Raw genomic sequence first — 144179 nt, forward strand, 5'->3', positions numbered from 1 at the left:
ATGGGAAAAGTTGAAAACTTGTGCTGGACTGAGATTCAAACCCGGGTCTCCAGTTTACTAGGCAGACGCACTAACTACTAACCCATCCAGACACAGTAGTCATTGCACCTGCATGGATTATCCTAGCACGCCTCCCGTCAGACCCAAATTCTCAACTCATCCACAGACAACAAATTTGACCCTTCCCCATTATCCTCATTACTCGCTGCATTTCGGCGATTCCTTGTGTGTATCTGCACTGAAGAGATCGTTGGCCGTCTCGCCTTAATTATATATGTGCCTTAATTTTATATGCGACTGCAGGATATATATATATATATATATATATATATATATATATATATATATATATCTGTGTGTGTGTGTGTGTGTGTGTGAATGTGTGTGAGTGTGTGTGTGTTTGTGCGGTCTCTGTTCTTCCAGTCATGTCCGAAAGAACAGACACAACACATACGTGTGTCAACATCAACATTAGTTTGGTAACAAGACAACGTGCCCTCAGGGACTCCTCTCATCACTGCAGTCGCAGTCAGCTGAGCCGACTACCCAAATCGCTGCATTGCTAGCGATGCACACTCGGCGACGGCTACGTCGCGTCGTCAATCATTGCGAACCCGTAATCGATCACCTGTTAAGTCGAATACCTGCTGATATCCTAAGAAGTTTGCCGACGACGCCCGGAAATGTACGCCACCATGCAAGTGGAAGCACGACACAGAGTCCGTATCGGCAGCACACGTCGCCTTTACGTCATGCTCCGTGACACGAAAATACAATATTTGGTAGACACAGGTGCGAAAGTGTCAGTGTACCTGTCAACCAGACTACCACGCCGCAACTGCGATGATTACTACCTATTTGCCGTCAACTGCTTCAAGATCAGGACATACGGGCGCGTGACACTATTCCTGAATCTCGGATTACGTTACAGATTGGAATGGCAGTTAATGGTGGCAGATGTATCACAACCCATTCCAGGAGCTGATTTCTTATCTTTTTAGGGCCTGGTCTCCTATCTACAACATCAGCGACTGATAGATTCTATTACTGTCCTGGATAGCCGAAGGAGGGTATATGGTGTCATTCCGATGACAATGCGCGTGATTTCGGGGGATACACTATATATACGCCTGTTGCGGAAGTTCCCCCAGGTCACATAACCAATTGCGCACCCTAGCACCAGTGAAGAACACCACAGTAGGTGACATCTTATCCTTACCACACCAGGAGCACCAACCTACACACATACTTGGGGTCTAACGCCAGGAAAATTAGGAATTCTTTGGCATGCTGACAAAAGGTATTTGTCAAGCCTCCAGTATCAGTTGGGCAGCCCCATTACACGTGGTGCCATAGAACAATAAAGGATGGCGCCCATGTGGCGATTACCGCTAACTCAATGTCAGGACCATCACTGATCAGTATCCAGTGCCACACACACAAGAATTTGCTTACGCATCAAGAAAACATCCTTTACTATTGACTTAGTCTGGGTGTTCTATCAAATTCCTCACACACAAGAAAACGTACACAAGGTGGTGTTTCAAGCAAATAGACTACTCATAAATACTCAAAAAACTGTAAGTATGAACTTCCGTACTAGACAAAATCTAACCCCCTTCAATGCAGTTATAGTTATCGGCAAAGATGACATTACGTACAAGCAGGACACCAAATTTCTTGGACTTACCATCAGTAACACACTAAACTGGAAACCACATATTGAGGCATTGTCACAAAAGCTTAGTAAAACCTGCTATCTATTACGATCATTAAAAGACACAGCCAGTGTAGATACCTTGAAGCTGGTGTACCATGACCTGTTTGAGTCTGTCTTGAGCTATGGCCTAATCTTCTGGGGAAAGAGCTCTGATTCTCTCTCAGTTTTCAAGCTACAAAAACAAGTAGTAAGAATAATGAAATGCAAAAAAAGAACTGAACACTGTAAACCACTATTTAAACAGCTAAAAATTCTGCCACTGCCATGCCTCTATATATTGGAACTAGCTTGTTTTACAGTACAGCACTTGGACGCCCTCGACAGAAATGCAGACCGCCACACACATGACACCAGAAACAAAACACAGTTACAAATTATAGCCCACAACACGAAATTATATGCGAATGGGGTTAAATGTATGGGCATTAAAATATACAACCACCTCCCAACAGACATAAAAACAAGCAAAAACCCAAAAATAATGAGACTTAAATTAAAGGAACTGCTACTAAATCACTGTTTCTATTCCGTACATGAATTTCTTGAAACAAAATGTTAATTACTTGCAATAAGCTGTTTATTCAGTTGTGGATATTTCTACTTAGTAAGATAATTTAATTATTGTATCTTATCTACACTCCTGGAAATGGAAAAAAGAACACATTGACACCGGTGTGTCAGACCCACCATACTTGCTCCGGACACTGCGAGAGGGCTGTACAAGCAATGATCACACGCACGGCACAGCGGACACACCAGGAACCGCGGTGTTGGCCGTCGAATGGCGCTAGCTGCGCAGCATTTGTGCACCGCCGCCGTCAGTGCCAGCCAGTTTGCCGTGGCATACGGAGCTCCATCGCAGTCTTTAACACTGGTAGCATGCCGCGACAGCGTGGACGTGAACCGTATGTGCAGTTGACGGACTTTGAGCGAGGGCGTATAGTGGGCATGCGGGAGGCCGGGTGGACGTACCGCCGAATTGCTCAACACGTGGGGCGTGAGGTCTCCACAGTACATCGATGTTGTCGCCAGTGGTCGGCGGAAGGTGCACGTGCCCGTCGACCTGGGACCGGACCGCAGCGACGCACGGATGCACGCCAAGACCGTAGGATCCTACGCAGTGCCGTAGGGGACCGCACCGCCACTTCCCAGCAAATTAGGGACACTGTTGCTCCTGGGGTATCGGCGAGGACCATTCGCAACCGTCTCCATGAAGCTGGGCTACGGTCCCGCACACCGTTAGGCCGTGTTCCGCTCACGCCCCAACATCGTGCAGCCCGCCTCCAGTGGTGTCGCGACAGGCGTGAATGGAGGGACGAATGGAGACGTGTCGTCTTCAGCGATGAGAGTCGCTTCTGCCTTGGTGCCAATGATGGTCGTATGCGTGTTTGCTGCCGTGCAGGTGAGCGCCACAATCAGGACTGCATACGACCGAGGCACACAGGGCCAACACCCGGCATCATGGTGTGGGGAGCGATCTCCTACACTGGCCGTACACCACTGGTGATCGTCGAGGGGACACTGAATAGTGCACGGTACATCCAAACCGTCATCGAACCCATCGTTCTACCATTCCTAGACCGGCAAGGGAACTTGCTGTTCCAACAGGACAATGCACGTCCGCATGTATCCCGTGCCACCCAACGTGCTCTAGAAGGTGTAAGTCAACTACACTGGCCAGCAAGATCTCCGGATCTGTCCCCCATTGAGCATGTTTGGGACTGGATGAAGCGTCGTCTCACGCGGTCTGCACGTCCAGCACGAACGCTGGTCCAACTGAGGCGCCAGGTGGAAATGGCATGGCAAGCCGTTCCACAGGACTACATCCAGCATCTCTACGATCGTCTCCATGGGAGAATAGCAGCCTGCATTGCTGCGAAAGGTGGATATACACTGTACTAGTGCCGACATTGTGCATGCTCTGTTGCCTGTGTCTATGTGCCTGTGGTTCTGTCAGTGTGATCATGTGATGTATCTGACCCCAGGAATGTGTCAATAAAGTTTCCCCTTCCTGGGACAATGAATTCACGGTGTTCTTATTTCAATTTCCAGGAGTGTATATTCTGTCTGTATCTCATATAGGCCCATGTATTCTGCTATGTGAACTATGTACCGCAATATTTTAATACCTGTAATAAGCTGTCTATTCACTTGTATATATTTCTACTTAGTAAGATAATTTAACTATTGTTTGTTACTCATGTTCTGTCTGTATCTCATATATGTATTCTGCTATGTGAACTATGTACCACAATATTTTAATTACTTGTAATAAGCTGTATATTCACTGGTAGATATTTCTACTTAGTAAGATAATTTAATTATTGTTTGTTACTCCTATTCTGTCTGTATTTCTTACATGTATTCTGCTATGTGCAGTATGCACCACTGTCATCTCTCATCACACACCACCTTTTTTATATTTTGTCTGTATATCCTGTATGTATTCTGCTATGTGAGCTATGTACCACTACTGTCATCTCTCATCATATATCATCTTAACATAATTTTTCAAATTGACTTGTCCTATATCATGATGTGCTTTGCTGTAGAAATTGTTTGATCTACAGGACCAATAATAAATCAAATCAAATCAAACAATGCCCTTTGGTCTTTTTGAGTTTGTGAGAATGCCTTTCGGACTCTGTAATGCGTCGCACACTTTTCAACGCTTTGTGGACGAAATCAAAAAAGATCTGGATACCTGTTATATCTATATACACGACATTTTAGTGACGTCTGCGTCAAAAGAGGAACATCTACAACATTTATTCAAGATATTTGATAGTTTGTGTATGCAAAGTCTAGTTATTAATCCTGCAAAGTGCACGGCAACAGAGGTCCAGTTTCTTGGATACGCAGTCGATGCCCATGACACCTGATCTCCTAAAGACAAGTTGGAAGCAAAAGTCAAGTATTCCCGTCCCATTACAGTTAGGGAGCTACGTCGTTTTCTCAGCATCATTAATTTTCACCATGGATTCATATGCAGTCAAACACTGATAACAGACCCACTGAATGAGCTCCTGAAGGGTGCACCGAAGCCGAATACCAGGGGGCAATGGATAAACGAGACAAATACTGATTTTCAAGCTATAAAAACAGCAATAGCAGAGGCTATACAATTAGCTCCATTTGCGCTCATAGTAGATGCATGAGCTACCGCTATTCGTGCTGTACTTCAGCAACAAGTTGAGCGTAGTTGGCAGCTACTCACATTCCTTGGTCTCAAACTGTCACCATTACTGCAACACTGGGCAGCATACAACCAAGAACTGCACGTCACGAATGCTGCGGTTAGGAAATTCCTACACCCGTTGGAGTGTCGACACTTCACGATGTACAAGGACCATAAATCGCTTTCAAAATGAAACCAGAGAAAGCATCACGAAGACAATGTCGACATTTGGACTGTATCAGTAAGCGTACGACTCACAAAATCTATGAGCAAGGGAAGTTGAAAGTACCAGCAGATGCCCAATCACGAGCTGAAGCTATAAGCACTGCAAATGATTATGAGGTCCTTGCTCAGTCCCAGCAGCACAATGATGAACTACACATTTGATTGGATCACGTACCGTGGTTAAAGTTACAATGCATGACTGTATCAGTAAAAAAATGCCATAGTGTACTGTGTCGTGTCTGGAGCAAAAGAACGACTATTCATACCTCACCAGTTTCTGTCACAAGTATTTGCCTCAGTGCACAACCTACACTTCCTGGGGTCGGAGGTACAGAGAAATTAGTCAAACAGAATTTCATATGGCCATAAATGAATGCCCATCGTAACACTTTCGTCACGCACACAGACAATGTGGGCCCCCTTCCAGTGTCATAAGGCTACAGCTACTACCTTACGATAGTGGATCGATTTTCAAGATGGCCTATGAGAGACATTACAGCCAAGACGGTAGCACAAACGTTTTCCCGCGGATGGATCGCCCCATTTTGCGTACTGATTCACATTACAACAAATCGACGACGCCTGTTCGAGGTATTCTTATTCAAAACATTGGCCAGCTTGTTGAGCACTAAGCACCTTCGCACTATTGTTTATCACCCGGCACCCATGAGAATAGTAGAACGCCAACAAGGTGGCCGGTGAGTGTCACGCTAGACAAAATTGGATGGAGAAATTATCCATTGCGCTCATTTGCCTCCAAACGTCATTTAAGAGCGACCTGAAGGCTACAGCAGCTGAATTAGTGTACAGACAAACACTGTGCTTACCAGAGGAATTCATGCGTAATGTGACGGATGATACGATTAATGCGTCAGAGTTTGTGACCAAATTACTACCGCACATCCGACAGCTCCGGCCAGTGCCACCTCGAAAACAAAGTGAACAACACCCGTTCTTATTTGAAGACCTCTCAAGCTGCAACCACGTATTCATACTAAACGACACGGTGCACAAGCCACTGCATCGCCTTATTAAGGGCCATATACGGTACTTGGTAGAAAGAACAACAACATTTTTACAATAGATATCAGGGGTGTGCCTACAACCGTATCCATTGACAGACTCAAACCTGCCTTCTACGAGGCACAAGATGTAACGGAGACGGCCGGCCCCGCGGCCGCTGAAGATAAATATGCAGTACCTAAAAATACACATGTCCAACTTGATGCAAACAAGATACGACAACCAACGCGTGCCGTGATGAAGAAAGTGACACCGATGATGATGATTTATGGAGGAGGGCGCTAAACAAAAAAGTGACACCGAGTACAGTTCCCCTACAACACGGTTGTACCACCGAGTCCAGCAATAAGCTACCTGGTTTCCATAAAAACAGTGACAACGCGTGCAGAACGTCATGTCCGATTCAGATACTGCTGACACTGAAAGGAGAGTCGTGTAGGGTATAACAACGTGACGTAAGCACAGTGGTAGTGTACACAAATATTTCCAGGTCAGAATATATGGCGTACGAGAAGGCATTAATACCATTCTAGATATGAGATACATACAGGTTAAGGATGACATGATTGCCGCTGTGGCCGAGTGGTTGTAGGCGCTTCAGTCTGGAACCGCGCGACCGCTACGGTCGCAGGTTTGAATCTTGCCTCGGGCATGGGTGTGTGTGATGTCCTTAGGTTAGTTAAGTTTAAGTAGTTCAAAATTCTAGGGGACTGATGACTTCAGATGTTAAGTCCCATAGTGCTTAGAGCCATTTGAACCAATGCAGCTATCCTGTTAGTACGGTAGTTTGGTCACGTTGCGTGGCAGTGGGTGAATGTGGCGGGCAAAAATCCGCGAAATGCGGAGCAATAAAAACTCTTGGGTAAAACTAAACAGTATATGATTTACGAACTTTATCGTATATGCGAAAATGTTTTTATTGTTTCATTAACGATGCAATATAGTGGTGATTGAGTCCTCAATCTGTTTCATCCACACCGTGGTCGCTGGAAGTGGGTGATATACTCGTGTACACAATCCTCACCCTGTTCTATCCATACTGGCATTAACATTACGTTACGTAGACGTATTTAACTGTGAGAAACACGACGAGGCCAATGCTGGTTTAGTAACAGTGTCTTATAATAGTATGTAAATGAAGCTGGAAAGGCATGAATGTTACTTTATTTAATTAGGCATTTACTGTTCATTGTATATGCATAAGTGTAATTTCTTGTTTTCACAATTCCGCGCTTATGTACTATATTTGCAGTGATTGACGAAAACGCGCTAAATTATGAAAACGATTATACTCACGAAGAATAAGCGAAATGTTTATCCAAAATCACTGTAGTGTACCGTTCGATTTTTCATTAGTTAATTACTAGTATTTTCATCTTTGAGTCTACGTTTTTTCTTTGTGTCTGTTGATTGTCCGTGAAGTGTGATTGACGAAAACGAGCCGACAGATTACAAACTGATCTTTTTGAAATCATACGTCGTTATTAAAATTTGAATGATGAAACCACGCAAGCATCGTATTATGTCGGACGAAGCAAACAATAAATGAATTTTCACATGTGCAGTGAAGTTCGTCAAGTGGCAGAGTACGTAGCTTTTACTGAGAGTATTTATTGCTCCATATTTCGCAGATCTTTACTCGCCACACTCACCCACTGCCAGGTACCGCGATTAAACTCGATTACTGACAGCATGAGACCACGGCTATCTGCCACCACAACCACGAGTGGGTGGCAGTCGGTAGTCATGGAGAAAAACATTTCAACACGTACATACACAAGCTCTTTTTAAATAGATATGGAATATAGATATAGATTACACCTCTTAATGGGCACATTATGAAAGCATCTCAGATTTTTAAATTCGGCCAACAATTACGTGAAATACTGAAAATCGAATTTTCGTTGCCTCTACACCGCAACTGGTAGCGTGTTCCGGGATAGCGTTTTAGTTATATTGTCACGTAGAAGAAGGTGTAATTAGATGAATGATGAACACTAACTTCACTTAACGAAGGTTTATTCAGCACTTGCACATACAAGAGTGCGGAGCGAGCCGCCTCCAGCAAGAACACATACAGTATATTACAGCTACAGAACATTGCAGTAGAATGATTCTTGACATTTGTGAATACTTCTAGAATGTACTCAAACAGAATATAAAAATTAAATTTGGGCAGTCCAGATCACTACACCACAGTGCTACTCAGCTCCTTTGCGACAATATAGGCTACATGGGCAAAGATGTGCCACACGCAAACCCAGAATAAGTTGTGGAATACATTAGTAGGCCCAACTTCCTGTATGACATGAAACCGTACGAGTCGAATTCATGGCCACAGATATGAAGTTTCTGAGCAGGGTAAAAAGGTTGCGGCAGACTGAATCACATCCACAACCATGACAGAAGAATACAACAATATAAAAACTCAAACACTACCAAATATGGTTTAACCATGTCCTTCAAATACGCGATTAGCCACTAGAAAATCAAGCTATTCACCTCAAGTTTCACGGGAATTCCAAGAAAGTGGGGTACTGATGGACTGGAACACACGCGAAAGCCTATTACATTACACTGATAATGATGTTCACTATTAGCAAGCAATAATAAGAGCTTCTGCTGCCGAGTATCAGTGCATATCAATGTTCAGTTGTGGCGTCTTATGTTTTGAAGGCTTAAAATAGAACGTTTTGCCGTTTCTCTGTAGCAATTTCTAATGGTGATTCACGAGAAACTTGAAATATCGTAGAGTCATCAGTATTGCCGAGTGTGCGTGGCTGTTAATCATTCGATGGGCGTTCAATAAGAAATGCAACACCTTCTTTCTCGGCCAATTTCGGTTGATAAAATGCGGAATTTGTTGTGGGACATAGTGGAATATACTAGCTTCAGCCCCGTAGTTTCATGAAGTTCCGGCAGGTACCTGTGCTATACTTAGTCTTCAAACTGGCGTTAGTAACTGAAGTTCGCTCCCAAGGAGGTTAAACTAGGGGAGATGCCCATACGCCGAAAAAGTCAAGCCATCGCAACCATATTGGTGTGTTCATAATATTTGGTTTCGAGTGCGTATTCATACTGCATTGCAGTGATACTTCATGCTGTATTAAAATACATACTCGGAAAGGACTGACAATCAGTCATATGACTGTCACACAGTACTTTAACCGAGAAACTCATTTCCTGGGCTCAACAACATGGTGAACCTGGCGGCAGTCGATGGCTGTGTTCGGTGTAGGTAGCGCCCTCTCCCCTAATTGTAACCTTATTTTTCGTTCTATACAGAAAGCTCTCGTTGAGCATCGCAGATATTCATAGGCGCTTGCTGAATGTAAATGAACAAAAGCGTGGCGAGTCATTGGGCGAGGCGGTTATCATCACAGCTAGAAGGTCGCGCAAACCTGTCAGATATTCCACACATCGGCCGGCCACACACAGCTGAGACTCCTGCAATATTGAAATATACAGACACTATCATTCGCGGTGATGGATGGGTCACTGTACAACTAGTCATCTTTGTTAGTACTACTGACACACACCTCCACCGACTGGAGTACTCAAAGATGTGTCCCCGCTGGATTCCTCGCCGCCTAGCAAAAGACCACAAAGAGCAATGAAGGACCATCTGCGCAGAATCGCTTGCGCGTTATGAGGCTGGTCGTGACAATTTTTTATCGAATATTGTCACAGGCGATGAAACATGGGTTCATCACTTCGATCCCGAAACGAAACAGCAATCCTCCGAAGAAAAGTTCAAAGCTGCACCCTCAGCAGGTAGTCATGGCAACGATCTCCTGAAACACTGAAGGAGCTATTCTGTTGTATGTTGTATGTCCCCCCCCCCCCCCCCCCCCCCCGTCGTGGTGCAACCATCAACTCTGAAGTGTATTGTTCTATCCTCAGGAAGTTGAAGAAACGCCTTCAGCATGTTCGTCACCACAAAAATGCAAACGAATTTCTCCTTCTCCATGACAACGCAAGGCCTCAAAGAAATCTGCACATCCGAAAGGAGCTTACAAAACTTCATTGAACTTCCTTCATTCACCTTATAGTCCGGTTCTTGCACCTTCCGACTTCCATCTGTTTGGCCCAATGAAGAATGCACTCCGTGGGAAGCAGTACGTACATGATGAGTAGGTTATTGTTGCAGATAGATGTTGGCTTCGATGTCGACCAGTGGGGTGGTTATCACCCAGGTATACAGGTCCTTCCAGTAAAGCGGCGTAGCCGGCCGAAGTGGCCGTGCGGTTAAAGGCGCTGCAGTCTGGAACCGCAAGACCGCTACGGTCGCAGGTTCGAATCCTGCCTCGGGCATGGATGTTTGTGATGTCCTTAGGATAGTTAGGTTTAACTAGTTCTAAGTTCTAGGGGACTGATGACCTCAGCAGTTGAGTCCCATAGTGCTCAGAGCCATTTGAACCATTTGAGTAAAGCGGCGTAAGGCCGTCAATTTGAACGGAGATTATGTTGACAAATAGGATTTCGTAGCCAAAAGAGTAGGGAATAATGCAATTTTTATTAGAATCCTCACTAAAACCAACCTGTTTGCAAAAGAAGAATGTGTTGCATTACTTAATGAATATCCCTTGTATTACGTTGTATTGTGTAGTGGTGCAGAAATTCACGTACTATAGCTAGCAAGACACGCACGGCCAAAAATTAAGAGTACGACGCACCCACTATAAAGAAATACGACTTGAAGTACTTATTTGGACAAGACATAATATATAAGCTCTTTCAGCTGTGATTGGTATATGTCGCCTTTTTCCTATACGCTTCTGTGCAGTAAATATACAAAGACACCAATACATATTGTGGTTATCCTCTGCAAAAGGCAAACAACGGGTTTCAGCTCATTGAGAGAATTTTGTGACATATAATTTCATCTGCGAATGAGGATACCGTGGTGCATTCCTAAACGCAGACGGCATCATGAAGTATTCGAGAAGAGCAAAAGCTTAAGTTTCAGATTCCCATTCACTAAGTGGGAATCAAGATTTCTATCAAGTTTTCATTAATAACAACAGTCGAAGGCCAGGCTGATTTCTTGAGTGTGACATTTTATTTCTTCTGTCCATTTCCAAATAACTGGTACCCCACTTCCAAATCAAGAATCAATGGAATTTATCCATTGGCAAAATGTTTCTAAAATGAAGCCCACGTTATTTTGTTACTGTTTGCGGGCACGAAATATTCCTTTCACATAATCCTAAGACATTGCGTTTGGTACTATGATAACTAAGCTAGCCACAACCCAAAATCCAAAGGAGCTCACAAAAGAAAACGTTAAAATTTATGCATGAGACATTCTTTATTTGACAGCTTCGCGTATTGTGGCACATTTTACTTCCGCGCCCGATAGAGTTGCGTTTTCGTAGTCGTAGCAAAAGAAAGGACGCAGGCCTACATACTTATTCTTTTCATAACATCGAATGTACTTTTAGAGGGAAAAGATGTTACCGGTACGATACGTAAAGAAATGGTGCAAGTATCAGTTTTAAAAATTTCTGACTGTCATTTTCCGTTACTCAGTATGCTATCTTTGAACTATTCTTATGCTTGCGTGGCTGACATCAGTTTATTGTCAGCTGTTTTTCTTTTGCTGCATGAGAGCAAAGGTACAGTGCATCGATTCCTTACGTGACAGAAGAAAATTGCAAGCAATTGATCAACGTCTTTCCCGCACCGAGTCACGCAATGCCTCCCAAACGACACTTAAAGTGCCTGCTGCTGTTGCACATCTAATTTCGGCGAAAGCTCATTGTGCTATACGATAACACCTCTTCCACGTACAAAACGAAAAGCTACAGAAACTCCTGGCCTTCGTAATCACGCGAACGCAGAAGCTGCAACCCATGCGGGTATTACGTCTGCTGCCGCACTCTACTGCCGCCAAACACGCTATGACTTGATTGCTTTACACGGTTGAATTAATTAATTACAGTCTTTCGTGAATTCCCATGACCACTGTTAATTACATTCTGTAATTCTGAACATTGTTAAGAGTGCAGGGAGTTTTCTGTCCTACGTCAGAACTGGAACAGTGTCGAATGCTGAGAGCACCGGCGCAGTTGGCAGTCCCTGCCCGTTCCCCGCATGTTATTGGTTTTTGTTTTGAAACGCCAGTTTCAAGCGTCAACGCGCGGTTTGTGTACGGTGTAGTTTGTATGTAGTGCGTATTTGTTTTGAAATGATGTCCGACGCTGATCACAATTCTGTTTATCATCGCAAAATGGCATTGCTGCAAGAGAAACTGCGGAAAAGGTACTTTCTTGCTGCCAATATCCATAATTAAACATCAATTAATAACACAAACCAATAATATTCTTATATATCAATTTTCAGTGAAGAAGAAAGATTGAAGTTGGAAGAAAAATTCTCAGTTATGATGAAAGAGTGCAAGGAAGAGTGAGTGTCAATATATTGATACCTTAACGATTTAAATATCCAATGCAGTGACGTTACTTTATTCTTATTTTACGGTTTTGTTGTTAGGACTTTTTAATGTTTGACAGTGAGTCGCCTAAGTTATATATTCACGAACTGACATTTATGTAGACTTCTAGACTCACTCGCGCCGCATTGAAAGAAATTTAACAAAGAGTTATGCTTCACAGACAATTACAACTTGAAACCTGATTTAGAATTTTGATATGCGGTACGTCTTAAATTTGATTTTCATGGAATTATTGTCTCTCTCTCTCTCTAAAAGGAATGTTTTCTGTCGTATTACTCACATTAATTATTCCATCACCACTACTACTGTCACTGCACAGAATTGTACATATTTATTGCATGCATAGTGGTTATTTTCTTTGTGACTTGCTTCCACTAGAGCTAGAATTTTTCCCACTACGAGAATAATTGAGCTTGTCAGCTGAAAACTTATTCTTGTAAAACAACCTACACAGAATTTCTTACATCAGAAACATTTCCCTACTACTAAAACTACGTGATAAAAATGTGCAGTCTCTTTGAAACCTGTAATAAAATGTTACTTGCCCATCAGTTTTATTCAGTCATTTAGTCACTCATCGTGTTGTATAGCTCCCATCCTGAAGAACAACCACCATGGATGTGGAGCAAGCCAAGGGAAGGTACACAGTAACAGAGAGAAGTAGTTGACAGAAACTAATTTTTACACTGGATAAATTCTCATGTATCATTAAACTGGTATATTATATATGTGTATGTGGGCTATAAATGAACACAATAAAATTAGCAGTAACTCTGTTTCTTAAAAAAATTTGCTGCTTACTCATTCATGCTATAGATGCTCCTTATCTACCACTTCTGCTTGCTTACTGTTAACTGATTACAGTGATGATTTTCAGAGGATATAACTTCTGTATTTGCTGTATGAACAGGTGGCTGTTTGCAATGAGCATTGACATTTATCTGCAGGAATGGATAGGTATTTGCAGTGAACATTGTTATTTGTGATGCTGCAAGCAGGAATTTTTATTTATTGATTTTAAATAGTCAGAACATATTTAGAAGTACATAATGCAATAGGTTTTTAAATTTTCATCTGAATTTGCTGAGATTTTTAATTTTTGTGTCCAGTGTTGCCAGGGATTTTGTTAAAGATCTGTACGCCAGAATATGTAAACCCAATCAAATCTCCAGACAAGTGGGGAAGGACTTCTTAGAAATTATTTTTGTGTTACTTTAAACCGTAATTCATCTGAAACTTGAGGAATTATTTTTGTGTTTTATTTTGTGTTTCTATAATTGTAGTTCATCTGAAAGTTGCTTTTATTATTGAGAACAAATGCCATTAATTAATAAATGTGCTGTTTAGTGAGTAAGAATTCAGAGATGTTTGAGTAGAACTCTGCAACACATGCCTTATGTGGTTAGCTGCTTGAAACAATATTCTTATTGTTCACTTTTTCTCAACAGATGCTTTTCAGTCACATTTGTAGTTTTGCAGGAGCATAGAGATTGGAAATATACAAAACAAGCAGTGCCCTTGCCTAAACATTAAAACAATTAAAAATACCTCTAGATGGAAAATATGCTGAACTAGTGTTTGACCATTACTATCAATTCATGTTACCAGAAGGAAAACTTTTTACTCATTTGAAATTGCAGACTTTATGTTAAGACAATTTTTTGTTGCGTAACATTTACAGGACTGTACAGCTGTCATCTGGTCCGTGTCCAGTATGGTGAAGCTCGTAACAACTCAGTAAACATAACATAACATAATTTCAAAGTTCTTCAATATTGCTGGAAGTCATTTATGTAGGTTCAGAACAGGAATGTAACCCTTATGGCAGACATTGTAGCAATTTAACAAAGCTTCTCCATTGTTGTCTGGTGTTAAATTGTATTTTCATTACATGTTTTAGCATAATCTTGAACATCTGCAATAAGAGAACATCATATTTAAGCCTACTTATATGTGTTTGAATTTGTGTTGCATAATCATTTACTATGAATCTTCTTGCACTCTACTGTGATATAGCTAAAAGTATTTTGCTTAGTGCTTCTATTTTGGATTTCAGTAACTTTTGGAAGTACAGTTTATTGTTTAATTCCAAGCAAGGTGGCACAGTGGTTAAGGCACTGAACCTGCATTTGGAAACAGGGTTGCTCTTATGTCCGTCAAGCCATCCAGGTTTGGGTTTTACTTGATCTCTGTAAATCAGTTAACCCAAATACCTGGACAGTTTGTACAAAAATGTTATGGCCAATTCTCTTCTCCACAATGTCTGAAATTAGGCTCCATCTATAATGACATTGTTGTTGCTGGTAAATAAAACTCCACTCTAGCTTCACTTCTGTACTGTTTCATGCTAGGGAGAGATCCAATTGAGAGACTCAGATTCATAATTGAGAATAGGATACAATGTTTTAAGAGTACCATAAGTTAAGAAATGGTATAGAATGAGGTACTTGTAGAAAGAGATGATAATGTTAAATTCAATTTATTCCATGGTAAATTAGTGTCAATATTTGAAAGTTTCTTTCCTAAAAAGTTATTCAGAAAACTAAGGGAAACAGAGTATCTTGTACGAGGAAAAGCGAAATTTATATAATGGCTAGAATAATTAAAGCTTCAACATTATTTGCATACTAAAAAAATATTTAGTATTTTACTACCCAGTTTCCTCACTGACATCTCTTTCCAAAATCTTCGAAAAAGTAAAGTTCTCATCAGTAGTCTCACATTTAAGTACAGACAATTTATTTAGCATATGACAGTTTGGTTTCCAGAAGGGTTTCTCGACTGAGAATGCTATTTATACATTCATTCACCAAATATTACAAGCCTCCAATAATAAATTATCGCCAGTTGGTACTTTTTAACTTTCCAAGATGTTTGATTGCACAGATAATCTTACACTCTTAGAAAAACTCAAGTTTTATGGGACTGATGGCTTTACACACAATTAATTTGAATCATACCTAGCAAACAGAATGCAAAAAATTGTGCTGACTAATTCAAGGCTAGAAAGTTTTAGGGACTGGGGAGAAATCACAAGAGGAGTCCACAGGATTCAATTTTGTGTCCATTCCTATTCCTATACAGGCAAGTGCAGATATTTTTGTATGTGGTAGCTTAATATGTTCACACACCAGTGTGCTGGATGTTTTTTCTGTGGGTTGAACAGTCTTCTCACAGACACATCATAACCTTGATGACCTGATGTTTACTGCACCACTAAGTGAACTAAACCAGTCAGAATTGACTCCGTTTTGTATCCACACATCTACACTTCAACATCTGACCTGCTGCACAGTCGAAAATAAGCATAATGTACTTGGAGGTACTACCCAACCTAAAAACATATGACTTGTAATAGCTGTAATTATTAGTCTGAAAATTAAGTAAATACTAATGTAATGTTGTTCAGTACACCATCCTCAATCAGCAGTAGACATATGTGCGCTTAACCTGTTACACCCTGTGTATGTGATTGGCCTTCTCTTAATGTTCAACAAGCAGAATTGGCACGTTCTGCAGATTATACTAGTATTATAATAAGCTCTATTAGAGATAAAGCCACAGAAGAGATTGTTAATGGTTTTTTCAGAGACTTAATTAAGTGGTTTTCTGATGATCCCTAAATGTTTAGAAAGCACAATATACTAAGTTCTGTACAACAAATAGTCTTATTCATGTAGCACATAAACAGGAGTCAGTAAATAGGATAGAATGCTACAATTTTTTGGGTTTACATATTGATAAAAACTTAAACTGGTGCCAAAAAGGGTCCCTTACCTTGCTACTATCAGAAACTCTGCTGCTCATCAAACAGAAAAGGGAAAATGAGGAAGACAAAAAATGTCATTACTGATGTTCTCATCATATTCCAGTGTAACAAAAATAAGTTGAGGATTTTTGAGGGGGGACTGTGTCACAATGTCCTCTCGAAACACATTTCAAAGGTGCTGATGTTCTTGTGCTAAGACAGTGCAACCTCAGAGGAAGGGAAAATTAATCCCACAACTCCCACTCAGTATCGTATTATAATAAAGTAGTAATGCATGTCCTGAGTCGAGTGGCAATATGCTCTCTTTTCTACCCCTACCCTTCCCCCTCATATCCAAAAAATCCGTGGAAAATAGGCTTTCTCTCGTTGTACTGTGCTGCTGGTCTTAATTCTTTTTGTCAGCACATAATGTGCATTACCACATACACCAGGTGTTGAGCTGTTAAGAGCTTCATCTCTTCAGAAATGTGTACCAGAACCTGAAGTTCAGCACTGACAAGGAACCATTCTCCACTAGTAAATCTTTCTGTGTGCTCTCCCACTTTCACTCACACTGCTCAGTAGAAGTAGCTTTCCATTTGTGCTCCATGACCAATTTTTGATCTTGATACATTTATCATATTCAACTATGCACCCCAGGGGGCTGCAGCTATTTGTGGGTAAATGTCTGGTATGCACGGGTCCCTGACCTATTGCAGCCTTTTTTCTCTTCCAGGCTGCACTCCCTTCCCTGTATCCACTCCTTCCCATTCTATCTCCTACCCCTCCTGCTCCACTCTTTGTAAACTAAAATGAACATGTTCATCACACTTCTATGCTCTTCAATGCCTCAGTAACACCAGCTGGGATGCAGACTGCTCTATTCTGGGTTCCACCATTACAGGTTCTGCACCAACAATGCTTGATTGCTTACACGTGAATGAACCTCCTGCTACTGTGGCCGAAGTCTGGGGTTATAATTGCCCCTTGTTTCTGAACTCCAGCTTTCCCCTCTACCACATTTTCTCTCAGCCCTCACATAAATGTCAGTGATGCGTCCCCCATCCACAGTTCTGTCTTGACCTATCACATATACCGAAAGACTCAACTCATCCTGAGGCCCTCCTCTCGGAGCGTTTCAGGATTCAGAAGTAGCCTGTACTGATGGCTTGATGGTTGCTGGTCATGCTGGCTTTGTTTATGTTCATGCAGAATTTAAAGAACTCCACTTGTTGCTGAATAGCTGTATAGTTTTCACTGACAAGATTGTAGCTATCTCTCATGCTCTTGAGTACACATCGGTTTCTGCACAGGTGAATCCTCCCTCTTCTTAGTGACTCCTTGAGCAGTTCACAAGATCTTGACCAGTGTTACCCTCACCATCTCATGGTACTGATTATCCAAGATTCCCTTTTTGTCCTTGAACAAAGTGGACACTTGGTGGTCTATGTGTGGAAACCAGATCACATTGGAATTCCGGGGAATGAACTCTCTAACAGGCTGGCCAGATTGAGTGCTGCAAGCCACTTCTTGAGATCAGTATTCCAGAATCGGATTACCTATTGGTATTATGCTGTTAAGTTCTAAGGATTTGGAATACACAGTGGCATAGTCCATGTTCACTGAACAAAGTAGGGGCAATAAAGGAGACTACAAATTTGTGGATGTCTTCCTTGCAGTCCTCTCACCAGGACTCTATCTTCCTTTGCTGGCTCTGCATCGGCCATACTTGGGTGACTCATGATCATTTCCTCCATTGTGAGGATCCGTCCCACTGTTGTTGTGGTGCCTGTTTGACAGTGGTCCACATTTTTCTGGACTGTCTTACCCAAGCTGCCCTGCAGTGGACTCTCAAACTTTCTGAGTTACTATTCCTGGTGTTAGTGGAGGATGCCCCAAGAACTGACCCAGTCTTACAGCATGTTTGTGAAGGGGGTTCTTACCACTCACTCTCTCTAAGGAAAGCCACCTAAGCCTTCTCAGCCCATTGAAGGGTTAGCAGGATGCCATGCTGGTCCTCTGTCCAAAATGGGCAGTGGCTGTCTGTGTTTGACTTGGTGTTCTTACTGTGTTTTCCTATGCTTCTCTCACCTTCTATGTGTGACCAGTCTTTTTTGAGTATTGTTGGATGGGGCGCCGGCTGTTCCCTGGATGGGGCACTTCACTCACCTTTCTTTCTTTCCCCCCTTTCCTTACTCCTTGTTTGTTTCTCTGGGCATTGTTGACCTTCGGTATACCTTGGGGTTTTCTTTCCTTGGGTGTGTAGTTTTGTTGACTTGCCTATTCCAGGTAGAAGGCTTGATGACATCAGAGTTTGGTCCCTTTAATCATTAAACCAACCAACCAAATTCAACAATGGATAGTTCCTGAAAGGAAACTATTGAAATGCATGCTAAAATAGGCTAACTTCATGCTGTACGGCAAATGGCTATGTGTAAACATTATGACACATCCAGAAATGGGCAGACCACATCATGGTTATTGTCCACCAAATTGTTAATGCATTCATTCTAATATGTTCAGGCCACCTACCAGTCCACTGGTGGAGTGATAAGTGCTGTTCTTCAGTCATGAGTAATTATGTAGTTCTGGAGAGTCACAAATGTTAAGGAACTGTTGGAGATTTCACTGGCTTTCTGGTAGTGAGATCTCCAACAGTTCCTTAACATTTGTATTCCTGAATTATTAAGGAGAGTAACAAGATATCATAGCATGAGTTCCCAGATTCCATAAACTGTTCTGCAAAGTCTCAGTGGTATAGGAGACTGCTACGAGGATTTCTGTGTGGGTTGGAAGCACCCAATAGGTGATGTACTGCAGGATGATGGTCTCATGAACCACAAGAGATACTGGGAACACAATGGTGGATATTTCTCTGAAGCACTCACTACTGCCCTCTGTGTTCCTGCCTTCTTAACTACACAAACTGTAGCCAAGAAAGGCAGTTTGTGCAGTAGTTTCAGCAGTTAAGAACGTTGCAGACATCACTTTTCCATTGAGAACTGGATTCAGATGTGCTGGTCACAAGGGATGGTGAAAACCTGGGACACAGCCTGTATTGAAAACTGATACACGTGGACCAATACCTGTACAAACCATCAAACCACCACCCAAGCCAGAAAAGAGGCATAATTAATACGCTTGTAATGCGAGCAAGACGAGTAAGCACCTCAGATTTGAGATGCAACACCTAGAAAGTGTTTTGAGGAGCAATGGGTACTCCACAAGTTATATTAGAAGTGTAACAAAGCCAAACACTCAGTGAAGTGGCAAATCAGATAAAGAAATGTCGGATACGGTCTTTCTGCCATACATTTCCAGAGTGATAGACAAAATCAGCATAAAAACTATTTTCAAACTGACAAAGAAACTCAAAGAGTGGCTTAGATCAGCAAAGGGGAAAAGGGACCCACTTGAAATGTTGTGAATGTATCGCATACCAAGCATGTGCAGAAAACTTTTTGTTGGAATGACTGGACGATCAATCAACACTGATCACAGAACATAAGCAACATTGCAGGTTGGGGCAGATGAAGAAATCGGCTGTGGCAGAGCATGTGCTGTGTGAGTCTGACCACATAGTAAAATTTGCCGACTTGGAAGTTCTGGCTGGAGAGAAAAACTATCACAGCCACTTGTCCAGAGAAACTATAGGAATATATGAACTCAAGAACAGCTTCAACAAGAAAGAAGAAAGCCTAAAGGTAAACGAATCTTGGCTTCTCATGCTGCAGCAAACGACCATCGCAAGTAGCAAGAGAACCGCACCGGAAATGACTGCAGAGAAGCCCTTGGATGTTGGTGTGCCAGATACATATAGTCTGCAGCTTCAAGCTCGGCTCCACTCCACCACCAGCAATGGAGGGTGAAACATTGACAATGTCAGCAACTTGTGCTGCTAAAAGGTAAAAAAAAATCATCAGATGAATGTCAGCCAAAGAACCTGAGACAGAAGCCAACAGGAAGTTAGTCAAAAGTGGCCACAAAATGCTTAACAAGTTTGGGTTCAGATTAGTTTGTGGCTCTTTTCACAGCACCTGGCTGCAGTAAAGTTCATCACATAATGTGACACTTCACAGTCACCCTGTACAGCTGAATCAGGAAACAAGGTAATTCCCTGTTTGATGGAATGGTCCCAATTAATTTACATTTTTAAACCTAGGAAGGAACGTACGTACATAAGCTAGTAATTACCATAATATTTCCCTGACAAGCTGTGTAGAAAAGATATTGAAACAAATGGTGAAACATCATCTCATATCTTTTCAATCCAGATAGCTCTGTAATTGCTTCCAGTGTGAGTTTGGGAAGTATCGTTGCAACATTGATAACATGCTGAGATAGCAACATAGCCGGGCGGAGTGGGCGCTCGGTTTGAGGCATCATGTCACGGACTGCGCGACCCCTCCCGCTGGAGATGCGAGTCCTCCTTCGGGCACGTGTGTGTGTGTGTGTGTGTGTGTGTGTGTGTTTTGTTCTTAGCATAGGTTAGTTTAAGTAGTGTGTAAGTCTAAGGACTGATGACCTAAGCAGTTTGGTCCCTTAGGAATTTACACTTGTGAACATAGCAACATAACAGGCCTTCATACATAACACCTTGCAGGTGTATTTTCTTTTTTTTCCTTTAGAAGACTTCAAGGCAAAATAGCCTCAGAAAGCATTTCATCTCATTGCCCAACCAAATATACATACAGTTTTCATTAATATCCCATGTCCTACTAAGCCATTTGGAATCTGCATGAAACAAGGCCTTGCAACACTTGGTGTAGGCCAGATTCCAGTGCTAGATGTGGGACAATACCATCTGCCATCCTGTATGTTCAAGTGACTCATAATTAATTTAGAGTCTGTGCAGTAAAAGAGGAACAGTATTTCAGATTTCATTTATAACATATTTATCATTTTACACAGATGTATATAATCACAGGAACAGTGTTGGCTGTTCTTTGCTTGGCCATATTAGTGCCTCTGGAATATGCATAGTGAACAAATGCAGTCTGTAATGTCAAAGTACATATGTGCACTAAAACAGGTGAGACATATTTTAGCTACAAAAAGAAAGGAAGATCAATGCTGAAGTCATTAGAAGTGAAATGCAAGCTCAGGTTGCTCACAAGGGAACCTCCCCATCGCACCCCCCTCAGATTTAGTTATAAGTTGGCACAGTGGATAGGCCTTGAAAAATTGAACACAGATCAATCGAGAAAACAGGAAGAAGTTGTGTGGAACTATGAAAAAAATTAGTAAGATATACAAACTGAGTAGTCCATGCGAAGATATGCAACATCAATGAGAACGCGAGTTAAGAAGCGCCGTGGTCCCGTGGTTAGCGAGAGTAGCTACCGAACGAGAGGACCTAGGTTCAAGTCTTCCCTCGAGTGAAAAGTTTAATTTTTTATTTTCAGTATATGTGACAAACTCTTATGTTTTCATCACTTTTTTGGGAGTGATTATCACATCCCCAAGAAAACCTAAATAGGGCAAGGTAGAAGAATCTTTTTACCCATTCGCTAAGTGTACAAGTTAGGTGGGTCGACAACATATTTCTGTCATGTGACGCACATGCCGTCACCAGTGTCGTATAGAATATATCAGATGTGTTTTCCTGTGGAGGAATCGGTTGGCCTATGACCTTGCGATCAAATGTTTTCGGTTCCCATTGGAGAGGCACGTCCTTTCGTCTACTAATCGCACGGTTTTGCGGTGCGGTCGCAAAACACAGACAATAAACTTATTACAGTGAACAGAGACGTCAATGAACGAACGGACAGATCATAACTTTGCGAAAATATAGAAAGTAAAACTTTCAGTGGAGGGAAGACTTGAACCAAGGACCTCTCGTTCCGCAGTTACTCACGCTAACCACGGGACCACGGCACTCCTTGAGTCGCGTTCTCCTTGATGTTGCATATCTTCGCATGGACTACTCAGTTTGTATATTTTACTAATTTTTTTCATATTTCCATACAACTTCTTCCTGTTTTCTCGATTGATCTGTGTTCAGTTTTTCAAGGCTAACTTATAACTAAATCTGAGGGGGGTGCGATGGGGAGGTTCCCTTGTCAGAGTTGATTAGGAAGTCAGATGTGTCAATATTTAAGGAACCTTTTGGACTTTTATCTTGAGAATGATTTAGGGATACTCTAGAAAGCCTAAATCTTTGTTGCCAGATCCGAATTTGAAACCCCTTTCCCTGAGTGAGTGTCTTGTACCTTAACCAGTGTGCCATCTGAATCAGTACTTCAGCTAGAAAACACTTCCTCTGTTAAACTCTCTGCATGTACTTAAAAATATTCAGTATGTGTACCCACCAGAAAAACTAACGCAGTCCAACCACGGAATCACCTCTTCTCCCACTTTGTGTAGAGCACCAAGGTGAATGAGAATTGGGTGCAATGAACTGCCAAATGCAATAGCCAAGGATGTATGCACAATACTGACACTGGAAAAACTGAAAACTACCTTTTACAAACGATGACCTCAATGCTGAAGTGTAGGACCATCTGTGGTGACTGTGTGTGAGAGATAAAAAGCTACAAACAGTGAAACAGACAATTTAGTTGTAGCATAACACCTTCCAGTCACAGAGGTCTCCCAAATAAGACACTAGGCTCCTCAATGTGGATTCATTCAATAATGAAGAGGACCCACCAGGACGTGATGCTAGTATCATATCAACTATCATTGCAACACACTTTGGAGGGGTGTACACGATTTGCTAATAAGAAGGCAAGCCATAATTTGGCAGGTGGCATGCCCCCAGTTTTAGGTGATAACACATTGAATGTCAAACACTAGTTTGTCTTACTCTGCTTTCTAGATTGCTGAAACGCATTACTTGTTAACCAATTGATTTTGACAAACCAAACACAACCCATAAGAATGTGTTTTGTGAAGGTGGCACTTCAGTTTGCAAATACGGAGGAAACATCATAGTCCCTATGCCAAGAATTACTAGCAAATACTTCTTTATTACAGCCAGTTTCAGTTCTCGGATCATCCTCAATTATCTTAAAGTTATCTAAAACAGCTTCCCAGACAATATTAAACCTATGGCATAAAATCCATCTTTAGTTGCTGTTGCCAAGAAATTTGGTACATTTTATTATTAACAGTGTAATGTATTTTACTATTTGATAATGGCGACTGAGGATGGATTTTATGTATTTGACACCATAGGTTTAACATTTCCTCATAACTTGTTTTAAATGACTTCAAGGTGCCTGAGAATGATTGGGGAATTGAAGCCTGTTGCAATAAAGAAGTATTTATTAGCAGTTTCTAGCAGTGGCCATATATATGTCTCTCAGAACTATGTGTTGCTGTTTTTGCACTTTAATTCTTGCATTTTGTAAATTCATTTCTGTTTCTCTTTTCATAAATGTAATATAAGCATATATTAATTTACTGTGGCCACTGACGATGATATCCTGTACCCCTTGTCCCAAATAATAATAACAACAATAACAAAAAATGGACTTATAATCCATAAGAGTTTTGTGTGCCCCATTTTAATTGGATTTTCTGTATTTAACTGCATTTTGTTTGTGAGATGTCTAAGAGCTCTAACATTGCTACTTCTGTTTGACAGAGAAGAAGAAAGACTGAGCCACTTAAAGTTGCAGTATGAAAGCTTTCTAGAAGAAGACAGGAAAAGACGAGACAGAAATGACAGGATCATGAGGTCACTAGACAGAATAGAAAATAGAGCTGCGACACTCAATGCAAAATCAAAAAGATTAAAGCTGTTAAGGGTAAATATACACTATTAATTATGAAATCAATTGTAGGTGTGGTGTTGGTATTTGTTGCTATAGAGTTACTGTTGTTATATGTTTGTGAAGTTGGGTATAATGTCACACATTTGTCTGGAATATATAAACATTATTATTTAAAAGAGGACTGCTATTTATCTTTATAACATTCATATATTTAGTTTATTTATTGGTCCTTTATCTTATGTTGGCTGTTTTCCAATGTCTCCCAGAAAGAAAGGTCAATATAGAGATATCAAAACTGGTAAATTGGAACAGAGATGTTTAATGCACGCCCTGGTCCAGTTCGTATGTAAGACAGAACTTAAGTATGCATCGATTGTTTTGCTAGTGGTGCGTAGTTTATACCGTACCCCCTTATGTTCTGTGTTCCAAATGTCTGTGCTCTGAATATCTTGACTTCCCTGAAACTACACCATCAAATTTGCAATTTACTGTTGTTTGCTGCAGTTTTATGAGCATAACTGCACCAGAATGAAATTTCTGGTAACCATTTTATTGTACAGATGACCATTAAAATTGTTATGTTTTTACTAATGTGAAATATAATGATATTGTGTGTGTTTATGACTTCTGTGATTGCTGAGGTCCTGCTGTTATTGAAGAACACTGCCAGAATTTTCAAACTTATCAAATCCAGGCTTTTTGCATTTTTCCAGATTTTATACTGTATTATGTGGAAATGGTAGGCTTCACAGTGTGCATATTTGATCTAAATAAAAAGTCCAACAGGACATACAGAACAATACATTGTTAACTTCTTCAGTACAGTTCTACAAGGAACATGGTTATGAATTGTTGCATATCTTAAGATTCCGTGAACATGTCTTTGCCAAAAATGACATGCAGAAAACTTTTACACATTTTCCTTAGAGCGTTTTCAGCATCTTTGTATTTCAGATATTTCCTGTAATAGCTTTACATTATTGGACATTGTAATTTTTTGCGTGTTTACAACAGTGACACCATGCCATACATACAATGAATATGTACAAAGTTTATTCCATTAGATAATACTGCTACTAATATAATTGTCTTGAGAACATACAGGGAGTACACAGTCAGTAAATAATACTTGATGAAACAGTCCCTTATGCTTATTTATTTTAGTAATAATTCTAACTGCTCTCTTCTGAAGCCAGAATATCCTATCTGTGTAGGCTTCAGTCCCATGTTGCAAATGTGAGAAGATTAATTTTACAAGAGGAGGACTTATTATATTTACTTCGTGTGTTAGTATGTATATGTTGTTACAGTTCCTCTTTTTACAGCTGTAGCTGGTATGTTTTTCCAGTCAAGATGTTCATCCATCAAAGTGCCTAGGAATTTATGTTTATCAGATGTTTCAACTTTGGACATTGATTTAATGCTTACCATTTGTCCACTTAAGACTGATTATAATTTAACAAGACTTCCATCACAACGCTCTTATCCGTATTTAGTTTCAGTTTATTCAGTTTTGTGATCACACCAAAGGTCTCTTTACTGTTTTGAACTGATGGCTGTTTGGTACAGCTCCAGTTAATTAATTATGTATCATAAGCAAATTCCACTAACTTCAAGTTTCATGGCTGTGTTAGTTCATTAAGAGACACAAGAAACAAAAAAAAAGGCTCAAAAATACTTCACTGTGGGACTACGCAGTTGAGAATATTACACTTTGATGTTAATGTTAAGATCTTCCCTTCTTTATTGTAACTTTAGTCCATTGTATCATATCAAAGAGATAAGAATTTGACAATAAAAATCATAATTTTTTGACAATATTATGTGACTGGATGAATAAAAATTTACTCACCAAGCAGCAGCAGGAGAAAACACACACACACACACACACACACACACATCTTAATTTAAAAAAAGGGTTTACATATGCAAGCTTTTGGAGCCAGTGGCTCCTTGTTCTGGCAGATGGGTTGAAGGAGTAGTAAGAGGGGTGAAGGAAAAGGACTGGAGAGGTTCAGAAAATGGGGTGCAGTTCAGATTTGGAAACCTGAGAGCTTAAAGCTGGAATACAGGCTAATATGCAAGACAGAGATTACTGCTAAAACAAATGCATGAGTTAATAAGAGTGAAAAGCTAAGTGCATAAACAAATTGTTATAGGCAAATTCATAAAAAAGAAAACAATGCAATTATTGTATGCCAATTCATTCACACATCTCATACTGTAGGTTTCTAAATTGCATAAAAGCACTGGATGAGTCAGAGAATCAAAGACCTTATTCAAGTCTAGAAAAATCCCAGTGACTTTATTGTCCTTATTCAGTTTGTTTAGCAGTTTAGAGAAAAAAGTTGCTACTGCTGTTAAATGAAAAAAAAAGTACATATTACAGAAAAAAGATTCTGTTTGGTATAGAATTACACTTGCCAAATGTTCCAGTCAATGAGGCAACAGCTCATCTGCACTTTTACGTCACAAAGATTTACACTTGGAAATCTAGAGTTCGTTCATGAGAGATATTATTTATGCTGCACTTCTCCTGATATCTGTATAGAATTAAATCACCTGTGAATTAAAAATGTATTTGGATTCTTATAGTTGTAAGAAAAATAACGTTGTGAACCACTACACATCTTTTTCAGTCTAATGGCTGTGTGAAGTCTAGCAAATTTAGGCTGTGTCTAGCAGATTTAGGTTTTTACAAATTCCTCTTGCAAAACCAGCAAGAGAGACCATATGTATACAGTCGCATACATATTACATTTCTATGCTTCGAGCCTTAGCTAGTAGAGAACATCATGAAATCACCATAAATTGACAGAATAATTTTCAGTGTATGTCTTCAGTATTTTTTTTCTTTCCATTACATTTCCACAGTCACTTTGCTAACTAAGCAATATGTTCTCACAAGCACCACCATCAAAAATCAAGTGAAAAAATGACAATGAAAAGTCCGACAGTTGTCATAGAAAGTCAAAATACAATAATAAATTAAAATCCTAACTCAAAAGAGAATATATGAAAATACTGAACATGCATGAAATGCAATCAGCAACATCCAAGTTGCTTAAAAGTTCATAACGGGCAGTGGGCAAAGCATTAACCAGGGAGTGTATCTTTTGCATACTCCAAGAAGGCTCTCTGTGAAGTGGCTAAAGAAGAAATATGTTGACTGGTACTGAATGCTTTCTGATAGCTATCAGCTGTAGCTAGCAGATGACAAAGAATTTAATGAGTCTAAAATTTCAGTACATAATTGTGGTGTGCGTACTATAAGACCTTCGGTACGCACACCAACAGATTAGTTGACTTGTCGCTCTAACGAAGTAGGCGAGTGTCAGCAATATGTCTCGTGGTCTTATTGTGGCGTGTTTATCTTCTGCCGTTAGGTCAGACGATAGAAATGCCACTTGCACGCTTAGAGTAGCAGATTGACGGTGACCAACTTTAAACAGAACTTGATTCATTTTCACACAGATTTATTAAAATAATAAAAATCATAAACCTTACTTAACTTGATTCTGGATGCTATTTACAATCGACAATCTGAAGTTCCTTTGGTTTTGGTACGTTAATCTTATTCTCACATATCTCTGATACTTGACAAAGTGTCTATACATTCTCTTCATGGCTCTGTACAGGAATATGATAATCTTATTCGGCGCAGACTGGAACTTGACTATAGACTAATGCAGACTGATGCAGACTAATGCAAACTGGTACGGACTAATGCAAACTGACTAATCGGAGGTCTGTACACTCGTTATAATACCTCGAGTGTTCAGGTATCACTGCGCGAGTGTGATCCGCGAGGAAAAAAGGTTCTATGTTAGCAGCAATCTCATTGGCTGCGTTACATATTAATACGCGGATCGGCGGAAGTGGTCCGTCTCTAAGACAGCGCCATCTCGTAGTGCGGAGACGGACGAGTGCTGCGTCTGCGCTGTTGTGCTTAGCGAGGCGCGCTCTATTGGGAAAGTTGTGTACGCGCTGACTACGCGGAACTATGTACACAACAATAATAAATGATCCCTAACTCAATTACACATAACATTTCAGTATCACTAACTGTGTGTATTGCTCCTGGTTTTATAGTTGCAGATGCCCTAAAGACAGTGTGTTCTGCTAGTTAATGTTGTCAACAATCAGAAAGCAATCAAAACTGATCAAAGTCATTTGATTTCAATCTATTTAACTACTCCAATCAACCACCATACTGATTGCCTACTTGGTGTGCATGAATAGTAGCAACAAATTCAAGCTGTAAAGAAGTAAGGAGTGAGATGGGTGTGATGGTAGGAGAAAAGATGAGAGAAGAAATCAAGTGAAGATGGATTCAAATAAGCATCAGAATGAAGTGGTGAATGCATATAAAAGGCAAAAAGTTAAGTTAGGCGTATATGTTATAACTTTTAATCCTAATAAATTGCGTGGATCTACAACGTAGAGCAATAGCGAGTTACATGCTTCCAACTCCGAATCTGTCACTCCACTGCCGTGCCGTGACATGCGGCCGGCGCCGTTCATAGCCAGGTGGCGCTCCCGCGCTCGGCCGAGCTGCGGAGCGCCTCTATCGCCGTGTTCGCGTACTGATGTAGCGGCACTTTTAAATCTCGTGGCACTGTCACAACACTTTTCCCCCCTTGAAAAAAAAAAAAAAAAAAACACTCACTTCCTTGGAAACACGGACAGTGCGGAGACATCCATGGCCTCTTGCGAGGCCCCGAGAAGATCCCGCAGAGAAACACGAGAGTGTGGTCGAAAATGTCCAGGACGGAAGCTTGCGCATGGAACGCGCCTCCTGGACGAGATGATGGGGGAAAACTCCGGAGCAGCGTCCATAGGTGCCGTGGACCTGGGGGTGTGCCCCAGCGAGATAGGTCCCGGAGAAGGCGGCGTCGCGACTGGGGCCGGTTCCGGCGTACTCGGAAGCGGTAGCGACGTCGGCTGCAGCAACACGCCCGGAAGATCGGCAGCAGCGACAGGACTGGCTTCTCGGGCTGGTGGAGACGAAAGAAGGGGCGGTGGCACCGGCATGGCCACCACTCGTGGGCGCATCTGGTCGTAATGGCGAACAACCATGCCTTCGTCCGTACGTATTTCACAAAGCCGGCGGCCGCGAAGAGCCTGGACCACCCCTGGAATCCATTTAGGGCGAGATCCATACCCCCGTGCCCACACGTCGGCGCCCACCGGGTATTTTCCCGCACAATGGGACACAGTACAAGGCCTGACAGGGTGAAGCAGGTGCAGTAGAGTGCGCGGTTGGCGGCCATGCAAGAGTTCAGCAGGGCTGCGATCACCCAGAGGCGTGAAGCGATAAGAACTCAGAAAGTGCAACAGAGCGTCATCTGTGGAAAAATCACTAAGGAATTTTTTCATCTGGCGTTTGAAAGTGCGGACAAGGCGCTCGACCTCCCCATTTGATTGCGGATGGAAGGGCGGTGCTGTAACATGATGAATCCCTTGTCCAGTACAAAAATCACGGAAGGCCTGCGAAGAGAACTGAGGGCCATTGTCCGTGACAATCGTGAATGGAAGACCTTCTAGCGCAAAGATTTTGGACAAAGCCAGCGTCGTCGCCGCAGTGGTGGGCGACGGACATCGAACAACGAACGGAAACTTCGAGAAGGCGTCAATCAACAGTAGCCAATAAGTGCCGAGGAAGGGGCCGGATCAGGCCACGGAGAGGGCATAGTACGAGGTGCAGCCAGTTGTTGAGCACACTGACCACACGCAGCGACCATGTGGGCGATGTCCGAATCAATACCGGGCTAATAAACGTGCCTGCGGGCCAGGGACTTAGTCCGAGAAATCCCCCAATGGCCTTCGTGCAATAGTTTGAGAACATATTTGCGAAGAGATGCTGGCACCACGACCCGTGGAGATGCGCCATCCATGGCCAGAAGAACAACACCCTCATGAACAGACAGACGAAGGTGCAAGGCATGGTAGTTGCGAAGGGGATCCGATGCCCGGGCCTTGGTCCTGTCCGGCCAACCCCGTTGAACAAAACCGATCACCTGATGCAGGACCGGGTCCCGTGCAGTAGCCGACGCGACCTGCGAACCTGTAAGTGGAAAACCCTCGAACGCACGACGTTCTTCCTCATCAATGTGGAAACAGAGGAGTTCATCTCGATCGAAAACCGGGTCGGGGCCCATCGGCAAACGCGACAACGCGTCAGCGTTGGCGTGCTGGGCCATGGGGCGATAGTGAATCTCATAGTGAAAACGAGACAAGTATAAGGCCCAACGTTGCAGGCGGTGAGCTGCCTTATCTGGAAGCGACGCCGAGGGGCTGAACAGAGAAACCAGCGGCTTGTGGTCGGTGATGAGGTGAAACTTAGAACCATACAAAAAAAGGCTGAACTGTTTTAGAGCATAAATGATAGCGAGCGCCTCCTTTTCGATTTGAGAGTAACGCCGTTGGGCATCGTTGAGGGTCTTGGAAGCGTAGGCGATGGGTCGTTCCGACCCATCCTCATACCGAAGGGCGAGAACAGCCCCTAGGCCGTACTGTGACGCGTCAGTCGCCAGAATCAAGTGCTGACCCGGACGGAATGTGGCAAGACAAGGCGCTGACTGCAAATGAGCCTTCAGGCGGACAAAAGCCTGCTCACACTCGTCGGACCAGCAGAAAGGGACGTTTTTGCGTAACAGCTGATGCAGAGGATGAGCCACCGCCACCGCGGAGGGAATGAATTTGTGATAATAAGCAATCTTGCCTAGAAACGCCTGAAATTCTTTTACCGTAGACGGCCGGGGTAGAGCGGTAATGGCCGCAACGTGCTGTCGTAGAGGACGTATACCCTCACGGGCCAAGTGGAAACCAAGATAAACAATGGAGGGTTGGAAGAACTGGGACTTGTCCAGATTGCACTTCAACCCAGCCGAATGCAGAACCCGAAACAGCGAACGCAAATTGCGAAGGTGCTCCTCAGTGGAGGCCCCCATGACAACTATGTCATCCAGATAGTTGATGCAGCCGGGAACGGAAGCCGTGAGCTGTTCCAAAAACCGCTGAAAAATGGCCGGCGCACTAGCGACGCCAAATGGTAACCACTGGTACTGATACAACCCACAAGGAGTGTTGATGACGAGAAATTCCTTGGAAGAAGTATCCAACGGCAACTGATGATACGCCTCCGATAAGTCAAGTTTGGAAAAGAACTGGCCCCCAGCGAGCTTGATAAATAACTCCTCAGGACGGGGAAGAGGATAAGTGTCAATGAGGCTCTGAGCGTTGACAGTGGCTTTAAAATCACCACACAATCGCAGACTCCCGTTTGGTTTGGAAACCACCATGATTGGCGATGCCCATTCGCTGGAGGTAACAGGAAGGAGAATCCCTGAAGCCGTTAACCTGTCTATCTCAGCCTTGACAGGTGCACGCAACGCCATCGGAATAGGGCGTGCCCGGAAAAACTTAGGGCGAGCCGTAGGCTTAAGAGTAATGTGGGCTTCAAAATCCTTGGCACGACCCAGACCAGCAGAGAACATGGACGAGAATTCAGAACACAATCCATCCAGCTGTTGATACGGAATATCCTCAGATATGAGGTGCACATCATCATCAATGGAGAACCCGAACAACTGGAAAGCATCATAACCGAACAGGTTTTCAGTGCCAGCATGATCCACCACATAAAACGTGAGGGGCCGAACAACAGACTTGTAGGCAGTGGAAGCATCAAACTGGCCAACGATAGGAATTTTCTGCTTATTATAAGATTTCGTGTAACTGGAGACAAGGGAGGGGAGCCCAACTCCAAATACGTGCGAGAATTTATGAGAGTTACTGCAGAGCCAGTGTCCACTTGTATGCGAATGTCTTTATCCAGAACACGAACAGTAACGAACAACTTATTTGTTTGAGAAAGCACACAGTTAACGTCCATGTCCGATGCCTTGTCCTCGTCGACAGGAACTTTAGGGGACTGACACACAGAAGCAATGTGGCCTTTTTTCCTACATGAATTACATGTGGCCCAACAATTTGGACACGCGGCCCTGTCATGCTGTACGAAACAACGTGGACAAGAAGGAAGTGCGGAACGAACCTTCTTCTGTGGTTGCTGTTTTCGCTGAGAGCGGGGCGGCCCAACGCGACGTTGTTGACGCGAGTGAACCGCCGCCACATCGTCGTTCCCCTGTGAAACAGGCAAATTGTCTGTGTCGAAAGTGGTCTGTACAGCGCCTACATCACACCACGCGTCTATTTGCACACCAGCAGCGTGAGACACTTCAAAAGATTGAGCGATGCTTAGAACTTCCGACAACGACGGGTTTGGCAGTTGTAAGGCACGTTGCCGAACTTCTTTATCAGGAGCAAGCCGGAGAATAGCGTCCCTAACCATTGAATCAGCATAAGACCCATGATGAGTGTCCGTGACAAACTGACATTTCCTACTCAGACGGTGTAATTCCGCCGCCCAAGCCCGGTAGGATTGATGGGGCTGTTTACGACACCGGTAGAACGACACGCGGGCGGCAACGACATGGGTATTTTTCCGGTAATAGTTAGACAATAAGTCACACATTTCTTGGAAGGACAGAGAGGCTGGTTCCCGCAGAGGGGCTAACTGAGATAGCAGCTGATACATCCGTGGGGAAATCCAGGATAGAAATAACGACTTACACATAGGAGTGTCGACAACGCCGAAAGCCAAGAAGTGTTGCCGCAAACGCTTCTCATAATCCTCCCAGTCTTCAGTGGCCTCGTCGTAAGGAGGGAACGGAGGCGGAGAAGAGGAAGACAGACGATGAGTAAGCGACGTCGACAACGCCTGAATAGCAGCCGTCAGCTGTGTTTGTTGGTCAATGAGCGCTTGCAGAATCTGTTCCATGTCTGCCCCGACACGAACACACAATTCCACAACGCAGGAAAAAAAATATCCCATCCTCGTCGCCAAAAGTGTTATAACCTTTAATCCTAATAAATTGCGTGGATATACAACGTAGAGCAATAGCGAGTTACATGCTTCCAACTCCGAATCTGTCACTCCACTGCCGTGACGTGACGTGCGGCCGGCGCCGTTCATAGCCAGGTGGCGCTCCAGCGCTCGGCCAAGCTGCGGAGCGCCTCTATCGCCATGTTCGTGTACTGACGTAGCGGCACTTTTAAATCTCGTGGCACTGTCACAACAGTATACACCAAAGGAAGGAATGTAAATTTGGTATAGCAGAACCAGAGATATGTGTAATAACAAGCAGTAGAAGATTTGGATGGCTGTGACTAAAGGCCCAGTTTTCATGAGTTCTTAGATTATGATGGCATGGGTGGCATATATACTCAATCGCAAAACGTATTTCATGCACCACCACTTTTTGGTCGAGCACTGCTCAATTTTTGAGTGACCCTTACAAAGAGTGAAGGTTAATTAACTGTCACAAAATATATTGCCAGTCCATATCACTCTGCTGCAAGGCAGGTCCTGCTGTGCTGAGAAATAGTTCTGGATACTACTTTCATAAAGGCAGCAGTTTGGTCCCCCAGTTAACTACTGATGAACTTTTAAGAATTTCATAGACAAAAAATAATGCTTCAGCATCTTTGTCTTTGTCTCAGCCATGTAGTTGTAATGAACTACTTTGCCATTATTGTAAAATAGAAAAAATTGTGAACTATTAAATCTATTGCAGTCCCATTTCAGTGCCTTTAATTCTGAGGTCTTGTAAATTGCCACATAAAAATAAATAAATAAAAAATTAGACTCCCCACATTATAATAGAATTTTTTTGTACAGTAATAGCACAATTTACTTTTTTACAACCTTGAAAAATGTTTGTCACTTTTACCATTTGTCATTACAAGTAATGTAATTTATATGCATTCTAAAAAATCCCTAACAAATATCTTCTCAAATTCAAATATAATTTTGTAAAACTAAAAGCTTAAAATTATTGTTAATTCAGCCTTTCTTCTCCATGTGAGTGACAAGCCAACAGCTAGAAGCTATGTCTGTTGCATTGGAGTGGCAAAGTCATCTCCCATTATGAAGCGGATCTTCCCAGCTACTCTTTCTGCCACTGTAGTCCATGGAGAACCCTGGTCAGGCATCAGGCCATCATCTGATAGCAGCTAGTGAGACATGGCCACATGTGGAGCTGTTTCACAAGGAAGGTTGTATGTAGCTAATGGCTGCAAGACTAGCCCTGTACTTCTAACAAAGAGATATGAGGTATTGCCTCCTTGCTGATAATGAGAAAGGGCTGGCAGACCTTGACACTCCTGCTCATCCATCATCTCTCCCCTCTTGCTATCACAACACAGCTGTTAGTGATAGGAAATTCCAATATTAGATGCTTGGTGACCCCTTTTAGAGAAATATTGCCATGTGAGGAAAATCATCCAAGTGTGCACTATACCCCCGCCGGCGAAACATTGCACTTGACAGTTCGCTTTTTGTCTAGTTAGGTTGGCTACACTGTAATAGCGATGTTGCAACAGCAGCCTCTATACACACAGCAGACGATACAGCTTTTCGTCCCGTCTCGTAAATGCAAGCGATTGAGCAATTACAGAGCCGGCCGCGGTGGTCTAGCGGTTCTAGGCGCTCAGTCCGGAGCCGCGCGACTGCTACGGTCGCAGGTTCGAATCCTGCCTCGGGCATGGATGTGTGTGATGTCCTTAGGTTAGTTAGGTTTAAGTAGTTCTAAGTTCTAGGGGACTGATGACCATAGATGTTAAGTCCCATAGTGCTCAGAGCCATTTGACCAATTACAGTGTATATAAAAACTCGTTTTTAGTTGTACTACAATGACAGGAAGTAAACAACCATATAATAATGCGTGTAAAAGCATAACAATGCGCACCCTTTCGATAATGGAGCAAAGAAATACAAAAAATAAGCATCTGACGACTGGTACTTAAAAATCAATAATGTACGTAGTTTACAAAATAAATAATAACCGAGATTGCAATAAATAACCAATATTAGTAATTTTTCACTCACCAATTTACAGCGATAATGGCGCAATTCCATCCAGCTCGCCATCGTCACTGTTGTCCGATTCATCGCCAAAACCGTCTTCATCATCATCATCAGCAAGACAAATCATTAATTGTTCATGGCCACTGATAATGCCTTCTATTGTCTGTGCTGCTGGTATAAGCTTTTCGACGTGCTCTACTTTTTTCTCCATGAGGCTGCATCCACAGTCACAAGAGCTTCACGCAACAGCTTTTCCACCTCTGTTATTGTAAAGGACTTGTTGTTCCTTACATACATTTTTACATCACTCCATATTAACTCAATAGGGTTGAAATGGCAGTGATATGGTGGCAGCCTTATTACAGTATGACCCTGCTCCTTGGCAATTTCGTCTACTACATATGTAGGTGTCGTAGGCTTATTTTCTTTAACAAGAGAATATAACAGAACCTTTGTCATACTCATATCCGCTGCAATATTTCGAGCCTGTAACCACTGCACCATAACTTCTTTCCGATCTTTTGTGGTTGGGGCTTTGTTCTGTATCACCGAATGATATGGAGCATTGTCCATTACAATTGTTGTAGGGACAGGAAATTGTTTTAAAAGGTTCCTGAACCACTCAACAAATCGTGTGTGATCCATATCTTCATGGTAATCACCAGTCTTTTTTGATCTAAAAACTAAAAGTGCGTCAGGGACAAAACCACTGGAGGAGCCTGCATGGACCACAAATGCTCCTCTTCCCGTCGGCTGATGGCCGCTACTGATGGCTGTGTTATCCGTCCAACATTTACTGACAGCTTCCCCGGCATTAACCCACGTTTCGTCTAGCCAAATTATGGAATGAATGTCTCTGCTCACAATTTTGTGCAAGAAAATGCTGTGCCCTCTCTAACAGTACTTTGCGTCCGTCTAGCGTTTTGTAACGGAAACCCATGTTTTTAGCACAATTTTTAGTGATGTTTTACCACCCCTGAAGAGTTCACTTTCTTTTAAAGAGATTAATAACTTAGCTACAGTCGGATACTCTTTTCTGCTGTAGTAAGCATAAACATGCCTACGAATTGCATGTCTGGAAAGAATCTGAATCTGTGATAGGACTAAGCCGCTTTTTCTTCTTTCCTGGGGTTGATAAAAATGTGTTATTTGATCCAGACAGCTCGGAATCATTACGGCTCACTTCAGTATCTTCCAAGTTTTGTAGTAATACTCCCTTACTTACTACGGTTTTTGCACTAATATCAAGAGTTGTCGACGTACGTTCCACCACTTTGTCGGCAGGAATTGATGGCTGTCCATGAATGCTTACGTAGTTTTTCTCCTGCTCGTAAAACTCATGAGTTCTGCGTAGTAACTCCAGTGCCTGGCTGTTTAGCGGCACCCCTCGAGGCAAAGGATTGTCACTAGGTGAACGAAGTCTTTTCGGTGGCATTTTTTAAGTATGTACACTCACAACGTAACAAAAGTCACAACGATATAGCACACAGTACAACGAAAACACGCGGTAAATAACATACAATTCACGTTGTATACACATTCACTAAACAAAGCCGGCAACGCGGGAACTTTGACGTCACAGCACGTGAGTAACAGCAGTGCTCACTGCGCTGTGATTGGCTGGCGCCCCACGCTGAACGCCTAGCGCCTATCGTTCTTCACTTGTTACTCTGTTAACGCTGCCAACTTCATACGCAAACGTCAAGTGCAATGTTTCAGCGGCCCGGGTATAGTTGTGTAACCTGGGAGGAATTGTCCAGAGGCCATCCTGAGAGCAACTAAGAGTATGGAAGGATGGTGAAAAACCTTTATAACCCCCCCCCCCCCCCGCCCACCCCCTCCCCCCACCCTCACCTCCTGCAGTGTCGGGCTAGAATAGATCACAGCCCTTCCTAGTCTGTCATAAGGATTGACTAAAAAGAGTCTTTCATTGGGTCAAGTTTTTTACCTTGATCTAGTGACTGTATTAGGTCTTTTGAAGGTTTTTGCTCCTTTCCCTTTTTTATTTTTAATGCTTCCCCCCCCCCCCCCCCCCTCACATTTTTTTGCTTTTTTACTTCTGGTCCCCATTTTGGGTTTGACCTCCACTTTCCAAATTTTAACAAGGTACGTGCCGTTTGGAGAAGGATGTCTTACTGTTGTGCACTACCTCTCTACTGTGTGCTGTTATCTTTCGCACCTACCAATCAAGTGGATCTACTTCTGCACCAGAAATCGAGTGCGGTAGCCAGCCTGTCGTGGTGAGGTTGTCATGTACCCTCTAGGTGGTAGTCCCCTGACAATGCCAGGATCACACTACTGATGCCTGAGTTGTGACCTCCCCATGTCAACCAAGGAGTGGGTGCCTGTTCACTTCGGCAAGGCTACTGTGCCAGGAGACCTTTGCCTTGGTGGTGTGACACCCACAGAGAGAGCCTCGCATTGGAGTGAGTGGCATTGGGGCAGATGACCAGCAATGAAACAGATCAGACTTGATGGTGGCCATTACAACACAGTCGTCTCATCAGTAAGGGAATAGTGATTTTAATGCAGAAGTTTACAATCCTACAGCATATCCGTAATTGACCGTCCTTCAATACGAAAGTCAGGCAAAGAGAAATGGAAGTGGACAGTTTGCTTCATTCTTGGTTTGTTTCTGCACTGATGGTGGCTCTTTCCCTTCAATGAAGCCAATACTTTTTGTTGAAAATATTGAAGATTGGTTTGGTGAGGTTGCAGCAATAGAGAAGATGAGAAATGGATCTTTCCTGATCAAAACATTACACGCCAACAAATCATGGGCACTTCAAACCTGTGTCAAGTTATATGATATACCAGTCACTATTTCTCCTCATAACAAGCTCAATAAAATTCAAGATGTTACCTTCCATTGGGACATGACACTTCCCATTGATGAAGCGTTGCGTACTAATCTGGTGCAGCATGGAGCCCATTTTGTTCGCTGCATCCAGAAGGAACCCAAGGATAAAAGAGTGGACACTGGAGCTTTTATCCTAGCCTTTGACATCAACATTTTGCTTGAGAAGGTGAAGGTCATAGTTTATGGGTGTGATGTTAGGTCTTACTTTCCTCCTCCAATGGGATGTTCTAGGTGCCAAAAGTTGGGATACATGTCGTCCTGCTGTTCTAATGAGGCTATCACCGAGCGGGGTGGCGCAGTGGTTAGACACTGGACTCGCATTCGGGAGGACGACGGTTCAATCCCGCGTCCGGCCATCCTGATTTAGGTTTTCCGTGATTTCCCTAAATCACTCCAGGCAAATGCCGGGATGGTTCCTCTGAAAGGGCACGGCCGACTTCCTTCCCAATCCTTCCCTAATCTGATGAGACCGATGACCACGCTGTCTGGTCTCCTTCCCCAAACCAACCAACCAACCTAATGAGGCTATCCATTGGACATGTGGGTAGGTGTCCCACGGTGTATTCGAATTCAGATAGCCAGAAAAGACAAAGTCAAAGCAACAGTGGTGTAAATTTCTGATATTACATGCATGCCCTCTTTGGGAGAGTGGGGATGATACTGGAAGAGGATACAGGATCCCAAAAGGGTTTGTGGTATTACAGTACCTGCCCGAAGAGGTTTGACTATTGCAGAGAGACAAAGCTCTTCTAAATATCGGGCTAAAATGAAGGGAATATAATTATGACTGACTAAACAGACAAGAAGTCCCAAATCATGACATCACAATGGAAAAATAGATCAAACCGAAATAGTAAGCAAAATTACATGAAACTAGAATTTGGCATGAGGTACGTCAAACCAAACTGAAAATGTTCAAGGCCTATGTTTGCGACAATTGGACTGACCTGAAAAATCCAAACTGCCAGGCACTGGTTAACTCATCAAATATGGGAAAGCTTCCAGATAAGTAAAATTATTCGTGTTCATACTGTAATAAAAATGGCAAAAATGATTTTGTAGGCAATGTTCAGTCACTGTCTAATTGTTTCACACCACATTTTAATACTAATGGTTATTTGTCACCCTAGGACAACAACAAGTAAAATACACGTAAATCATATTAATCAAAAGCTTTCAAAGACAACAGCAGATTTACTGCAGAGCAATGGGATTGATTATAGCCAAGATAAAGTAATAATAATAAGTAACTCATTGAAATTCATAGAATCTGTGTCATATATAAACTTCAAATAGCTAAGTGCATGCAATGTAAGTTATGTCGATTGTCACTAAAAGTCTCCATAATAATCATGCTGAACATTCAGTCATATATGTACAAAGTATTTCAAATTCACATGATGTTGAATAATCATAAAATCGTAAAAATGTGAAATAATACCAAATGTTACACAAGTGACCAGATTATACCATATTTCTTGCTGATCAACTAGAGTGTTAAGTAGACAAATGCATTTGTATTATCCAATTGGCTATACTTCTCTTCAAAATTCATATTGCTGTCAGTGTAAATAAGAAATGTAGTACTGAAGTATAAAGGTGTTGAAGCAGATACTACATTAGATGGAGACCTTGTGCTTTCCAGATATATGGTACACACAGGGAGTGTACCTCCCTGAGGGTTGGTCATATTAAACCTCAGCAAATATCATCAAAGTAGAGTATTAGGCAAAGTATTGTATTTCACATCATCAAACACCAATATCACAAATCAAAACAGATAATCAAAGACAGCATAAATCCAAAGGTTGGAAGTGTGTATGAATATGTGTGTGAATGTAGTACTGATGTGTAATGGTGTTCAAACACATGGTACACACAGAGATTGTACCCCCTCCTGAGGATTGATCATATTAATTACACATGTAATCTTTTACCCTTTCTGGCTTATCACTGAAAATGCTATTGCATTCCCACAGGAATCCCTCCAAGTCACTCTTTTCATCGCTACTTAAATTGTGTGCTGAGTTAACTTTATCCAATACTAATTGAGAAAAATCTTCACTAACCACCTGATTATCAAATTGCTCATTATCTTCATCTAAATAATTTCTGTCTTCAAATACTTATACTCCTCTTAAATTATTGCTACAGTTCTCATAGAACATTATGTATAATTTAGTTTCACCATGATTTTGGATCAATAAAATCTAACTTCATATTTAACCAAACAAACCTACCATTAACTTTCAGTATCCAATCCATCCCTAACAACATGTGTTCATTCAGGTCGTTTCCTGACTTAGGTTGTAAAGTACTTAAAGGTAGCATGCAACTAGAGTGTGTGTGTTTAATACAATCACAGTAATCACCTTTTCCTACAAATTCCTCATTACCTTCCAATACTTTCAGTACCTTGTCACTAATTAGCTTATCTTGATCCTAATTACTGTAACAACTCTGTAATATCTCACTGACCTCAAAGGGTATCGATCGATTTCCATGTAACGGTTTTTCCGATTCCAAATCATCACATCCTACCATTCTATTACTCATATCATTGTCCTGTACTTCCAAATAAATTATACCATCTAATTCATCGTAAAATATATCATCAGCATCAATAGTCTCAAAATACTCATTGGCATCATCATCTGCTCCTACATGAACCTCAACTTCAACTACGTTTGCCTCCACATCACAATCACTATCAAAAGTACTGGAATTTGTGTCAGCACATAAACATAATTCAACTTAGATATATGATCCTTGCTTTCCACCACATCTTTTTCAGATGATATTGAAAATTCATCATCACAAAATAAGCTAACTAAACCATACTCATCAGCATCATCATAAATGTTAATATTACTAAACACACAACTCTCAGCAAATAAGTTAGTCAAACCATCCATACTGGGATTAAATTTATTTTTTACTTTACTAGTATCTTCACTCATTTCCATCAGCCTGAGATCCCAAAATGCTTTAACATGATCAACTCTGAAACTTCCTGGCAGATTAAAACTGTGTGCCCAACCGTGACTCGAACTCGGGACCTTTGCCTTTCGCGGGCAAGTGCTCTACCAACTGAGCTACCGAAGCACGACTCACGCCCGGTACTCACAGCTTTACTTCTGCCAGTACCTCGTCTCCTACCTTCCAAACTTTACAGAAGCTCTCCTGCGAAACTTGCAGAACTAGCACTCCTGAAAGAAAGGATATTGCGGAGACATGGCTTAGCCACAGCCTGGGGGATGTTTCCAGAATGAGATTTTCACTCTGCAGCGGAGTGTGCGCTGATATGAAACTTCCTGGCAGATTAAAACTGTGTGCCCGACCGTGACTCGAACTCGGGACCTTTGCCTTTCGCGGGCAAGTGCTCTACCAACTGAGCTACCGAAGCACGACTCACGCCCGGTACTCACAGCTTTACTTCTGCCAGTACCTCGTCTCCTACCTTCCAAACTTTACAGAAGCTCTCCTGCGAAACTTGCAGAACTAGCACTCCTGAAAGAAAGGATATTGCGGAGACATGGCTTAGCCACAGCCTGGGGGATGTTTCCAGAATGAGATTTTCACTCTGCAGCGGAGTGTGCGCTGATATGAAACTTCCTGGCAGATTAAAACTGTGTGCCCGACCGTGACTCGAACTCGGGACCTTTGCCTTTCGCGGGCAAGTGCTCTACCAACTGAGCTACCGAAGCACGACTCACGCCCGGTACTCACAGCTTTACTTCTGCCAGTACCTCGTCTCCTACCTTCCAAACTTTACAGAAGCTCTCCTGCGAAACTTGCAGAACTAGCACTCCTGAAAGAAAGGATATTGCGGAGACATGGCTTAGCCACAGCCTGGGGGATGTTTCCAGAATGAGATTTTCACTCTGCAGCGGAGTGTGCGCTGATATGAAACTTCCTGGCAGATTAAAACTGTGTGCCCGACCGTGACTCGAACTCGGGACCTTTGCCTTTCGCGGGCAAGTGCTCTACCAACTGAGCTACCGAAGCACGACTCACGCCCGGTACTCACAGCTTTACTTCTGCCAGTACCTCGTCTCCTACCTTCCAAACTTTACAGAAGCTCTCCTGCGAAACTTGCAGAACTAGCACTCCTGAAAGAAAGGATATTGCGGAGACATGGCTTAGCCACAGCCTGGGGGATGTTTCCAGAATGAGATTTTCACTCTGCAGCGGAGTGTGCGCTGATATGAAACTTCCTGGCAGATTAAAACTGTGTGCCCGACCGTGACTCGAACTCGGGACCTTTGCCTTTCGCGGGCAAGTGCTCTACCAACTGAGCTACCGAAGCACGACTCACGCCCGGTACTCACAGCTTTACTTCTGCCAGTACCTCGTCTCCTACCTTCCAAACTTTACAGAAGCTCTCCTGCGAAACTTGCAGAACTAGCACTCCTGAAAGAAAGGATATTGCGGAGACATGGCTTAGCCACAGCCTGGGGGATGTTTCCAGAATGAGATTTTCACTCTGCAGCGGAGTGTGCGCTGATATGAAACTTCCTGGCAGATTAAAACTGTGTGCCCGACCGTGACTCGAACTCGGGACCTTTGCCTTTCGCGGGCAGTTGGTAGAGCACTTGCCCGCGAAAGGCAAAGGTCCCGAGTTCGAGTCACGGTCGGGCACACAGTTTTAATCTGCCAGGAAGTTTCATATCAGCGCACACTCCGCTGCAGAGTGAAAATCTCATTCTGGAAACATCCCCCAGGCTGTGGCTAAGCCATGTCTCCGCAATATCCTTTCTTTCAGGAGTGCTAGTTCTGCAAGTTTCGCAGGAGAGCTTCTGTAAAGTTTGGAAGGTAGGAGACGAGGTACTGGCAGAAGTAAAGCTGTGAGTACCGGGCGTGAGTCGTGCTTCGGTAGCTCAGTTGGTAGAGCACTTGCCCGCGAAAGGCAAAGGTCCCGAGTTCGAGTCACGGTCGGGCACACAGTTTTAATCTGCCAGGAAGTTTCATATCAGCGCACACTCCGCTGCAGAGTGAAAATCTCATTCTGGAAACATCCCCCAGGCTGTGGCTAAGCCATGTCTCCGCAATATCCTTTCTTTCAGGAGTGCTAGTTCTGCAAGTTTCGCAGGAGAGCTTCTGTAAAGTTTGGAAGGTAGGAGACGAGGTACTGGCAGAAGTAAAGCTGTGAGTACCGGGCGTGAGTCGTGCTTCGGTAGCTCAGTTGGTAGAGCACTTGCCCGCGAAAGGCAAAGGTCCCGAGTTCGAGTCACGGTCGGGCACACAGTTTTAATCTGCCAGGAAGTTTCATATCAGCGCACACTCCGCTGCAGAGTGAAAATCTCATTCTGGAAACATCCCCCAGGCTGTGGCTAAGCCATGTCTCCGCAATATCCTTTCTTTCAGGAGTGCTAGTTCTGCAAGTTTCGCAGGAGAGCTTCTGTAAAGTTTGGAAGGTAGGAGACGAGGTACTGGCAGAAGTAAAGCTGTGAGTACCGGGCGTGAGTCGTGCTTCGGTAGCTCAGTTGGTAGAGCACTTGCCCGCGAAAGGCAAAGGTCCCGAGTTCGAGTCACGGTCGGGCACACAGTTTTAATCTGCCAGGAAGTTTCATATCAGCGCACACTCCGCTGCAGAGTGAAAATCTCATTCTGGAAACATCCCCCAGGCTGTGGCTAAGCCATGTCTCCGCAATATCCTTTCTTTCAGGAGTGCTAGTTCTGCAAGTTTCGCAGGAGAGCTTCTGTAAAGTTTGGAAGGTAGGAGACGAGGTACTGGCAGAAGTAAAGCTGTGAGTACCGGGCGTGAGTCGTGCTTCGGTAGCTCAGTTGGTAGAGCACTTGCCCGCGAAAGGCAAAGGTCCCGAGTTCGAGTCACGGTCGGGCACACAGTTTTAATCTGCCAGGAAGTTTCATATCAGCGCACACTCCGCTGCAGAGTGAAAATCTCATTCTGGAAACATCCCCCAGGCTGTGGCTAAGCCATGTCTCCGCAATATCCTTTCTTTCAGGAGTGCTAGTTCTGCAAGTTTCGCAGGAGAGCTTCTGTAAAGTTTGGAAGGTAGGAGACGAGGTACTGGCAGAAGTAAAGCTGTGAGTACCGGGCGTGAGTCGTGCTTCGGTAGCTCAGTTGGTAGAGCACTTGCCCGCGAAAGGCAAAGGTCCCGAGTTCGAGTCACGGTCGGGCACACAGTTTTAATCTGCCAGGAAGTTTCATATCAGCGCACACTCCGCTGCAGAGTGAAAATCTCATTCTGGAATGATCAACTCTGTTTATTTGGTAATTATTGTGGTGTCTGTGACCTGAATTTCGCCTTCCTCTTGTACCTCTAACCTGATTTCTGTAACTGTTCTTGTTGTTGTGCTGGTGGTGTTGCGATGACCCCCCCCCCCCCCCCCCCCAATTCTGAAAATTGTTCGCCCAAGCAAGATTTAATTTAGCTATGTATTTTAGGAATTACTCAATAGTATCATCTGGTCTGTAAACAAGACTCCACTGAACACGGCCTGTTATATGTCGTTTCAGTGCGTCAGTTTGGATTAATTCATCAAGTGTGCTAAAGTCCTAAGCTACTTTTCACAAAATTCTCACATTTTCATCTCTCCTTTGTGAAATCTGCTTCCATTCAAAAATTCTGATTTTATTCGCACCTGCTTACTTTCTGACCAAAATTTGTTTAAAAATAATTTTTCAAACTCTGCAAATGTCATTTCTGGGTTAACACACAGGTTAGCCCAGGATATAGCTTCTCCATCTAAATACCGTTTATCAGATTTCACTTTCATATGTTCTGGCATGCCCGATGCAAAGCGGTCCTGGCGCTGGTACAAGTAATCGACAGGGTGTAGTTTAAAATCACCCGGAAAAGCTTTCATAGTAACATTATTGCAATTGTTTTGAAACATGTTATTACCACTATATGTGCTACTAAACATATTCATCTCTAGATTTACAGCTTTAGAGGTGATTGTTTGGAGATTATTTGATACTTCATTCAGTTTGCTGTTTAGTGAAGAAATTTGATCGGAAACAAGTATGGAATTTAATTTTAGTTTCTCATCAATTAAATTGTTTTTTGTTTCAATATAAGATTGTATGTTATGCAACTCTGGTTTTCATCTGTTGAGTTCATCAATGACGATGTTTTCTGTTCTTTTTACTCGTTCATCGATTACGTCAACACATTTGTTAGCTAGCTGTAATTCAGTAACAGCAAAGTTCTTCAAACAATCCACTTCAGATTCTACACTGTCTACCCCCCCCCCCCCCCCTCTCATATATATGTGTGTGTGTGCGAGTGTATACCCGTCCTTTTTTCCCCCTAAGGTAAGTCTTTCCGCTCCCGGGATTGGAATGACTCCTTACCCTCTCCCTTAAAACCCACATCCTTTCGTCTTTCCCTCACCTTCCCTCTTTCCTGATGAGGCAACAGTTTGTTGCGAAAGCTTGAGTTTTGTGCGTATGTTTGTGTTTGTTTGTGTATCTGTCGACCTGCCAGCACTTTCATTTGGTAAGTCACATCATCTTTGTTTTTTTATATATACACGATCAAAGGCAGAGCCACGTGTGAAAGCACCCACGTGATCTACCAACTGACCTGCCTACACTGTGACGCATTCTATGTGGGAATGACCAGCAACAAACTGTCCATTCGCATGAATGGACACAGGCAGACAGTGTTTGTTGGTAATGAGGATCACCCTGTGGCTAAACATGCCTTGGTGCACGGCCAGCACATCTTGGCACAGTGTTACACCGTCCGGGTTATCTGGATACTTCCCACTAACACCAACCTATCCGAACTCCGGAGATGGGAACTTGCTCTTCAATATATCCTCTCTTCCCGTTATCCACCAGGCCTCAATCTCCGCTAATTTCAAGTTGCCGCCACTCATACCTCACCTGTCATTCAACAACATCTTTGCCTCTGCACTTCTGCCTCGACTAACATCTCTGCCCAAACTCTTTGTCTTTAAATATGTCTGCTTGTGTCTGTATATGTGTGGATGGATATGTGTGTGTGTGTGCGCAAGTGTATACCCGTCCTTTTTTCACCCTAAGGTAAGTCTTTCCGCTCCCGGGATTGGAATGACTCCTTACCCTCTCCCTTAAAACCCACATCCTTTCGTCTTTCCCTCTCCTTCCCTCTTTCCTGATGAGGCAACAGTTTGTTGTGAAAGCTTGAATTTTGTGTGTATGTTTGTGTTTGTTTGTGTGCCTGTCGACTTGCCAGCACTTTCATTTGGTAAGTCACTACATCTTTGTTTTTAGATATATTTTCCTATGTGGAATGTTTCCCTCTATTATAACCATATCATTAATTTGAACCCAACAATTACGTTTATTATTGTCGCTGTTGCATTTCGAAATCTTTCCTGTCTTCTTATTTTCTCTTTCTGTTTTTACCAGTAGTCTCACTTTGTATTCACCTTCCCCTTTTTACCATAATACAATTTTATCCCGCCTATATATACCCAATAATACGTAACCCACTTCCAAACCATAACCAAAAAAAATTTTATTTTCCGCTTTCAACACTACCGCTGCTATAAAATCCGCCGTTTCTAGTTCAATAACAGCTGCTTTCAAGGATTAAACAACCATTTCGGCGAGTTCTAATTACTTTCACTTTATTTCCACTTCCGTTTTTCGCACATCACTGATCATTTTTAGCCGCTCCCCACAGGTTTTAACGTCATTATTTCTTCGTCAGACTATTGTTAACCCCATTTTCGTAATCTTTCACCACAACACCACTCCTTTTAATACATTAACACATTTTTTCGAAATTTTCTCGAATTTCTCCGTCCTTTTACGTGTTTTAGCGGCAACACAACCACCTAACCTTCATGCACATCGCTGTTTACCAACCCAAGTTCACCACAGGATCAACTTAACCATCACTTTTTCGCCTTTTTTCATACCAGATCTCCAGTTACTTTCTAGTTCACCCTTATCTCTCCCCATATTTTTTTATCTTTCATTTTCATTTCAACCTCATGTTACACTTTCCACCTTCTAATACCATGTCACCCTCACAACACCCCCACAACGACCCCATTAAGTTTTATTTACATTCCCTCCGCAAACATGCCTTCACCCTAGCCAGATTATGCTCGCATATTTTATTTTCTCAGGCTTGTCTGACATTTGGCATAACCCCCAAAGGCCTCACACTTAAAGTTCCCATCTCTGGCTGCAACCCTTCTTTCCATCAGTCCCTATACCAGTTCCAAACTGAACAATCCATTGCCCTCACCCACCTAATCCTTCACCTACACATCTACTCAGCCAATGAACACACCCGTCAACTCCTATCCTTAATAGAAGTCCTCAATCTTTCCTCTCCCACATCCACACCGGCTATTCAGAGCATCCTCCTGCAGGCCAACCGCAAATTAGAACAACATGCCACCCTTCACCTCAAAAAACTATCCAATCTCCTGGTTTCCCACCTCCGGAAAGGCAACTCACTCACCCTTCAAAATTTTTCCAGCAAACCTCAACCACCTCTCATTGCACACAAACCCAGTCTCTCCCATCTACTCAGTCTCCCACTTCCAGCTCCACTCCCTCCAAAACCTCAAAATTCGAATCAACACAATCTGGCACCACAACACCCTAATTCAGTAGTTAACCTTTCCTCCAAACCTCTCTCCCAATCCGAAACCTCTGTCCTATCCAAAGGCCTCACCTTCAGCCCCACTCCCAGATTCAACCAAACAGCCCTCGTCAAAGATTTACTGTCCTACACTCGTACTCTCTGCTGGAAGTATCACTTTGCCACGAAGAAAAATGATCCTAATCCTACCCCTAATGATCCAACTCCCCCAGACACTATCCAAATTGAACCCTGCCTGGAACAGTTCCGTCCTCCGTCACAGCGGGACCCACCTCCTCTTCCTCAAAATCACCCTCTCCAAACCTTCCAGGAATTTCTGACTTCCAGCCTTGCCTCTCAATCCTTCTTAAAAAACCTTAATCCTACTCCCAACATCACCACTGCTGAAGCCCAGGCTATCCGTGATCTGAAGGCTGACCGGTCCATCGTCATTCTTCCGGCGGACAAGGGTTCCACGACCGTGGTACTTGATCGTCGGGAGTATGTGGCTGAGGGACTGCGTCAGCTTTCAGACAACACCACATACAAAGTTTGCCAAGATAATCCCATTCCTGATGTCCAGGCGGAGCTTCAGGGAATCCTCAGAACCTTAGGCCCCCTACAAAACCTTTCACCTGACTCCATCAACCTCCTGACCCCACCGACACCCCGCACCCCCTACCTTCTACCTTCCTCCTAAAATTCACAAACCCAATCATCCCGGCCGCCCCATTGTAGCTGGTTACCAAGCCCCCACAGAACGTATCTCTGCCTATGTAGATCAACACCTTCAACACATTACGTGCAGTCTCCCATCCTTCATCAAAGACACCAACCACTTTCTCGAACGCCTGGAATCCTTACCCAATCCGTTACCCCCAGAAACCATCCTTGTAACCATTGATGCCACTTCCTTATACACAAATATCCCGCACATCCAGGGCCTCGCTGCGATGGAGCACTTCCTTTCACGCCGATCACCTGCCACCCTACCTAAAACCTCTTTCCTCATTACCTTAGCCAGCTTCATCCTGACCCACAACTTCTTCACTTTTGAAGGCCATACATACCAACAATTAAAGGGAACAGCCATGGGTACCAGGATGGCCCCTTCGTACGCCAATCTATTCATGGGTCGCTTAGAGGAAGCCTTCTTGGTTACCCAGGCCTGCCAACCCAAAGGTTGGTACAGATTTATTGATGGCATCTTCATGATCTGGACTCACAGTGAAGAAGAACTCCAGAATTTCCTCTCCAACCTCAACTCATTTGGTTCCATCAGATTCACCTGGTCCTACTCCAAATCCCATGCCACTTTCCTTGATGTTGACCTCCACCTGTCCGATGGCCAGCTTCACACGTCCGTCCACATCAAACCCACCAACAAGCAACAGTACCTCCATTACGACAGCTGCCACCCATTCCACATCAAACGGTCCCTTCCCTACAGCCTAGGTCTTCATGGCAAACATATATATATATATATTAGATCTGTTACATGATAATCAGTTTGACATTATGAAGGGTAAAGGCACCAGTGAGGCAATTCTGGCACTGCACTCAATAATGGAAGCAAGACTTAAGAAGAGTCATGACACATTCATAGGATTTGTTGATCTAGAAAAAGTTTTTGATGCTTTAAAGTGGTGTTAGGTCTTTAAAAATCTGAGAATGGAAGACTAATAACAAAGTGCTCAGATTAAAAAGGGTGGTGAACGTGAAGAAGAATTATAGAACTTGTTGAGTGGAATGAACACCTTAATAACTGCAGAATACTGAATAAGGGTAAACTGAAGAAAGATGAAAGTAATCAGGAGTAGCAGAAATGAGATTAGCAAAATACTTAACATCAAAATTGGTGTCCAAGAAGTAGATGAAATGAAGGAATTCTGTTACCTTGGAAGCAAAATAATTTATGACAGATGAAGCAAGGACAACATAAAAAGCAGAGTAGCACATGCAGAGAGAGCATTTCTGGCTAAAAATTTTACTGATAAATCAGCCTTAATTTGAGGAAGAAATTTTTGAAAGTGTACATTTGGAGCACAGCATTGTATTTGAAAAGAATCAGGGACTTTGGGAAAATCAAAAAGAAGAGATTCGGAGCATTTGAGATTTGATGCTATAGAAAGATGTTGAAAATTAGGTGAACTGATATGGTGCTATAGCAAGATGTTGAAAATTAGATTGACTGAAAAGATAACAAATGAGATGATTCCCTGTGTGATTGAGGTGTTCCAGTGACATGAAGATGGGACAGCCTGATGGGACATGTGTAACACATCAGGAAGTAACTTTCATGGTACCAGAGGGAGCTTTAGAGGGTGAAACTATAGGGGAAGGCAAAGGTTGGAATACATTCAACAAATGATTGAGGTTGTTGTGTGCAAGTGCTACTCCGAGATGAAGAGGTTGGCGTAAGATAGGAAGTTGTGGTGAGCCATATCAAACCAGTCGGACAACTTATAACAAATTCAATATATGTTGACTGCATTTAAAACATGGTTTTTTGAATAAAAATAATGGCATTTTTATTTTGATTTATTGATCACCTAAAATGTGAATATTGATGATAAATTAAAAATTTGTAAAAAAAAAAAAAAAAAAAAAAAAAAAAAGTGTTGTTATTAAATGAAAATAATATGAAAATAATATCTACATCAATAATACTGTTTTTTTAATATCATGTTTGTAGCTATTCATAATCTTTATTAAAAAGTTATTTTAATTTCTGCTTGACATTTCATATTTTTGTACCAAATTTTAATATCTTATGGATACCATCAAACAGTGTGATTTCAGACAAATTTGAAGTTATTTTAACCATAACTTGCATAGGAGTTGCTGGATTGCATTGTTTCTACAGAGGTGGTGGGGTATTTGGATAACGAATAAAAGATCTTAAAACAGAAAGTCTATGTGTACCTATATTTGTCTGAGACAGATAAATAAAGTGTTTCTTAAATATCTGTACAAAGTTAGAAAGTAAATGTTGGACTTTTGTTAAATCTTACATTCTTCCTATTTGATTTTAGCACTTTTAACACATTTTAAGGTTGTCCTTCATTACATATAAGTGATAAGGATTGAGGTAAAGAATTCTATGTATTAAAGGTCACTTCTTATTTTGTAACAAATTAAACTACAAATTTTTAAAGTTCTGAATAAAAATATCAAAAATAGAAAGAAAACAAAGAAATTCTACTAAAAGATCAAATCTACTAAAAGATCAAAATCAGTTTTCCTATGGCAGGCTATTTCCATAAGACATGATGTAGATCAAATGGGATTAGGCCTGTGGTGTGAAATCCACACTTCATGTTTTCAGTAGAGTTTGCCAAAATGTTAGTCAGTGTCTGCTTCTGAAGGGATTGAAAACCATCCTTGGAAATGGTCCTGATTGATCTGATTTTATTTTATTTTATTTCGTATTCCATAGGTCCAACTGTGTTGGGTTCAGAAGGACGTGGAACGAGTCAGTTTTTTACGAATGCAATATGATAATCTTATAGAATTCACAGGCATTTGAGTACATAATTATATAAAAATTTATACAGTAAATTCTTTGAGCAGCAATACAGAAAAAAGCCTATACATATTTTCTTAGAATCATTAAAGCGCCACAGAATAACAGATACAGAGCACAAATGGATACGGAGCTCAAGTTAAATAACATTCTTAGTGGAATTATGTAAATTTGTATTATATAATATTAAAATTTTATAATTTATTTATTTAAAAATTCATGTAGACTGTAAAAAGCTTTTTCCAGCAGAAATATTTTAGTGCTTTCTCAAACTTAGTCTTGTTATGAATCTCTGTCTTTATTTCAGGAGGAAGAGCATTGAAGAGTTTTGTTCCAGTATAGTGGACACCCTTTTGCGCCCAGCTCAAATTTCTATGCTTGCTGTGTATGTCATTCTTCCTCTGTGTGTTATGCTCATGATAAATACTGTTTGGTTGAAATGGGTCAGGGATTTTCTCTGCCTTGTGATGACTGGGTGTTGTGTGTCTTTCATCATCATCATTATCGTCATTTACTTGCAAGTTGCCGAAGTGTCGTCAACTAAAAAGGACTTGCAATACGGCGACCGAACTTCCCGCATGGGGTCTCCCGGCCAACAATGCCATACGATCATTTCATTTCATCTGTGAGAGAAAAAATATATTGGCATGTAGTTGTGTATATTTTAAGTTTTCGAAAGCTATTTCTACATGAGTCTCTTGGGTGCAATCACTTTTAACTATTAAAGCTCGCTTCTGAGTAATGGACACTTTCCTTGCTAATGGCTGGTTGCCCCAAAAAATTATGCCGTATTCAATGAGTGGGTAAAGATAGCTATAGTATGCCACTTTTGCAGTGTTAGGTTCAACACATGTAGTGACAACCCTTAAAGCATACGTAGCAGAGCTAAGCCTCTTACGGAGATCTACAACATGCGAAGACCAGTACATTTTCTTGTCAACGTGCACTCCAATTTTGTTGTTTCCATTCTTTCTATTGGCTGCTTACCACATGTTACACTTATCTCTCTCTCTCTTTTTCTGTTTTTGTACAGAACTGAATAAAGCTGGTCTTACTGGAATTTAATGAGAGACCATTCACCTTGAACCAATTAACCACATCTGAGGGCATGTGATTAATGGATTCCTCAAAATTACTATCTGTTCTACTACTCATAAAAATTATGGTATCATCAGCCAATAATGTAAATTTACACGACAGGCTTGTACATGATGGTAGATCATTTATAAAAATCAAGAATAATAGTGGCCTAAGAATTGAGTCCTGAGGCACTCCACATGTAATGGAACTCCATTCAGAATGTGGGGAAACATCACATACTCCATCTGAGCTATTCAAGACAACTTTTTGTTTTCTGTCTTGGAGATACGGCTGTAGCTAATTGCCTGCAACATCACTTGTTCCTACTAATTTTGCTTTTTGCAAGAGAATGTGGTGATCAACGCAGTCAAACGCATTAGACAAATGTTAGCATTTTCTCATTAAGGGTTTCTAGGACTTCATTTGCAAGTGCACAGGTTGCGTCTTCTGTTGAACGGCCCTTTTGAAAGCCAAATTGGCTCTTGCTGAGAACTTCATTCTTCATGAGGTGATTAGTCATTCTTACATCTTTTAGGTTTTCTAGAATTTTAGAGAAAGCTGTCAGCAAGGAGAGAGATCAATAGTTAATTCAGTTTTATCGCCCTTTTTGTACAGGGGCTTCACAATGGCATACTTAAGTCTACTGGGAACAACAGCTTTCTGAAGGGAAGCATTGAAAATATGACAGACAGTGTCCCTTATCCACACACAAGAATGTTTCAGTAAATTACTAGAAATATTATCGACCCCTGCAGAGTTCTTACTTTTTAGAGACATAAGGATTTTTTGAATTTCATCTACAGTGATAGTATTAAGGTGCATTTCTGGAATTGTGTTTGAAAATCCAGCTTGACAAAGAGTTACAGTTTCATCAACATTGGGCTTGCAACCAATCTGTGAGTTACTGACAAGATGTGTTTATTAAAAATACTTGTTCCATTCAGTTAATATGGCTCGCCACACTGCTTTCATTGGTCTGAAGAAGTTACATCCAGCAGCTGTAGGAGGTGGGTGCTGTTAGGGGGAAGGAGAATGAATGAAATATTGTTCCGCTCACTCTCTTTGGTAATGCGTAAAGACACGTGACTGAATAAGGTGTCCCCCGTCACGATTGTTGGCCCATTTTGCTTCTGCAAATAGGGGAAAGAAGTTGTAAAGAACCAGTCTTCAAGTATCGGTAGATCAAACGATCCACCCTTATTCGCATTAAAATGGATTCCTTGTGGGCTGCTTTCTTGCCACATGTCCCACAAATACTGAGATCTATAAAGGACGTCAGGGGGAAGCAGTTTACCATTGGCTCTTGCTGCCATAACTAGTGAAGCACTAGATTCCGATGAATCCATCACTTGTTCAGCATGTTTACTCGCTCATTTTGTGAATATCTGCTGCTTGCCTCCATCATCTGATGTGTTAGTTTCGTCATAGTTGATTATATTGCTTGGCAGGAGATTTTCCAGCATTGGATTTACATTGGAGAAATACATTTTAACTGTTGCTTTGTTCACTCCTGCACAAGCTCTTTTAATATTTTCACATAGGTGAATGTGCCTTGAGGAAAAAATGTGTCCATTCTTCTCCTGTAATATTGTTAGAAAATTTCCTCTCTTTTTGGCCAGCTTTATCTAATATCCAATTTAGTAAATGCTTCAACATTTCTTTTCCTTCATTTAGTATTGGTTGCCCCCCCCCCCCCCCCTTTCCCCAATTTTATGTGCATTTCCTGCACTTTATTTTGTAGGGTTGATCTAGATATACCATACAGATCTCACACTTTTCTGTATGATAATTTGCCATGAAGAACAGCTTTATCCAAAAGTTCTGGGTCATAATTATGCCAGACTTTAGCAGCTTTCTTGCTTTTATACATTCTTGGCATTATCCGAAATCACCCCACGCAGTACTCAGTTTTGTAAAAACCGTAATTATTTTGTAACTATACACAAAAAAATTGACAAACTCATACAGCTATTTTCTCAATGCCATAAGGTACTGATCTCATTGGTACATTGACAACTGCTGTTATAATACTTCTCTGCCACTCACAATAATACAAAGTTCTCACTTGATGGTACTGCCTGAACTTTCACAATGAGACTGTTCATTAGATATTTTCCTAGGTAAACATTGGACCCAAAATAAAAGTTACAGAATGCAAGAAATAAAATTTTGTGCTTAAAATAGTTGGCAGGCGGAGAAGAAAATTAGCAGCAGTTCATTGCTATGCGCCAGGGAAGAGAAAATAAACAACACTGTCCGAAATCTCCTGTGTCCAAAATCGCTCTGTTTGACAATGCTCGTATTTTCATGAAATTAGTAACTAAAATCAAAATATGTTATTTTTATTAGAAAATTATTATTGAATATTTGTTATATAACGTTTGAATTTAACAATAAAAGTAAAAAGAATCCTAATTTGCATTTAGCAAGACTTGAACCTGTGATCTTGGGAATTTATACTTCATCAAATTACCTTCCATTGGTAAAGTACTCAGATATCTATATACATTTTTGTTTTGTTTTAGCTGCCTCATAGTACTTTAGGAAACTGGTGCCCAAGTAGTAACCTTTAAGTCCAGTAGGTGTGATTGGCTAAAATCAAAGAGGGCCAATCCATAAGATCTTGTTGAATTAATAATCTGATGTTTCTGCCAACCACCACATTCAGACAAGTTAGTCACACAAAGATAGCCTAAACTCAATAGCATGAAAATACCCCAAGTGTAACGTAGCAGTAGGTGATAACTTGAACCTACTCAGTATCAACTGGGAAAAATACACATTCATCATTGGCAGTAAAGAGAAACATTCTGGTAAAATAAAAACATTTAGTTCAGATCTGGTGAATGCAGAACCATTGTGTTCAAAGTTGAAAGATGCTATAAACATAGGTGATTATATATAAAAACAAAGATGAGGTGACTTACCGAACAAAAGCGCTGGCAGGTCGATAGACACACAAACAAACACAAACATACACACAAAATTCAAGCTTTCGCAACAAAAGGAGAGGGGAAGACGAAAGGAAGTGGGTTTTAAGGGAGAGGGTAAGGAGTCATTCCAATCCCGGGAGCGGAAAGACTTACCTTAGGGGGAAAAAAGGACAGGTATACACTCGCACACACGCACATATCCATCCACACATACAGATACAAGCAGACTCCCTTAAAACCCACTTCCTTTCGTCTTCCCCTCTCCTTCCCTCTTTTCTGATGAGGCAACAGTTTGTTGCGAAAGCTTGAATTTTGTGTGTATGTTTGTGTTTGTTTGTGTGTCTATCGACCTGCCAGCGCTTTTGTTCCGTAAGTCACCTCATCTTTGTTTTTATATATAATTTTTCCCACGTGGAATGTTTCCTTCCATTATATTGATATAAACATAGGTGTGTAGAAATAAATTCCAAGTAAAGTAATAAGAGATGGCAAAGACCCAGCTTGGTTTACTATATAGTCCAGAGAATGTTTCAAAACAGAGACTACTAAAGTCGTGCTACAAAAAAGACTTCATATTAAATCTTGCATCTGTAAGAAGGTCCAAGAATAAAACTTATAATAATTTTCACTGTCAGAATCTCATGAGAGATGTATCAGAAAAACCGAACAATTCCCAATAAAATTAGTGAAAGCATCCAAACCTTCCATTTAATCTATGATGGATCCATCTGTTGTTGAAACTGATGACAACAAACAGGAAGAAAATATATTACATTACTCACTTAAAAATGTATTCATGCCTGAGACTATTAAGTTACCAATGTTTGACCATCACATATTTATATTTTATATTAGTATGGTGTGGAAACAGCTCCTTTCCTAGCTCATTTTTGTCAAAAATGTCTGTGCAGCAAATAATCCTGCATGACTGTATAAGAGTGCAAGTCACACCTGTTCACAAAAATGTGAAAAGACTGGATGCACAAAATCACAGACCAATGTTGCTGACTTTGAACTAGAGCTCAGACATTATGGTATTCCTGGAGGAAAACTAGCTTATCTCAAAGTCTCATCATGGATTCAGGAGAAGCAATTTGCCTGAAAAACAGCTTGCTTCAATCATACTGCTTGTTCATCAATACCTTAACATCAATTTGCAGACAGTAGATGTAGGTGAACAGGTGGATTCTGTCTTCCTAGATTTGCAAAAGGTGTTCATTTTTATTTCTTTCAATGTTTGAATGGATAAGGAAAGAAAATGTCCCAGCCATGCACTGTAAAGTGCCTTGCAGTGTATATTGCTGCAAGCTCTACTGCATACCGTGTGGTGTAGTGGTTAGCATCACTGTCTGGTGGGCTAGGGGTCACCCGTTCAAACCTTGGACACCAGCAATTATTTGTTATTTCATACTTGTCATTTCAGGAGAGTTCATGAAGTACCTTATGTTTGTATATCTGGAATATTCAATGATTGGAACGGGATGTAGGATGCTGTGATGTTGTGCTGAATTGCATCGGGCTCATGCAATGCTGGAGTTTTAGGGCAGCTTCTGCCTTGGACTGGCGCCATGTTGGTAGACCCATGCTGGCTGTTGTGCTGACTTGAGCACAGGATGCTGATGTCATTATTCATGGCTATGGATTGCTGATCTCCTCATGATGCAGCAAGTGTAAGACCAGCCCTAGAACAATCACACACACAAAATTTTACTATACTGTAACCAGAGAATCAAGTGTGAATAACATGATCGCTATCAATCCTATTGATAGAGTATTCTAAGCTAGTTGGACTGGAATACTTATGTCATCGAAGAGAGGCTCTGCTCTATGATGGCGTTCATAATGATCAAATCAGCTCTGCTCCTCTCGAGTTGTCAGCGTTTTTTGGTTCCACTACATTAGCTTAACAAATTTGCTACAGTGTCTTTACTGCTTAGTTGCGAGGTATAGTTGCATCCTACCTAGTGTCTCTTACGTAATGTTACAAAAGTAATGAATGCAGTTCAGTCTTATACTCTTGTAACCATTTTCTGCTGAACTAGCTCACAGTTGCACATAAGTGTTTTGATTTGCTGACTCCCTGATTGAGTAACGTGTTGGAACGTTTACACTTTCTGGCTGGTAGCTATTGACACTTGCGCATGATTGACTAATGCTGGCTGTTCAGATTTAGAAAACTGTACTCTCCCTTTTTGTTACTAATTTTTTGCGTAACATTTCCGTCCACTTTGTACCTGTATATATAGGTGTGGAATTAGAAGAACCCGAGACAGAAGCCAATAGGCAGTTTGTATACACACATAGTTTGTTCAAACCTCATTATGCGATAGTAATAGTTGCTATTATCATTATATTGCTTAACATTTTGTTTGTTGTGTATTTATTAGCTTGACTTCAATTATGCGATAGTAATAGTTGCTATTATCATTATATTGCTTAACATTTTGTTTGTTGTGTATTTATTAGCTTGACTTCATCTTTGATGGTTATTTTACTCACTAAATATACAAATTGCGAAATTATGTTTTTGTCAAGACAGTTTGTGTCACTTATTTTGATTAATTTTGTAATGTTCTCCATTTTTGTTGTTGATGTTTTAGGAACATTATGAAGCTTACCTGAAGCGTGTATATCCAACATGGAAGAATAAGAGTCCAAGTATCGCATCTGCTAGAAATAATCACACAGGGCATAGCCCAGTTTGTTTTGATCAGCACATTGAATCATCATATGCTGAAAGCTTTACAACTCCATTCACAACCAATCGTAGAAATTCTGTTTCCTTCTCAGATAATCTAACATCATCTCCAAGATTAATGGATATTTCGTACTCACCAAGAAACTTTGATGATACTATGAGCCCTAATGGTTTTCCTAGATATCAGCAACGCACTCTAGATAGAGAGGTCACTGGAGGTAAATCAAAGTTTCCAACAAATTTGTATGACAATGCTGCAATAAAAAAAGGATTGGAATATGATCATGGTCCTAACAATTATATCAGAGGAATGAAAACAGAGTTTAACAATACAGGCACATTACATGACAGCCCAAATATCATAAATGGATACTTGGGATTTACAGGGCAGTCAGCTGTTTCAAACTCAGACATTTACTTCAGTTCTGACACTCAGAAGTTCCCTTCCACATTTGAGAACAGAATGCAAAATTTGAATGATAGCAAGACAGAAATTCATGGTCCACGAGACAGACTTCAGTTCTTACATGAAAATAACGTTATGGGCAATATGGAAAGATCTGTAAGTGTAGTGAATTCTGTGAAGGGGGATTTAAGTCCTGTGTACAAAAAAGAAAGTAAGGATCTGGCTGCTGGTATGGCAGCAGACATAGATTGGGAGCAGAATACCAGTCGTGATCTTCTCAATATGTCTCTTACAGATGATGGAAAGGTTTCAAATGGTCCACGGAAAGCAGAACAACTAATGAAACATCAGCAAAATTTACATGTACTTAAAATGCAGATGGAGGATGTAAAAACACCAGTGACAGAAGATAGTTATGCTGAGAACCATGATCACAGCAAAGATTTTCTTGAGGAGCATATTCAAACACATGTTAAAGGAGATTTGTCTTCAGATTATAACAAACAGGAAGAAATTGGAACTGTTTCTCCACATAAGACTTATGTCCAAGAAAGCCACGATGAAAAAGATGAACTGGATGGTATACACTCTGTAGATAATTCTACTGATGATATTTCTATTGAAATTGGTAGAAAAATCGAAAGAGCTCTGTCTTCTGAAAGAGAAACAGTAAAACCATCAGGTTCTCCAGAAAGACAGAGAAATCTTGACATAATAATGGAAGAAACCAACAATACTGAAGAGACTCATACACAAACTAAGTCAATGCCAGAAAAAACTAATGACTTTTCTGTGAATGACACTGAATTGTTAAGTGGTGCCATACTGACAGAAGATGATGAGCTGCAGTATAGTTTGAGTAATGACACTGGACATAAAGAGACCAATGAGCAGCAGATAATTTTAGAAGAGAAAGCTGTGCACAGGACTGCTTTGCCTGTACAAGGTGAACAAATAACATCTGACTTCAAGTCCCAAAGTAGAGACCTTTCAAGGGGAGACAACCATACAAATTTTGAAGGAAATGGCAGTGAAGTAAATCAGGGAACTTATGAGAGTAATATCCAAAATGTAAATGATAATTTGATGTATCTTCAGCAGCCACAGAATGTTTATGAAACTACTCCAGCTTATACCGAGGACATCAGGCAAACTGTGTATGGTGATTATAATAATGGGATAGTAAATGCTCAGGATGGTGAACAATATTTGCAAGAGGCTCCTAATCCAGAAGTTCTTGCTGAAACATATGATGTGCCAGCTGCAAACTTTGACAGTGGGCTTCAACCAATACAAACTGGAGGTGGCGACATGAATGTATCTGGAGTTATATTTGACAATACCCAGGATCAAAATTATATTTATGATACTGTACAGAATGTACAAGACAATTATAATCCTGGTGGAGAATTAAATGAAAATTTTTATGTGGAGACCTATGAGTCATCAGATCCTAATTTTGGACAGCAGTTGCAGCCAAACAATGTTGTTCCTGATCAGAACTGGGAACCATATAATGAGATGGCATTTCAAGGTGACAGTGGTCAAGATGAAGTTCAGTCTACTTATCAGAACTTTGGAATACAACAAGATGTGAACACCCAGAACTTGCAGCCTGGAGAATTTATATATAGTCAGGAAGTCCCTGGCAATGACCCTCAGTTCTACACAAACAATTTAGAGCAACAGGGAGCATATAATCAACAACCAGGTGAGGACCAGTACTTCTATGGTGATGGTGTGCAGACTGGCAGTGTTCAAGAAGATGTAAGTGGCAATCAGCTTGATTATGTAACCAATGATGCTGTATTAGAACAACAAACGTACCAACAACCTGATGAAGGGGATGGAGGTTGTAGTCCACAGCCTGATGATGAGCCTAACTGTGTAATGGACAAGGCTGATGATGGGGTTGCAATTTCTTCCAGTCAAGTATTTGACAAAAACCAACTTCCTGACATTCAAATACAGCAAAAGTCAGAACAGTACACTGAAAACTTGCATGCAGTGGCAAGTGAATCATGTGAGGGATCTAGCAATAATTCTGAAATGCAGAGAGAAATGTTAGAAAAACAAAATGCTTGCAATAGTGAATCTGTTCCCAATACTGTGCGAGACTCAACAAATTTATCTGACAATCTGGAGACAAAAAACACAAGAATCAAGGGAGAATTTTGTCAAGATCCTAATGGTATGGAAACAGTACTGGCACCTAGTGAAACTACTGACAATAAGAGTGATGGTGGGACAGGCATTGAACAGTCTCTCAGTACAACAGAGATTGCAGCAAAAAAGGCAAGTAACGATGTGCAGGGTGATGGGAGATGCATTGACTTACTTAACACTATATCAGAAGAAGTGAAAGATGAAACAGCTCATACAAACGGCAGCAATTCATTTAAAGATGCTCCAAGAAATGATCAGCACAAAGATATCATAAGTGGACATCAAGAGGTTGTGGAAAGCAATATTATTACTAAATCAGATGAGAAAGTGTCAAACAGTGGGGACAAGAGAGAGGAGATGAACACTTATTCAAACAAAGAGCCATCTGATTTAGAATCCGCAAAGTCAGTAATATCAGGGGAAGAGGAATTTACTGAGTCATTTGATGGAGGGAAATATCATGAACCAACTGTGGGTTATGAACGTGGTATCCCTGGCTACAATAATGCTGCTGACAGTAGCACAACTGAAGACTCATCAGAACGCTGGACAACAATGCCGAAGAAGACAAGGCAACAGATGACTCTCAAGGTATTGCTAATGACACTGACTATGAATGAGTTGTAATAATGTATAGATATCATAAAGCCATTATTAATGCAATTTTAAACACAGTTTGCTATATTTTTTATACATAAAAAAGATTTAAAATAAAATGTGGCAGAAAGTAGCAACATATCAGAGTGTCGAGTTAAAATTCTAAATTTTTTTAATGCTTACAAATGGATGGTGGTAAATTAATGTACTATGTCTTATTTCGTTTACTGTTTGCCTTGAAAACTTGAAATGAGTGAAAACAATGGTCTGCATATTTGATTTTCTTGCTTTCTTTTTTAACTGTGTATAAGAATTGTACAAACTTATGGGAAGTAAGTAGCAACATTCATTTTCTGTGGAATTATTTGGTTTTTATCAGAAATAACTTGTTCATTATGGGAAATTCATTTTGCAAAAGCTGCAGCTCCTCCAGCAATGTATCAACATCTGTGAAAATGCAACACACATAAGGAATTGTTTAAATGAATTCAGACTTACAAGATATATACAACAGGGTAACACCAGCCAGTGATTACATTTTCAGAGAGATAGCATGCAGTTAGACCTAACTGCACTCTCTTCTGAATGAAAGGAAAGACCAATTTTACACCAAACAGTCCGTGAAGAAACATAAATTTAAATGTAAATGTGAAAGCAAGTGGCAGTATGTCTTGTTACAAATAACGTAATATAAGTGTGCAAGTGATTTTAAATGATGAATACTGATGGTCATTCTGGAAATGGGTTTATCATACTACTAGATTGTACTCATAGTAAACAGGCTGCTGTAATAATGAGGCATGTTAAAATTAGTGGATGAAAGAGGGCCATACAAAGTGACGATCGGCCCTTGAAATGTGACCACTATGTGGGATGACTGCTATCCTGTTCACGTGATTGTAATGGATTATACAGCTTCATCCACAGTGTTGACTCTTTGGTGGAGTGCTGAGACAGATCTGAGTTGAATCAGACATAGCCTATAATGCACTGAACTGATTTGCATGCTGCTGCATAGGCTTCCATTATCCAAAAATCACGAATGTTTCAGACTGCAATGGGCATGTGAGTACTATCTCTGGCATGCTTTATGACAAAATGTACAGTTTTCAGTCTTATCTCACATAACCTGCACTACACTCCTGAGAAAGAACAGTATTACACCAAGTATAGCCTATGAAGTACCATAAAACTAAATTTAAATGTGGAAGCACATGGCTGTATGCCTAGTTGCAAATAGCAAAGTATCAGCATGTAAGTGACTTGAAACAACAAAAACTGGTGGTCATTCTGGAAAAGGGTTTACCAAACTATGACATTTGATAGGCATGCTGCTGTAATAATGAAGCATGTTAAAACCTTTGTCAAGAGACCTCAGATGTTCCAGACTGCAGTGGACATGTAAACAATGTTGCTGGCATGCTGAGTGACAAAAATGTACAGTTTTCAGACTAGTTCCACTTTAACCTGCAGGCCACTCAAAGCCACAAGTTTAAGATGCTATTTTGTAGCCAGATTCTGGAAGACTGCATTTTTCAGTAACATAGCTGACAAACATTAAATATAATAGTTTAAAGCACCATTTGACACTAAATTAAATCTTAGCTCTTACCAACAGAAGGCAGCCTGAACGACAAACACTGTGTCATGTATGTTTGGGGTTGCAAAATAGTACCCCTTTCTCACAAGCCATGTTTCAGGAGTACAGTGCATGGTAACATGTGCATAAGAATGTACAAAACTTCTCAAATAATGGCAGGTAACACAGCTCCCCTGGCTTTCACTTTCAACTGACAGTTCACTGGTAGGCAACTTGCACTTCTACCCCAAAGCCCCGTGAAGCCCATAGTTTATTTACGGGAGGAAGGGTGTATCAGAACAATATAACTCGCAAGAATGTTGATAGGCACACAGAATCATTGCACTCATTTTCTAGGACATTTACAAGTTAACAGTACTTATTGCTTATAATAAAAATAGTACAAAATTATCTACTAAATATATACCATAAATGACGTCATCAAAACTTTCATGTGGAATTCATTGCTTTTTCCAAGGTTCAGAAATGAGTAGTATATTCTGATATTTTTAGAAGAAGCACTGTTAGGTGTTATTTTGTTTACATATTATTTGCAATGAATACTTTGTGCCTAAGTGAAGAGTTACCTCAAAAAAGTCTCCTGTAGGACACCACTAAATAAAAATACATAAAATTTGTAAACTTACTGATTTTCATGCACAAAATTACCTTTAATGTTGCGGCACAAAATGTGTAAACTTAGTGATTTTTGTGAATCCATATTATTAATTTTCTAGTTTCAACTCTTATTGTCCATTTTGGATATTGTTGACAAGTTAAATTGTCCGCTCCTCTAGTCTACAGCGTGCTATTGATGAATTTATGCATGGCCTCTGCATGTTCCTTGAGCGCTATTGATAAGTTAACTTGGACATCCCTGCATTTCCCCAAGCACTAATAACGGGTATAGTTGCACCAGCATTCAGGTCCCTGCATGTTGTTGATGAGTTTAAGTGTGCAGCAGATTTTTTGCCCCAAGTCTCAGTACGTTTCAACGGTTATGGCTGCTGAGTTGTGTGCAGCTATTTTGTATGTTGGCATCTCTTTTTGCTGCATTCTACTTTACTTTATGTCTTACTGTTTATGAGGACTGGCATCATAATGTTTTTTCTTATCAGTTATTCTCTTGGGGAAGAGATCATGGAGATACTGTGAGGACTAATTATTCATTGTCAATGTAAGTGAAACTCGCCCAGAGGTTCTGAAAGTAACAGTCTTAAGTCATCTATGTCAGCAGGTGTAACATTACAATCTTATGCTTCAACAAGAGATATAATCGATAGTTCATCCAAATCTGAAGAGTCTGAAAGTGATAGTGAAACACTTAGAAGCAAGCACAGTTTAGTAACAAATTTGATTGGAAATAATATGATTGTCTTCACTTAATCACACATTTGATGATTCCCTTTTGGGGCTCAACTGTCATCCTCATAATAGGTTTGACAAAGATACTGTGCTGATAGATATATTGACTGGAAGTTTGAAGTGCTGTGATGTCTATTTCATTTCAGAAGTATGCATAAGTAAAAATACAGCATGCACTGTATCAGATAGACAAAAATGATCATTTATTTATGATATTAAACATTTCATATATCAACATAAAATATTTTTAAGTTTCTCTTAATGGGACATCCTTAGATGATGAGAAAATGATCATACACCTTGATTTCCATTGCCCTGAAGATTGTATTGGAAAAGTGCACACAATACCTGCTGTTTTCATGCATTTCCGTAAACTTTTTAGGTGCATGCACATCTTTTCCATTGTTGCTGTCTATGAACAAAATGTTGTTTCAGAAAATACACAGGGAAGGCTGAACATTTTGGATTATGTACACCTCATTTCAAAAGTTACATTAAATTGATGGAATATTACTAACTGAGTGACAGAGAACTTTTTCCATTCTAAATGGACAAGAAATAATAATAAGTTTAAGAAACACATTGCCAACACTTTTAACGGAATGAGAACTTTTCCATTGATGTACTAGATACGTAGTGTGCTGTTATAGATAGGCAACCTGTCACCCTCAGTGATGAAGCTCTCAATTAATCTATTAAAAATCAATCGTGAAACTACCAATTAAATCTCATGATATAATAAAAGTGAAGTTCAAAAGTTTTTAATGGGGTTACAACAAATCCCAATTCTCAAATACTGTTACAGATGATCAATATATGTTGTTCACCATAACAAAGCAATAGGATACTTTTGACTACAAAAATATCGTAAAGGAAAATGGTATCATTGATGACTTTCATCCCTCACACTCAACAAAACAGTACAATCTAAACCTGAACAGAAAGTAACTGACAGTGTATGATCCAAAAATATCTGCTTAACTAAAATAAAATTTGTTTCTTAAAAGACATCATAGTCGCCGTTGACTGTATAAAATATTTATTGTTACTATTGCAATTTCGACCTTATGGCCATTTTCAAGTAACACTGCAAAGTTACATTCTGTGATAATATAAAACTAACTGGCATGAGTACATGTTTTATACTGACAGAATGTAACTTTGCAGTGTTACTAGAAAATGGCCATAAGGCCGAAATTGCAATAGTAACAATAAATATTTTATACAGTCAATGGCGACTATGATGTCTTTTAATAAATACTATATGACTGTGAATCCCAACCATGAGAAGTTCATTAAAATTTGTTTATTTCTTTACTTAGTAAATTGATGAATGCATGCAGTACAGTAGGTATCATCAACATGAGATGTTAACGAACACTGAATTACTGTTGTGTTCAGAAATCAACACACTATCGGAGTGGGTTACCAAAATCAGATCAGGAACTATTGAAGTATCTTTACGTCTCTGAGTATTTCGTTTGTTCATAGACAACACACAAAATCAGGAACTAATTTTTACACCTACAGTAAAGGTCCTCTCGGCAGTGACAAATTTTAAAGTGACTGAAGGAGACTTCGCAGAAAGCAATTCAGAAATATTCAGCACAGGGTGAGACAGGCTGCTCAGGCAGGCCCACCATACATAAAAGCTTGACACGGGCTGTTTAGGGCAGGTAAATGCATTAGGCAATAACTGGACCATAAGATCTCGGATTTCCAGTTACATCAAGTGATTAAAATTACGTAGGCTTTCGGCCAAGCACTCATTAGCCATTACCAAGTGGTACAACTACCAGTGGGCTGCTGGTATGCCCGTTATGTATACAAGCTGCTGGTTGTGATGTCACTGGTGCTCATTGCTGTGTATGGGCAGACATTGACTAGGCGTTTGATGTCCCTGCTTCAGCCGAGTAATCACTGGATCCCTCACCATGCTCGCTGAGCTGCAGGCCACCATCTCTATTAAGGATGTTATCAGTGATTTTTATTTCAATGGCTTCCATAATTACACAGTCTGAGAAATGTGTAGTATGAGCCACAACAGAGGTTTAGTCAAATTTGACAAGATGACAGTTTTCTAAAGCATGCTTAGTTAAAGCAGGTTTCTCAGGATAGTGTAGGCAATAAAACCACTCATGCTCCTTCCCACGTTGTTCTATACTGTGTACTGTTTGTCTGTCATAAGAGTGGCCACACTTGCAAGGTATCTTGCACCAATGTTTGTAAAATAGTGTGCTTATGTGCTGGGAAATGATGGCTGATGATGGGTAAGTACACACTGTTGTGAGTGGGTTTTCTGTGGACCTGTGGCCAAGGCATCCACTTTGTTTGCAGTGGATGAGGACACTGAGGAAGGGCAATGCATTGTCTTTTTCTACCTCCATGTGGAATTGGAAGTTACTGTTAATGTTGTTGAGATGTTCCTAGAATTCATCAAGTTTCTCACGTCCATGTAGCCAAATGACGAATGTGTCATCAACGTATCAAAAGAAACAGCTAGGCATTAATGGCGCTGTGTCTAAGGCAATATCCTCAAAATTCTCCATGACGAGGTTTGCAACAGCTAGAGCTAAAAAGCTTCCCATAACAAGTCCATCTGGCCGATCATAATACTGGACATTGTAAAGAAAGTAAGATGATGTAAAAGAACTGGGATACTAGGTCAAAAGAGTCTTTGATAGTCACATTTGTAAACAGCACCACCACATCAAAAGTGACACCCCCCCCCTAAACTGGGTTAAATTGACTGAGCTTTTACTATGACATTCACCAGTGTCCCACCTGTGGAGCAAGGAGAGTGCCCAAGTACTTCAGCAGCTTGTATGCTGGTGAACCAGTGTTGGGCATGGTGGGAAGAATGACATCCCAGTCTTGTGGATCTTTGGTAAATAATGAGAAGTGGTTTAGGTTTCTTGATAAAACTGCCTTCCACTGATGAGTGTTTGAGAAACTCAAATGCTTTTTTATTATCGCCAATGTTGGGTCATGTGGAAGCATTCAGTAAGTATATTTGTCCAGTAGCAAACAGGTCTTCATATTGTAGTCTGCGTATTCTATAAGCACGGCTGCATTGCCCATGCTAGCAGGAAGGACCACAACCCTTTCATTATCAAGTACTGCACACAGGTCATTGTGCTCAGCCTTGGTCAGATTGGGTGCTGGTTGCTTTGCTTTAGTGAGAGTACAGCTCATTTCACACTGTGTTTATCTGCTGCCTCACCTGGTAGCTTGTGAACTGCCTGTTCTGCACCACTTATTATTTTACAGATAGGGCTGTCCCACAGCAAAGGTCTGAAGTTGAGTCCTTTCTTAAGCGCCAACATTGCGTCCATGCCTATATCTCTCACCCTCAATATCAGTGATCCAACACTGTATTGTCATTGTGAAAGATGACTGAACTTTTCTCCTTCTCTGTAATTCATTTCTGTGATGAAATTTGTTGGGAAACCGTAGCTACGAGAAAGCATTGTTCTTCCGTGATGTCCTCGTCCACTGCAAACAAAATGGATGCCTTCATCACAGCATCTACAGAAAATATACTTACACCAATATGTACTCGCATGCCATCAGACATTATCACCTGGCACACAAGTGTACTGTGTTACAAACATTGGTGGATTGTGCTGCAAGAATGATATCAGACACTTATAACTTGCCCTATGAGCTGAGCCACTAATGCAAGATCTTCAGGATCAATAGCTACAATGTTTGTGAAATAAATGAAATGATTTCAGGCAAGAATCGCCATAAAATAATCTATGAGAAGTAGGAAAAGCAACTTGCTTTCTTACCCTTCTGTGGCTCTCTATCAGGCAAGATAAGCCACCTGCTGAAAAGACATATGATCAAATCGATCTTCAGGCCTCTGACAATTATTGAAACCAGTTAGAGATGCAGCAAGTCTCAGAACTCCTGAGATCTACAGGATATCTTGCGAGTGTGGCCAGTCTTACATCGGACAAACAGTATGCACTGTTGAGCAACACAAGAATGAACATGAGAGATTTTATCGCCTATGCTACCCCAAGAAATCTGCTTTAACTGAGCATGCTTTAGAGTATGGTCACCACACAAAATCTGACAAAACCTCTGTTGTGGATTGCACTAACAGCTTCTGGGACTGTGTTATTAAAGAAGCCATTGAAATAAAATTCACCTGTAAACCCATAATAAAGATTGGCCTGCAGCTCACCACAACATGGGTTCCAGCATTCATGTGTTTGGAGCTGGCACATTGAATACTGAGGCAACACATGCCCATATTTGGAGTTGATGTGAGCACTAGTGACACCATAGCTGGCAGCTAGTGTGCATAAAGGCAAACCAGCATTCTACTGACAGTGATACCACTTGATAATGGCCAAGGAGTGCTTGGCTGAAAGCTCGTTTAATTTTAATTACTTGGAAACCCAAAAACTTTCTATTCAGTGTCACCTGCTGCAAGACTTCACATTCTTACATTAGGCGATAACAATGCAGCGCTCACCTCATCATATAGCAAGAACGTCTGCAGCAAAAAAAAAGAGTTAATAAATACCCCCAAAAGCGTAGAATCTTGTGCTTTGTGTACTACTTCCTAATGCAATGCTGCATTAATGTCTACAAATATAGTTTTACTCAAACTCACTGTATGTTGTGTGGCAGAGTGTACGTGGTATATCAGAATTATTCACCCCCTTCTCCCCACTCCCTCGCCCACCTCCTCCCTCTCCCTGTCCATTTCCTACATCAGGACTGTCGGTACTAATCAGTATGCACTGAAAAATATAAGTTTGAAGAAGTAATACAGGGTGCCCAGATTAATCATGTAATAATTTAAGATGTAATAGCTTGAGAAGTAATTGAGATATTTATTGATGGTATTTTCCTACAAGTATTGTAACTCAAAATGTTTTTTACACACCTAATTCACCTCAATATGTGCACCATGAGTGATGCGACAGACGTCTAATCTGTATTCCATTTCTGTTCAAGTGTTTTGAAATATTGTAACTGTAACATTTGCGATAGCAGCACAAATGTAATGCCACAGATCTGATAGATTACAAACTGGTGTCTGGTACACTTGATTCTTGTTGAACCCCCACAGAAAAAAATCAAGTGGCTTAATTTATGGGCTTCTAGGCAGCCAAGCAATTGATGGACTACCTCTCCCAATCTAATGATTGGATGAAGTGACTTTAGCTCCATAAGAGAAAGCAAAAAGAACACCTTCTGCTGTGGAGTCCCCATGGCTGTTGACTTGTGTTTAGATGAATAAAGGAGTACACACATGCTCAAATAGCATTTTCCACAAGCAAGCACAGAAAACATTTTGATTTACCACATGTGTGGAATCAAACCATCACAAGAAATCTCAGATACATCTCAAGTTATTACATTTTATGTTATTACATGTTTAACCTAGACGCTCTGTATGTTTCTTGACTCGTATTGGAACATGAGCGATCGGAATTTTGAGAGTGAGGCTCTCTGTGATGCACATTGCCTTTCTGGTAGCATCTTTTACTGAGCTTTGTTGACACTTTCAAACTGCCTAACCTGTGACAAACTGTGCAGCTCTTCTTTAAATGTTTTTATTTCTTCCATTAAGTCAACTTAATAAGGGTGCCTTCTTCTTAGGTCTTCAAGCATCAGGTTGATTAGCAGCTGCTTCCATGCATTTCTGTCTTCACCCTTCCTCTTCAGAATGATATAGATGGTGCACCCAGTATCCTCCATAATCGAGTTGATGTATTTTAGTCGCAGTTCGCCTTTTGCGCTCTTTGCTTCTACTGTCCCTTCAGTCTTATTTTTAATAATGATACCATAATGTCTCAGCAGGTGGCCAGCCCTGTGTTCCATCTGTGTTGGCGCACTTCTTCATTTGTTATTGTGTCTACCCAAGAACCCTTGAGCATTCTGTGGTAACACTATGTCTCAAAGGCTGTTATTTTCTGTTTTTCTGCTTCTCCAAGTGTCCATTATTTTATTTCCATACAGCAGCACACTCTAACAAACAAATGAGGTCTTTCCTGTTATGTTTGCCTATGCAGCTGGATGTGACAAGGTTTCTTCTCGTGTTAAACACAGCTTCTGTGCGGTAGATTTGCCTTACAATATCTTTCCTTGATTTCCATCGGATGTAATAATGGATTTGACCATCTCCAACCTCTCATTGTTAAGTGAGCATTGGGCAATGGTGCTTTGTCTGATCACCACTAAGTTTCTCATTTTACCTTTATTAATTTTCGTGTTACTTGTATAAGAAGAGCTGAGGATGGTTTCCATTTTGTCCAGAATCACTTGTAATTGTTCCGGATCTTCACTTAACACTGCGATATCATCAGAAAATCTGAAAATCTCTATTTTCTTAGTGTGAATTTTAATTCCTCTCATAGCTCGTAGTCTCTCCCTAACTTCATCTTTTGCCCTCTGAATGTATCCACTGAACAAGACAGTAAAAATGAGCAGCCGTGTCTTACACTCTGTGTAATTGTAGTTTCTTCTTTATGTTCTCCACATCTTATCACAGCTGCTTCTTCTCTATACAGTGTCTGCTGTACTCTTCTGTCCATATACTTTATGCAACTCACTCTCAGCATTTCAAAACTGGGGAGCTAACATCTCATACAAACAAGGATGCTATGTGATTGAATAAAACACGAATTTTGTGGGTGAATTTCAATTCCTAGGATTATTCTGATAAATAACTGAGTGGTAGCCAACTGTACTATGGCTAGAGTTATGCATTCATTCTCCCTTAAGTTGCTCCAAACATATACTCTTAGGTTCTTTATGGTTGTGACTCATTTCTGTTACTGATCATTGATCATGCCACACATTAGATTACGTTTATTGGTGTTGTGGATCTTTACACCAAATTCAATTCATCTTCAAGTCTTCCAGCATTTTGTAATAATTTTCTAGTCGTATGACATTCCTGTTTACAGCCAAGCAAACAGCCACAAAGAACATAAATTTTTCTCTGCCATTCATTTACATAAACTGTGAAAAGTAACAATCCTACCACACTGTTCCTTGAGGTGTCTTTTATGCTACTTATGGTTATGATGTCACTCCATCAAGAATTATATGTAGGGTTCTATTCATAGGAATGCCTTCCATCCAGGTATATCCCTGTTTCGCTATTCCATAAATATGAATTTTGTTTACTAGATAATGGTGCTTAATTGTACCCTAGGCTTTCTGGATATTGTGAAACATGTAATCAATTTTCTCTGCTAGTCAGGGGGTAGCCTAATCAAATTTTTAATGACATTTTTTGTTTCCCTTTGGGACCCTCACAGTGTAAAAATTACAAGTGTTACATTGTCTACTACCCCCCCCCCCTCCCCCCCATGAACCGTGGACCTTGCGACCTTGCCGTTGGTGGGGAGGCTTGCATGCCTCAGCGATACAGATGGCCTTACCGTAGGTGCAACCGCAACGGAGGGGTATCTGTTGAGAGGCCAGACAAATGCATGGTTCCTGAAGAGGGGCAGCAGCCTTTTCAGTAGTTACATGGGCAACAGTCTGGATGATTGACTTATCTGGCCCTGTAACACTAAACAAAACGGCCGTGCTGTGCTGGTACTGTGAATGGCTGAAAGCAAGGGGAAACTACAGCCGTAATTTTTCCCGAGGGCATGCAGCTTTACTGTATGATTAAATTATGATGGCGTCCTCTTGGGTAAAATATTCCGGAGGTAAAATAGTCCCCCATTCGGATCTCCGGGTAGGGACTACTCAAGAGGACGTCGTTATCAGGAGAAAGAAAACGCGTTCTATGGATTGGAGCGTGGAATGGCAGATCCCTCAATTGGGCAGGTAGGTTAGAAAATTTAAAAGTGGAAATGGATAGGTTAAAGTTAGATATAGTGGGAATTAAAGTTAGATACAGTGGGAATTAGCGAAATACGTTGGCAGGAGGAACAAGACTTCTGGTCATGTGACTACAGGATTATAAATACAAAATCAAATAGGGGTAATGGAGGAGTATGTTTAATAATGAATAAAAAATAGGAGTGCGGGTAAGCTACTACAAACAGCATAGTGAATGCATTATTGTGGCCAAGATAGACACGAAGCCCATGCCTACTACAGTAGTACAAGTTTATATGCCAACTAGCTCTGCAGATGACGAAGAAATTGATGAAATGTATGATGAGATAAAAGAAATTATTCAGGTAGTGAAGGGAGACGAAAAGTTAATAGCATTGGGTGACTGGAATTCGAGAGTAGGAAAAGGGAGAGAAGGAAATATAGTAGGTGAATATGGATTGGGGGTAAGAAATGAAAGAGGAAGCCGCCTGATAGAATTTTGCACAGAGCGCAACTTAATCATAGCTAACACTTGGTTCAAGAATCATAAAAGAAGGTTGTATACATGGAAGAAGCCTGGAATACTGACAGGTTTCAGATAGATTATATAATGGTAAGACAGAGATTTAGGAACCAGGTTTTAAATTGTAAGACATTTCCAGGGGCAGATGTGGACTCTGACCACAATCTATTGGTTATGAACTGCAGATTAAAACTGAAGAAACTGCAAAAAGGTGGGAATTTAAGGAGATGGGACCTGGATAAACTGACTAAACCAGAGGTTGTAGAGAGTTTCAGGGAGAGCATAAGGGAACAATTGACAGGAATGGGGGAAAGAAATACAGTAGAAGAAGAATGGGTAGCTCTGAGGGATGAAGTAGTGAAGGCAGCAGAGGATCAAGTAGGTAAAAAGACAAGGGCTAGTAGAAATCCTTGGGTAACAGAAGATATACTGAATTTAATTGATGAAAGGAGAAAATATAAAAATGCAGTAAATGAAGCAGGCAAAAAGGAATACAAACGTCTCAAAAATGATATCGACAGGAAGTGCAAAATGGCTAAGCAGGGATGGCTAGAGGACAAATTTAAGGATGTAGAGGCTTATCTCACTAGGGGTAAGATAGATACTGCCTACAGGAAAATTAAAGAGACCTTTGGAGAAAAGACAACCACTTGTATGAATATCAAGAGCTCAGATGGAAACCCAGTTCTAAGCAAAGAAGGGAAAGCAGAAAGGTGGAAGGAGTATATAGAGGGTCTATACGAGGGTGATGTACTTGAGGACAATAATATGGAAATGGAAGAGAATGTAGATGAAGATGAAATGGGAGACACGATACTGCGTGAAGAGTTTGACAGAGCACTGAAAGACCGGAGTCGAAACAAGGCCCCGGGAGTAGACAACATTCCATTAGAACTACTGACGGCCTTGGGAGAGCCAGTCCTGGCAAAACTCTACCATCTGGTGAGCAAGGTGTATGAGACAGGCGAAATACCCTCAGACTTCAAGAAGAATATAATAATTACAATCCCAAAGAAAGCAGGTGTTGACAGATGTGAAAATTACCGAACTATCAGTTTAATAAGTCACAGCTGCAAAATACTGAAGTGAATTCTTTACAGACGAACGGAAAAACTAGTAGAAGCCGATCTCGGGAACGATCAATTTGGATTCCGTAGAAATGTTGGAACACGTGAGGCAATACTGACTTAACGACTTATCTTAGAATAAAGATTAAGGAAAGGCAAACCTACATTTCTAGCATTTTTAGACTTAGAGAAAGCTTTTGACAATGTTGACTGGAATACTCTCTTTCAAATTCTAAAGGTGGCAGGTGTAAAATACAGGGAGCGAAAGGCTATTTACAATTTGTACAGAAACCAGATGGCAGTTATAAGAGTCGAGGGGCATGGGAAGGGAGTGAGACAGGGTTGTAGCCTATCCCCGATGTTATTCAATCTGTATATTGAGCAAGCAGTGAAGGAAACAAATGAAAAATTCGGAGTAGGTATTAAAATCCATGGAGAAGAAATAAAAACTTTGAGGTTCGCCGATGACATTATAATTCTGTCAGAGACAGCAAATGACTTGGAAGAGCAGTTGAACGGAATGGACAGTGTCTTGAAAGGAGGATATAAGATGAACATCAACAAAAGCAAAATGAGAATAATGGAATGTAGTCGAATTAAGTCAGGTGATGCTGAGGGAATTAGATTAGGAAGTGAGACACTTAAAGTAGTAAAGGAGTTCTGCTATTTGGGGAGCAAAATAACTGATGATGGTCGAAGTAGAGAGGATATAAAATGTAGGCTGGCAATGGCAAGGAAAGCGTTTCTGAAGAAGAGAAATTTGTTAACTTCGAGTATAGCTTTAAGTGTCATGAAGTTGTTTCTGAAAGTATTTGTATGGAGTGTAGCCATGTATGGAAGTGAAACATGGACGAAAAATAGCTTGAACAAGAAGAGAATAGAAACTTTCGAAATGTGGTGCTACAGAAGAATGCTGAAGATTAGATGGGTAGTTCACATAACTAATGAGGAGGTATTGAATAGAATTGGGGAGAAGAGGAGTTTGTGGCACAACTTGACAAGAAGAAGGGTTCTGTTTGGTAGGACATGTTCTGAGGCATCAGGGGATCACAAATTTAGCATTGGAGGGCAGCGTGGAGGGTAAAAATCGTAGAGGGAGATCGAGAGGTGAATACACTAAGCAGATTCAAAAGGATGTAGGTTGCAGTAAGTACTGGGAGATGAAGCAGCTTGCACAGGATAGAGTAGCATGGACAGCTACATCAAACCAGTCTCAGGACTGAAGACCACAACAACAACAACAACATTGTCTAATATTAACACACAAGTATAAGCTTCTTAGTGATTTCTTATACACTTTCTCCTGGTATCTGTAATTTTTTAATGTTTTAAAAAGTGTGCTAATTTGTCATGAATGCAACAGCTTTCTGTTATCCAAATAGGGGCCAATTGAATACATAACTTACTCACAACCAATTATAGAGATGTGGAATAAGTCAGTGAATATATTCATAAAATTAAAAGCCATAAAAATTGATTTTTGTAGTAGAGTAATGACTAATTAGCTTTAATAATAGTTTCGCGTATGCCATTATAATCAATGTGACAGCTATAAGTAGAGATATTGGGAAAATAAAGAATCTGATAGAAGGATGTTCATAATTTTGTATTTTGTAAAACATGGAATTAATGTTATTAAATAGCTTAGAAATATTTGATGGTAGGTCTCAAGCAGAGAGATAGATTGGTAATATAAACACAAAGGATGTAGAGGACATAAATTGTATGTCAAGTAATATGTTGAGCATGTCACGTAGGCAATTGAGCTCAAATATTTTCCCAGCAGGTCAGGTGTAGAAGGAAAGACAGATAGCAATCATCAACCCATTTTAGTCAATCTGCATGACATGAAAAAGGGTAAAGTGTCTCCTTTAGTTCCACTCAATAACATATTAGTGCAATATGTCATGAAAAAAATATTTCACTCTTCAACAGTCTGTACTCTAACATGAACTTCTGTGATATATTAAAACTACACCTTCCGATCAAAAGGATCTGGACACACAATAGCATTGAGGGAGGGGGGTTTGTTCACCCTGTGCCTCAACACTTTGCTGACAACACTTTCAGTAAGATGTCTGAATGTACATGGAGGAATGGTAACCCATTCTTGCTCAGTAACTGAAACAATAGAAGATAGTGATGTTGGATGCTGAGGTCTGGAGCAAAGTTGACATTATAAGTCGTTCTGAAAGTTTTCTATGGGGATCAGGTTGGGACTCGAGGCAGGCCTATCCATTTCAAGAATGTTATTCTCCACAAACCATTGTTTCACATGCTGCTCTATGACAGGGTGTACTGTCATGGTGATACAATCAATCATCATCTCCGAACTGCCGGCCGAAGTGGCCGTGCGGTTCTAGGCGCTGCAGTCTGGAACCGCGAGACCGCTACGGTCGCAGGTTTGAATCCTGCCTCGGGCATGGATGTGTGTGATGTCCTTAGGTTAGTTAGGTTTAACTAGTTCTAAGTTCTAGGGGACTAATGACCTTAGCAGTTAAGTCCCATAGTGCTCAGAGCCATTTGAACCATCTCCGAACTTTCCCTATACTGTGCACAGTAATCAGTGTTGTAAAATGTATTCATATTCTCCTGCATATAGTGTTTTCTCAACTCCAGTAACCAAGAAAACCACTGCCATACCATATGTAACACCTCCTACGGACTTCACTGTTGGTGCTATGTATGATCACAGGTAACGTTCACTAGGTGTTTCCCAAACCCAAACCCTTCCATCATATCCATGGGCTATAGCATTATTCACCACCCCCAGTGACTGATTTCCTGTCATCCACTGTCCAGTTGCATCACTTTTTCACCACCTGAAGCATCACTTAGCAGTGACTATAAAATGTCTAGTTTCTGATGAACTATTTGACCATTGTACCCCATTCTTTTTAACCCCCTGTGCACATTCGTTGTGCTAGCCGAACTTGTGGCAGCACTTTGGAACTCAGGAATTATTCCTTCTGCTGATTTGATGCAATTTTTTATTACCAGCCTCTACAATGCTCGACCGACTCTCGCAATCAGCACATGATGTGTGCCTGGTCTTGGGTTAGCGATGATTGTTTCTACGCATTTCCATTTCACAATCACATCATCAGCAGTCAGTTTGGAAAACTTAAGAATGGTTGAAATGTCCCTTATGAATTTGTTACTCATGTGATCTAATGATTAGCTGACGTCTGAAATCACTGAGCTGTCCTGACTGCCCTGATTTGCTGTTACTGCTTTCTACTGACAACACAATACTCCTCACTTCCTTCTGTACTGGCAGGTCTGCCTCTCGTGACACCTAGCGATCAATCCGTATCACATAGGGATGCCTGGACATTTTTTATCAGGTAGTGTACGTGGCTGATATAGACGAGCCTTTAGAATTGTATGTGAATTTAATTTTATTTAAACAATATTATGAAAAGAATAGTTGCTACTCACCATATAGCAGAGATACTGAATCACAGATAGGCACAACAAAAAGCTTTTGCCCAACAAGGCGTTCATCGGAGATGTGTGGTCAGATTGTGTGTGTGTGTGTGTGTGTGTGTGTGTGTGTGTGTGTGTGTGTGTATTTTCTATCTCTGACGAAGGCCATGTTGGCCAAAAGCTCATTTTCTGACAGTGTTTTTGTTGTGCCTATCTGTGACTCAGCATCTCCACTATATGGTGAGTAGCAACTATCCTTTTTATGATACTGTACATTCCATCCTGGATTTTCCATTGTTTAATTTTATTTAAAGGTTTATTTCTGGAATAAATTAGTTTACAGTCAGTGACTTCAGGAAATTTAATTTTAATTTTCATTTAAATTTCAGCTACAAAATAAGAAGGCAGAAACTACGTTGCCACCCGACGAAGATAGTTCTGATGAGTCAGAACAAATACAACCTGTGTTACATGCACCACATGTAAGAGGGACTTCTCACGCTGACACCTCAGATGATTCAGAGCAGCTAGATAACAGGATGGCAACTGAAACTCAGAATAGGACACTTCGGGGTATGGATCTTCATTTAGGCTTAACTAGTCATGCAGACACTTGAGTGCTTGTTTATTTATATTCTTGAAATCAGTTGATTCGACCCACGAAATATCACTAATTCTGGAATGATTACATTCACATAATTAATAAAAAAGTTTATGCCACCATTACAGTAACAAAGTTAATACTCTGAATGTTAATCTGTAGAATCTGTGTAATGTATATGTAATAAGCCATATAAAATGATTTTCTGCTCTAGCTTAGTTGATAGCCACACCATTCAAACATTTGTGTGACATGTTATGAAATTTTGTATTTCCATATTAATAGAGAACATTACCTGCTACAGATATGCTTAGTCAAGGTCTCCAATTCTGACAGTGACACTTTAGGTACCAGTATGTTATTTCAGGGCACAAGTAACAAAAAACTGTTGACTGAAACTTTTCTTTGTCACGCAGTCTTCAAAACTATGATGATAAGAACAGATATTGTGGTTATATTTTATGAATCAAAGGGAATATCTATACCTTCCTGCATAGTAAAGTTCATTTTGTGATCTACCCCTCCCTCGTTTATTGTCACTACTGTCTACGATTTAGAAATCTTTTCATAAGATTTGAGAGGAGTAACATTTACAATATATGTTGATGGTGTTGAGACAGGAACCAGCCACAAATTTATTTTAGGTTCCTTTATTCAAAAGGTACCGTTACCGGTTTCGAATCATTACAAGTCATCGTCAAACAGCTTTCATGCTTTCATTAGAACATGTTGTGCATTTTTTATTGATTAGTTGTCCTAAAATATAAATAATACATAATTATAGGCATGCCACACAGATGGTTGCATTACAGATTTGCATTGGGATGTGACTTATGTGAAATGTCGGTTTGGAGTATTTGTTTTTATAGTTTTCGTCCAACAGATGAGTTCGTAGTTTCCGCCACATTCTTATCATTGCATACATAAATTTGTATAATTGAGCACTTTAGATTTGTCACTGAATACATTCCCACCACATTTTTATCGTTGCACATGTAAAAATTTGTGACGCTGAGCACTTTAGATTTATCAAAGAATACATTTCTTAGATGTACCACATGTTTTGATAGATACAAAGTGTTTACAAAGATATGAGTGTCAAAGAAGCTATGATATATTGTAACATTATGAAGATGTCCCATGTTTGGAAAAGGATCGTATATTCACTAATGCAACTGAAACGCCTTTTACACAAGTACAGAGAGACAGTGATTTTGGGAATATTAGAGCGAATACTGTTACATTAATTATATAGATATTCCATGTCAAAGTTTTTTTGGGTAATACAATACATTATTTATTTATTTTTAGCATCCTGTCGATTGTAGTAACATATAAATATGCTACTTGATCTGCAGATAGGTTTAGGAATATTATTTGCTCTGGAGGGTGGAAAATAATTTTTGGAAATTTTTCAGGAAAGGGGTGTTAGCTAACTGAGTTTTTACATTAAGGGTATAGTTTGGGGCACTTCTTTTATTTTATTTCTATTTCTTCTAATATATTCATAGTGGCTCCTTTTTCTGCTAGATGTAAATTTTTTTAAGTTGTTCTCAATGTTTCTCACTGAATGGTTTTCTTTAGCAATATGGGCTGCAAATGCAGATTTGTTAAAGTTGCTAAGCCTTAAAGCATCAATGTGTTCTTTGTATTTAACTTCAAAACTTCTGCTTGTCTGTCCAATGTAGAATTTTGGACATGTATCACATTTGAGCTTGTATATTCCTGATTTACTGTAGGGACTCTTGGAGGTATTTACATCATGGATTACTTTTTGTTGTAATTTGTTATTTGTGGGTTAGCTGATTGTGATATTTTTCTTTTTAAATAAGTTTGCTATTTGGTATGATAGTGGGCCTATGTATGGGAGAGCAGCATATTTAGGTTTGGCTTCTGTGGCACACTGATTTGATTTGATTTGGTTTGGAGCGCATGTTGTGTGGATTGCTGTTAAGTGGATCTGTGGTTTTTGTTTGCATTTTGTTGTGGAGTTCTTCTGTTATTATGGGTTTATATACATTATTATGAACAACTGTTCTAATTATTTTGGTTTCATTTTGTTGCTCTGTGTCACTTATTGGTACTTTTTTAAAGTGCTCTGTGATACATATTTACATGTGCAACGATAAGAATGTGTTGGAAATGTATTCAGTGACAAATCTAAAGGGCTCAATTATACAAATTTATGTGTGCAATGATAAGAATGTGACAGAAACTGTTGGATGAAAACTATAAAAACAAATACTCCAAATTGACATTTCACATAAGTCACATCCCAATGCAAATCTGTAATGCAACCATCTGTGTGGCATGTTTATAATTATGTATTATTTATATTTTAGGACAACGGATCAATAAAAAACGCACCACATTTTCTAATGAAACCATGAAAGCCGTCTGACGATGAATTATAATGATTCGAAATCGGTAACAGTACCTTTTGAGTAAAGGGACTTAAAATAAATTTGTGGCTGGTTGCTGTCTCAACACCATCAACATTTGTCTTCTAATAACATCCACGGTCTCCACCCATGTCATTGTATGCCAAATTTGCATTTACAATAAACTTTTTACTTACCTTTTCTCGCGTAGTTGGCTCGATTTCTTCATGCCTAGGATAATAACAATATACCAAATGGTTTACAATTTTTCTTGACATATGAATTTGTGTAGTTTATTATTATTATTGTTATTATGTTATAAGTGAATCCAGAAACAAACATAATAAACAATACTAGAATGCATAATTAATAATGAAATCTAAATCTTAAATATTTAGCACACTTAAGATTTTCATTATTAATTATGCATTCTAGTATTGTTTATGGTGTTTGTTTTCTCATCTTGCCAAAAATTGTGACATGCAAACATACTTTGCATTTTTGTGCTGCAGGAGAGTAGCAGAGAGAACAGTGACAATGGAAGAGAGAAACAACAGTGCTATCAGAGAGAGTCATTGACTGGATCCTCTCAGTCTGGTGAAATGTAACTCATAGATACAGGGGATGGTGTGTTTTGGACCAAAATTTTAACATGTGGGTATAGGGGAATACGAGGTGCTGTCCAAAGTTTTCGGGACTGGTGCTGCCATCTGTTGAAAACTATACGTTTGGTCTAATGGTCACCATCACCCTTGAAGTAGTTGCCATCCACATGTACACACCGGTCCCAGTGCTTCTGCCACTGGTCAAACATTTTCTGGAAGTCCTGTTCTTTGAGGTTGTTTATCACCATCAGAAATGATTCTTGAATCATCTCTAGAGTGTCGAACCGATGGCCTTTCAACTTGAGTTTCAGTTTTGGGAACAGCGTGAAGTTGCAAGATGCCTAATCTGGCGAATATGGTGGGTGGGGTACAACCACCATGTTGTTTTTTGCCAAAAAGGTCCTGGTGAGCAAGGACGTGTCACAGGGTGTGTTGTCGTGATGCAGCAGCCAGTTCCCTTGACGCCAAAGTTCGGGCCGTCATCGCCACACATTTTGACAGATCCATCGCAAAAGGTCACAGCAGTATGCGGAATTCACCATTTAGTTGGGTGGGATGAATTCTTTGTGCACAATTGCCTTGGTATCAAAGAAAATTATTATCATGCTCTTCACTTTGCTCTTCACCTGTCTCGCTTTTTTGGGTCTTGGAGAGCCCGGGCTCTTCCACTGGGATGATTGTTGCTTTGTCTCTGGGTCATAAATGTAAATCCAGCTCTCATCACCAGTGATAACTCGTGATAAGAAGGTTGGATCATCAGATGCGGTCTGATAAAGGTCCGTGCACACTTCAACACGCAGTGCCTTCTGATCGGCAGTCAAGATCCTTGGCACAAATTTTGCAGCGACACGATGCATTCATCAGTCAACATTCGTTGACATGTCCCATGACCAATACCCAATTCATTCGCAAGGTCTTGAATGGTTCGACGTTGATCTGCACCAACCAATTGTTGAAGTTTGGCAACAATGTCTGGCATTGTGCGGCTAATGGGCCTTCCAGTGTGAGCATCATCTTTGACGTCTGTACGGTTGGCCCTGAACCGAGCATGACACTCATATACACATGTACGGCTCATGCTCTGTCCCCCAAACACTTGTTGAATCATTGCAAGGGTCTCCGTAGCACTTTTCCCAAGATTCGCACAGAATTTGATACACATGCACTGTTCTGTTTGTGGATCCATCGTAAAATCGCCACACACCAAACACAGAGTATTACAGAAATCACTGTGGACACGCAACACCTCCCAGCTGAATGCCAGTCCGCACGCTGACTCATCAGATATGCAGCTCTCACCACCTAGTCGTGCAAAGATCTACTACCACTTTCAAGATGGCAGCACCAGTCCTGAAAATTCTGGATTCCACCTCGTAAGTAAATTGGACCCCTGCCCCCACCTCCGAATTTTTAAGCTGCAGAGGTGTGGTGGAAACAGTGGCAGTAGGAAAAGACGACAAAAGGATTCAGTGTAAGTGAGAGAGGAGGCATTGGAAGAGAGACATATATAGGCAGTGGAAGCAAGATGGAGATGCTGTGCCTTCCACAGAAAGGATTTTCTCCCATGTAAGAAGTCAGTGCACTTTCAGGATCACCTACTGCCAAATCCAAATTTGACATAAACTTTACCTCACTGAAAACTTGAATGAACTTATTCGTTGCCTAAGGACTCTCTTTCAGCTATTATGTTTGGAACCCCACATCTAACACATGTCTCACATTTTTATCCTTGCGTTCAGCTGCTACTAAAATAGTGTTATATTCACTATTGCTTTCCTCAATAACTCCTCCCCCAGTTAATCATTCCATCTAACTACTCTTCTAGTCCCTTTCTCCTCAACAGTGATGTTGGGAGGATTACACAAAAATAGCTTGGAGTTAATATCAAAACATTTCAACAGTTACCAGATTATCCAAGAATAATTTATTATCATCAGGTTTTCAATTGTTTTCACTGGGCTGTTGGTACTCTTTCAACCAACATTATCTTATTACTTGACTATCCCTTACTATATCTTGAACTAAATTTTCTCATACTGAGATAGTCCTTGTTGGCTCTTCCAAATGCTGATCACGCACTAAAACCAGATTCCATCTCCTTTTCAAACTTCAACTTCTCAAAACTGTATGATTCATATCTAAAAAGTAAGTACAGTTTTGGAAAAAAACTCATAAAACATCATTTTTAAACCAAAATTTATTTTTGCAAGAAAGAGCATTTCTTTAATTGTTTTTCTATGTGGTTACCACCATTGTTCAGACATTTGTCATAGCAGAAAAGCAACTTTTCTTTTTTTTCTTCATAGAAAAATGCAACCAGTGAAGATTCGCTGCTGAACACCGTTTTTTGAGTCGTCGTTGCTGTCAAACCACTTTCCTCCAAAATCATGCTTAAAGTTCAACAACAAGTAGCAGTCATAAGGTGCGAGACTGGGGCTGTACGGTGGGTGATTGAACTGCTACCAGCTGAATTCTTGAATAAGTTTTTGAGTGACACCAGTAAAATGGAGATGTGCATTGTCACAAAGCAAAACAATGCATTGACTGAGTGTTCCACAGCTTTTTTTTTGAATTGCACATCAGTGTTTCACAGTATTGTATCACATTGAAGACCATTCTTGGGGAGGAACTCGACAAGCAGAATGCCCTGTGTGCTCTAGAATACAGTGCTGCTCTAGAATACAGTGCATATGATTTTTTGTGCTGACAATTTTGTTTTGAATTTTTGTTTTTTGAGGGGATCACGAGTGCCTCCACTCCATTGACTCTTGTTTTGATTCTGGATTGACATGACAAACCCAGTTTTCATCACCAGTCGCAATTCTGTTTAAGAATTCATCCCCTCATCACTGTATTGGGTAAGAAATGTCAAAACACTGCCAAGTTGTTTCGTTTTGTGGACGTCCGTAAGCATTTTCAGAACACACCGGAAGCATTTTCAGAACCCAGTGGGAACACAATTTTCGAAAATTTAAGCAGTTGGTGACAATCTCATCCAAAACAGTTTTTGAAAATTTTGGGAACTCACCACTTATTGTGAACTATCTGTTTTAGCCATGGGTTCATCCACCATTGAACTGTCTCACCCACTTTCTCAACATTCCATCAGTCATTACAACATTACATCAGTCATTACATTTTCACCACAAATCTCTACAAACTAATGGTGAATTTCAGATGACTTAACATTCTTTGCATTCGAAAACCGTATTACAGAATGCACTTCACAGTCAGTGTGCTCGAAGATTGTCTTAAACATTTTGAATTATCACTAATAAATGTAAACACAACAATTTGACTGTAATGGATTCAATGTAAAGATAATGAATGAGAGAAGTGAGTGTGAATGTACAGAACTGTGACACTAGGGGTACAGTTGCAGAAGAACAAAATAGTACTTATTTTCCAGACGGTCCTTGTACATAGAACTTAACCCCTTGTAAGATGGTATTTATTATACAGTGCATTCTTATAATGATATCCATGTTCAGCTGTGGTGGTGCTAAAAATTGCTGTCTCACTGCTACTATTCATGTTATATTAAAATATATTTACTTCCAAACTGATATACTTAGTCTGTCTGTAGCTCCCAAGATTTCTCACACCACACACTGGAGTTTCTATGATCCCTTTAATCCCAACAATAAATTCAAATGAGGTTCTTTACATTTTCTCTAACTACTGAGACCTTCTCTTTCACCTTTAACATTCAGTAACAGCTAAGAGCCACTTCGTCTCAGATATACTGATCTCATCTTCCCGCAGTAAATCCTTTCTTATGTGTTTATCTAGTAATCTTGTATACACATTTCCCACTGATTATTTCCCTACACTGAAAAATTTCTACAAATTCTGATACAAACTGGTATTCCTGTTTCAGTGAGTTCTGATTCTCTTTCTTGTAATGTTGTGAAGAAGGTCCTTATTTCATCTCTCAGACTGTGACCTTCCGTTCCTGACACCCCTTTCATCATCTCCTTGCAGTTTCCTTGAAGGACGTTCCAACATCTTTACACTGATGCTCATCGTCCATTGCCCACTGTGTCTGTCTTCCTAGTCTATGATCTGCTCTTTACATTGCCAAGCATTTTGTTCTCCAAGTTCTCCCTCATTCAAATCATATCCCATCATAACACATTCTTATTTCTCATTTTTCCCCCATTCGCTGCCATACCTGATGCTAAAAACCTTCTCTAGAAACCAACCCTCGATCACGTTACTTACAAGGTTGATCTCGTTAGATTTATGCCAACCCATAGGTGAATCACAACCAGATCCTTTCATTCCCACACCTAATTCGTCAACTCTCTGATTAATCCTGGGTTCTGTTATTTTTAGATTTTGTTATACACACTCACAAGAGCATTTCACAATGCTATTACCAGTTTTGACTGTAGTCATCAGACTAAACACACATGCTGCAAGTGGTTTCCATGGTGTTGTTAACAGTGCTCGAGATAACAGTAACTCTGGTTTACTAGATGGAGGTGAACATCCATCAAAAGTGTATCTTGCATTCCTCAAATCCATCTCTGACTATATAACCACTAAATTATGACAAGCCCACAAGTTCATATGTTAATTACTGTTATCTGACTTCTATGTAAATTTTCCTTTTGTTGTTGCAGTTTCTCCCTTGAGTTCATTCCACTGATATGACTGTAATAACGTCCTTGCCATGATTTGCAGATACACAAGCGTCATAGTTTCTTTTTCTATGTTCCTTATACTCCCAGCATAACTCCTCCAAATATATAGTTCAATTAAGATTTTTTGCTACCTCGACACCTGTGAGGAATGTCCAGCAATAAAGAGCACTCAATTGCTTAAAAATCCAAGAGCCAATATATTTATGAAATACATCAAACACTAAATTTCATCATAGTCACTTTCATTTTCAATACACTTTGTGACCTGATGGATGAGCTTTCTGATATCTTCATCAAAAAAGTGTCCTGATAGCATTCTGAACCTCATCGTTGGTAGAACACTGTTTCACTCTTTAAACAGTTTCAGAGAAATGACAAGATGAAAATCTGAAGGTGGCAAATCAAGGTTTTGAGCTGGATGATTAATGACATCTCAACCGAATGAATCCAAGAGTTGCAGTATTGTGGTGCTTGTGTGGGGACTTTTATTTTCTTGCAAGAAGCAAACTCTCTTCATCAGCATTCTCCTTCTGTTCTTCTCTATAATCCTCCATGGTTTTCTAGGGTTTCACATACCATGAAGCATTAATTCTTCCCCCTGGGGCAGAAATTCAATGAAGCCAAACCCTTTACCATTCCAAAAGACAAAAGTCGATGATTATTTAAAGCTGAAACAAGAATTTCAAATTTTTTATTGATGGTGAGGAGGGATGTTGTCATTACATTGTCTTTTCTTCTCAGGTATGTAGCAGGCAGCCCACATTTCTTTGCCAGTCCCAAGAAAGAAGAAGAATAGTTCAAACTTCAGTTTGGAGAGCTGTAGAAATTCCTATCAAGATACAATTATGCTGACTTCGTATTGGTATGTGAGCTGTTTTGGCATGTAGCTCACACACAGTTTTTGAAAACTGAGTGTTTCTGTAATGACTTCAGGCAACATTGTGTTCATCTTATCTAAAGTCATTTGATGGTCACAACTAATCATTTATTCGAAGTTGTAAATCATCTTATCAGTCACAATTGAGGGATTCCCATTCCATTGTTCATCTGTTCTGGCAACTTCAAACTAACAACACGTCTTGTAACATTAGTTGTGGTTCATCACAATATCCTCATAAACTGTTTTGATTTCATTAAAAATCTGGAACAGAACATTTCCTTTTGCGAAGAGAAACCATATTGTGCTCCTCACCTTGGAGGTGATTTGGAATACAGATACTCATTTCAAAATGCCGTTAAAACGAGAGTTTTCAGCCAACTTTGACAAACTATTGTGAATTCTACTGCCAACACCTTATTCTGGAACACAGTGCTGCCAACATTGTTGGGAAAGAATACTTTTGAACATCAGAGGCTCAGTACTCTTACTTTTGCACATGCATCACATTTTGTATCCTTAACACTTTCTCGCAGAAGGAAATAAAGTGAAAAGGGACTTGGCAAGGCCAATATGGAACTGAAAATTAAAGTGACTACATTTTATCGAATAGTCATACAGGATGTGACACTCCTAAACCACAATTGATCATAGACTTGTAAGATGTGAGAGTTTATGCAAGAATAGATAGTGCGTAATTGTATGTGATACCCTAAGTTCATTGTCATGGAAATTGTAGGTTATACAAATATAGACAAAGCAATTATAGCAAAGGTACTTATGCAAACAACAGAAAAAAAGATTCAGGTAGAACCAGGGAAAAATATTATTTAAACTTACAGTAATAGGAACATAATAGTTTGACTTGAGTAAAAAAACACAGATAGCCAAAATAAAACGAATGACATTCCAGAAGTAATGGCAGGTGTGAGGCATGAAGTTATTCGGAGTCGGAAGAAAAGGAAGGTACCAAGAGCTCGTGATATTTCAGTAGACATGATTAGAGATCAAGGTGGTGTAATCCAGAAACTACTTGCAAAATTATTTAAAGAATAGTTGTGAAAGAAGATGGCTCCCCAAAACTAAAAAAATTCCATCATTACTCACCTTCACAAGGAAAGATACAGACAAGAAAAGCTATAGAGATGTCAGCAGCCTATCTGTAATGTACAGTATGTTTACACTTGAATGAGACAAATCAGCGATCTGGCTTTAGTAGTGAATAGAACACAGTGGACCATTTGGAAGTAATGAAGGAAATTATACAGCTGAGCAGTGAGGAAGAACTATCATTTTATCTGGTGGTATTCATAGATTAGAACAAATCTTTTGGTTTAGTACCAATAAAATCTGTTCTAGCAGTTCTTGAGAAACAAGACATTGTTTCATTGTATATTAGTACATGGAATAGTATAGACATCAGTGCTACAGTTGGTAGCAGATTCATTTTAGTGAAACACTCAACATTGAAAGAGGAATCGGACAGGGAAATTCCACATCACTGAAAGTATTCTCAGCAGTCCTAGAGGAGATTTTGAGATCTTTAGTCTGTGAAAACAGAAAATGAACACAGGCTAATGGAACATATTTGTGAATCACTTTTTTTTGCAAAAGAAATTGAACTGTTCATGTCTAGTGCAGTTAAACTTTATCAGTGAGTGAAAGAACTTAATAAAGGATGTTTGAAAGTTGGTTTAAAAGTCTCTTGCAATAAAACTACAATAATTCATAAGCAACATATCCAAAAGATAAAATTTTAAATTAACAATAAAGTCGTGGAACCAGACGATGATGGAGATCACAACTAAATGAAGAGCAAAATAAATCAATAGAGTGTAAAAAAAGTGGCTGGGAGGCATATGGAAAACTAAATAAAGTTTTCCAAATTAAGTCCAAATGTATCAGAAACAGAAAGTCAAGAAGAGACTTTTATCCAGTAGTGGATGTTAAATGCTTGCAGCTTGGTGTGAGAAACAAGGGTGGAACAAGGACAGACCCTGGAAGAATCTTATACATTTCAAAATACTGTGAACTGCATGGCAGACGATATTTCCCATTGTACCGCTTATTAGGACTTCTTCCCACTCCATTCCCATATCGAGCATGGGAAGAAGCATTGCAATTGATATCTATGGAATTGTGGAATATTCACAGATTCCTCACTTAATGCTGGCTCTTGAAACTTTAGAAGCAGGCTTTCAAAGAAGAGTTGGTGTCTCTTTTGAAGCATCTGACAGTTCAGGTTTTTCAGCATCTCTATTATAAACCTCTGACCATTTAAACTGCCCTTCTTTGTATACATTCAATATGCTCTTGTAGTCCTATTTGTACTGATGTCACACTCACATGATCAGTGTTGTAGGATGAGTGACATTCACATTTTGTAACCTTACTTTGTAAATTGATTTGCATTTTCCCAGTATCTTACCAATGAGTCAAAGTCTGCTGCTTGTTTTAGCTATTACAGAATCTATGTGATCATTCCATTTCATATCTGCAAACTGTTACACCCAGGTATTTAAATGAGTTGCCTGATATCAGTTGTGATTCATTGGTATTGTTTTCTTAGGATACTTTGATTTTTTTCATTTTGTGAAGTGCTGAATTTTACATTCATTAACTTTTAAAGGAATTTGACAGTCTTTGCACCACTTTGTAACTTTATCAAGTTTGTTGAGCATTTGTGCAGTTTTTTTCAGACAGTGCTTCATTATAGGTGACCTTATCAGTTGTGAAAGGCTGATGTTACAACTAATATTGTCTGCCAAGTCATCACTGTACAATATGAACAGCAAGGGTCCCAACATACTTCCTTGAGGTACACCGGAAGTTACTTGTGTGTCTGTCGAAAATTTTCCATCCATGATAAAATGCTGCATCCTCCTTATCAACACATCCTCATTCCAAATAAAAATATTTTTTGGTACCCCATGTGATCATACTTTCGAGAATAAGCGAAGGTGCTGGTTAAAATGCTTTTTCGAAGTCAGGAAATATGGCATCTACTGGAGACCTTGATCAAAGGCTTTCACTACGTCATGTGAGTAAAGCACAAGTTGTGTTTACATGATGTGGTTTTGAAAACCATGCCGATGTCTTTTGCCAGGAAGTAATTTGTAATGATTCGGATTATGAAAGACATAGTTGTAGCCTTTCCTAACACATCAATTATGATTAATAATATTAAATATTTTGTAAGCTCTGGATATGTATCAGCTGGTAACACCATAGTTTTTAAGAATTCCACTAAACATTTGAGGATAAGAATATTGGTTCGTTAGTGAATGTACCTTTTAAAAATTAAAATTGTCTTATAGCAGCAAGATGTGTAACAGTTTTGACATTCAGTACTTTCTCAGTGATGTTATAGAATGTTTTCATAAGAGAAATAGGACAGTATTATGTAACTTGTGTTTATCTCCTTTCTTCTAAAGCAGTTTTATAATTGAAATTTTCATTTTGTCTGGGAGGAAACCTTGACTGTCACAACCACTGGATACAGCTAAAATGTTACTTAATTGATCTGGGCAGAACTTGCAAAGCTCACTGAAATTATTATGTCCAGCTGAGAATCATCTACTATTAAATAAACAGCGATTTTCTGTACTGCAATTCCAGTTTCGGGGAGATGCTCATACCTGTTTAAAATTGGTCGTCGTAGATTTTTGCAGTTACATCTTGATTTCTTTGTGTGTTACATATCAACATTTAAAACTATGTATGATTCTATTGAGAGCAGAAAGAGATGTAGAAAGACAGAGGGAGGGGGAGAAGGAAGAGAGAAAGGTAAAGATGAAGAGGCAAAAAGGGAGGGGAGAGAGAAGGAAGATGGGTTGAAAAACGGGTGGAGGGGGAGATACTCACATCTGCATAGCTCAGAGAAATTTGTGCTGGAGGTGAGTATCCAAATGGCCCGCCTACAGAAGCAGCTGTTAAGTCATTTTTGTTGTGTATAACACGTTCAGCAATTGGATGGTCAAGTTTGCAGTTTGCCACAGTTTTGCAGTGGCTATTTATGCGAGTAGACAGTTGATTATTTTTCATGCCCACACAGAACGGCTGTACAGTAATTGCAGCATAGCTGGTATACAACATAGCTGCTTTCACGTGTAGCCTTGCCCTTTATTGGTCAGGAAATGCCTGTGACAGGACTGTGGTAAGAGATGGTGGGTGGGTGTATGTGACAGGTGTTGCACCTGGGCTGACCACAAGAGAATGATCTGTGGGGGGGGGGGGGGGGGGGGGGGGCAGGATAGGGATTAGGGTTAGAATAAGTATAGAAAAGGATATTCTGTAGGTTGGGTGGGCAGTTGAACTATACCTGGGGGGCTGTGAGTAGGATATCCCTCATCACAGGATACAGTGAGAGGTAGTTGAAGCCCTGGTGGAGGATGTGGTTAACCTCTTCAAGACCAGGGTGATGCTAGGCGATTAGAGGTGTGCTAGTCAGTGGCTGTTAGTAATACAGCACACATTCAACCTAAAATCAAATCCTTCCCGACACTTTAGTTAACACGTACAAAGTAATGGAAGTAATACCTTGAAGTGAAATTACAGATTCACTTTTAGAAAACTGGAGAACGCAAAACACTAAGGAGTCACCATTTTGTGTGTGTGACACTGCAAGTGGGAAGATGACGAAGCAGTACTTGCACCACACTGATCTAATTTTGACCTTGAACCAACAGTCTACAACACTTACAGTTGCTACCATGAAGAATTTATGTGTAGGGCATTATTTTATGGAACCTTTTATAAACTTTTAAATTTCTCAATTACCATCATGTTCTGCAGTCTTTTTGCCTATATTTTATTTAGACAGAGTTGCCTAAATTTTTTGATGTGATATGCCAGTCCACTTTTGTTTGCAAGGTATCTTTATCCTCATGGTAATTCCTGGCTTTTTTGTATTATTTGTATTTATTCTTATATATTTTTGTAAAGCCACCTTCTTTATTGTTGTTATTTCATTGTAACAAATTTTCTTTGAATTGACACATTTTTTACTGTAGATGTGACCTCAGTCTACACCTCAGAGACGTGGTTTGAAGGCCTTAATCGTTTCTTTTGTTTACCGATCTAACCTTTTTTCTTGATGGAGGGTCAGTTCAATTCTGATAAATAGTAACACCAAGTCTCTGACATTACTTGAATTTGGGAAAATTGGCTTCGGAAACAAGATTGTAGGTGTATACATAATTTTCCAAGTATGTGTTGCCAGTAGTATGTGTGAGAAAATTTACTGTTTAGTCTCAAAGCACTAAATTACTGCTTTTATGTCCATTGAACTTGGTCAATAGAAAAGAGTCCAGTTGCTTCAGTAAAAGACAAAGGAAATTCACTGAAGGTACCCTATATATGCTACAGTTAACGGTTGTAGTTATTTACAAGCATTTCAGTGTCATGTATTTCAGAATGTTGGTCCAAACAGAAATTCTGTGCATCAATTGGTTACGCATTTAGTACTTACCAGAGAGAGCAGAATTTCACTTTTCTCTCTATTCCCTGAAGTATGTAACCTTCATTTTATAATAATTTATTAGAAATTTTTCTAGACTTGAGAAGACTAGAAGTTTACTTAGCTTATGACACAAGTCTCTAAAATCCTAGTGTAAAATCACCTCTTTTTATTTTCAGAAATAGTTAGACTATTTTGTCTTTATGTAACTACTGTAACTGAGTTGATGGAAGTATCTTTATTTTGTGATTTCACTTTTTTTACAATATTTATTTAGCATTTAAAAATTTCATAAAATAACAGAAAACAAACACATTTGAAAAACAATTATGTATATTTAATATAGCCCCTAAATTGGACATTTAATTTAATTTGACTAAGGCTTAGTTGATATACTCATTTTTATTCTTTTTTCTTATTTCTCACCTTAGCTAGTGTGCGTATTTGTGACAGTTACTTTAATCTAAAATAAAATTAACATTTTCTTGTCTTCACAATTATAATTTCAGAACTACTTTTTTCAGGTAACCAAAAAGAACCATTAAATACTGGAGAAAATACTTCTATGCAAGGAGAAGGTAAACTGGGCAGGTAAAGTAAACTAAACTTTCCTACAGTCTTGAGTATTTTGTGTTTGGAGTTCATAAAGTTGTGTTCATTAGTTGTTGATAAATGTGGTATACTTACATTGATTTTTTTCCCGTTTGTGTCACTTGTTACGTTACCGCCTACGAATCCAACTTCTGTTGATGGAGTATGATTTGCCGTAGTGCTGTACCTAATGTTTTCACAAGGTATAAAGTCTCATGAAAATTCAGAAACAGTGTTATAAAAGTGCTTCTCATCATTCTCATTTTTTGTGCTGTGGCTCACTGACAAAACAAACCCCAAAGGTGAGAATTTAAGAAGAAAGCATTCTTATATGACTATTAGTCATGAGTCCCATGCAGTTGGCATCTTTATGAAGGAGAGGAAATGAGACAGAAACTATACCAGAAGGATCCAAGGCGGCATGCACAGTAGCCAAACCCTAAGCCATTTTTGTGACAGCAGTGTGTCTTAGATTTGATGACTTTGAGACATTATACCTAACATCAGAATATAAGATGAGGCTGTGGAGGTATTTGTCAACTATGTTCCAAATTGTTGAAACATAATTGTTCAAATTTAGGTATTGTGAAGAGAGAGCAAGATTTCAGATACGTTCAGGAGAAAGAAATGGTAACAGTTGGATCTCCTACTTTTCCATTGGGTGAAAAGTAAATGTTGTATGTTATTTAACCATTAACTACTACCGATGCTGGCAGGAACACAGTTATTATGGGAGGGTCTCTCAGGCCACCTTTTTGTTATTATATACAAAACCAGTGTTTTGCTGTGTATATATTTTCATGCCCTGTTGTTAACTGCACTTCTTAGAAGTTGGACTTAATAGAAATTTGAATGTTTTCAAACAATGCAAGATTTAAAACATTTAAGCAAATAACACACAACAAAATTTGTGGTCTATTAAAAAGGCTGGTAGTTAGCTCTCTGCTCACTCACAGATTATCATCAGGAAGATAATAATACAGATTTGCAACACAACTAGTTGGAAAAGCACACTTCAGTTATGAGAAATTTTATACAAAGTCACCTTTCAGTTTACTGCTCATCATTTCAATGTAGGGTGACTATTGCACTCCATAATTCAATGAAGGGAGAAACTTTCCCACATTTTACTTTTAAAAGAAGAAATATAAACTAATTATGTAGTCTTGTGAGGCCCTGAATATTTCAACCTGCATGCATTTAAGGCACTTGTTTTTCATTTTTTGGACTGTTCATTTGGTGTCTGAGGCTCATCATGTATATGAAGTAGTCTTCTGATGGTGTCACTCAAGTCTGATGGCAAGTATCCAATAGGAAGTCCACACTTTTTGTGAGGCTCAGCAAGATCTCTTGCTATAGTCTTCATGACATCTTGTCTTCTGGCAACTTGATGAATAAGCTGCATACCTTTGGTCGAGGCAGTCCACACCTTCTTTTGTCTTATTATAAAACACTAGCCTAGCACCCGCTGCTTCACTTGCGTAGACTCTACGGCCAGCAGAGATTTATTTTATTTAATCAAATTTAAATAACTGAGAAGTGAAATACCTATTTTTGTAAATTTGGCATTACATTTTTTTAATGTAACGAAATATTTCTTAAAATTTTCGTCCCATATTGCACTCCCTTAGGGACTGAATTTCCAGAAACTATGAAACACGTCTTTTTTTTTTTTTTTTTTTTTTTTTTTTATTTCTAACTGATAAGTCAACAAATACCAACTGTCATAGATGTAGCCTTAAAAATCCATTAGTAGTTCTTTAGTAATTATTTATTTTCAAAAAAACTTTCACCCACTATTTTGTCCCTTTAGTGGCTGAATTTCCAAAAATGCTGAAACATTTATTCTTTTTTCTGACTGAGATACCAACTACCAGTTTTTGTAGTTCCAGCTTCAAAATTCCCTTAATAGCAACACACTTTCAAAAGGCCTTTCATCCCATTTCACCCCATAGGAGTAGAATTTCAGACAATCCCTTCATAAATGATGCCTACAGTAAAAGATCTACACCCTCTCCAGACTCCAGATTTCTATCCTTAGAAGTTCGGGCTGGACAATGATGAATCTGTGGATTGGTGTGACCCTGTTTCACCCCCACAGGGGTTGAACTTCCAGAAACAGTGAAACATGATTTTTCCCCTAACTTAGAAGCCAGATTTAAATTTTCATAAATTTAGTTTTAAAAATGTTTTCATAATAAAATATTTTCATAATAATCTCATCCCTTATTTCATTCCTGTAGGGGTTCAGTTTCCAAAAGCACAGAAACAAGTATTGTTTTATTTGTAATTGAGACATCAAATACCAATGTTCATAGATGTAACTGCAAAGCTACTTTAGTAGTTCTTTAATAATGATATATTTTTGAAAATAGCCTTCACCCGCTACTTCACCCCCATAGAGATAAATTTCCAAAAACTGACTGAAAAACCAAATACTACTTTTCATAGGTCTAGCTTCAAAATTGCCTTAATAGCAACATTTTTCAAAAATGCTCTTCATCCTGTGTTTCATCCCCTTAGTGTTGGAATTTTGAAAAATTCCTTCTTAAACAGTGCCTATAGTTAAGATCCCCACCTTCTCCAAATTTCAAGTTTCTATCCTTATTGATTTGGGCTAGGTGGTTATCAGTCAGTCAGGTTCGGTCAGCCAGTCAGTCAGTCAGTCAGTCAGTACATTGCCTTCTATATATAGAGATGTTGATCTGAGGTTTTTCTGACTCGTGATCATTGTTTACTGCATGGTGCATAGAAGAAATCCGCATTGCAGCTTTGGGCTTCCTGGGTACAAAGGAAAACAGTGTCATGTCTTCTGTAAAACCATTAACAGTTGCCTTCACATCTCATTTTTTATTAGGCAGAAACTGCTGTCGTATCTTGTTTTTCTTTCTTTTCAGCATACCAGTGTATGTGAGGCCTTTTGTCAAAGGTTCGTTGACTAGCTCTACTGATGAGTACCAGTTGTCACCTGTAATACTTTACCCTGTGTTTTCAATAGGTTTCACCACTCAAAGAACAGCCTGTGTGGGAACACTGTGACCTTTCTCATAGTATGAAAGGATATCACCATCACTTCCTTTTCTGGAATAAATGTACACATTATACAAGTGATTTATATGAATATCAGTGAGGCACTGAGTTTTCAAGCCATATTTTTCCAGTTTATTTGGCATATACATTCTAAACCTACACTTTCCACAGGTAGGTACAAGCATTTCCTCTACACACACTGTTACACCTACAGTGTAGTAAAGTTGAAGTTTTCGATTAAATGCAGAAAGATCTGTGAAATTATTGTTGACTTGTCTGGTTTCTCCCTCTCCTCCCGATTATCTGGGTTATCAAATCGCAATGCAGATAATGAATACAGAAATCTTTCTATAGTAACAGGTATCTGAAAACACCTCTGCCTGTCCTGTCGTTTGCAAATAAGCTATAAACCAATTCATTCCCAAATTTCAAAACTGCTGAAAGCTTAGATAATTTCAGATTTGTCCATGGAATGATTTCATCTAAAATATCTTGGATAAAAAACAGGTTCAATACCTCTAAAGGAGCAGAGTTTGCTCTGAGACTTCTCGTTCTTACATTAGCTGGTGGATCCTGTTTTCTCCATTGAAAACATTTGTTCTGGCCAAAGTAGCAAGCTTCTCCATCGTCATCAGCTCTCACATCTTCATTGTTGTCAGTTTTGTGCTCTGAATTAGTGCTGTGATCATTAAATATCTCAAAGTCAGGGTCATTATCGCTATCACCAAATTCTTCATCTGAGGGTAATTTGTCTTATGTAAAACATGTCACATGGAAGGTCCAGCTTCCTCCACTATGGAGAAATGGTAGCATTCAACAGAACAATGACATGCAAACACTATCGTACATACTGTGAGACCTCTAAAGAGCCATAAATGAGAAACAAAGAGCAACAACAGTGCAATCGTTCTGGCATGTGTAGCCTGCATCCAGTAAGAAGATAGACAGAAGAGTCCATTTCACTTTGCTGGATTGTATGAAATATCATGAGACGAAAAATTGTAGCAGTCTGAGAGATAATCCATAGTAATTAAGGGTTAAGCGAAGATTTTATGGGAAATAACTAAAGTGAATCTGAATAACTCGTAAGTAGTGCTGCCAGGAACAATTTTGCAATAGATGTATTTCTCGTTGCTGTTCTGTAAGCTTTAGGCTCATAGGCTCATAGTGCAGGGATATTTGTAATTCTCTGTTTAAGACCAGTCTTTCATACTAGCAAAGTATGACATAATTCCATATCTGCTCTTCAGTATGTTCTGTCAGAAAAGGAAAATTCAAGTCAGAAAACTATGAAACTATGAGGAGACAGAAAGGCTAGCTACTGCTTATCTTCAGAAGGCAACATTCTAAGTGCTGCCAGTATGTACGCAAAAGTGCAAAAAACTTATTTTGGTTTTGAGAACAGTTATTTCCATCCTCTGGGAGAAAAGTAACACCAAAGGAATATTTAAAATTATTTACAGAATGCTTGCAAAGGGGGACAATTCCTCAAAACTGCAATGCTGTCATTACTCTCATTCACATAAAAGCGGACATACAAGATAATGAGCTACAGACTTGTCAGTCACTATCTATAACATATACAATATTCACTGAAATTATCACCGCAACACAGAAAAACAATTACATTTTAATGAGATAAAGAAAAAAGCTGATTTTAGAATTGGATACAAAAGTGGTATAAAGCTTAGCTTAAGAATTTCATGAAATCATTTACATTGCATATGATTATATCTGATAACATCCTTATTTCACTTTTTCATGCAGTTACTTTATAAAAGATGCATAAGATAGTCTAATCGCAATTTCGTTTAATGTGGAACACCATACTGTGATCAGAGCATCTCTTGTTTCGTTCATACTGCTGTAGTGATTGTTTTTATGTTCATACAAATTTATTGTTACTCTATTGTTGACAGAAATGTTTTTGGAATTATTTTATATGGATTGGCAAAGTGTAAACATATGATACTCAGTAGAACAAGAAATCGAGGTAAAATACGCCGCAGGGAAAAAGGATTAGCACACCTAGAATGACAACTTTGATTTTGATCTGATGATGGAATATGCCACTTGAGGGATAGGAGACGTACTGATAATGGTTTCAATGTCATCCACCAACAGATAGTGTAGTGGCCAGAGTGCCATCTGTGACTATCCCCTAATAGGGAATACTCACAGCCAGAAGGCTCTGTGCAGTGCAGACCTGTGAAGCAAGCAGCAACTACGCCATAGAGGCGCACTCTGCTCCGTACAGCCAGCTGAGCATGTTAGAAAGGAGTCAAGTTGTGGTCTCCCTATTGTCGGGATGATCCTTTCAGAGAATTGCTAGAGAAGTTGGACCTGCAGCATCAATTTAACAAAGATGCTGGTAACAGTGGTCATGTGAACATTCTCACATCAGTAGATGAGATTCTGGACATCCACTCAGCACAGATGCCTGCCAGGATCATCATATCATAAGGACAGCAGTGGCAGATCGTACGGCTACCACAGCGCAGTTAAGAGGGCTTGTGAGCCCAGATGTGTCAACACAAACCATTGTGAACTGGTTATTAGCAGTGGAGCTGTGGGTACACACACCACTTACCCGTCTTCCACACATTCCACAGCATCAATGTGCATGGCTCAAGTGCGCCATCAGAGGATCACTTGGAAGATGGAATGGCATGTCATTGTCTTCTGTGTGAAAGCAGATTCTGCCTGCAGGCAAGTGATGACCGTTTGTACGTACAACATAGATATGTAAGCACTGTCTCATTGGGTGCATTTGTCCAAGACACACTGGTCCCATCCTAGGCATTATGGTCTGGGGTGCAATAAGCTACAACTCTAATTCACGTTTGATGATTCTTGGAGGGAGGGGGAAAGGGGGAGGGTGACCAGCACTCGGTACGTGCAGAAAGTTGTTAGAGCCACTCTTTTGCCATTCATGCAGTGGCAAAGTGGTGTGTTTTTCCAACAGGATAATGCTCACCCACGCATTGTCTGTGAAACCCAACATGCTCTGCAACATGTGCAGCAACTTCCCAGGCCAGCATGATTCCCGAACTTGTCTCTAATTGAGCATGTGTGGGATATGGTGCGGCAAAAAGTGACTCATGCGACTTATCAGCCAACAACTTGTACAAAACTATGGGAACAGGTAGAGCGGGCATCGCATAATGTATCCCAGAACAGTATTCACCATCTGTATGATCAACTGAATGCCAGAGTCGGTGCCTGCATTGTCACCCATGGAGGCTACACCACATACTAATGTGGGTGTTTCAGCATGGGTTGATACCTGATATCTCAGAACCATTTGTGCTATTATGTGTAAATGTAATTATTTCATGTACTCCATATCCACTGTTGCAACCATGAATCTTGAGTGAATCAGAAGCCTCTAAAAGGACGTACTTCTTTTTTTGGCAATATATGACATTTAAATCATGTGATATTTTAAAGTGAGGTAGTTGGAATTGAAGCAGCTGTGTAATGTACTCTATAGATGAATATCTTAACAGGGACTGTTAGACAAGGCCGGCCGAAGTGGCCGTGCGGTTAAAGGCGCTGCAGTCTGGAACCGCAGGACCGCTACGGTCGCAGGTTCGAATCCTGCCTCGGGCATGGATGTTTGTGATGTCCTTAGGTTAGTTAGATTTAACTAGTTCTAAGTTCTAGGGGACTAATGACCTCAGCAGTTGAGTCCCATAGTGCTCAGAGCCATTTGAACCATTTTGTTAGACAAGCTTAAGTAAAAATGTCTGTTAGATTTCAGTTTTGACGGCACTTGATCACAGCAGTCAAGATTAGGTATTTGTGTATGATAAATTTATTAAAAGTGCATAACTATGTTTCATTGTGGTAGAATGTAACAATATTGTGAAAAGAAAAGTTGCTACTCAACATACAGTGGAGATACTGACTGGCAGATAGACACAACGAAAAAACTGTCGCAATATCAGTTTTCAGCCAACAAGGCCTTTGTCAAAAATAGGTGATACACACTCACATACAAACACATAACTTTCACACACGACTGCAGCCTCTTGTAGCTGAAGCCATACTGCGAGCAACAGCAACAGTCCATGATAGGAAGGGCAACTTGGGTGGAGGCTGGGGCAGGGAGGGGGAAGGATAGCAGGGTAAGGCTGGGGGACAGTGAAGTACTGCTGGGGATTATGCAAGGACAAGGTGGAGAGAGGGTAGGCAGCTAGGTGCAGTCGGGAGGTTAGATGGAGGGCAGGGGAGGGGGTAGGAGAGTTAGCAGAAAAGGAGAGAAGTAAAAAGACTGGGTGCATTGATAGAATGAGGGCTGTGTAGTGCTGGAATGGGAACAGGGAAGGGGCAGGATGGGTGAGAAAAATGACTAACAAAAGTTGAGGCAAGGAGGGTTAGGGGAACGTAGGATACATTGCAGATAGAGTTTGCACCTGCACAATTCAGGAAAGCTGGTGTTGGTGGGAAAGATCCATATGACACAGACTGTGAAGCAGTCATTGAAATGAAGGGTGTCGTGTTGGGCAGCATGCTCCGCAACAGGTGGTCCACTTGTTTCTTGGCCACAGTTTGTAGGTGGCCATTCATGTGGACAGACAGCTTGTTGGTTGTCATGCCCACATAGAATGCAGCACAGTGGTTCCAGCTTAGCTTTTTGATTGCGTGACTGGTTTCACAGGCAGCCCTGCCTTTGATGGAATAGGCGATGTTTGTGAACTGACTGGAGTAGGTGGTGGTGCAAGAAGGCATGGGACAGGCATTTCGTCTAGGTCTATTACAGGGATATAAGCCATGAGGTAAGGCAGGGAGCAGGGGTTGCATTGTTGTGGATGAGTATATGGTGTAGGTTTGGTGGATGGCAGAATAACAGTGTGGGAGGGGTGGGAAGGATAGCAGGCAGGACATTTCTCATTTCTGTGCATGATGAGAGGTAGTCGAAACCCTGGCAAAGAATGAAATTCAGTTGCTCCAGTCCTGGGTGGTACTGAGTTACGAAGACAATGCTCCTCTGTGGCTGAATGGTGAGACCTTGAGAGGGTGTGGGAAACTGGAAAGATAAGGCATGGGAGATTTGTTTTTGTACAAGGTTGGGAGGGTAGTTAAGGTTTTTGAAGGCCACAGTGAGACCTCTCGGTATATTTCGAGAGGGACCGCTGGTCACTGAAGATGTAATGACCATGGATGGCCAAGCTGTATAGAAGGGACTTCTTGGTATAGAATGGGTGGCAGCCGTCAAAGTGGATGTATTGCATGTGCTTAGTAGGTTTGCTATGGACAGAGGTACTGATGTAGCCATCTTTGAAGTGGAGGTCAACATCTAGGAAGGTGGTTTGTTGGGTTGAGTAGGACCGGGTGAAGCAAATGGGGGAGAAGCTGTTGAGGATCTGGACAAAAGTTGATAGGGTGTCCTCACCCTCAATCCAAACCACAAAGATGTCATCAATAAATCTGAATCAGGTGAGGGGCTTAGGATTCTGGGTGTTTAGGAAGGATTCCTCTAATGGCCCATGAATAGGTTGGCCTAGGATGGTGCCATGCGAGTGCCCATGGCTGTACCCCAGTTTTGTTGGAATGTAATGCCTTCAAAGGAGAAGTAATTATGGGTGAGGATATAGTTGGTCTTGGTGACTAGGAAGGAGGTTGTTGGTTTGGAATCCGTCAAGCATTGGGAAAAGTAGTGTTCAGTAGCAGTAAGGATATGGGCATTAGGGATGTTAGTGTAAAGGGAGGTAGCATCAATAGTGACGGGCAGGGCATCATGTGGTCAAGGGACAGGAACTGTGGAGAGTCAGTCAGTGGGGGAAATGGTTGGTATCTTGTCTATAGGAGGGTAGGTTCCGGGTAATAGGCTGAAGGTGTTGGTCTACGAGAGCAGAGATTCTCTCAGTGGGGGCACAGTAACTGGCCACAATGATGCACCCTGGTTGGTTGGGGTAATGGACTTTAGGAAGCATGTAAAAGGTAGTAGTGCAGGGGGTGGTAGAGGTGAGCAGAGAGATGGACTCCAGGGAGAGGCTCTGGGGTGGGTCTAAAGATTTGAGTAGTGACTGGAGATCCTGCTGGATTTCTGGAATGAGGTCACTGTGGCAAGGTTTGTAGGTGGATGTATCTGTCTGCTGGTGGAGTCCTTCTTCTGCAGGTAGAATCATAAGGTCAGGATAAGTTTTTAGATGGTGGACTGTGGTTCTTTCTGCGGATGTAAGTTTAGTTTACATGTTGAGGGATTTGGGGACTGGTGGTGAGGCAAGGTCTGAGGTTAAGAAATTCTGGAAAGTTAACAGGGTGATTTGGAGCAGTGTGGGTGGATCACAGGTGGATGGAGGATGAACTGAGTCAGGCACGGTTCAACATTGGTCTTTGGTTGAGTCTGATTGGTAGGTTGGTGGCAAAAAGTTTTCCACTGTAGGGAGCGGGAGGAGGAGAGATGGTCTTTAACAATTCCTGCATGATTGGATTTGGGAGTGGGGCAAAAGGTGAGGCCTTTTGAAAGGACTGGTATTTCTGCGGGGCTAAGGCTTCTGGAGGAAAGGTTCATAATTGTGATTTGGGTCTGTTTAGGTTGTGGATTCTATGAGGTGGTGGGAGTGAGTTTTGGAGGAGTAGCAGGTCTGCGAGACAAGGTTTGTCAGCTATGAGGGGACATAGGGAAGGTTTGGAGGTCATTGTAGAGGTGGTGGACAGTAGTACTCCAAAGTGGAAGTAGTAAGTGAGCAGGGTGAAGGGTTTTTTGAGATCGTTGTGCATGTTGCTCTAGTTCCTGGAGGGCAAGAGTTTCAATCCGTGTTATGGGTTCCATGAATTTTGGATTGCATAGCAGGAGAATTTTATGGATGGAGAGAAGGTATTGCAAGAAGGTTTGGGCTTGGTTGATATGGTTTTGCTGGATCATGCTGGCGAGGGCTAAGAAATGGCAGAATCTGAACAGCTGGAAATCATTGTGGAAGAAGGGATGGCAGCCAGAGATGGATAATTTGATGGTATGGCCATTTGGGGGAATTCCATGAGCCAAGCAACAAAGTAGGAACAGTAAGTGGTATTGTGTTCTGACTAGGGATAAGGAAACTTTTCTGTATTGGCACATATTAAAGGAGCAAGGCTCCAAGATGGTGATAAAAAAATGCAAAAAATTATATAAATAACATAGGATTACATCCAAAAAAATTCGCAATAATACACCCAAATATGTGAGAAGGAAGAAACAGCACTACACCGCCCTCATTCCACCAACGCACCCAGTCTTTTCACTTCTCTCCTTTTCCGCTACCCCCACCGTCCACCCCCATCTCTCCACTGCCCTCCGTCTGACCTCCTGGCAGCACCTAGCTGTTCTACACTCTCTCACCTCGTCCTTGCATGCTCCCCAGCAGCACTTCACTGTCCCCCACTCCTACCCTGCTATCCTTCCCCCTCCCCGCCCCAGCCTCCTCCTTACTCCCACCCAGTTGTCACTCCCATCATGCCCTGCTGCTGTTGCTCACCCTTGTTGGCTGAAAGCTTTCATTGTGACAGTCTTTTTGTTGTGCCTATGTGCAGCTCAGCATCTCTGCTATACTGTTTCATTCTGATACAGCATTAATTCTGTACATATTAGCAGGTCCTGTTAACTGTAATGTATTTACCTGTTTTGACAATCTTCTGACAGATGATCAGGGCAGTGAGTATTATATTCTGTTGTTTTATGTTTTTTATGTTATGCTTTCTGATGTATTCTACACCCACAAGAATTATTTCATTTTTGGGTATATGGAATGAAAACTGAATATAATCTAATCTAAAGAATCACCACAGCATTCACTAATAGAGCTCTAGAAAACCTGTATCAGATGGCTGAGCACGGCTCTCAGTGCTTCACCACTTGCCAGTATGAGACTGATATTTGTAGTTTGATTCTACATTGTTGATATATACACATAGTGATCATTGCTATTTAGGTAGAGTATATCAGAACCATCTGTGGCCAGTGTGTTAATTTCATGTAATACTATACTGATAAATAAAGTAATTATTTTTACTTTGATATCTTAAATTTGTGTGTAAATGCAATTTTTTTCTTTACAACAGGTTACCTGCCAGAGCATCATCGAAGCTCCCTGTGATCTCAACTGTGTTGGACTCTGATAATGAATCATTACACCTTGGCAGTGAATCAAGCAAGACCTAAAAATATTGTGTCAATAACACACAGTCTGCAGAAACCAAAATACTTTAGTTGGTTTTAGTGACTAGGTCAGTTGTATTACAGGGAGAGAGAGACTGGGTAGATGGGGGGAAGAGGGGGGGGGGGGGAGGAGTAATAAGCACAGTCCCATTTGTAACTCCCAACATACTAGGATGATTCAGTACAATTCTTGCAAAATAAAATAACTGTGCACTGACAGCTGATTTGTTTTAGAAACACAATGATATCTTTCTTTTATGTAATTCATAAAAATAGTGCACAATGATGTCACCAGTTGCCATGAACAAAACCTTTTATTGTGTGTTTTCTTTCTGTGACACTTCTCTATTCTTTTCTCATTTTATTTATTTATTTTGTCAGTCTTAACAAAGAGAAGTATTTGGAGAAATGTTGTTGGGGTAATTGTTGTTGTCATTTAAGGAAATTTGGGGTGCCCATAAAAGTGCACCAATAATAAATTTTAATATTATCAGCTGTAAGCATTGTAGAGTGTTCACTAATAAGTCACAATTAAAGAGTAACTCAGACAGTTATAGATAAGCACATGTTCGAGTGCTGCTTTGTTGTTTTCCCATGTACATTGCCACATATCCAAACTTCCTGAGCATAAAGCATTTTGTGTTCTGCAGTTGAGTATGTAATTTTAGTTCAAAGTGCATTTCATTTAAAGTTAAATTGTGGTCTCTCATATGTCAAAAACACCCGCCAATGTTGTAGTCAATTCAAATGGCAGGATGTGCATGTAAAAGGTAAAGAGATGAGACCACTTTTCATGTAAGTAGGAAGGTAAACAGCAACAGTGTTCCTATCTTGGGGTCAGAACATCCTCATTAACCTGTACAAAATCAAAGAGATTCCCTAAAACTAAACATTTTCTGCACTTTGTCCTGACGTCACGTGTGCAGAAATTTTTTTTCGCTGAAGCTACTGTAACGGGCGGCTTGTTTGGATATGTTGCTAGAGTGGTTTGTTTCCCCAGTTAGGAGGTGAACCTGAAATGTTCATTTGCCAACAAGCTGTAGCCTCTCCCTATTAGCATCTCTTCATACGAGAGTGGTTAAAATTCAGAATCCCTGACCACTGGATTGTTTGTAATGGTCCAAGACTGTTTTTTTCTGCTGGCTTCCACATTCGCCCTACATCACACAATGCAATTTTTTCCTTTGGAGCTTTATAGAAGATCTTGTGTACATTCAGCCACTACCTAATGATTTGCTAGTGTTGAACCACAGAACTGAAGAGGCTATTGCTTCCATTAATCCGAACATGTTAACCAACGTGTGGGAAGAAGTGGATTTTATATTGGACGTGTTCCATGTAATTAAAGGTGCATATATTGAACATTTGGAAAAAAAACTTGTTTAGTTTACCTTCAATGTGATGTATGCTTTGTTGTAAATAGTCTAAATTAAAGTGTTGTAATATACCACTGAAACTGGAACATTCTTTTATGAACGCCCTGTACAGTAATTACCATGTCTCAGATAAAAATTCTGGCAGTTAACTAATAAATATTACTGGCAGAAGTAAAGCTATGAGGACGGGTCATGAGTTGTGCTCGGATAGCTCAGTTGGTAGAGAACTTCCCCATGAAAAGCCAAGGTCCTGGGGTTCGAGTCCCAGTCTGGCACACAGTTTTAATCTGTCAGGAAGTTTCAGTCTTATGAATGGTTTGAAAACAAGCAATATAACTTCTCATGAGCTCTCTAGTAGTCCTGATGTGACTGAGGAAGAGCACATAGGCAGCTTTTGTTTAATGCACAACCACTTTTACCTTAATTACCATGAGAATTGTTTGTAAGTATTTTAGCACTGTGTAAATGCAGCTAAAGAGCTTTCAGGTGTATTTTGTCAATTCAACCTGTTTTTGAGAATAGGATAGAATGGGAAAGATGCTCGGCTTTGAATAGGTGTCCAGACAGGAATATAAATAACATGGCTTTTAGGCAAGGTCCTTCTTTAGATAAGTTTGCAAAATATTGTATGAATTGGGTAATCTCAGTGGATTAATAATGATAACTAAGTCCAAGGTTGTATGTTTTAAAAAAAGTTATGGTTAATTGTATATCTTTATCAACACATTAGCAGATAATTGATTTGCAAAGAAATTTGCAGATAATTGATTTGCAAAGAAATTTGCAGAAATAAATGGAGTATTATTTAAATCTGTGAAAATTGTGTGTGCAGTAAAGCTTGCATAGTTGTTGAACACTTGTTCAGGCATTCACTTACATATCTACTCATCTAAACAGCACACAAGTGTAAAGTACTGAAGTGCCACGTCTTCACAAAAATACTTTTGCTGAACCACAAAAAAAGGTTCTGTATATATTTAAACCAACTTAAAAACCACATAAAAATAAAGCCTATAAAACATCTCAGAAACAATTATGAAAAACAGTTAAATTTATTAAATGTTGCTGTAAGTCTAAGAAACAAAAAGTTTTGAGTATTAAATTACGTGACCATATTACTGCCAAAACTACTAACCTAAACTTTTACATTGAATGACCTAGCTCCTGCCTCCTTGAGTGCAAAGAGCGACAGCATGCTGACATGCAGGCTTAAATGTAACTGTCAACTTTAACAAAATTGACTACCACTTAAATTTACCATTACTGACGTATACAATCAACATGTTGCAAACTACCTCCCTTCACTAGTTATTTTTTAATCCTACAAGCCCATTGATTCACTATATTTAAATAAAATTGCATATTGTCCACGTACACATACATGCTTGATGCCAGGCTGCATTGGGGAGTTTCTCTGCCCGGGGACTGGGTGTTTGTGTTGTCCTCATCATTTCATTATCATTCGTGACAGTGGCTAGATTGGACTGTGTAAGAATTGGTCTGTGTAAAAGTTGGGACTTCATACGGGCGCTGATAACTGCGCAGTTGAGCACCCCACAAACCAAACATCATCAACACATACATCCTTAACACGTTAAACAAAGAAAACATGATTATAATGAGTAAATAGAAATTAATTTGGCCTCTTTAAATGACATGTCCCCATGAGCTCTTTCCACTAGTGCTCATTGAATTTATGTAAGTGACACCACATTTGAATGACGAGAATCTTTATTGATGCCATAAATAATCAGTGACAGAAAGAGATACAGAAAGAGACGTACGTAAAGTGGACAAGACTAGTTAGGAATGTCTTTGAGCAACTAGACATTGACCTCAATGACTTTCAAAGCTTAGATCAGTACAAAAGATTTACAAGAACATCATATGCTCTCCAGTCACCAACAAGAATTAAAAGTCAATTTGGAACTGGAGTGAAATAAGCCCAGGACAAAAAAATATCCATAGTACCTAGATAAGAGAGTTGTTGACTAAGATGAAAGTTTCCCATAATTAAGAAATATGTGGTTGAATGTAGGCCTAAACCCATTATATAATAATAATAATAATAATAATAATTTGTGAGGTAGCAACTGTGTAGGGGTGCAACATGCTGTGCCCTTGATATGTGTAGAAGTGGAGGTCTCTGCGTTCTATCACACTTGCATGACACTATCAATTAAAATGTTCAGTTGTATATGTGTGTGTGTGCGCTGCATGATGTTAAGTGGTAATAGCTGATTACTTCAGTTATTGTCTGGGTATGAATATGCATTTTCATGATAAATGATCTATTCTCGTTGTTGTTGTTGTGGTCTTCAGTCCAAAGACAGGTTTGATGCAGCTGTGCATGCTACTCTATCCTGGGCAAGTCTCTTCATCTCTGAGTAGCTACTGTATCCTACATCCTTCTAAATTTGCTTAGTGTATTCATTTCTTGGTCTCCTCCTATGATTTTTATTCTCCACGCTTCTTTCCAATACTAAATTTGTGATCCCTGGATGCCTCAGAACATGTCCTACCAACCGATTTCATCTGCTGGTCAAGTTGTGCCACAAATTCTTTGTCTCCCCAATTATGTTCAGTACCTCCTCATTAGTTACATGATCTACCCACCTAATCTGACATTGGACATTGGACCTGGAGTGAAGTCTACATTCTAACTTATCCAAAAGCTGTACCATTGGTTTCAAGTCACAACTCTGGGCTGTCTAGTCTACTTCAAGAATGTTATTGCCAGCTGAACTGTTCCTCTACTATACATGGTACTCAACGCCATAAAATGTGTTCATTTCGAAAGCTTCTATTCTCTACCTGTCTTAACTGCTTATCGTCCATGTTTCACTTCCATACATGGCTACACTCCTTACGAATACTTTCTGAAAAGACTTCCGGACACATAAATCTCTACATGATATTAATAAATTTCTCTTCTTCAGAAATGCTTTCCTTGCCATTGCCAGCCTACATTTTATATTCTCTCTACTTCAACCATCATTTGCTGCCCAAATAGCAAAACTCAACTACTACTTTAAGTGTCTCATTTCCTAATCCAATTCCCTCAGCATCGCCTGATTTAATTCGACTACATTCCAATATCCTGGTTTGGCTGTTGTTGTTGATCATCTTATATCCTCCTTTCAAGACACAGTCCATTCCATTCTACTGCACTTCCAAGTCCTTTGCTCTTCCAAGTCCTTTGCTTCTCTGATAGAATTACAATGTCGTCGACAATTCTCAAGGTTTTTACTTCTTCTCCCTGGATTTTAATTCCTACTCTAAATTTTTCTTTTGTTTCCTTTACTTCTTGCTCAATATACAGATTGAATAACATCGGGGATAGGCTACAACTACTACTGAAAGGGCTACTGCCCGTCTTCAGGAACCACACCTTTGTCTGGCCTCTCAACAGGTACTCCTCCATTGTGGTTGCACCTACATCCATACAATATTTATTGTCAACGGATGGATAAATAAAATAAATAAATAAAATAAAATATAGTACGGCTATCTGTGTCACTGAGGTATGCAAGCCTCTCCACTAATGGCAAGGTCCATGATTCCTGGTGGGGGGGGGGGGGGGGGGGGGGATTCTCATATATCTCTTATGTTCCAGCCTGTATTTTACTCCACTAGAGGCCCTTACATTAATAGTAACAGTATTTCTGAATGGGTCTCTTCAGTAAGATATTGTTTCCAAAATTAACCCATACGAAACAAGCTGCCATTCTCGACATAAATAGAGACATGTTCAGATCCAGTTTTAAATGATTGTTCCTATTCCTTTTTGCTGCAGATATGTAGTTCCTTAACATTGATGTGAGTGATGTAAAACAAGAATCAGAAGAGGAAATCAAAGAAATTATTGATACATGTAAATTAATACTGAGATGAGTAATAAGCTTCAGCTACAAATCCAGCTCTTTACAAAACTGGAACTTTTGTTCTTATAACATTTTGCATTAAAAATTCATAATTCATTTGCAATAATTTGAACTTTTATCCACATTAATTATAACTACTTCCAAGAACCAAAATATGTAATAAAATAATTAAGGAGTTCAACGAAATATTTATGAATAGGAAGACACCAAAGCACTACTTACTTGTTGTTTTGTATTTATTACAAATTTTGAATTCTATCCGTAGTATGTACAAACTTCCTGATACTCTTGCCCCACTGCCCTTCTTTACCCCCTTTTTAAAACCAACAACTTTTGTGAAATTAAAAGTGATGAAAGTACAGTTGTTTCTTTCATTTGGTAGTGTGTAATTGCTGCAATTACTTTTTGTAATGAATAATTTCATTGTTATGGGTGCTGAAAGTAATTGTGCTACTAATGACTATGCTGTTAAAATGCCCCTAAATCAGACTAATTTTGCAAGTTTGTGGACAAATAAAAATTCTGACAATAACTTATATTTCAAAATATGCAGCAGAACCTCACATTTAAAGAATACAGCAAATTATTTAGATATAGTGGCTGTTTTTCTGTGTACATTACATGTAATACAGCTTGTAAATAGTTCCTCCCCACCCAATAGAATGCTGGCATGGCCCACTTTTGTAACTAGTCATTATGTTCTCTTTTATTTTTCAAGGAAGATAACTTGTATTGAATGATAGAGAACAAAGCATTTGTCCCACATTTGTCTGTGAATGTACTACAAAATCCAACAAAACTCAGTATGTCTGGGAAAACACATGTAATGTAAAGTGTTTTTTTTTTTTTTAAGTTTAATGACTGTTAAGATAATTATATGTTTGTTGACTGAATGAAGAAGAGTATTAGAAATCTGTTGTAAATGATAAGTTTATGTAGTTATGCTTAACTTAATTTTATCCACAAAATATTCACTGTATTTTTATATAGTTAGAGTATTTTGGAAATAAATATTAGCAAAATTATTTATGTGAAATATTATTTATTTTATGTTCTAAAAGCTGATTATTTTTATAAATGTCTTACTGTAACCTTTAAGTGGCATCTTAATAAACTTTCATTTGAAAGTTAACTATTTGAAATATATGCTTAGTTTGGTTTTTGTGCTATATCCTTTTAAGAAAACCTTTCATGTATCATATGTGAATCACAGAAATGTGAGTCAGTGGTGCTGTCTGGTTAACGCAAATAATAGGTCTTCGTCTTATTTAGTTTGTCTTAAGCTAATTTTACTGTGTTGGAATGCTAGATTGAGCCTAGATGTATGAGATACATCTGGGCTATAACTCAGTGATGCTTACTGTGACTTCTTTTGCACTGCAAATACTACATTACATCGATCATCCATTCAATGTGTTTCATTTAGTGTAACATGATGGGAAAAACAACACTGCATAGTAAGTACAGACTCTGATAAAGTAGATATTCAAGATAAACCACTGCATTGTGATCAGATCCACAGGTATCTTACAGAATCAAAAGAAATCAGATACATATTAATGGACATTAATATGGAGTGCACTCTTTGCCTTCATGACAGCTTGAATTTTGCTGAGAATACTTCACTGAAGTGTCTGAATTTCTGTGGAGGAATGGCAGCTCATTCTTCCATAAGAGCCGAAACCAGGGAATGTACCGACATTGGACATAAAGCCTGGAGTGAAGTCTACACTCTAACTTATCCAAAAGCTGTTCCATTGGGTTCAGGTCTCAACTCTGGGCCATCCAGTCCATTTCAAGAATGTTATTGCAGCTATGGCCTGACAGATGCTGCTTTATGGCAGGGTGCATTGCCATTGTTGTGTCTGAACTGTTCCTCTACTGTACACAGCACTCAACACTGTAAAATGTGTTCGTATCTTTCTGTATTTAGTGTTTTGTTAAGTGTAACAACAAGGGGACCACATCCTAACCACGAAAAACATGCCTCCCCCCCCCCCCCCCCCCCCCCTCCCTCCCACTATAACATTACGTCCTCCGTACTTCACTGTTGGCACTACACAATGGCAGTTAGCATTTTCCAAGCATTTGCTACACCCAAACCCTTCCATCAGATCACCACAGGGTATAATGTGATTCATCACTTGTTTCTAGATCCACTTGTAATGATTTTCCATTGATGATTATAATTGATTTATATACTTTTCTTGTCTGCTGAGTAGCACTGGTCCCAAAATATACATTTATGCTGTAAGGATTTCTACTGATAAATTATGAACAGCCAGTTTGGGTGGAACTCACAATTTATTCACATGTATCAACTTTTCCTCTTACAAACACTACAGAATACACATTTGCTGCCAATACTGTTTGCCATAAATTAACTATATAAAATTGTGCTTGGTACCTAGTTGTTTAAAACTTAGCTTAGCTTGATCATAGTCAGAGAATAATAATTATTGATATGCTTGAAGATCAGAGTCTACTTGCAGTGAACATTACTGTTTGTCATGCTGCTAACAAGGATTTCCTAATCAAGGTAGATCATCAGTAAAACTTTTGGATATTTTTTTTTTTTTTTTTTTTTTTTTTTTTTCTGCTAACAAGAATTTTCCGATCTAGCTAGATCATTTGTAGCAATGATTGACTATATATATTTTTAATTTTGTTCTATATTCTCAACAAATATCAGTTATTTGCATTATGTTTTTTGATAACAAGCTAAAGACATTTTCTCCAGAACACAGAAAGTTAATCAGACCCCAAGACAAGGAAGCAATATCAAAAAATAATTTAATTTTTATGTATATTTTTAGTGTAAATCGTAATTAGTTTAAAATGGAAAAGAAAAGTATAAGCTTCAATTCACCATCAACGGTGAGGTCATTAGAGACAGAACACATTGGGGAAGGAAATCAGCCATGTTCTTTTGCAACGAGTCTTCTGGGTGATTCAAGGAAACCACAGAAGATTCAAATCTGAATTGCCATATGGGTTATTGTTGGTCCTCTTGAATACGAATCCAATCTTTCATCACTGCACCATTTCATCCAGTCATTCAAAACTGTTTTTGTTTTTTACTATCACAGATAACATTAAAAGGTAAGTTTGCTGGAATACGGATGCAAGAATGACAAGATCTCTGAAAAGCCCTCTGCAAATACACAGTTATCTGCTTTAACAGTTTCCTTGTGTTTTCTGTCAATTCATTAACGTCTTTTATAAACATAAGCTAATCAAAAAACAAACGGCTCAGTTTATCAGATTATGGACTTCGATATCACCCAGTGCATCTTGAGACAAGAGTACTAATTAATTTTGTGTACTTTCATTCCCAGTTTTCTTGTGTAACTAACTTCTGGGGTATTGTAGATAAGAAAAATATTTATACATCACAAATTTTAGAAAAGTGGAAGGACGATAGGGATTTAACCCCCTGTTAACAATGAGGACATTAGAGAACACATTCGGTAAGAAGTTAGCAAAAGAATATTGTATGAAGGAGAAAACTGCCCATTTAGTATCGACCTCTTCAAAGACCTTAGGATTCTCTCACTCACATTCTAGTGTAGTGGCATCTTACAGGAGTTTGTGGCTAATAATAAAATCAGTTTCAGGCAAACTGCAATTTACGCAACTAAAATACATGTCAACAAATGATTTTCTATAGGCATAACGACCTAGGTTGGGATTCAAAGCGGGGTTCTAAATCTCGTGCACTTGTCTTTTAGTAAGCACCAGTACAGAAAAGGGAAAAAATGGGAGGGAGGCCTCTGGGGACTCAAAAGGAGATTCAAAAATGTGCCTGTATGCAAAAAATTCACACTATGTAAACAATTATCCTCACATGCGTAGCTAGGTTGGAGCAGTTAATCTGGGACACCCAAGGACAAGGCAGATCTTGGGATGCAAATGAAAGAAAAGCAAAAGAATTAAAATGGGAAGAAAGAGTGAAAAATGTAACATCAAACATATCTCAGTTTATGTTAAAAATGTCCATAACTAGTTGGGTGGCATACAGCTGTGTTCTTGAAAAAGTACTTTGAATGTGAGTGAAATGGATTGTGGTCAATTGAAACTGAGTTAATAGCTCACCAAAAACTGACAGCTATATGGTGAACTTCAGCAATGCTCCAGCTTGGTGTTTTTATCTCTACTCACTGTATATAACATCAACAAAACTTCTGTAAATATATTTTTCATTGTGTGTATAATTTTTCTAGATTCACTATCATTTGTTGAGAATACAAATACACTTGGTCACATTGTTTTGCTATTCCTGCTACTGATGTATTCTCTATTCATGTGGAGCAGTTCTATAACTATTTGGGGGGAGGTGCCTGGAACAGAATCATTACACCATTGTAGAATGGAGAACAGTTAACGAATTATTCATTTTTGCTTTCAGGGGGAGGGGAGGGGGGGGTCAGGAATTACCAACCACTAATGCACAGTTCACAATCTAACAACGAAAAATTAACACTAATACATGAGGAAATGGAGGCATTATGAAAATATTCAAGAGGAGAATAGGTATGATAGTCTTTAATGATTGGAATGCCATTATAGAGTATAGAAGGAAGATAGAATTATTGGAGAAGGTGGACTGAAAAAAAGTCAAGAGAAAGGCATCGGGTATTCTACAACTAATTTCAGCTTGTGCCAAACGTCATTGCCAAAAATCATGAGAAGACAGAACAAATATCAACTGGATTTCATCACACTTCAAAACCAAATACTAAATTTTGTTTGTTTGTTTGGTGTTCCATAGCTCTAGGTAGTGAGTGAATCACAAGGATATGGAATGTGTCAAATTGTACAGAGGTCAAATATAGCTCACATATATGAAGATATATTATACACAGGATATAATGTAAATAAGGAATCAACTAAAGAACATGTATGCAATTACAGTAAAAATGCTTCTCACTGTGGAAGGACGAATAATATACACACAGGAAGCAAAGATATGCTAAGTATTAATAAATACGTGAATATGAAAACCAAATTTTCACGGGTCTATGATAGTGCCCAAAATAATGTGTGTGTGGTAAAAGTTCAAACAATGTGTACTTAACACAGCAAAAAAGGAGAAAAATATGATACAGACGTTTTAGTTTACACTGTTTTCAAGAAGTGCATCACACTCATTTTAAATATAGAATTCCTGACATAAAATTAATTAAAACTAGTTCTGAAACAATTGTAAGTTTGACAGTGATTAGAAATTCATCAACTATATAAAAAGGATTTCTCTACTAGGTATTCTTTGAGAGTTAGTTTGAATTTGGGAAACTGTTTATGAAAACATTTAGTATATGGTGCGAGTACGTTATACAGCTTAATGCTGGAGTAATAAAGTCTCTTATGAACCAGATTAAGAGTTTTTTAATTCAATCCACAGACTGTTTTAGGTTCTTATGTTGTTGTCATACTTGCTGTTGCCTTTGAAGAGAGAAAATTTATTACAGACAAAACTCAGCAAGCAAAAAATATACTGAGATGGTTATGAAAGTCCTCCCAATCTTTTAATTTAGGTACTTGCAAAATGCCAGTGATGGAGGCTACTCATTATTCTCCTGAGAGGTTGCCTCTCCCAAAATCTATTGTATGACATTAAAGACTGAAAGTAACCAAAATAGGAAGCCTTCATGATATTTGCCTAAGGCACTGAAGCAAGAACCTTTAGTTGAAATGTTTCTGAGCTAAGCCAAAAAAAAAAGCAAGTGACCAGTTACATTTGTTGCTTATACAAACATCCAGGAATTTTGTATCCTCAACTTTCTGTTTATTTCTTTGTGATGTATGGAACCTCATATAATGAGTAGGTTTTATATGTACTGAGTGAGCGACAATTTTGAGAAAACCAGTTCAAAATTCCAGTGAAAAATTTTACTTGCAGTTTGTTCAAGATTGTTATCTGACAGTTAATCAATGAGAATTGTAGTATCAGAACAAAATGGCAGAGCATGAAAAAAGAAGTAGCAACGGACCTAAAACAGAGCCTTGTGGCCCACTATAAATTACACTGGCCCACTCAGATGAGTCAGGTTTTCCAGATGAGCCATTCAGCATTACAGTCTGCTTCGATTCTTTAGATATGACTGAAGCCATGAACTGACAGTACCACCTAAACCATAATGTTCTGCCTTTTTCAAAACAGTTTAATAGTTTACACAATCAAAGGCATTCAAGACATCACAAAAGATACCTACTGAAGAACTTTTTTAGTTAATGGCTTCCAAAATTTGACTGTTCAGTAGTAAGAGTTGTACTTATCATTCAACGCATTGTCAGTCTACCAAAATTTATCTACATTCATCATATTCTTTAGATCCTGTCAAGAAGGAGACCCTTCAGAGATATGGGACGAGTCAATGTATACAGACAGCATGATACCTGACACAAATAAAAATATGAGTTGTGAGTTTAGAAAGAAACATAAGTGCATAATCTATCCTTCCAAAAACAGTGTCATTACTCTACACTGGTCAAGTGACTAATCAATATTTTGCCTGTAGGTATACAGTATTAAGGATATCTATAGGGTTTTACTGTGAACATCTTTCTGTAAAAGAGATGTTGCTTCATCCACAGATTCCATAAAGCCTTCCTTCTCAACTGGTGTCAAAAAATAATTTTTCAAGATTTCTGCAATCATTTCAGTTTTCTTTACAATATTTCTAACTTGTTTTATTTCTATGTATGTCACATTACCTGTTTTTTTCCCTGCCAAATTTCCTCTTTATCACATTCCACATGGTTTTTATTTTGTTTTCTGAAACCTCAATTTCAGATTTTATGTATGTAGTCTTATATTCATTTATTACCTTCTCCAGTGTGCTACAGTAAAGTTTGTATTAGTGATGTTCTTTGCGTCCTTACAATTTTTGAAAGAACAATCTTTGGCCTGCAGGGTGTAATTATTCCTTCAATGGGTCTTTTTGTTGTTGTCAGTACCTGCTAAGCATACTGCTGAAAATAAGAACAACAACAAAGGAGAATGAAAGCGATGTCGTAGTATGAAATTCGAAGGAATAAAGAAAGATAAGAGTGGGTTTTTTAATTATTTTTCGATAGGCACATGGCAACTACTGTTTGCACCAAGTCTCAGTGTAATTTCTGTAACTTCTTTATCAGCAATCTGCGCCAGATCATGGAAATAGTAGCAGCCGTGCAGGGCTCAGAATTTTTTCTTTGTGTTACGTGGATAGGAAAATTTCGTAGCCACGCAACGCGCTCGTAAACATTACACAGTTTTTTAGGTACTCTGAAATTCTTGTGCATATTGTACTGAAAAGTAATATGCCGTTACTCAACTACTTGTTTTCTGCGCCGGCGTGACATATGACTAGGCTTCGTCAACTCCATTTTCCAAGCACGTCTTTGATCCAATACATTTTTCATTAACAACGAACCTGGCAGGCAATTAATATTCCTTCGCTGTAGGTCAGCATCTGCACCGAAAATGTACGAAATTACTCGAAGGCTGGGTATTCTGCCGGTGGTGGGGATCGTGCCAGAAGGAGAGTGGAGTATTTTGGTTACTTGGATGGATGACATTTTCCGGAATCCCAGGAATCGGAAGCAGCAGGGCGCCTCCAGCGTCGTGGAGCCAGTACGGGTCGAAGCGCGGAGCAGTTCAAACGCCCAGTCGATTCAGCTCGCCACGAGGAGCAAATCGCAGGCGCGAGTTCACATTGCTCGCGGCGGATAGGCGGTGGGTGTGTCGCTGCGCTGGTTGTGCTGTCAGCTGTGGCTGCTCCGCTGACGAAGACGCTTTAAAAAATGGAGGACGCGGGAGTGACTTGTGGCGAGGGTCCCCGCGACTATCAGCTGCCGTTTGACGTTGACGGCGACGGCGACAGCTGTGCGAGCCAGCCCCTCGGCGATAGAAACGGTGAGTTTTTCACTCATGCCGCCTCCTAACCTAAGCCTGTCGGAATCGTATCGATCAATGCAGCTCCGTGACGTCTAAACGCACTCTTGTTGACAATTCTGTGACAGCACTGTGCGGGAGAAAACATGTGCACTTTGCTGTGGGTGTAAATTACTGATAATACAACGTACTAACGGACGTTAATTATTTCAGTATACGTGTTAGTTTCTGCCATCACTTCTGTAGCTACTCCCTAACAACTTTTCGTGCCTATCATTGTCAACATACACTGCTGTGCAGTGTATGTGAATGAAAATATTACACGAATAATTTTATAATATTTTAGGTTAAAGTCGTGTTATGTACGTTCATTCGAAAACTGTAAAAAAAAAATCTCCGTCTTTATACGAATGAACAGGTGTAGTCCTTTTATTAATGAACATATAAATAAAACTCGTGGTTTCCGTAAAATGATTGTAGTATTAACACGGTAGCGGAAGAGAACTTGGCTCAACTTAATATTACAGTACCACATATAGAATAAAACAAGCAACAAGAGCGTTCTGTATTCGTATCACTAACAGGAATGCCATTAATTTTCAAACTAACAGGACTTTTTTTATGTAATATGTGTACTGTTTAAATTGCTGTAAAACTCATATGGTTAAAAAACTGGCAGAGTGGAACTACTGATGGCTTAGCAGTAATTTACCGGCGGCTATTTACAAGCTGGTGGTGAAAGTTAGCCATTATGCATGCACATGCAATGAAAAGAAGCATGCGGATAATAGAGTTTTTGACAATACAAAAATGTGCGCAGGATTCTATTCAAGTCGCAAGTTTTTTTTTTCGTTGATACTGTAGACGAACTGTCGACGTTAACACATCCCTGACTGTACGCTTGCGTTGTCAGGTTTCCGCTGTCTGTTTTGTTGACACGTGCTATCCGGTATGAGTTACTTGTTTATTCAGAAACAGTCCCCAGTATTTCGTTGCCAAGAACACGACAGTGTTATCTCACGTGGCCTCATGCCTAAATTCTTTAAGCAACTGTGTCAGTTTTATTACACGACAAAATATCAAAAATATTTCATAATGTGCACTGTAAGTAACGAATGGTTACATCTATCCTGAAGTTCTCACGTCGTTTATACTTGCAAATTCGTCTCGATTGTGTGCTGTGGACCCGTTACGCGCATTTACACAGAATGTCACACTATATCTCACCTAAGATATTGCTTCAAATGAATAACAAAGCATATGGCAAATCTTCATTGGGCAGACAGCATCCCAACTTTAATACCTCAGGCGTACATAGGCCTTCATGACACTGTAACCGCACGAGAGCTCTGATGGCGTAGATGGAGGCGACCATTTAGTTCTTAACTACGCTTCTTTCGTACAGTTCATCAAAGATGCCATCTAGGTATATCCAAGGATAATATTGGCCACCCACACGGGTATGACATTGCCGGGGCACACAGGTAATCTGTATTCGCGTGTAATACTAAAGAAACAAAAAAATCAGTTACCGGCCGTCCCAGAAGTGCTCGATGTTTGCCGAGCCCGTATTAACCGTAATGTGGATGTGAACGAAAGCGTATATTCAGGAGTGGAGAATGTACAGTAATGACTTGATTTGTATTCTAAACGTGTGGAATCTGTGAAATTAATGGGCGTAAACTGTAGCACAGTTGAAGTTTTTATTCATTTACGTGTTTACTTATTTCATTATAGTCATTCACCTATAATTTAAACGCTGGCTATGTCCATTCATACTCAAGATTGTTACTGTCAACTGTCTTTTTTCTTACACATCGACCTCAAGTGATACAAAAAATACTATAAAATCGAACAAAATTCTGCTTCCTATCACGATAACTTCATCTGCTATTAATGAAGACGACACCTACTGCCATGTCTGATAACAATATACCACTACTATTGTCCTACAACATGTTTCCCCTTGGGTCTGCCAGTTGTTGGCACTATAACTGAAATAGATTGTGAACAGTAACGAAACGACATGATTATTTTTTCTCTGCCACATAGCACTCAGTAGCCTCCCTGCCATTTCCGTGGGCGCTGCGATGGAATTTGCCTTCTGCGTTGTCTGCCGGCTCCCTGGTATATAGCAACGTTCCGAAGGACAATCGTTGCCGGCGAGGAGCGCAGTCGCGTCCGCCCGGTTATTGGGTGGCGAAATACTGGCGACAACTGCTCTTCCACCCTACGAGTCACAATCGCCGTCCATGCAGCCAGTTGCTGTACACATGCCACAACTGTTGACCTCAGCTGTCTTCCCTGCGTTGATTGGACATGTTCCAGTTATTAACTGCAACGCCTCAACTTACCCAGCACCAAAAGCTCCCGTCAGTCAGAGAAGTATTCCTCGTTGGACCCTGTGAAGTTCTCACGCTGGTGTTACAAACAAGATGTCTGTCCGCCCAAGCACTCGCACAATATATTGTAGATACCCCATGATCGCAGTTACGATAACGTTACGATTCTTTCTTATTGTTTCCATTGGTAATTTCTAATCGAATTTGGCTAGACTAATAATTTTATTCATTGTGTTCCTACCTCTCTTGCTCATTTCTTTATAATATGTGCTCTATAATTCTGTCACTCGTCCAAAAAGGCACCAAGGTATGCGGTGATGGACTTCCTCTTTAAGGCGCATGATCGATTCTCCTGAAAAGTTTCCTTTTAATAAGATGTACGTGGTCTTTTTCAGCGCAACAGACAATTTAACTCCTTGGGATCACTGATGCAATTCTTGAAGTATTGCTACATTCTTACTCCAGGCTCCGTCTGGCGCTTTCCGTAACAAGGATCATCGTGTCCTTGGCATTAGCCACTGCTATTAGGACCACTTCAGTGTCTTGCAGCCTTCCGAATATCGGATCGAGTACCAAATCCCGCAACACACAGCCGCTTATGGATCCCTATGGGCGCCCTTTAAAAATTTCTTTTGTAAGGGTCTCTAGTGAGTACGATACAGTTGCTTCTCTGTTCTGGCAATAGTTCTTAAAAAATTGTATAACGCTTGTGAGCAGTAAGTCATTCAGGCAGTCAAAAAGTACTGATTGCCGTAAGTGATAAAACGCCCCGGCGGCATCCACCAATACGGCTATGACACATTTACGGAAAGCGTTTTTTGCAACCCTTGTGGCCTCATTTACAGGGTCTTCTATCGATTTCCCACTTCTGAACCCATATTGTTGGGAGTTCTTCCAGGAACACTCTTCCTCGTCTAGGCTACCACACAGCGGCTTCTCCAGCACTTTGCGTAAGTTATCGAGAAGGTAAATTGTTTTGTAGGTTTTTAGAGTCGGGGGTATTTACTTCACCCTTTTTCGATATAATTGCGTTTGCTTTCTTCCAAATATCTGGTATTCTTTTCCACAATAAATGTGCTTTATAGAGTTGGCACAAATATAAACTATTTAAATATGAAGGATATGTAGAACTTCAGGACCTGGTGATTTACTGCTTTTCGGGCTTAGTTCGTATTTCCTCACCTCCTCTTTTGAAAGTCGAAAAACTATTCCGTCTCCATCTTATGCTTCTTTACTTTTGTTCCACAGTTCTGGGAGTTAATCAAATTCGTCCTCCAGTGTCTTCTGGAAAGAGTGTGTCCATCAGTAACAGTGCGTATTGCCACCGGTTTTGTATCATGCTGCCGTCTGTTCGTTGAGAATTGATAATATTGTTAGAGATTTTATATTTTGACAGACGATTTTATAAGGCGTACCCGATAGATTGCGATGTAGATTCTGTGCCACGAGTCGGTTCCAGCTCTCCTCGCTTGCCTGTCGCAGGCGGTCTTTAAATTATTGCTTAACGTTCCTGTATCAGCCCAATCTGCGAGATCTTTCTTCCGCAGTGAGGCCTCTCTAATAGAATCTTCTTACCCTTCCGAGTTCTGTTCTCGCTTCGGAGATCCCTCGTTCCATGGTACTTGGGCACTCCAGCCCATTGATCTTGACTGCTATTGCACCTTTAGGGCCTCTTGTGTTACAACGACGAGTCCGTCAGGTCCGGAAGGCGGAAAATGCTCCTCAGGTTCCATTCTGCTTGCCTTACATTGTATCGTGTCTTTAAAGTGTTTAATGCTTCATCTCTTCAGTTCATTTCTACAGCAAAGAAGATTATAACATTGTGGTCACTCGTGGTGAGACCTCTTCCAAGTTTCCAGGTTCTGGTCATCTTGTCTGCAGGTTCGTTAACTACTGTGACGTCTGTATTAGGCTGGGCACGAGCTCTCCATCCGCGCGCGCGCGCCTCTCTCTCTCTCTCTCTCTCTCTCTCTCTCTCTCTCTCTGTGTGTGTGTGTGTGTGTGTGTGTGTGTGTGTGTGTGTGTGTGTGTGTGTGTGTGTGTGTCAGTGTGCGATTTGTGCTTTTACCAGTGGGAGGGATGATTAGAGGGTAAGCATAACTATATATGTTACTAGCTTGGACCAAGTCGTTACCCATGGTTAAACAGTTATTTATAAATACATGTTAATTCCGAAACTCATTATTCACGCGTATGCACCATCAGAAAAACCATCCCTTGTTATATCTTTAAAAGTACATTATAGGTAAAACTTATTTACAAAACCATCTACGTACAGGTATACGAGGGGAATTCAAAAAATAAACGCACATTTGTGAAAAGCTGTACTTATTCTGATGATAGAAAACCAAGACATGCGTTATTTTTCTACGTAATATCCCTGGACTTGAATGCAGTTTTCCCGACGCTTTACAAGTTTTTTTTTTTAATTTCACCAGAAAATACGTTTTTAGGTTGCATCTGTAACCAATTTTGCACCGCAGCAATGACATCTTCATCACTTTCAAATCTTTTTCCCTGTAGTGCTTCCGTTAAGGGTCCAAACAAGTGAAAATCGTTTGGAGCCAGGTCTGGACTGTTAGGTGGATGTTGCAGCACCTCGAATCTGCTCTTAAGGAAATCAGAAATTTTGCTTTGTTTGAATGACATCCTCAAATTCCGTAGTTCTTACAGGCCCAGACGCACTCAACTCACTAATGAAGTTACTGAAGCGGGAACGTGTGAAGATCGCCGTGCGTTTGGCGGACGCGAGACAACGAACGAACGGCACCAATTAATTTGGAGTACGCGATGCTGGGGAGCCTGTGTTAAGCTCCACCCACGTGGTTCGCGGCTAGCGAAGTCAGACTGTCTGATTCCGTCTGGTAGGTACCGCTGCTCACATCGCACTACTTTGCGCTTTCGTCCCAGGCGCGTTAGTCCGCGCCATACCGTTGCCAAAAGGTGACCTAACGGTAAAGGAGGATGCTAAGTTCACCTAACCTGGATATGATGTGACGTCATTATGACGTATATACGCTTTAGTCGATTAACACACCTATCGACTTTTTTACGAACGTTCGAGATTCTAAACTGTCGTCAGCTAGTGGTTTGTTTTGACACGTGCGATTCTGAAAACAGCTCAGTGTGGCAGCGTATATGTATTTCGCCAAAATAAAAGTAAAAGAGCTGGATATTAATAGAAATATTCCTGACCGTGGCCTTGAAAACGCCACGTAAAAAAGTGAAGTCTTCTTATGTCCCCACCAGATTAGATTGTGTGATTGTTGTATTGAATGCTTACGCCGAAAATAATATTTATTTATTATCAACATTTTAGTATGATTTCATACAATTGATCTTGTCAGTACATATTAGATTGTAGCAGCATACTCTTGCTGACTTTTTTTTCTTAATTTATATAGCTGAAAGAGTTTGTTAGCTAAGTAATTTATATGTCCATCCCAAGATAGTCTTTTATCAACCAAAATTCCAAGTAATTTTACACTCAGACCGCAGAGACAGGTACCTTAGTGTCCAGTAATGACTGATGTGTAGAATAATTGAATTTCGAACTTAAAAAGAAAAATGAGGCATTGTTGAAGAAAAACCGTCGACCGGAGATGAAATTCGAGGGGAAGTGGATTTCTCAATGTAATCTTAACCAAAGGTTAGTGTCTAGTACTGATTGACGTATGAAATGATTGAATGCAGTGTCAAAGCATTCCATGGTGGTATGATAGTGTCAAAGCATTCCATGGTGGTAAGCTTTTCTCTCATTAGTCTCTCGAATGCTGAACACATAATTAGAGACGAGCAAACGAAAATCAACGCACAGGACACAAACACAGTACAATACACGATTTAAACGCAAGGAACGCAAAACACATTTAAACGAATGGCGCAGAGCACAGCGCTACCCTGTCACAATCTCTCGAAAGTTCACAAAAGTCGAATAGTCGATATATGGTTTCTATCGTTTTCGATGTAGCGTGTATACGTCATAATGACGTCACATCGTATCCAAGTCCGGTGAACTTAGTATCCTCCAACGGTAAATGTTCGCACAAGTACCGGGCCGGTCACCACCCTGCGTCAGGGCCCGGGGTGGGAATTTCAGCCCCCGGCTCACCCAACTCTGCGGTACAACTGCTGCGGTATGACTGCCACACTCCTTCCCTCGCAAGCTCGCAAGTAAACGGATGACGCACCTTAGACGAAAGCAACAATGACAACATGAGAATGATGATTTAGTTCTAAATGTTTTGAAATGCTTAACTACTACATAATACTTTTCAGAATTAATAAGCAAACATGTTAATAGTAAGACTGTATTAAAAACTTTGAGTGTTCAGCTCCACAAATTTAAATTATATGTAAAGTCTTACTCCAGTGCGTGGGAAATAAACATCCCAGGTTGGGATGCATAAACTAAAACCAGAGGAGGGGATGGTCTGATGCAGAGGAGGGGAAATCCCCCCCCCCATCCCCCGCTGCAAATCGCACACTGGTGTGTGTGTGTGTGTGTGTGTGTGTGTGTGTGTGTGTGTGTGTGTGTGTGCGCGCGCGCCAGGATTTCCACTTTGGTTTGCCACTTCCATAAGCAATTACATTATGGCTTTCTTATAGTACTACACCTCTTTCATCCTGCACTGAACTAAACCATAAGTGACTTGGCCTTTGCGTGCATGGTCTAGATTAGTGGCTTGCTTTGATCAAGGTGACTAAGTCTTTAAATTGCTCAATGTACCTATCTGTGGTGTCGCTGAACTGTAAATGCATTAAGACAAAAATCAAACTGCCCGTGTCTATCGAAATCGCCACGCAGGTCAGGAGTTCATTACTGCAGTCATTTTTATAGCTGAGGGGTTTCATTAAAAATGACAGTGGTTCGTCCGTTTTGACCGTGTGGGACGAGCTGATATGAGACTAGCATTCCAGGGATATTTTCAACTTTCGTGCACTTCTTCTGTAAACACGACTGCCGTACTTTATGTCCTCAGTTATTTTGCGAATTTCATGCATGACGTCGTGACTTTTGATAAAATTTAGTCGGGCAGTTTTTAAACACCTTGTGTCCATGTAAGGGTAATATATTATGTGAAAGTTGTGATCACCGCGATTGCTGAAGATCGAATGGTGTAACGAACTGCTTGCACAGCTCCTCAGTATCATACGTTATATTTCTTCTGCGAAAAACTATAAGTAGTAAGTTCTCCAAAAGCCGAGGGTACGTAGGTAGATTTTTCGATCCCAGTTGAATGTAAGTCACAGAGTAAGGTGGAGGAAACGTTATAGATTTTCCTTTTGGGTGTTTGGTTCTTGTATACATCTCAACACTGTTAGCAGATTCGATGCCTCTTCTAGTCTGGCAATGCGGACCGCGTCTTTACATCCTTCGTAGATTTGCTGTCGGTTTATATTTTATCCTTGATATGTTTTCCTCCTGTTAGTTAGTAGGTTCACATCTGTTCTTTCAGTGCACCTTTCCCCTCAGTTGTACATTGCTTTCTATCTTTTCTCGATGTTTATGTTACTAATTCTTTATTGTGCTGACATACTGGACATCTTTTCTGTGAACCTGGTATTTCGTTTTAGGGTGGTTCTCACAGTAGAAGTAGCGTAATACAGGAACTTCGAGAGCGCTTGAAGCAAAATCGTTCACATACGCTACACTGTTATTAATGCTGAAGAGTACCTCAAGCGATCAAGATTACTCTTGAACGTCTACGTGAAATAGACTATTAGGGCGGACAAAAATGCATTAGCATGGGCAAATATTTAGGATAAGACATGAAGTATTAGTAAAGAAGCATTTTCCTCTTACACTGAAGTGGAATTAAACCTTAATGGAGAAGTTAGAAAATAGAAAAATAAAACAAACAATGGAAGTAGATTCAACATTGGTACAGTGGATAGAAAGGAACTAGAATAATACGGTCATAAGAGATGCGCATATGGTGACAGAATACCTCAAAAATATGGAGACCTCCAGGGAACTGGATAACAGATAAACGCCTAAGGGGGACTGGAATGCCAGGATTTTTCAGGACCTGCAAGAAAGATAGCTGGCAAAAGATACTTTGGCGGATAACGAGGGGTGGAGATAAGGCTGTGGTAGACAGCCTAGGATGCGGGACAAATCTTCCATTCGGTATCTCGTGGATCCGCCTGGTGTTAGAACTGAAGATAGCAGACAGGATGCAGAAATATTAAATACTGTATTTAAAAATGTACACATGAGGATATTAACGTACAAGTATTTGGTCTCCACCCAGGCCCGCAAATGATTATTCACCGAGATGACCAAAGTCATGGGATACCTCGTAATATCATGTCGGACTCCCTTTTGCGGAGCGTAATGCAGCAGCTCGACGTGACAGATTCAACAAGTCGTTCGAAGTCCCCTGCAGAAATATTGAGCCCTGCTGTCTCTATAGCCGTCCATAATAGTAAAAGTATTGCCGATGAACTGACCTCTCTGTTATGTCCCATAAATGTCCGATGGGATTCATGTCCAGCGATCAGAGTGGCCATATCATTCGCTCGAGTTGTCCAGAATGTTCTTCAAACCAGTCGCGAACAATTGTAGCCTGGTGACATGACATCATTGTTTGGAAAACGTGGAGCACATGAATAGCTACAAATGGTCTCCGAACACAACCATTTCCAGTGAATGATCGGTTCAGTTGGACCAGAGGACCTAGCCCATTCCATTTAAACATAGCCCATACCATTATTGAGCCACCACCGGCTTTCACAGTGCCTTGTTGATGACTTGGGTCCGTGAGTTCGTGGTGTCTGCGTCACACTCACTCTTCTGACCAGGCCACAGGGTCCAACCGATATGGTCACGAGCCCAGAAGACTGCACACGATGTCGTGCTGTGAGCAAAAGGCACTCGCGTTAGTCGGGTGCTGCCATAGCCTATTAAGGCCACATTTCGCCGCACTGTCCTAACGGATACGTTCCCACACTCTGCGGTTGTGTCATGCAGTGTTGCTTGTCTGTTAACACCGACAACTCCACTGAAACACCGCTGCTCTCGGTCTTTAAGTGAAGGCCGTTGGCCACTGTGTTGTCCATGGTAAGAGATAATGCCTGAAATTTGGAGCCTAACTGGTAAACTCATTCAAGCTCGTGATAGCTGAGTCGCAGGAATTGTAGCATAAGTGCGCTCAGAACAAGTAGAGACGTAACACTTGATTTTAAAATAGAATAAATGAACTGTGTCATACAAAAGAGTTCACATATTACAACCTCTTCATTATTATTTGAACGTTCTGGAAGGGAATGAATTATAGAAAAGTGTAGGAGAAGGGCATGCACTGTAGGCTCACCCCGTCAAAACTTTAGTTATCGGCGCACATACCTTGGGAGTGAGTTCGCACTCTAAAACTGGCTTCTTATAAATCTCCGATGCCTGTTTTCCCAATTAGACAGACTACAGCAAGTAATAATCAACCATAAATAGTACTGGGGTTGGGTGGAGGGGAGTACAGCCTTCTTAAAGCAAACAGTGCTTTTGGCCCCGACGGAATTCTGCTTCGATTTTACATTAAATACGCTGCAGTATAATTTCTTCTTTAACTCATAGTGAGGATAAACTGTTGAGTGGCAAGTAGTACTGCGTGGCAAGAAGGGAGCGCAGGTCCCTGTTGTTTACAAAATCGATAAAACATCGGTCGCACAGAATTGCAGGCCAATGTTGCTGAACTGTTGGAGGAACCGAGAGCTTATTCATACGTCAGATATTATGAAGTTCTCAGAGGAAAACAAGCTTACCTTAAAGAAATCAGAAAGATTTTGTGAAAGACCGCTCGTGTGGAACACGTCTTACAAACAATAGATGCAGGTGACCAGGCAGATGGTTCCCCAAGATTTCCGGAAGACGTTCGACACTACTACACTGACTCCTAAGATACCATTGTAGAAGTTCTTCGCTGTTATGTGACTGGCTTGAGGATTATTTGAGGAATAGACAGCAGTACGCTATACTGAATGGCGAATGTTCTACAGGAACGAAAGCATCATCAGGTGTGCTCCGAGGAAGCATAAAAAAGACCTTTGATGTTCTTGATATACGTTAATTATTTATGAGACAGGATCAGCAGCACTCTTAAGATTATTCGCTGACGATGCTGTTGTGTGCAAGAACATATTGCCGTTGGACAATTAACACGAGCAGAAGAAAGATGCGGACAAAATTTCCATTTGGCGTAATGAATGGCAGCTATCTTTAAATATGGGCAAATGGAAGATGATGTCCATAACAAAGGGAGAGACCCAAATAGCATCCGATAACGAGAATAGTGGTGAACACAATGAGCGCGTCAGATAGTGTAGGTAAGTATTTAGAGGCATTACTAAGAAGCGATATAATAAACACTTATCTTAACTGAGTGGAGATGTTCTTATGTGGGTTGTCTGCAACCAGTATCTGCAGTTCTGGGAGTTTACATAACCTGACAAATAAAACCAGGTCTCGTCTGACATGAAGTAAAGCAAGGAATCCAAGTAACCGTTACCAATTGATGTTAAGAGCCAGTTAAAATAATGGACTGTTTTTTCCTGACCCTCAAATTTCAACTCTTTCATCATACTCACACGATAGGCTTTTAATTTCACATTTTTAGTACGATGTAGGAGACACAACGAGCTGCTGCGATAACATTACTGACTTGCGGGGACTTCTCGTCATGTTCATGCAAATTCTGGCCTCGCTGTCGGCCGCCTATTCCTCTGCACATTGTGAACAGATCCTAGAGCCCTCCATTTCTTGTACACATCTTGAATAGCGCTGGTCGTGGGGAGTTTCTACCAGGACAATGGCTTGAAGCATTTTCCTTACAAGCCTTGATGAAGACCGTCTTTATGTAACATTCCACAATATCAGTTCGCTTTTTAATGCAAACTGCCTCATCTCTGAAACAATAACACGAGCTTCTCACAACAACTGACGCACGAACACACAGATGCTTTCCGATTATATGCAGTGCAGACATTTTTCGAAACAGTGTTGCCATTGGAGAGCCAACGAAACTGGTATAGACATGCGTATTCAAAGAGCTACGTAATCAGGCAGAATACGGTGCTGCGGTCGGCAACGCCTATATAAGACAAGTGTTTGATGCAGTTGTTAAATCTTGATAACCTGTCGTTGTAGCAGCAGTAACCGATCTGAGTGAGTTTGAACGTGGTGTTATAGTTGGCACACGAGCGATGGGACACAGCATCTCCGAGGTAGCGATGAAGTGGGGATTTTCCCATACGACCATTTCACGAGTGTACTGTGAATATCAGGAATCCGGTAAAACATCAAATCTCCGACATCGCTGCGGCCGTAAAATGATCATGCAAGAACGGGACCAACGATGACTGAAGAGAACCGGGCAACGTGACAGAAGTGCAACCCTTCCGCAAATTACTGCATATTACAATGCCGGGCCATCAACAAGTGTCAGCGCGCGAACCATTCAACGAACAATCATCGATATGGGCTTTCGGAGAAGGCCCTCTCGTGTACCCTTGAATACTGCACGACACAAGGCTTTACGCCTTGCCTGGGCCCGTCAACACCGACATTGGATTGTTGATGACTGGAAACATGTTACCTGGTCAGACGAGTCTCGTTTCAAATTGTATCGACCGGATGGATGTGTACGGGTATGGAGACAACCTCATGAATCCATGGACCCTGCATATCATCAAGGGACTGTTCAAGGTGGTGGAGGCTCTGTAATGGTGTGGGGGTCTGCAGTTGGAGTAATATGGGACCCCTATTACGTCTAGATACGACTGAGAGATGACAAGTACTTAAGCATCCTGTCTGATCACTTGCATCCTTTCTTGTCTACTGTGCATTCCGACGGACTTGGGCAGTTCCAGCAGGATAATGCGACATCCCAAATGTCCAGAATTGCGACAGAGTGGCTCCAGAAACACACTTCTGAATTTAAACACTTTCGCTGCCCACCAAACTCCCCAGACATAAACATTAATGAGCATATCCGGGATGCCTTGCAATGTGCTGTTCAGAAGAGATCTCCGCCCACTCGTACTCTTACGGATTTGTGGACAGCCCTGCAGGATTCATGGTATCAGTTCCCTCCAGCAGTACTTCAGACATTATTCAAGTTTATGCCACGTCGTGTTTGCGGAACTTCTGCGTGTTCGCGGGGGCGCTATGCGATGTTAAGCAGGTGTACCAGTTTCTTTGGCTCTTCATTGTATTATTTTGTAGGAGATATGATCATCATTGTGACACACAGTCTCAAAATAAAGGCTTTGCAGTTAAGATTCGCGAGCTTCCAAAGTCTTACCGAACGTGAAAAAACAAAGTAGTCCGTCCGTTTGCGTCGTAGATAGCCATGTTACTTCGTTTCGTAGTGAACGATAGCCGTATGGCTGTCATAGATTATGATGATCACTGATGACATCGGTCTGGCTTCTTATTTCCTTGTCACGCCATTAAGTGTGCAGAAGCATGAGCGTGCACACGTTTTTAGTACATACTAGGGTAAACAAACTGTTCAGTGTGTCCGAAAAAGTTATAAGGAAAGAAAAAGTTTTCGTGGATCCTGCAGCTGCTGAATATCATTAGAAGAAGTTCCTAAGTCTCTCTTTCAGCCCCTATCACTTTCCTATCCTGAAGAAATGAAACATCTGGGGGTAACATAGTGTAAAGTGGGGGCAAAAGGTTGAATATAAGTGGTGTTACCGTAGTGCTAATATTTTGTCAAGTTGAAGTGCACATTCATTCCTTTGAGCAGACACTCGACCCCACGTGGGCAGCTGCTCTGTGGAGGTCATTGTCTGCTGTGCCGAAAATAATCGGCTTCGTCACGTCCTCGTATCGCACTTTCAGAGGCAGAAATCCCCGTGAGTAGCGCCAAAACCTACCGCACGTTCTTTGTGAAGCGTCGCCTGCCCGTTTTCTAGAAATAGTCTGCGCTCGGCCGTCCAACAGCATCCCGCGTCTGTGGTTGCCAGTTGGCTCTACTAGTGTTCATTCACACCAGAACGCGTATTTCATCAACCGTCGATGTCAGTAGGTTCAACTGTCGCCATTGCCTGAACGTTAAACAGTGCCCAGAATAAGATTAAGCGATACGGTATTAGTAACAACCGCAGGTTTTGGTCACACTCACGAATCTTTTCATGTGAAAATAAAAAAAAACAGTACATTCTCAATTATGTTCTACCATAAAACAAAAAAGGTTGGAAAGCAGTGTCTAGATCGAGCCCGAGGGACGGTCGCTTGTAGCAGCACTTACGAGTGATAGAAGCGCTGCCGTCGAATACTTTGCTGTCAAAAATAAAATTTATACCCGAATACACTTTTGAAAAATTATTAATGAACGGTAACGCCCGCGAAAAGTCGAACATTAACTCTCTCCATCATATACCTTCGTTCGTCGGATCACTTTCACTGGCTATAGTATTGAAAATTGCTTTTGAAACTTCCCAGATCATCTTTTAGAATGAGCAAAGCGTATTATTTTCCCGAACCTGGTTATGGCCTAATGCTCACAACGATAAAAGAAATAAAATTCGGTTTCTACAGATTGTGTAAATCTTCCATCCCACGTAGCATCCTCAAATGAAGCGGGTAACTAGTGTTGGCTCTGAGCACTATGGGACTTAACTTCTGAGGTCATCAGTCCCCTAGAACTTAGAACTACTTAAACCTAACTAACGACATCGCACACATCCTGCCCGAGGCAGGATTCGAACCTGCGATCGTAGCGGTCGCGCAGTTCCAGACTGTAGCGCCTAGAACCGCTCTGCCACTCAGGCCGGCCGAGGAACTAGGGAAAAACAATTCTGGTACAATGTGTGTAGTCTACAATCGTGGCGTGTGGAGTAAAGCTGTGAATGTAGGTACCGTTCAGGAACGATGTTGTGGGAACAATGGCGTAGCGTTTGGCACAGACCGGTCTGAGAACAGTTGCAGCGCTGTGGTTTTTGACTGAGCATTCATGAAGCAGGATTGTTCCCCATCACTTTCGGTGTCTGAAGAGTCCGTGTCACAACGCGACGCAACCGTCAAATGTGCGATACCGGGTTCTACATGCTACTAGGGACGTGTCTAATTCAACTGAAGTAAGTATAGCTTCTCATTACAGACGTTTGTCGGAGGAGATCTAATTTATACGTAGTGACATAAGTAAAATTTTATGACGTTGAACCTCCTGTTATTTATCGATAATAAAAGTTTTCGCCCTGTTCTCATTGGCGAACGTAAGCGATAAAAGTGAGTGTTGATGTTTATGGGACTTATTATTGAATGTTTAGGTGGCGGTCTACTGCAAGACTTATCACCATTTGCACTCCTTTATTTGATTCAGTCTGTGATCTTCACAGAGGAGCAGGTGTGGTAACTGCGATATAATCGAACCACTTGTCATCCTGAAACCATCAGCCTTCAACTGACATCACTGACGAAATAACGTCTAGTTTGAACTAAGTCGTAAGAAACGCCTCAAAAGGCTTCTAGTACACTACTGGCCATTAAAATTGCTACACCAAGAAGAAATGCAGATGATAAACGGGTATTCATTGGACAAATATATTATACTAAAACTGACATGTGATAACATTTTCACGCAATTTGGATGCATAGATCCTGAGAATCAGTACCCAGAACAACCACCTCTGGCCGTAATAACGGCCTTGATACGCCTGGGCATTGAGTCAAACAGAACTTGGATGGCGTGTACAGGTACAACTCTCCATGCAGCTTCAACGCGATACCACAGTTCATCAAGAGTAGTAACTGGGGTGTTGTGACGAGCCAGTTGCTCGGCCACCATTGACCCGACGTTCTCAATTGGTGAGAGATTTGGAGAATGTGCTGGCCAGGCAGCAGTCGAACATTTCCTGTGTCCAAAAAGACCCGTACAGGACCTGCAACATGCGGTCGTGCATTATCCTGCTGAAATGTAGGGTTTCGCAGGGATCGAATGAAGGGTAGAGCCACGGGTAGTAACACATCTGAAATGAAATGTAACGTCCACTGTTCAAAGTGCCGTCAATGCAAACAAGAGGTGACCCAGACGTGTAACCAATACCACCCCAAACCATCACGCTGTGTGATACGCCAGTATGACGATGACGAATACACGCTTCCAATGTGCGTTCACCGCGAAGTCGCCAAACAGGGATGCGACCATCATGATGCTGTAAACAGAACCTGGATACATCCGAAAAAATGACGTTTTGCCATTCGTACACCCAGGTTCGTCGTTGAGTTCACCATGGCAGGCGCCCCTGTCTGTGATGCAGCGTCAAGGATAACCGCACCCATGGTCTCCGAGCTGATAATCCGTGCTGCTGCAAAAGTCTTCGAACTGTTCGTGCAGATGGATGTTGTCTTGCAAACGTCCCCATCTGTTGACTCAGGGATCGAGACGTGGCTGCACGATCCGTTACAGCCATACGGATAAGATGCCTCTCATCTCGGCTGCTAGTGATACAAGGCCGTTGGTATCCAGCACGGCGTTCCGTATTACCCTCCTGAACCCACCGATTCCATATTCTGCTAACAGTCATTGGACATTTGATCAATGCTAGCAGCAATGTCGCGATAAGATAAACCGCAATCGCGATGGGCTACAATCCGATCTTTATCAAAGTCGTAAACGTGATGGTACGCATTTCTCCTCCTTACACGGGGCATCTCAACAACGTTTCACCAGACAACGGCGGGCAACTGCTGTTTGTGTATGAGAAATCTGTTGGAAACTTTCCTCATGTCAGCACGTTGTAGGTGTCGCCACCGGCGCCAACCTTGTGTGAATGCCCGGAAAAGCTAATCATTTGCATATCACAGCATCTTCTTCCTGACGGTTAAATGTCGCGTCTGTGGCACGTCATCTTCGTGGTGTAGCAATTTTTATGGCCAGTAGTGTACTTATAACAGCTTCTGTGCAGGTAATAATCTCACGGATAATTAACGTCTAAAAATAAATCAGTCCCCTTCTCCACACCCTCTATACGTAAAATTAATCCTCTGTTTATGTGAGGAATAAATGACACCGAGAAAATATGAATATAACACTCGTATTGTACAAAGCCTCAACAACAAAATCAAAACACAATTAAATAAAATGATTACAAGCAAAGAACACACAACCTCTCAAACAACACACAGTGCAGTACACACACAAGCACAAAAAATCAAGTCATGTAATGACCAACATGAAGAAGTGATACACTTAAACACACAAATACAAATGAAAGCACACAATAGCAAGTATACTGGAGAAACAAGGATTAAACATTGCTAACAGAACAGAACAGTCGCACTCACAAACACCAACAGACAAGCCAGTCGCATACCAAGGAGCTGCTGCTATATACCGGTTAGAAAGTCAAGAAAGCAAATATTGTATCTGGGAATAACTTAGATGCGAAGAACACATCAGATGGGTATATCTTTCATATACACAAATCAAAAAAAGTTTTGCATCACCCCAGTTCCCAGAACTCTTGAAGATAGACACTGACTGTGAATATTTTATCACAGACACAGTCCGTTTGATTGTTCAGAGGTGTCACTAAACCCACCCAAAGACGTAGACAACCATGCATGAGCAGCATCTATTAGACGGTGAGGGTCCGACAGCCGATCAGTTCCAGTCATTCCACAAGGAAGGAGGTACATGGCTCGTGTTGTCTGTAGTTCAACCATGCCTAGATAGTAATACCGCGGTTTGATGGCGACCGCATTGTTACTTTGTGCCAGAAAGGGCTCTCAACAAGGGAAGTGTCCAGGCGCCTCGGAGTGGACCAAAGCGATATTGTGTGGACACGGAGGAGATACAGAGAGAGACAGGAACTGTCGATAATATGCCTCGCTCAGGCCGCCCACCCAAGGGCTACTACTGCAGTCGATGACCGCTATCTACGGATTATGGCTCGGATGAACCCTGACAGCAACGCCACCTTGTTGAATAATGCTTTTCGTGCAGCCACAGGACGTCGTGATGCGAACCAAACTGTGCACAATAGGCCACATGATGCACAATTTCACTTCATGGCGAGGTCCAGCTTTGCAAACCACGGTACCATGAAGAGCTGTCCAGATGGGCCCAACATCATGCCGAATGGATCGCTCAGGATTGGCATCACGTTCTCTTCACCGATGAGTGTCGTATATGCCTTCAACCAGACAACCATCGGAAACGTGTTTGGAGGCAACCCGGTCAGGCTGAACGCCTATAGACACACTGTCCAGCGAGTGCAGCAGGGCGGAGGTTCCCTGCTGTTTTGGGTGGCATTATGTGGGGCCGACGTACGCCGCTGGTGGTTATGGAAGGCGCCGTAACAGCTGTACGATACGTGAATGCCATCCTCTGACTGGTAGTGCAACCATATCGGCAGCATATTGGCGACGCATTCGTCTTCATGGGCGACAGTTCGCGTCCCCATCGTGCACATGTTGTGGATGATTTCCTTCAAGATAACATCATTTCATTAGAGTGGCCATTATGTTCTCCAGACATGAACCCTATCGAACATGCCTGGGATAGATAGAAAAGGGCTGTTTATGGACGACGCGACCCACCAACCACTTTGAGGGATACGCCGAATCACCGTTGAGGAGTGGGACAATCTGGACCAACAGTGCTTGATGAACTTGTGAATAGCATGCCACGACGAATACAGGAATGCATCAACGCAAGAGGACGTGCTACTGGCTATTAGAGGTATCAGTGTGTACAGCAGTCTGGTCCACCGCCTCTGAAGGTCTCGCTGTATGGTGGTACAACTTGCAATGTATGGTTTACATGAGCAATAAAAAGGGTGGAAATGATGTTTGTTGATCTCTATGCAATTTTCGGTACAGGTTCCAGAACCGAGGTGATGCAAAACATTTTTTGATGTATGTACAAAGAGCTCTTGTAGTGCAGACAAAGCGTAATAACTGACCAAATCAATATAAGCAACTACTCGCTGATCATGTTACTAACTTAAAAAAAATTAAAAAAATAGATGTAAATGATGACCAGACGAAATGGCAAGCACACACAGAATAACTTACTCACACGCACATAGCAAACAAGCAAATATCAAGCTACATGTAGAATCACAATCGGGACTCCGGTAGTGCGGACACATTACATAGGTACCACCTACGTCATCAGTTCAGTCTATCATCTCACTGTCAAAGTCCAGAGATAACGTTGAAGACCTTAAATACGATAGCTGGACAATATAAACGCAGATTTAAGGTCAAGAAGCTTAAATCCTCAAGAAGCATTAGACCGTAAGAAATGGCACGCATTGACCCAAAAAGCAGAGGCCGCTTCAACGGGAAGGGATGCCGCTAATAATAATAATAATAATATCCCAATACCACAACAGATAAATGCAGACTTTTCAAACAACAAATAGAAACAGTAGATCACATAACAAGCGGGTGTACAATACTAGCAAATACAGAATACCCCAGAAGACATGACGAAGTAGCAAAAATAATACATCAACAACTCGCCATACAACATAAACTAATAAAACATGTTCCCACATACAAGTATGCACCACAAAATGTACTGGAGAATGATGAATACAAATTATACTGGAACAGAACCATTATAACAGATAAAACAACACCACATAACAAACCTGACATCATACTCACCAATAAAAAGAAGAAATTAACACAACTAATCGAAATATCCACACCCAATACAACAAATATACAAAAGAAAACAGGAGAAAAAATTGAAAAATACATCCAACTGGCTGAGGAAGTCAAGGACATGTGGCATCAGGATAAAGTTGACATTATACCAATTATACTATCAACTACAGGAGTCATACCACACAATATCCACCAGTACATCAAAGCAATATAGCTACATCCAAACTTATATATACAACTACAGAAATCTGTAATTATTGATACTTGTTCAATTACCCGAAAGCTCCTAAATGCAATGTAACATATACCGTACAGTTAAAAGGAAGTCGCACTTGATCAAGGTCTGCGTCACTTTCCATTTTGAACCAGGCATAACGTCTGAGAAAGGAAAGAAATATAATAATAATAATAATAATAATAACCCCCGTGGAGGCCCGGGAAAAGAATAGGCCTCCGGTATGTTCGGCCAGTCGTAAAAGGTGACGACAAGAACAAACCACTAATAGGGCTAACCCCCCTTTTAGTGTGATTAGTTGGTTCAGGACAGAACTAAAGAAGCCTCGGACAAGCGCCGTAATGGTTGGGGACGACGTTTGAACCCTATACCCGCCCACAATGGTAACGACACTGCTAGCCAACTGGAAAATGATTTAAATCCAAATAGAGGTGTTTTGCAGGATATGCTTCCTGCAACCACCCTAGAAGGAAAACAAAGACAGAGGATGAGATGGTCAGATGAAGTTAATCGACACCTCATGTTCTGTTATTACCAAGCAACAAACCTAGGAACCAACACAACTGGATACAGACTACAAGTATACACAACATTTATTACCAGATACCCAGAATTAATATTTTTAACAGAACGACGACTAGCTGATCAGGTCCGTGTAATAATCAAAAATAACAGGATACCCCAGTCAGAATTAGAAAACATCAAACAACAAGTACAACAAATACTGGAACAAAATAATGTGCAATCAGAAGAAGAAGAAAATACAGTAATGGACTCAAACATACCAGAGCAAACAAACAAAGAACAACACACATCAATTAAACAATCAGAGGAAAACGAAATCTTAAGACAGCCACCAGAACAAGCACAAATAGAACACGAAGTAACACACATGTTAGATATAGAAGAAAAATTTCAGCTGACATATATAGAATACATAGACACAAATACAGACATTAGACCATTCTTGCATAGACCACCAAATAACCCACAAGTCGAAACAACAATAAAAGCTATCAACACTATCATATACAACAAAATAAATGAAAACACAACTATGGAAGAGTTACAACTACTGGTTTATATAGGAGCACTCACTACACTAAATATACACACTAGGCAGAGATCAGAACCAACCAACACACAGAAGAAACCCACAAAACCAGCATGGCAACACAGGCTACAGATCAGAAAAGAAAAACTGAGAAAAGACATTGGACAGCTAACACAATTTATAAGAAATGAAATGTCAGAAAAAAAAACGAAAAAGGTTAGGTAAAATCTCACAACAAGAAGCGATAGAGCAATTAGATGAAAAGAAGCAGAAATTACAAGCATTGGCCGAACGACTTAGAAAATACAAAAAAAGTGAAAATAGAGGGAAACAAAACCAAACATTCGACACAAACCAAAAGAAATTTTACCAGACAATAGATAACACACACATTAAAATAGACAATCCACCAAGCATAACAGACATGCAACACCTCTGGGGCAACATATGGTCAAACCCGGTACAACATAACAGGCATGCACGGTGGATACAAGCAGAAACAGACACATACAAGATGATACCACAAATGCCTGAAATGATAATTTTGCAACATGAAGTCACCCAAGCAATTAATTCTACTCACAATTGGAAAGCCCCTGGAAAAGATAGAATACCAAATTACTGGCTAAAGAAGTTCACCTCAACACATTCACATCTAACTAAATTATTTAACAGTTACATTGCAGACCCATACACATTCCCTGATACACTTACGTGTGGAATAACTTATCTGAAACCTCAAGATCAAGCAGACACAGCAAACCCAGCTAAATATCGCCCCATAACATGCCTACCAACAATATACAAAATATTAACTTCAGTCATTACACAGAAATTAATAACACATACAACACAACACAACACAAAACAAAATTATAAATGAAGAACAAAAAGGCTGTTGCAAAGGAGCACGAGGGTGTAAAGAGCAACTGACAATAGATGCAGAGGTGACATATCAAGCTAAAACTAAACAAAGGTCGCTACACTATGCATACATTGATTACCAAAACGCTTTTGATAGTGTACCCCACTCATGGTTACTACAAATATTGGAAATATACAAAGTAGATCCTAAATTGATACAGTTCCTAAACATAGTAATGAAAAATTGGAAAACCACACTTAATATCCAAACAAATTCAAATAATATCACATCACACCCAATACAGATTAAGCGTGGAATATACCAAGGAGACTCATTAAGTCCTTTCTGGTTCTGTCTTGCTCTGAACCCACTATCCAACATGCTAAATAATACAAATTATGGATACAATATTACTGGACATATCCACACAAAATCACACATTTGCTATACATGGATGATCTAAAACTACTGGCAGCAACAAATCAACAACTCAACCAATTACTAAAGATAACAGAAGTATTCAGCAATGATATAAATATGGCTTTTGGAACAGACAAATGTAAGAAAAATAGCATAGTCAAGGGAAAACACACTAAACAAGAAGATTACATATTGGATAACCACAGTGACTGCATAGAAACGATGGAAAAAACAGATGCCTATAAATATCTAGGATACAGACAAAAAATAGGAATACATAATACAAATATTATAGAAGAACTAAAAGAAAAATATAGACAAAGACTAACAAAAATACTGGAAACAGAATTGACAGCAAGAAACAAGACAAAAGCTATAAATATTTATGCTATACCAATATTGACCTACCCATTTGGAGTAGAGAAACGGAGTAACACAAACCTAGAAGCACTCAATACACTTACACAATCACAATGCCACAAATATAGAATACATCACATACATTCAGCAACAGAAAGATTCACATTAAGCAGAAAGGAAGGGGATTTATCGACATAAAAAACCTACATTATGGACAGGTAGACAATTTAAGAAAATTCTTTCTAGAACTAGCAGAAACTAGCAAAATACACAAAGCAATAACTCATATAAATACATCAGCTACACCACTGCAATTTCATAACCACTCCTACAACCCTCTAGATCACATAACATCAACAGATACGAAGAAAGTAAATTGGAAAAAGAAAACACTACATGGCAAGCACCCATATCATCTAACACAGCCACACGTCGATCAAGACGCATCCAACACATGGCTAAGAAAAGGCAATATATACAGTGAGACGGAAGGATTCATGATTGCAATACAGGATCAAACAATAAACACCAGGTATTACAGTAAGCATATTATTAAAGATCCCAATACCACAACAGATAAATGCAGACTTTGCAAACAACAAATAGAAACAGTAGATCACATCACAAGCGGATGTACAATACTAGCAAATACAGAATACCCCAGAAGACATGACAATGTAGCAAAAATAATACATCAACAGCTTGCCTTACAACATAAACTTACAACACGTTCTCACATACAAGTATGCACCACAAAATGTACTGGAGAATGATGAATACAAATTATACTGGAACAGAACCATTATAACAGATAAAACACCACCACATAACAAACCTGACATCGTACTCTCCAATAAAAAGAAGAAATTAACACAACTAATCGAAATATCCACACCCAATACAACAAATATACAAAAGAAAACAGGAGAAAAAATTGAAAAATACATCCAACTGGCTGATGAAGTCAAGGACATGTGGCATCAGGATAAAGTTGACATTATACCAATTATACTATCAACTATAGGAGTCATACCACACAATATCCACCAGTACATCAATGCAATACAGCTACATCCAAACTTATATGTACAATTACAGAAATCCGTAATTATTGATACATGTTCAATCACCCGAAACTTCCTAAATGCAATATAACATATACCGTACAGTGAAAAGGAAGTCACGCTTGATCAAGGTCCGCGTCACTTTCCATTTTTGACCAGACATAACGTCTGAGAAAAGAAAGAAATAATAATAATAATAATAAAAAACAGACACCATAACAGAAACAAAAGACCAGTGACAAACACACAGCGTTAGTTGGCAACATACACAGTGAGAATCAGAGATGTACATATAAAACGCAGAAAACCTGTCTTTTGGAATATCCAGACCACCACCTAAATACGACTCCAGGACAACACACATGGAATGGATTAATAACTTAAAAAATAGCAAGTAACACCAAATGGTAATCTAATTTCACGAAACTTGTGCTGCAAACATGGTTTCTCTCCTAAAATAGAAGATAAAAATGCAATGTGTGTCTATAACTAGTAAATATCGCAGTTACCACATACATAAAACAAACATTTATTCCAAGCACCGGAGATCTTTCACAAATAAAAGAAGCGATACGCATATGGTACAAAACAAACTGCCTTTCATGTAGTTGCAAAACTTGTTCGTATCAGTGAAAATCATGCAACTATGGTATGACGGAAGACGTATAAAATGATGCACATATTTTTTTCTTTTTTTTTTTTTGCATGGAATGAATCTTCGGCAAAGTCATTGTATGTGGCGCTCTGAAGTTCTAATCTATTCTGTGATTACAATCTTCGTTGCTTTATTTTCCAGTCGGATAAAGAAGAGTGGTGTACGTGGAATTCGTCCATTGATGCCCATAGAAATGTACCAGAGATGTAAAAATTCTCCGTCGAACTGCCTGCCCGCCCCTATCTCCTCCTCAACCATTAAAGCAGCTCATCCTACCGCAACGGAGACACAAAAGTGCACGTGTACTGACGCTCACTGGTTAAAGCAGGCCAACGTGTGTTTCCGCAAGCTTGCCATGCTTCACGGAACGCGTTCAGCCTGCTGCGCCTTTCAACAGGTTGCGCTGCCAATCCGTCGTGACTACATAATAGCCAGGTACGAGGTCTGTTCAAAAAATTCCGGAACTTTGCCCACAAAAATTTTCTACACTTAGCTTTTACTTCTTGTGCATTATTTCCTTCGAATTACTCTCCTTCACAATTGATACACCGCTCTCAACGCAGTTTCAACTTCCGGAACCAGGCTTGGGACTCCTCTTGCAGGATCGCGCGAAGCGCTATCTACGAATTTTCTTGTATCTCGTCTATCGTGGCAAATCTGCGTCCTTTCAGTGGGTTTTCAGCTTTAAAAATAAAGATAGTTCGGCAGGGGCCCAGTCTGGAGAGTAAGGAGGATGAGGCCGCGTAGTGATTTCGTTTTTTGTGCAATAGTCACACACCAGTAGGAATGAGTATGTGCGTGCGTTACCGTGATACAAGAGCCATGAATTGTCCGAGCACATTTCATGTTGTTTCCTTCTCACATTTTCGCGTAGGCGTCGCAACACGTCCAAATAGTACCATCGATTAACAATTTGTTGCTGTGGCGCGAATTCATGACGAACTAATCCTTCAAAGGAAACTATCAGCATAGCTTTGTCATTTGACCTGACCTGACGAGCTTTTTTTGCACGTGGAGAACATTTCCCAACCGATCGAGAAGATCGAACCTTGGTCTCAACATCAGAACCATAGACAAACGTCTCACCACCAGTTAAGATTCTCTTACGGGACATCTCGTTCTCATTTGCGCGATCCAAAAGCTCTTCACAGATTGCGAGACGGTCTTTATGGTCTTGACTCATGAGCTGTGTGACGAAGTTCGCGGCAACACTGTGCCTTCCAAGAAGCTGTGACAGGATTTCATTAAATGATCCAACTGAAATGATACGTTCTTCTGCAATCACTCGGACACTCTGTCTTCGATTGGCATGCATAATTTCGTTGATGCTATTGAAATGATCGTCGTCAGTAGAAGTCGAACGATGTCCTGAAGGAGGGTCAGCTTTACCTTCCGTCCGGCCATTTTTGAACCTTGTAAACAGTTCGTAACACCGAGTACGGCTTAAGTACTCCTCATTGTAGGTTTCCTACACCATTTGGTCTGTCTGTAAAAGTTTTCTTGAGTTTCACGCAAAATTTAATGCAGACGCGTTACTCCTATAACTCTGCCATCTTGAAATTCGCAAACTGTGCGACACAACGTTCTACTCAGTACAGCATTGAACAATAACAACAGAGATACAACAATGAAATTTCCGACAGTTATACATTAAACACAGGCGTGTGCGAGGATGTCAACAGTACTTCGCTCCAACACACCATTGGCGCAAAATTACGAATGATCCTGAACTTTTTGAACAGACCTCGTAAGTGTATGCGTAGTTAGTTTCACTGCACCCCAGCAATCTGAACGGTGGCGGCAGCAGCAGCAAACCAAACTTAAAGGAAACTGAGAAGAAATTAAGAACTGGGGAGTATATACCAGTTATGAAACAGAGCCAAAGTTTAGTCTGGAAAAAATTTCCTTGTGTTTTTGAGGCAGCCTCAGATAAATCGCTAGGTGTCTCGTAATACATATTGCACAAAACACTCATTCGGGACCCTCGAGTATGTTATGACTTGTTCGTAAATTTGACCAGCAGTTTCCTCTGTTCATAACTCTTAAAAATGAGAGCAAAGACGAAATGAGTGCTACGATCTTGAGGCCATTTAGCAGCATATACAATTTCTAAATTTATGGCGAATATTTATTGAAATGGGGAAATATATTGCTCAGTGAATATTAAAAACTGCATTCTGGTGCTATACAAAGTAGTGTGAAGAAAACTTAATATGAAAGAAAAGCTTCTTTTTCAGATTTTTTAGATTAACATAATATGAGAAACGAACTTCTTTTGCTAAAATGCATTTGAGGAATTTAGAATGAACTATTTTGGCCACAGCCGGCCGGAGTGGCCGAGTGGTTCTAGGCGCTTTAGTCTGGAACCGCGCGACCGCTACGGTCGCAGGTTCGAATCCTGCCTCGGGCATGGATGTGTGTGATGTCCTTATGTTAGTTAAGTTTAAGTAGTTCTAAGTTCTAGGGGACTGATGACCTCAGATGTTAAGTCCCATAGTGCTCAGAGCCATTTGACCATTTATTTTGGCCACTTAGGATGAATTCAGCGAACCCGCGACACACATCCGGGGAAAGTAAAGAAAACTGAATATGTACGGCCGAGCCCTACTCATAATACTACAGCGAAAGCGTAAAGAATAAATTATTACGTAGCGTAGTACCGTGGGAAGACGGGGAGACAGGCAAGACTCTCGTAGCCTGCTTGGGTTGGCCGTAGCTTGGCTTGGATGGAAGTACAGCAGTCTGCCTGTTCCACTGATAAGATGCGGTATCATGCCTGCGTGGCTAACAGGCAAGCATGTTAGTTAGTAAGTCAGTTAAATGTTCCATAGATCATTGGAACTTTTATTTGTGGAAACGATTTGGAATGAGTCAGTTAAGGCAGGTTAAAATCAGAATGTTATGACCACCGCCGACCGCGAGGCCAGTTGCCGCCGTGACGCGGCAAGGAGAGTATATTAAGCGAAGCAGAGCATACTGGGGAATCATTCTAGGGACGACACGGGCCACAGAATGGGAAATCTAACTACGCTGACAAAGAGCAGATAGTTATGGCCTGGCACATGGGAACGAGCCTCTCGGAAAGACGAAACGGATCGGCTGTTCGCGTGCCAATGTCGTGAACATCAATGGAAAGTGGTCGATGAACAGTGAAACCACTAATCGGCTAAAAGATGTTGGACATCGTGGAACATGCTCAGAAGCTAACTCGCTCTGCAAAGGATGTAGGCGGCGATCTCTAACGTGCCACTGAGTACAATCTCCATACAATCCGGGTACATGGGAAGAGAGTTTCGGAGCATACAGTTCAGCTTACATTGTTGGGGCTCTGCAGCAGACGACATTGCCAATTAAGATTGCAATGAGTACAGGATCGTAGACGGTGGATCAATGGAAACGTATCGCCTGATGGAATGAATCGCGCCTCTTGTTACACCAGGTCGATGGTAGTGTGTTCGTTTCGCCGGCCAGAGTGGCCAAGCGGTTCTAGGCGCTTCAGTCTGGAACCGCGCGACCGCTACGGTCGCAGGTTCGAATCCTGCCTCCGGCATGAATGTGTGTGATGTCCTTAGCTTAGTTGGGTTTAATTAGTTCTAAGTTATAGGCGACTGATGACCTCAGAAGTTAAGTCGCATAGTGCTCAGAGCCATTTTTGAGCTAAATTGCTCAAACTTTTATTTCTGAAACTGGGAATGATCGAAGACAATTAATTTGTGCACACGTTTTACAGTTTAAAGATTGTAATAATCATTTAGTTTCACATAGAAGAAGTCACTCTGTCGTGACTGTAAGAGTAAAAAATTACAACTATTAAAAAGTCCATTGTGTGGATAGGAGATTACTTCAGGATGATGGACAAGCCGTTTCTCTCTCCGTGGGAAAGCATTATGTAGGCCTCGTACTCACTCGTGAAGTTCCTCGAAACCTGTTTTTCGGCAACCTTTTGCCGGTAACAGAGGAGCAGCAGCTCCTCTTACGTAGTGCCAGCGCTGCTGCCAGCCGCCAGATCCTTCCCAGAAACGACAGTCTCTCTTTTTTTTTTTTTGTAGAGTGCACATGTACGGTGGAAACCAGTTCTGCGACGGCTTTGTCCCTCTGCGTATGGGTTGTGCACCCGCGACTCCACCCCACCCTTCCCCAGCACAAAGCACACGCGGGCATATGGTGCGTCAAACCAGTCTCGTGCGATGGAACGTGCGTGCGCCGTGCGCTACTGAACAGCTGTTTGCAGGTACAGGCTATCAGTCACGAAAGAGAAACATAGTAGTCACACTGTACGTTCAATTTCGCAGACTGTACACACACCATATATTAGCAGCCGTTCTTATACAATTGCTGATTCTATTATGTTCATTTTCTTCATAAGAATTACTGCTAATCGTCTTCTGCAATTGAATTTTTATTATTGTTCCTAACAAAACTTAGTCTTACCTTTTCTAAAAAAAAAAAAAAAAAAAAAAAAAAAAAAAAAAAAAAAAAC

At 40.4% G+C, this 144179-nt stretch overlaps 2 protein-coding genes across 2 annotated transcripts in view; both read left to right on the forward strand.

The window, feature by feature from the left end:
- Nucleotides 1-12108: 12108 nt before the first annotated feature.
- LOC124608455 (dentin sialophosphoprotein) lies at nucleotides 12109-103029 on the forward strand. The gene is made up of 7 exons (XM_047139986.1): nucleotides 12109-12410; nucleotides 12492-12554; nucleotides 23943-24105; nucleotides 57565-60825; nucleotides 76990-77173; nucleotides 91696-91762; nucleotides 102839-103029. Exons 1-7 carry the CDS (start codon nucleotides 12337-12339, stop codon nucleotides 102936-102938), a joined length of 3912 nt encoding a protein of 1303 aa, XP_046995942.1. The 5' UTR covers nucleotides 12109-12336; the 3' UTR covers nucleotides 102939-103029.
- Nucleotides 103030-115822: 12793 nt separating this feature from the next.
- Nucleotides 115823-144179, forward strand: part of LOC124608471 (AMP deaminase 2) — a 461803-nt gene continuing 433446 nt past the window's right edge. Inside the window, exon 1 of the mRNA XM_047139987.1 lies at nucleotides 115823-116095. Coding sequence (XP_046995943.1) covers nucleotides 115984-116095 — 112 coding nt within the window. The 5' untranslated portion in view covers nucleotides 115823-115983. The remainder of the gene's footprint in view (nucleotides 116096-144179) is intronic.

Source organism: Schistocerca americana, chromosome 1 (genome assembly GCF_021461395.2).
Source record: "Schistocerca americana isolate TAMUIC-IGC-003095 chromosome 1, iqSchAmer2.1, whole genome shotgun sequence".
Classification (NCBI taxonomy): Eukaryota; Metazoa; Arthropoda; class Insecta; order Orthoptera; family Acrididae; genus Schistocerca; species Schistocerca americana.

Bases quoted from the DNA above. Each gene is read 5' to 3' on its own strand.
- LOC124608455 (XM_047139986.1), top strand. From the start codon at position 12,337: ATGATGTCCGACGCTGATCACAATTCTGTTTATCATCGCAAAATGGCA. The intron at 12,555-23,942 runs GTGAGTGTCAAT...TCTGTTTGACAG, and splicing joins ATGAAAGAGTGCAAGGAAGA to AGAAGAAGAAAGACTGAGCC. The intron at 77,174-91,695 runs GTATGGATCTTC...TACTTTTTTCAG, and splicing joins TCAGAATAGGACACTTCGGG to GTAACCAAAAAGAACCATTA.